Source organism: Chiloscyllium punctatum, chromosome 4, assembly GCF_047496795.1.
Source record: "Chiloscyllium punctatum isolate Juve2018m chromosome 4, sChiPun1.3, whole genome shotgun sequence".
Taxonomy (NCBI): Eukaryota; Metazoa; Chordata; class Chondrichthyes; order Orectolobiformes; family Hemiscylliidae; genus Chiloscyllium; species Chiloscyllium punctatum.
The window spans coordinates 50179261-50323439 of NC_092742.1; the positions used below are offsets into that span (position 1 = coordinate 50179261).

General features: G+C 41.2%; 2 protein-coding genes across 4 annotated transcripts; both read right to left on the reverse strand.

The window, feature by feature from the left end:
- Positions 1–14679: 14679 nt before the first annotated feature.
- LOC140476288 (SERTA domain-containing protein 2-like) lies at positions 14680–76659 on the reverse strand. Of its 3 annotated transcripts, XM_072568662.1 has the most exons (3): positions 32849–33048; positions 28022–28106; positions 14680–22454 (listed from the first exon to the last, which is right to left on the reverse strand). In XM_072568662.1, the coding sequence occupies exon 3, from the start codon at positions 22448–22450 to the stop codon at positions 21608–21610; it is 843 nt and encodes a 280-aa protein (XP_072424763.1). In that variant the 5' UTR covers positions 22451–22454; positions 28022–28106; positions 32849–33048; the 3' UTR covers positions 14680–21607. The 3 variants fall into 3 exon arrangements, with proteins under 3 accessions (XP_072424763.1, XP_072424761.1, XP_072424762.1); XM_072568660.1 differs by lacking the exons at positions 28022–28106; positions 32849–33048 and adding an exon at positions 76400–76659; XM_072568661.1 differs by lacking the exon at positions 28022–28106.
- Positions 76660–94444: 17785 nt separating this feature from the next.
- Positions 94445–99831, reverse strand: cdca4 (cell division cycle associated 4). The gene is made up of 2 exons (XM_072568659.1): positions 99671–99831; positions 94445–96614 (listed from the first exon to the last, which is right to left on the reverse strand). The coding sequence occupies exons 1-2, from the start codon at positions 99674–99676 to the stop codon at positions 95772–95774; spliced, it is 849 nt and encodes a 282-aa protein (XP_072424760.1). The 5' UTR covers positions 99677–99831; the 3' UTR covers positions 94445–95771.
- Positions 99832–144179: the final 44348 nt, after the last annotated feature.

The window sequence follows — 144179 nt, forward strand, 5'->3', positions numbered from 1 at the left end:
GGGGTATCATGAAGCCAGGGGTGGGTGCAGTGCTCATCCTGACTTTGTCCTTTGATTTAAGGATCATCTCCTTGTTATTTTCTCTGGCCTAAGACTGGGGCACAGTCCAGGTTTGAAGGAGCTGTGAAGGAGGAGATGGGTAAGGTGAGTGCCCCCTATGGGCAGGGGGAAGAGTCTTCTATTCAAGGTTGTATAGTTGGTTTTCTTTGTAGTTTTTTGGTAGTAATAGTTGTTTATAGTTATGATAGAGTAGTTTTTGTATATATAGTTTCTCAATTCTATGAGTCTTTATTTACTTATGCTCTGCGCTTTGTAAGCAGGGTTCTCCCTTCGAGGGGTTCAAGGGTGTCTGAAAGGGGATATGGCTAAGTGGCTTATTAAATGGTACACCTGGAACATTAAGGGAAGTCATTCGCCTATTAAAAGGAAAAAAGTGCTTTCTAGTCTTAAGAAGGAAAGGGTTGATATCGTTTTGTTGCAGGAAACCCATCTTGATGGGGAACACCTGAAATTATAATGGGGGGTTATGACCGGGTATTCTTTTCATCCTTTACTACTAAAAGTAGGGGAGTGGCAGTACTTATCCAGAACAATCTTCTGTTCACATTATTAGAGCAGGTGAAGTGAAGTGCATTATTTCCCCCTCCAACTCTATTTTGATTTAGTCCCTACCCTCCCCTTCACTGTTTTGATCACACAGCATTGCCCTTTGGTTTGAAGGGCAGTGCTTGTCATTGGCCACTCGGGTGTTTTCCTATCCTCCTGGTGGTGGAAATTGAATAAAGATTCATGCACTTTGTGTCTCTCACTGTGTCTCACACCTGTACACACACGCACCATGGGTGCTGGGAAAAATATAAGCACTACCGCAGTTAGGCGGTAGTGTTGGGGTTAAAAAAGAAAAAGAAAAAAAAGGGGAGTGTCTCCCCCTCCAACTAAAAAAATAGAAAGAGAAAAAAAAATTAGAGCAGGTGAAAGATGAGCGGGGACGGTTTGTGATACTTAAAGCCCTAATACATGGGGAGGAAAATGGCATTTTAAATGTTTACTGTCCTCCGTCGCATCCCCTTAAATTTTTGATTCGTGCTTTCTCTAAGTTGAGTGCTTTTGGAACACGGCACATTATTATAGGGGGGGATTTTAATTGTCTTTTGGATCCGACAGTGGACAGGATGCCTTGGATGCCCCCAACTATTTCTTCGCAGGCCAAGCAGGTGGTTGACTTATGCGGGGAGTTGGGGCTGGTGGATATTTGGAGATGTCTTCGCCCTACGGGCAGGGACTTCACCTTTTTTTCAAACCCACATAAATGTCACACAAGGATTGACCTCTTTCTGGCTCCCTCAACCCTTCTGGATTCGATTATGGGTTGCAAAATTGGGAATATAGATATCGCTGATCATGCGGCAGTATAGTTGGAGGTTAAGGCCAAGAGTGAAGGGCTAGGTTTGCGGCACCGGCATTTGGACCCCTTTTTCCTTAAGGATTCCAAATTTGTGGAATACTTTTTGAAGGAGTTTCAGGAATTCTTGACTAAAAACTCAGGCACGGCTAGTAGTCCGTCTGTGCTATGGGAGACTGCTAAGGCCTTTGCTGGGGGATTAGCTATTTCCTATTCAGCGAGCTGGAAACTACAGAAGGAGGATCAGCAGCGTCTACTTGAGACTGCGGTTGAGAGCCGCGGAGGCAGCACATTTTGCTCAGCCTTTGGTGACTAAGCTACAGCGGATCACAGCCCCTTGGGCTGCCTTGAATTCAATACTGACACAAAATGCAAAGAAAGAACTTGCTTTTGCTAGACAGAGGCTGTTCGAATATGGGGATAGGCCAGGGAAGTATTTAGCGTACCTGACTCAGAAAAAGTGTGCTCCCCAATCCATTATTGCAATCAGTGACAGCACCGGAGTCCTTACATACGATGCTAAAAAGATTAATGAGGCTTTTTGGAGCTTTTACTCTGAATTGTATCAGACTGAAGGTTGCGAAGACAGGATGGCTAAAATGGAGACCTTTTTTAAGAACTTGGACCTCCCAGGGGTAACCTTGGAACAGGCCTCTCTCCTTAATGCCCCCTTGACAGTTCAGGAAATACAGAAGGCAGCTAGGCAACTTCAGAGTGGGAAAGCGCCTGGCCCTGATGGTCTTCTGGGTGAGTTTTATAAGGAGTTGATAGGGATTCTGTCAGGACTGATGTTGGAGATGTACAATCACTCCTATATGCATGAATGCCTACCACCATCTTTGAGAGAAGCTAATATTTCCCTAATTCTTAAGAAGGGAAAGGTTCCTGAGGATTGTGCCTCATACAGGCCCAGGTCCTCTAATAATATTAGAAGGTTTCTGAATGTGGTCCAAGTTTGTCAGCAATGATTGATTCTGGGGTTGGTGATTTCCTTAGATGCAGAGAAAGCATTTGACCGGGTGGAATGGCCGTATCTTTTCTATGTCTTAGAACAGTTCAGGTTGGGTGGGGTCTTTGCTCGGTGGGTGGAGGTTTTATATCGCCACCCTCTGGCTGCAGTCATCACCAATGGGGAGAAGTCTGGGAATTTTACGATTGATTGGGGTAGTCACCTTCTCACCATTGTTGTTTACGTTGGTGATAGAGCCGCTGGCAGAGGCCATTCGTCAGAACATCCACATAACCGCTCCGGAAGTGGGATCGAGGGCACACAAGATTACATTGTACGTGGATGATGTCCTTCTGTTTTTATCGAACCCGATCACCTCCGTACCCCATTTGATACAATGTATCAATTCATTTGGGGGCTATTTCTGGATATAAGATTAACTTTGCAAAATCAGAGGCTATGCCTTTGGGGAACCTTAAGGATGTGCCAGAAGTTGAAGGTGGCTCTAAGTTCCCTTTTAAGTGGTCACGGGCAGGGTTCCGATACCTTGGCATTTTTATTACCCCCAAGTTTGATCTGTTATTTCGGGCTAACTTTGCTCATTTGCTCGACAATATTAGACGAGATCTCCAGAGATCGGAGGCTCTTCCAATTTCATGGCTGGGCCGAATATCTCTCATTAAGATGAAGTTCCTCCTCGTTTGCTTTATCCAATGCGTATGCTCTCTATAATGTTTCCCAGGTCCACGCTGCAGAAGCTTATGGGTTGGTTTGGTTCCTTTGTCTGGCATCGTGGGTGGCCCCTCATCAAACTTACTAAATTGCAGTTGCCTCAAGGAGGGAGAGGAGTTGATTTCCCAGACATCAGGAGGTATCAATTGAGTTCCCTGCTGTCCTTTGTCTGTGATTGGGTAGATAACGATCCAAACTCAATATGGTTGGATATTGAGGCCTCCCAAGCAAAGTGCCCTCTTATTAACCTATTGTTCATGGATAAGATGAGGACAGTTATGGACCACTGCCGGAACCCGATTGTCATTAGTACAGTCAGGACTTGGAGGGTGATGCGTCAGAGGGTGGTTTATCCAGGACATTGCCACTTACATCTATAGTTGGCATGCCAGAATTCTGACCAGGGATGATAGACTCAGGGTTCAAACTATGGGTAGCAAGAGGAATTTCTAGTTTGGGAGACTTGTTTGAGGATGAGGTTATGATGTCTTTTGAGCAACTGAGCCGCAAATATGGGTTGCCCCCAGCAGAGACCTTTTCCATTTTTTTTCAGGTTAGGGATTTCATCCAGAAGAAGACTACGCTTCTCACTAAGCCCTATAAGCCCCATACAGAGAGGTTGTTGCTACGTTCCACAAGTACCCTTTCGGTTAGTGCCCTCTATTGCCTGCTGGGTGGCAGGGTCTGGCAGGATATTAACCGGTTATGTGAGGTCTGGGAGCAAGAGCTAGGAGGGAGATCTGTTCTGAAACATGGGAGAACATATGGGAGAATACTCGAAAGATCTCAATCTGTAACAGGATATGCGCTGGAAAGTTAAAAGTTCTGCACAGGGCTCATCTGGCATCAGACTGTCAGGCGAAGTTTTAAAAAGGGGCATCTTCAGTGTGCCCCAAATGTAAAATAAGAGTAGGTACTCTTACCCATTGTTTCTGGACATGCCACAGGCTCCGTGTTTATTGGAGTGCTGTGGCAGGAGAGATAGGGAGGGTATTGAGGACTGAAATCAAAGTAGACCCAATATCTCTTCTCTTAGGTCTACCGAATTTACCATCTTTAGATAGGCATGGGAAGAAACTATTGAGTATTCTTGCATACTGTGCACAGAAGAATATTCTGATGAACTAGGTGTCTGAGAACCCTCCGGGCTGGCTGGGATGGCAGAAATTAATTATGGACCACATTCCCTTGGACTTTTTCACAAACATGGTGCACCACACAACAGACAATTTTTATAAGTCATGGCAGCCCTACTTGAGTTATTTGGATATAGATTTATCAGTTATCTTAACTAGGGCATTTGTTTAACCAGGATGATTAGATTTGTCAAGCCCTGGGCCCTGGAGGGTCTGTACACAATGCTCCCGTTCCTTTGTTTGGAATCCTTGCGCCAAGCATAGCTGTTCTGTATTTTGTGGGGGTTTTTTTGTTTTTTTTTGCTTTTCTTTCTTTTTTTGGTGTTGCTTTGCACAGTGTTCGGGTTTGCTTTGTATTATAGAGTAGGTTAGTAGTTAGTAGATAGTAGTTGTGTTGTAATTTGTGTTTTTTTTCTTTTTATTATACTGATATTTGTGATTGATTGTTTTTTTCAATAATTTTATATGTTTGTAAAGTTAAAAAAAATTGCTAATATATATATTACAAAAAAAAAAGAGGAGATGGCTAAATGCTCTCTTTGGAGATGTTCACTGTCTGGCACCTCTGTGTCACAAATGTTTCTTGCTGTATATGAGTACAGTGCTGAATGTTGTCCGTGTCTTGCTGCATCAGTGTCTCAGGAATCATTGAACATTGAGCAATCAGTGGACATGCTCGCTTCTGACCTTATGAGGGAATGTCATTGATGAAATAATTGAAGGTGATTGGACCTAGGATGTTACTCTCAGCAATTCTGGTCATGTTGTCCTAGCGCTGAGATACTGACCTCTAACAACCATAGCTATCTTCCTTTTTGCTGGATGTGACTCCAACTGGTGGACAGCTTACACCCAGTTCCCACTGACTCCAGATCTGCTAGAGTTCCTTGATGCTACACTCAAATGCTGCCTTGGTATCAACAGCTGTCACACCTCGAGGTGTCAACCTGTTCAAGCTACAATACAGAGGAACCGCGATTATCCGGCATTCAATTATCCAATTTTCGGATTATCCAGCAAGATTGCAAAGTCCCGATGCTTGACTAAACTATGTTATCCAGCATTTGATTAAACAAATGAAATATTGCCCGCCCATATCCTTCAGATATTCACAGTTACTCTGTACTTGCGCATCGAACAAGCAGCATACAACAGACAGAGCTAAATGATCACACAACTACCATGTCACATTTCCTTTCATTTCACAGCAAGTGTGAACATGTTTGTGTTGGGGATCAGATCTAAACTCTGCAGTCCTGCCATGTCCAGTCATGAATGATGGTAAATAATTCAACAACTAACAGAGGTGAAGGCTCTGCCCTCACCAATTGGGAAGCCCAGAATATCAGCCAAATGCAAGGCTGAAGTATTTGCATCCATTAGGTGGTTGAACCTAGGATCTTACTCAGGGGAAGTTATGTATTGATGCTCTGCCACAGGATGATTTCCCTGATTTCCACTGACTTCAATTTTGCCAGGGATCTCTGATGTCACACATAGGCTGCATTAACATTAAGGACTGTCACTCTCACATCAATTCTGGAATTCAGTATATCTGAAGTTAACATTATTAACTGTGAACAGGTTTAATTTTATTTGTGATGTAAGTGCTTCAGTTAGGCAATGATCAAAACAACACTGGATTAGTGGTGCTGGAAGAGCACAGCAGTTCAGGCAGCATCCAACGAGCAGCGAAATCGACGTTTCGGGCAAAAGCCCTTCATCAGGAATAAAGGCAGTGAGCCTGAAGCATGGAGAGATAAGCTAGAGGAGGGTGGGGGTGGGGAGAGAGTAGCATAGAGTACAATGGGTGAGTGGGGGAGGAGATGAAGGTGATAGGTCAAGGAGGAGAGGGTGGAGTGGATAGGTGGAAAAGGAGATAGGCAGGTCGGACAAGTCAAGGAGACAGTAACTGAGCTGGAAGTTTGAAACTAGGATGAGGTGGGGGAAGGGGAAATGAGGAAGCTGTTGAAGTCCACATTGATGCCCTGGGGTTGAAGTGTTCCGAGGCGGAAGATGAGGCGTTCTTCCTCCAGGCGTCCGGTGGTGAGGGAGCGACGGTGAAGGAGGCCCAGGACCTCCATGTCCTCGGCAGAGTGGGATGGGGAGTTGAAATGTTGGGCCACGGGGCGGTTTGGTTGATTGGTGCAGGTGTCTCGGAGATGTTCCCTAAAGCGCTCTGCTAGGAGGCGCCCAGTCTCCCCAATGTAGAGGAGACCACATCGGGAGCAACGGATACAATAAATGATATTAGTGGATGTGCAGGTGAAACTTTGATGGCTGTGGAAGGCTCCTTTAGGGCCTTGGATAGAGGTGAGGAAGGAGGTGTGGGCACAGGTTTTACAGTTCCTGCGGTGGCAGGGGAAAGTGCCAGAATGGGAGGGTGGGTCGTAGGGGTGTGTGGACCTGACCAGGTAGTCACGGAGGGAACGGTCTTTGCGGAAGGCGGCAAGGGGTGGGGAGGGAAATATATCCCTGGTGGTGGGGTCTTTTTGGAGGTGGCGGAAATGTCGGTGGATGATTTGGTTTATGCGAAGGTTTGTAGGGTGGAAGGTGAGCACCAGGGGCGTTCTGTCCTTGTTACGGTTGGAGGGGTGGGGTCTGAGGGCGGAGGTGTGGGATGTGGACGAGATGCGTTGGAGGGCATCTTTAAAACAAGCAGAGGCAGCTACCTGAAAAGTCTATGTGTAACTTTAGCCAATGTTGTTGGACAACCAACCTGAAAAGGCTGTATCAACAAGGTAAAAACAATGACTGCAGATGCTGGAAACCAGATTCTGGATTAGTGGTGCTGGAAGAGCTCAGCAGTTCAGTCAGCATCCAAGGAGCTGATGGGCAAACAGCTATAAAGCTTATTGCACAGTGCAAGGTGCTGTAGTAAAATCAAGGTATAGGAAGTAATATGTGCACTGGTAGAATGCATTTAGGGCAGAATTCCACATGTTCAGGATTAGAATGCATTGCAAACAATTCAGCAGAGCAAAAAGCTGCAAGTATATTTCTCACTACTTGAACAATAATTGTATCATTATCTACTGATCCAACAATGAGAAAGTTAAGGTGGTGGGGACATACTTCATGTGCCAGACAGAAAACATTGTACAGTGTGAACTGAGATTTCTTATAGTGCACAGCTTGTTGTTCAGCCTGCAGTCTGTGATCCCTACTTATTTTGCACATCATGTCACATTTCATTTCATTTTACAGCAAGTGTGAACTTGTTTGTGAATGTTTGTGTAAGTGAACTTAAATAATTCTGAAACACTCATTTAGTGTTTTACATTGAAAAGGATATTGAAATGCACTCAGAGTGCTTAGAACTTACACAACTCTATCAATTTTTAAAAAATACTTTTAATTAGATATACATCTTTCCATCTCCCAAGACAGCGGTTTGCACCTGGGTGTGTAACTCTTAAGCAGTGCCTGGTGTGGCAGTGGTCAAAGTCTGTCATCTTCATTTCATATCCACGGAGATCCTCATAGCAGAGGTTCAGACCAGGAGTTTGTGACCCACTTGCCAATTCACCAAACAGCTGTTAGCCTTTCAGTATGAAAGTAGCCAAACCATTACAGAATGCCATTAACCTAGTTAGGAGTGTATTAAAATGGAAAGTGGTGAACTTGTCCTGCCAAAAAAACTTAAGGATGCATCTGAGAAAGCAAAGGTGGAAACTGTTCAGGATTTTCTCCTCTGTAACATATGTTGTTTAGGTCTCATCATTCTCAGGTAGTGTCTCCTCTTCTAACTAAAAACAAATTTTGTGCATCGGTTGGTGAGGTGACAAGTGTTTTCTTTTGTGTTTCATTTGTTTTTTTCCTTCCTGGCAGTCTACTTGGTAATTTAGAATAGCAGGAATGGAGGTTAAGGCAGTTGAATGTTCCTCCTGCAGTTTTTGGGAGGTAAGGGTCACTTCTAGTGTCCCTGCTGACCACTTGTGGAAGTGGTCAGCTCCTCCAGAACCGTGTTAGGGAACTGGAACTGGAGCTGGATAAACTTCGGATCATTCAGGAGGCGGAGGGGTTATTGAGAGAAGTTACAGGGAGTTAGTTACTCAACAGCTACATGAAGAAGGTAGATGAGCTACCGTCAGGGGTAGGAAAGGGAATCAGAGGCAGTGCAGGGACCTCTTGTGGTGGTTCCCCTCAACAACAAATATACCATATTGGATACCATTGCGGGGGATGACTTACCAGGGGTAAGCAATGGGGCACAGGTCTCTGGTGCAGTTTGTCCCTGTTACTCAGAGGGAAAGGGGGAAGAGGAGCAGAGCTTTAGTCATTGGGGACTCCTAGTTAGGGGGACAGATAGAAGGTTTTCTGGGAACAATAGAGACTCACGGTTGGTGTTTTGCATTTCAGGTGCCAGGATTTGTGACGTCTCTGATTGTATTTTCAGGATCCTTGAGGGGGAGGGGGAACAGCCCCAAGTCATGGTTCACATAGGCACTAATGACATAGGTAGGAAGAAAGATGGAAAATCTAAGGCAGAAATTGAGGGAGCTTGGGTGGAAGCTTAGAGCTAGTACAAACAGAGTTGTCATCTCTGGTTTGTTGCCTATGCCACATGTTAGCGAAGCGAGGAACAAGGAAAGAGTGGAGCTGAGCACATGGCTGCAGGGATGGTGCATGAGTGAGGATTTTGGATTCTTGGATAATTGAAGCTATTTCTGGGGAAGGTCGGACCTCTAAAAACAGGATGGTCTTCACCTGAATCTGAGGAGTACCAATATCCTTGGGTGGTGGTGGGGGGGGGGGGGGGGGGGGGGTGGGTGCGTGGAGAAGGGGATTTAAACCAATGCAGCAGGGGGGTGGGGACCTGAATTCTAATTCCAGTGTACAGGAGGATGAGAGTAGTGAGGTTAGGGATAGGTTTACAAGGTTGCAAGAGAGCACCAGCAATCAGGATGTTGGTTTGAAATGTGTGTACTTCAATGGCCAGAGCATCCAGAATTAGATAATTAGATTAGATTGGATTAGATTACTTACAGTGTGGAAACAGGCCCTTCGGCCCAACAAGTCCACACCGCCCCGCCGAAGCGCAACCCACCCATACCTCTACATCTACTCCTTACCTAACACTATGGGCAATTTAGCATGGCCAATTCACCTGACCTGCACATCTTTGGACTGTGGGAGGAAACCGGAGCATCCGGAAGAAACCCACGCAGACACGGGGAGAACGTGCAAACTCCACACAGTCAGTCGCTTGAGGCGGGAATTTCGGAGACATGGCTAGAGGAGGGTCAGGAATAGTTGTTGCAGATTCTGGGATTTAGATGTTTCAGCAAGAACAGGGAAAATGGTAAAAGAGGCGAGGGTGTGGCATTGTTAATCAAGGGTAGTATTACAGCTTCCACGGAGGTCATTTGGGCTGAAGTTAGAAACAGGAAACAAGAGGTCAGCTTGTTGGGAGTTTTCTATATGCCTCCAAATTGTTCCAGGGATGTAGAGGAAAGGATAGCAAAGATGATTCTCAATAGGAGCGAGAGTAACAAAATTGTTGTTATGGGGGATTTTAACTACCCCAATATTGACTGGGAATACTATAGTTCAAGTACTTTAGATGGGTCAGTATTTGTTCAATGTGTGCAGGAGGGTTTTCTGACAGATTATATAGACAGGCCAACAAGGGGTGATGCCATATTGGATTTGGTACCGGGGAATGAACCCAGCCAGATGTTAGATTTGGAGGTAAGTGAACAATTTGGCGATAGTGATCACAATTCGGTTATGTTTACATTAGCAATGGGCAGGGATAGATATATACCATAGGGAAAGAGGTATAACTGGGGGGAAAGCAATTATGACAACTAGGCAAAATTTAGGATGGGGAAGAAAACTGCAGTGGATAGACACTCTTGAAACGTGGAGCTTATTCAAGGAACAGCTACTGCGGGTCCTCGATAACTACATACTTGGCAGGCAGGGAGGTAGTTGTCGAGAGAGTGAGCCATGGTTTACTAAAGAAGTTGAAGCGCTTGTCAAGAGGAAGAGGAAGGCTTATGTGAGGATGAGGCATGAAGGTTCAGTTAGGGGGCTTGAGAATTATAAGTTAGCCAGGAAAGGCCTAAAGAGAGGGCTAAGAGTAGTCAGGAGGGGACATGAGAAGTTGGTGGATAGGATCAATGAAAACCCCAAGGCCTTCTAAGGTATATCAGGAATAAAAGAATGACTAGTGTAAGGTTAGGGCCAATCAAAGATAATAGTCGAAAGTTGTGTGTGTGGAATCTGAGGACATAGGGGAAGCCCTAATGAATACTTTTTGTCAGTATTCACATTGCCATTTTCCAATGTTAGTGAGAATACAGGCTAGAAGATTAAATGGGATTGAGTTTGGCAGCGAGGAAGTTTTAGCAATTTTGGAAGATCTGAAATAGGTAAGACCCCGGGGCTGGGTGGGATTCAGCCTCAGATTCTCTGGAAAGCCAGGGAGGAGATTGCAGAGTCTTTGCTTCAATCTTTATGTCATCATTGTCTACAGGAGTAGTGCCAGAAGACTGGAGGATAGCAAATGTTGTTCCCTTGTTTAAGAAGGGGAGTCGGGACAACCCTGGTAATTATAGGCCGGTGAGCCTTACATCGGTTGTGGGTAAGGTGTTGGAAAAGGTTATAAAAGATAGAATTTTTAAATCATCTGGAAAAGGAATAATTTGGATTAGTCAACACAGTTTTGTGAAAGGTAGGTCATGCCTCACTAATCTTGAGTTTGTCGAGAAGGTGACAAACAGGTTGGATGAAGGTAAGGCAGTGGATCTGGTGGACATGGACTTCAGTAAGGCGTTTGATAAAGTTCCAAATGGTAGGCTATTGCACAAAATATGGAGTTTCGGGATTGAAGGTGATTTAGCAGTTTGGATCAGAAATTTGCGAGCTGAAAGAAGACAGAGGGTGGTGGTTGATGGGAAATGTTCATCTTGGAGCTCAGTTTCCAGTGGTGTGCTGCAAGGATCGGTTTAGTGGCCACTGTTGTTTTCATTTTTATAAATGATCTAGAGGTGGGTGTGGAAGGATGGACTATTTACCTACCTTACTGTCATCTGCCAAGTTGAGTTGCGAATAGTGCCAAAGGAGAAGATGCAGAGCTGGGCTGAGAAGTGGCAAATGGAGATTAATGCGAAAAAGTGTGAGGTAGTTAAATTTGGAAGTAGTAACAGGAATTCAAAGTACTGGGCTAATGGTAAAATTCTTGGCAGTGTAGATCAACAGAGAGATCTTGGCATCCAGGTGCATAAATCCCTGAAAGTTACCACTTGATAGGGTTGTTAATAGAGCATATGGTGTGTTGGCGTTTATTGATTAGATTACTTACAGTGTGGAAACAGGCCCTTCGGCCCAACAAGTCCACACTGACCCACTGAAGCGCAACCCACCCATACCCCTACATCACACTACGGGCAATTTAGCATGACCAATTCACCTGACCTGCACATCTTTGGACTGTGGGAGGAAACCGGAGCACCCGGAGGAAACCCACGCAGACACGGGGAGAACGTGCAAACTCCACACAGTCAGTCGCCTGAGGCGGGAATTGAACCCAGGTCTACTGGCGCTGTGAGGCAGCAGTGCTAACCACTGTGCCACTGTGCCACCCACTATTGGTAGGGGTATTGAGGTTCGGAGCTATGAGATCATGCTGCAGCTGTACAAGACACTGGTAAGGCCGCTCCTGGAGTATTGAGTGCAGTTCTGGTCACTGCAATATAGGAAGGATGTGAAAGGTTTGGGAAAATGTTCAGAAGAGATATACTAGGTGTTGCCTAGCATGGAAGGAAGGTCTTACGAGGAAAGACTAAGGGAACTGAAGCTGTTTTCATTGGAGAGAAGGTGGTTGAGAGGTGACTTAATCGAGATGTAGCAGGCAATCAGAGGGTTAGATAGGGTGGACAGTGAGAGCCTTTCTCCTCGAATGGTAAAGGCTAACAGGAAAGGACATAGCTTAAATTGAAGGGTGATAGGTTTAGGACAGATATCGGGATAGTTTCTTTACTCAGAGTAGTAGAGACGTGGAATGGTCTGCCTGCAACAGTCGTAGACTTGCTAACATTAAGGGCATTGGACATATATATGGGTAATAATGGAATGGTGTACGTTAGACGGACATCAGATTAATTTTGCAGGTTGGCACAACATCGAGGGCTGAAGGGCCTGTACTGCACTGTAACGTTCTATGTTCTATGTAATATGCAGAGAATGCAGGCTTGGTAGACACTATTTGGAGCTGTTCCACATTATCTTATTCTGCTTGGACATAATACTTGTAGCTTTTCTGATGCTTCATTTTTGCATCAAACGACAGATTGCTGGTGATTGTGAGCTTATGTATGTGAAGCTATAAACAATCTCCAACATCACATCATCAAAGTGGCTAAGTGGCATTATGATAAGACCTTAGACCATGCTATGTGTCTTTTTGATGCTGGTGATCATAGAGGCATTTGTCAGTCTATATGCTAAACCTATGCCCTCTAATTCTGGACTCCCCCACCCCAGGGAAAAGACTTTGTCTATTTACCCTATCCATGCCCTTCATGACTTTATAAACCTCTAGAAGGTCACTGATGCTCCAGGGAAAGCAACCATAGCCTATTCAACCTCTCCCTATAGCTCAAATCCTCCAACCTTGGCAACATGCTTACAAATCTTTCCTGAACCTTTTCAACTTTCACAACATCCTTCCGGTAGAAAGGAGAACAGAATTACATGCAATATTCCAAAAGTGGCCTAACCAATGTCCTGTACAGCCACAACATGTCCTCCCAACTCCTATACTCACCAAAATGGAGGGACTTTTAGAGAATTATAACCATCGCATCCACTATTTCTATCTGGCTTCTTCTTTTAGGATGCTAAGATCAAAGCCATCAGGGTCAGGGTTAAGTGAGCAAAACTGAACAGCTTTCCATTCCTACTTAGATGTTAGTCGATACCCCCTGTAGATCTTGAAGGCATATTCCAGCAGCAAACACAAGGTAGTGTCAAAGACCATTAGTGTCAGAATGCAACATTGTTAACCCTATTGTGGATTTCAAACAGTTTAGATTTGTCTCATCATAGTTACCTTACTCATTGCTATATTGTTATGAAATGAAGACATCGTACTGGATAGCTCAACTGGCAACTAATTTTCGCCAGCAGCTTAGATAGACCATGCTGTCACACATAGACAAATGTCTTCGTGAAATTGATGAAGTCAACGTATATGGGTCCCTTTGTTCACATAAATTTTTCTAAACAGCTGTCAAACTAAGATGGTCATGTCAAATCTACAAATAGACTTCTAAAACAACACTGAGATTCCAGATAGATGTGTTCAACTAAGATCTTCAATCTGACAAGGGCAACATGGGTAAATACGTTTCCCACAATACTCAGCAGGGAAACGTGTTGATACATGTTGCAATTACTGCAGTTGCCACTGTTCTTGTGATTAGTCATAGAATCATAGAGATGTACAGCATGGAAACAGACCCTTTAATCCAACCCGTCCATGCGGACCAGATATCCCAACCCAATCTAGTCCCACCTGCCAGCACCTGGCCCATATCCCTCCAAACCCTTCCTATTCATATACCCATCCACATGCCTCTTAAATGTTGCAAATGTACTAGTCTCCACCATTTCCTCTGGCAGCTCTTGTGTATCCTATGGCACTATCGCCCACCATCCAGTAAAGCCAGAGATGTTCATGTGACTACTGCACAAGCTTCAATTTCTCATGCTTCACGTATTCAGATGGTATAGCATCAGTTTCTGGAGCTTTGCCCATGGGAAGAAGGTCAATAGTCCAAGGATGTGCAAGTTAGGTAAATAGGCCACGCTAAATTACCCTGCAGTGTCTAGGGATATATAGGTTAGGTGCCTTACTGAGAGCCAATCACCCATAATGACTCCATCACAGTTATGTTAGCCTTTATGTAGGCATTACTTTTTGCCCTTGCTTCTCAAATGTTGTGTTTATTGTAAATGGAATTGAAGTGTGTTCCTTTAAGCTTCTACACACTATCTGGAAATGCTGGACAGCATCTGTTCAAGTGAATCACAGAATTTTGTTTTATCTGGTAGATAGAATGGCTGATATTGATACAAGGACAGCATTTTTGCTTTGAATAAAAAATTTTTAAATGTTACACCCTCACCTGAGTGCTGTGGCAGCTGCATGTACTGAGAGTTCTGTTCAGAGAGTCATATCTGGTGATGGTCAGATTTAGCTGGCACCAATGCCGTGATCTTGCATGTCTCCAGGACATCTATGGCATGGTTTGTTCTGAAATAAGATATTAGTTACATAAAGCTCATGACAGCATCTTAGCTTGAATTCTCTCCATCCATTCTCATTTGTCATTCCCAGGCCAAGATGTCTGAGGTAGAAGTGTTTGCCTCATGGTCCACACCCATTCCCGTATTGAAAAGCCCCATAAGGAAAAGATGTGTGAAAAATATTTTCAATTACAAATGAGTGATTTACCTGAACTTTATTTTCAACGAAATGTTTGAAAAATGCAAATTTTTAGGTATAACCGACCTATTACAACAGATTGCAAGTGGAAGAAATGAAGACAGAAATGACTTTTGACAGTACAACAATTCTCATTCAAATTTACTCATTTAAAAATAGAACAGTGCGTACATTACTATCTACAGTCACACCACACACGTCAGCAAATCATCTCTTCCACAACAGCATATTATCATGATTTACTACATTCTTAATTCCAATTCTGCTTGAATAAGTGAGAACCAACTAAAAACAAATCAGTAATGCAAACATGCTGGAATTTCTGTTTAAGCTGCAATGCAATAATGGAACTAACCTTCTCCTTTGAATTCTGGTTTTCAGATTTCATTATGAAATATAATATCCTTAACAGTGAAAATGCAAACAATGAATATATACCCTTCACATAATGAATAAGACAACAGGTGTGTTTACATTTAATTTGCAGTAAGCTTTCAGCATGAACAAAAATTATTTGAACCAGTTAAGGATCCAGAAATCTGAAGGTGAAAATATGAACACGAAATGGGACTGGGGTACAATTCTAAATGGTCAGTTGAGAGTACTGTTTTAAGTAGCTCAGGAAACTTAAAAGTTGTCATTTCCTGTCAACATATAGTCATAGTTCCCACAGACTTCCTTTCAACACTGATGAGGTTATTTTTATACATAATTATACATAACATGAAATACATACTAAAAGTTACAATTTGGACATTTGAGCCATCACCTCAATTGTTACAAATATTTTTGTTTGTTACTCCCAAATGTTGAATTTACAGTATAATAGTTTCTTTAATTCTGAAAGGTTTGTTATGTTACAGAAATATTAAAATATTTTTCTCCTAAATAATCAATTTCCAATTAGTTACTAAAACGTTCTGCTTTCTCCACCCATTATGGTAAAACATAAAAGAGATTTAATAATTTCATAACTATTTGCTGTTTACATCTAATTAAACACTATTTTGAAAACAAATCTCATCAACGACTTTAAGATACAATATATTATCAGAATAAATTTTCAAATTCATAGAGTGTTGTTCCAGGTTCACTGAAGCAACAATAATATATCTAACCAAGTTTCTCCAAGAACTACTACTTAAACATCTAACCTAAAAAGGTATTTAAAACCAACTTGAAGATAGACAACAAATGAAAATACACACAATTCAATGAAAACCAAATGCCATTTAATAACATCATAAATTATAAGTTTAGGAACACAAAATGTATTTGTCTCTCTGAGATACGTGTGATCAAAATAAGAGATCATGCATGCTTTTAATATTTGATAGGGCAGGACATTCACCTTAGTAAATTGAAAATAAATGATACAAGGGCTTATTGTGGTTAAATATGCTTTTTAATTGATTGGAGCTTAAGATAATGGAAAAGAGAAATGATAGCAATCCATCTAAACAAGAAGAGCCACAATTTGACTTCAGATGTATAACAACTACCCCAATAACAGATGCCAATCACCCACTATAAGGATTAATTCATATTTCAGTCCGACATACCATGGCAGATGGCAATTAACTTCATGCTAATATCCTTGCTCAGAAAGCAAAATATATAAATAACTATCAAACATTGAAACTTAAACAACGTTAATTACAGTATATCAAATCATTCATTTGGAAATTGTTTTTGAACATTTCTGTAATACTTATCTGGGTGTGAATGACTTAATCTTATTCAAGATTCATGGTGGCTCCTAACCCTTCATAGAAATCAAGAATGGACTATCCAGAATTTAACCAAGTAAGTTTAATCATGCTATTATTATCATCATTATACTTTTACTTACACCAGTGAGGCTAGGATAACCGCACCTCTCAATCAGGCCCTCTTAGTTGCTGACCTTGAATATAGTAGAAGCAGTGCTAAATCCTGACCGCTTTGCAACTACCTTTTGTATTATCCTTGGCTATGAATGTCTTTGGAATATTCTATTCAGTACTTTTAAAGTGTTGTTAGTTTTGTTATGGAGGCAAATGTGGCAGCTAAATGGCATACAGCAAAGTCCAGGCAATAACCATCTCCAACAAGACATAATCTAACTGTCCTCACTTGACATTCAATGGTATACATTGCAGGATGTTAATGATGGGAATTTCAGCAGTTATCCCTGACCAGACAGTTAACTGAACCGGCCTATCATCATCTAACACTATAAAAAGGCACCAACTGAAAGTTTCATGGGTTAATCTTCACTCACTTTGAGTTCAGCTCTAACAACACTCAAGAAGCTAAAGAGCAAAGCAATTAGCCTTTTTGCACCCCATTCACACCTTAAACACTCACTCCCTCCATCATCAACACACTTTGGCTGTAGTGTGTATTGTTAACAAGATTCACTGCAACAACTCACCAAACCATTTCAAAACAGCATTCTACCATGTAAAAGAAAAATGACAACAGGTACATGTAAACACCTGGTTCCCTCAGCAAGCCACCCACCATTTGGACTTGGAAATATAGCACCATTCTTCCACTGCTGATTAACATGCTGGAACTCTTTTCTAACAGCACCAAAGTACATACACCAGGCAATGGTTCAAGTCGTCAGTTCATCATCACCTTGAGCAATTAGCAATGGATGATATATGTAGGCTTTGCCGGCAATGCACAAATTCTATGAATGAGAAGAACATATACACTGATTATTTTCAAGTTTGGTCAGATTGATAATGCAAATGAGAACCAGGCTGAGAGGAGAAGTGATAAAATTACAGAAGCAAAGTGAGAGCATGAGACTGGCATCTATTATAAAAGGGAATCCAAAAATGTTCTGTAGGCACACAAATTAAAAAAAGGGTAGTAAAAGGTGGAGAGGGACCAAATATCGACCAAAAGGTAGTTTACAGGTGGTGGCAGGCAACATGACTGAGGTACTAAATGAATACATTTTCTGTCTTTGTCAATTAAGAAGATGTTGCCAAGATCACAAGGGCAAGATAAGTTACATGATAGGATACTGAAGGAAGGGTGGGCATTTTGGAAACAAGCCATAATCTTCCAGTATTCCTAAAATATAGGGATGATGCCAATACACTGGAGAATTGTAAAGGTTATTTAAAATGGGTATAATGTTAAGTGTAACAATATAGGTCAGACAATCAGTTTAACCTTTACGACAATAATCTGGGAAAAAATTAATAGTCACTTGGACAAATGCAGAATGATTCGTGAAAGCAAGCACAGATTTGTTAAACACAAGTTGTCTTAATCAAGTTTGTTTGAGTTTTTTAGTCAGGAAACAGAGAATTAATGAGGGTGATTCAGTTATGTGCTTTTAAAAGGCATTTTATCATGTGGCATGTAAGAAGCTTGTAAGCAAGACAAGGATTAAAAAAGGCAGTGGAAACATGGAAACAAATTTGACCAAGTGACAGGAAATGGAGAGTAATGGCGGATGGTTATTGTTCAGACTGGATTAAGATTTACAGTGAGGTTTCCCCATGAGGTTAGGATTACAGTTTTCCTTGATGTATATTAATGACCTACACTGGTACTTGCAGAGAGCTTTTCACACTTTGTAAATGACACGTAACTTGGAACTGAGAGAAGGATAATGATAGTCAACAAGAGGACATCGGTTGGTGGAATGGTTGGACAAGTAGCTGATAAGCTTTAAAGCAGAGGGGTGGAAAGTGATACACTTTGATAGGATGAATGAGGAAAGGCAATGTAAGATAAAGCAAGCAATTATAAAGTAAATGCAGGAGCTCAGGATATGTGTTTACAAATCAAGGACCACAAACAGGGCAGATTGAGAAAATGCTTAAGAATGCATATAATAGTTTGGACTTTAAAATTTGACTTAGAGTACAAAAGAAAGGAAGCAGTGAATCTTTACAAAAGACTCATTCAGCCTCATCTGAAATATTGTGTTCAATTCTTGACACCACAGTTTGGAAGATGTGAAATCATTAACGATAGTGCAGAACAGATTTACAGAAACGGCTTCAGGGATGAGGGACTTCTGTTTCATGGAGATATAGGAAAATCAGGGGCTGTTCTTAGAGAAGGTTTATAGCAAATTTGACAGATATTCAAAGTCATGAAAGGTCAGGACAAAGTCAGTAGGGAGAAACTTCCTATTAGAGGAACGAACAAAAACGAGAGGAGGCAGATTTAAAGGGACTGACAAAATAATCAACAGGAGGAAAATATTTTAATTAAATGCAGCATGTGGTTAGAATCTGAAATGCACAGTCTGAGCAAATAGTGGAAAAAGTTCTGTTGTGGTTTTCTGAAGAAAATTGAATAATTATCGGGGGAGAAATAAATGGCTGGTATACAGGGAAAATGTGGGGCTAGCTGAGTTGCTCTTGTAGACAGCAGGTATGAATGAGAAGGGCTAAATGGCATCCTCTGTGCTGTAGCCATATTATTTCATGATCATCGTTTGAGAGACCAATGATAGTCAGGTTTCAAGGGGAACTCTCCTAGTCTTTGAAGAACAGCATGGGATCTTCTACATTCACCTGAGAAGATAAACTAAGCTGGTTAATGAATTGAGCAGGTGAAAAAGAATGAATAAATAAACAAGCCTACATTCTTAGTGCTTTACAATGAATGCCTTTATTGACCAGAACCTCAGTCAAGACTTCCCAAACTGTGGGTCACAATGTGAAGACGTTTGAGAAATTTGGCCCAGTGTTAACATCTTGCCAACTTCAGGAATACGGCTCTCCCTCAGTAATGAAATGAACTGTCAACCAAGTTTATGTACTTAATATCAGTGATTTTTTTGTTGGGGTACAAGTTTGTTAAAATATTATAAATAGATGCACGCATTAAACATCTCTATATTATTCAGGAAACTCCTCCGTATTGCCTCCTTCACTTCTAAACACAACGTTTCAATACAATGGAGGAAACAGGCTTATGCCCGAAACGTCAATTCTCCTGCTCCTCGGATGCTGCCTGGCCTGCTGTGTTTTTCAAGCACCACATATTTCAACAATGGAGGAAACAGTCAACATTGATGCCAACGGAGGCACATTCAGACAATCTCTTAGTATAATTCAATTTTGTTTTCATACAATCATTAAACACTATTTCTCTCCTCAGTTGTATTTGTTCCAGATTTTAACAGTAAAGCCATTCATAAAATTATTAGTTCATGTTGGTAATTCAGAAAGCATAAAGAAACGTTACTTTAACCAAGGAAGATAAAATATTAACATTAAAAGTCTTTATCTCACCATTCAATAATATTGTGATAGTATTGTCTTCATATTGCATTGCATTGTCTGAATCAGTGTACAATTTGCAAAATGTGGTTCATCAAATCATTACAATTACCACTGTGTGCTAAATTGTATTCTTGTGCAGCTTTCATATGAATTTTCTATTCCTACCTTCATATGCATTTCCTTGTAGTAGTCTTTCAATACCTTAGAATAGTTTGTTCCAGGAAATGTTTGAAATAAAAAGGCAATTTTTAAAAATTCATTCACGGGATGAAGCCATTGCTAGCTTCAGTATTTATTGCCCATCCCTAATTAAGTATCAACTGCACTGCTGTGGGTCTGGAGTCACATGGAAGCCTTTCCTTCCCTAATGTCCTTTAAGGAGGGAAAACTGTCATCCTCACCTGTTCTGGCCTACATGAGACTCCAGACCCACAGCAATGCGGTTGACTCTTAAACCACCCTCTGTGTAATTAGGAAAGGGCAATAAATGTTGGTCTAGCCAGCAACACATGCATCCAGTGAATGAGTTTTTTTTAAAAACCATATCACCTTTATATTTCTATATATTTCCTTGTTTACAGGTCAGATGTCAGAATATCTAAAGATAACTAAACAAGAAATTTTCTAACACAGCTGATAAAGTACCCAGTTCCTGATTGTGAACAGTTTTAACATAAATAATCTCAAAATAAGACCCCAAAATCAAACAAGTCCTAATACTGAGTTAACATGTTTTCAGATAATTGAAGAGTATAAACAGAATTAGAAGAAAACTAGTCTAGGTCATAAATATTTAACTCTATCTCAACAGCTTGACTTTGCTCTGGATACATTAGATTCTACTCCCTACATAAACATTTTTTTAAATTAAGAAAAACAGAAGCTGCATTCGTTCATGTACAGCACTTTGTTTTAAAAAACCAAAGCTTTATTGTTAGATCTTAGGAGAGGTAGTGTAAGTCAAATCCAACAGCAAAGCCTGCCAGACTGGAACTAAAAACCAAATGAGACAAACATCAAACATAGAGATTTAGAGTATAAAATTCTAAAAAAATAAATAGTTTAAATGTCATATAAAACATTTTTGTAACCTTTGATAAAGGTGTCTTTGTTGGTTCAAGAATACCATATAAAACATCTGTAAGGAAATAAAACATACTGTGTGCTTTAGTCAATAGAATAAACCTGCTAACAATGTCCTTCAGATAATTAGTTCCTCTCACACTGCAGATATAAATGCTGAAAACCATAACTATCAAAAAGATGTACAGAAACACAAAATACTATTCAGTCTCTATTAAAGGTTTAGTTGATTAAGTTAATGTTCAACATGTTTCAGCAGTTCATTCATTTCTTAAAAACAATCTTATCCCATTAAAAAAATAACCCAAGTGGTTAAGGGCACATCTGTGCATAGCAAACCAGAAGTTATCATTACTAGCCAACAGTTCCTCTGCCATAATTCACATGCTAAGTACCAGAGTTCTTGCTGTAGCATTTTGTTTCCAACTTCTTGAAATATTTAAAAAGTTGAAAATTACTTAAACCCTCCAATGATGTGTAAAGTTGAACACAGCTAGCTATTATACTGGCTGTTTCCATCTCTAATGGTACAGCTATAGTTGTTATAATTAATTCGGAAGACAAGCACACAAAATTCTGCAACATGCCAGTGATGAATTAGGATCCTACAAGAATTTCCATAATATGGTCCAAGTCACTCAAATCTACTCTGCAGATCTGAATGGTGTTCACTGACGCAGAGTTGCATAACTGAAAGGGTTTTGAAACATCATCCACGCTAGCTGGTGGTGTTCTAGCAGGTGTTAATGGAAGTAAGCACAGATCTGAGTCGTACATGGACGTGTCAATGTCTTCAAATATGTCATCAAAAGCAAGATCTGTTAGGTAACTCGTTGAATTTGTGATTTCAAAAGAGCCAAACACAGTTTCTGCAGGCCTAGTTTCTTGTGGTCTGTCTGCCAAAGAAATGTCTGAATTTGGGTCATCTTCACCTGCAGGTGCAGGACAAGGAGATGGGCTAATATCCTCCATGAAATCCAAATCTTTAAGGATTGATGAAATGGCGGATGACATGTCATCATCTGAAACAACTACTAGAGAGTTCTCAATCTGATTTTCTGAAAAATCTGAAGAAATATTCAAATCCAGAGAACTGTTTTGAATGGATGATGGTGTTCCAGTTAATTCAATACTGGCCTGAGATGCTGTATACGAGTCTGGAACTGGGCTTGTTCCACTGCAGATATTAGATCCTTCTTGACTGCTTTCTTGCCTCATTTCCTCCTGGATCTGCCGAACAGTATTTGCGATAAGGACAGAACGGTGCAAGTTTGGTTCCACCAGCATCCGACAGCTTTGCAATTTGATAAGGCACATATTAAGTACCAACTGTCTCTGCAAAGTGTAGGGCAGCCCTGGGTTAGAATCAAAGGCACCAGGAACACCAGCCATATTTTCTTCGTAATCACTAAGCTTGCGCTTCAGTCCTTTAGCCAACATGAATCTGGAACATAGAAGAAAAAAGTTGAGTATCTATTCCAACACATAATATAAATGAGTGTGTAGCTATCCTGTTGTTTAGGTACCTGAAATTATAAAATAGTGCACAGTAAACTAATATTTGAATTCACAGCATTCTTGTTTATTAATAGTTAAGACAATTTTCAGGTCACAAATCTGAAACATTACCTCGGTTTCTTTATTGACAGATTCTGCCTGACCTGAGTGTATTTCCAGCATTTTCTATTAGATTTAAGAGAATAACTAACTTTCTCTGCCATGGAAGCACTAACGAAAACTTTGCAGATTTGTGCTCCCATCAATAAGCATCTCCCAACAAGTGAGTAAGGGGCACAACTGCAGTTCATAAATGTTTCTGACAACTGAAACTAATTGATATGTATCCCAAATTGCAAAGCACATTGGAATAGTACAACTCAAAATTAATACCCTTTTTTGAATTCAGTCTATAATTTTCCAGATTCTGAGCCACTAAATCCAGTGGGTTACAAACTCTTCTATTCACAGAAATCATTTCTGGGAATCCATATCCTAACTATCAACTATCACCTTCTTCAAAAGGAGATCAGTGTTTTGATTAGTAAACAACAACAAAAATAACATGCTCGTACATCAGAAGATGTCAAAATGTGATCACACAGCTGAAATTTGATGACCTTGCAGATCCTTTAAGAGCAAGAGAGAGTCCAGTTTGAAAACCGCTAATCTACTCTTTCCCACTAATATTGTGAAAGACCTCATTCATGTTAACTGATTTCCTTGTACTCTCTTGAAAGATCCTTCACTGAGCCTATTTAGTGGCTGTAAGAGACATTCAAACCCAAAGAAAGCTAGTAGACTAGTTTTTCCTACATCAAGGTACTTTCCTGCTGTCACATGCAATAATCTTCTGGTTATAACCATCAGAACATATTAGAAGTTAGCATTGACTTATATAATGTTACCTTGCCATTGTTCATGTTTAAGTTTTTGCCATGAGAACTTTACAAGTGTTTACCATAGTACAGTAACAGCATGATCCAGAAAGTACCATTTGCATTTATTTGAAATGAATTTATCATAAGAAATGTAGGAATGTATAATCTGCACCTGAGTTTGCTAACAGCTCTCACAGTTTAGCACTAGCAGCAAGTTACCAACATTCAAAATTGATGACGAGGTGAAGATCAACATACCACTGTGACATGGTGGCTCAGTGGTTAGTACTGCTGCCTCAGTGCCAGGGACCCAGGTTCAATTCCAGCTTCAGGCAACTGTCTGTGTGGAGTTTGCACATTCTCTCAGTGTCTGCATGGGTTTCCTCCAGGTGCTCTGGTTCCAAAGACGTGCAGTTCAGATGGACTGGCTAAACTAAATTGCCCATAGTATTCAGGGAGGTGCAGGCTAGGTGCATTAGTTAGGGGTAAATGTAGGGGAATGGGTCTGGTGAGATACTGTTCGGAGGGTCGGTGTGGACTTGTTGGGCCAAATGGCCTGTTTCCACACTGTAGGGATTCTATGATCTAGTCCCCATCCCACCACACAAAATGCCCTGGTAGAGACAACAGATAACACCAGAGTAAAGAAAGGTCTTGGGGTAGTATCCCTGCCTTGGGCCAGACTTCAAGTCCCACCTGTCCAGCAGTGTGCAATGATAGGTTGATTTAAAAAAAACAAAGTTACTTAACTACCATATGACTGATGTGATCATTGTTCCAGCCAAGAATTGGGCCATCTCCCTCTTGAAGGTGTACAAACAAACAGTCAGCAACAACACCAGAAAATAGTGTGTTCCAGAGACTCACTACTGTCTGGAAGAGGAGGAATTCATTAATATCCAATCTACTTCTACTTCATGTGATTGGAATTCTTGTTGCCTATTCAATCTGTTAAACTGGAAATAACGGGGCGAAAGTATTAAGTACATGGCTGACATGGAGCAGATCAGTCAGGAAAGAATGGCTTTGTCCGTCATGCAAGATTGCGAAAATGAGATCAAGTCGATCCAGTGGCCCCAGCTGAGGGTGGGAGACAGAATCCCTGAAGATGTAGGTCAGCTACCTCATTTGAGCTTAGGGTTGAGAGTGGTGCCCAATCACAGAGGCAGGCACCTGGATTTAGGAGGTAGGTATAAAGGCTGTCACCTCCTGGATTCCACAAGTCTATTCTATTCATTTGTCAAAGCTGAGGCACTGATATTCAGGTAACCCACTCAGCAGCAGTCAAGTTCCAAAAGTGCAATGATTATGGATCTCACATTCTCAATATTACACAGACTCACTGTCAACTTTAAGAATAAATGAATCTACTTGCAATGGGTGCACCCACCTATTAGCACCAGAAACCTGGAAATGGCTGGGTTGAAGCCAAATTGAGTTCAGGAAACAGATTTCTCATGCTCCAATAACTCTGTCATCCAACCAAAACCCACCCATTTTGTGGGATTAAACTTTTTCCAAATCTATTAATAGATATGCTATGATAGACTTTTCAGAATATTACAGGCCTCTCACAAGTTGTCCCTAAATCTATGCTGCTTGAAATTAAATAAACCCATCTTATTAAGTGTAGGATTTGTTTCGATAGCTCATAGGATGACAGACCTTTTTTTTTAAATTCACTCATAGGATGCGGGGATTGCCAGTTGCCCCTGAAATCATACAGTTCAGAAAAGGCCTTTCAGCCATCTGCACCAATGAAATCTACTCTAGTCCCACTTTCCAGCACTCGAATGTATTGACAATTCAAGTGCTCATCCAAGTTCTTTTTTAAAGTTTGAGGCTTCCTGTCTCAACTACCCTCTGAGGCAGTGCATTCCAGATTCCTACGACCCTATATTTAAAAAAAAAACACAAATCCCCTCTCAACCTCCTGTCTTTCACCTTAAAATTATGCCTCCTTGTTACTGATGCTGAGGGGTCAACTGAGGGAAATAGCTGGTTCCTCTCCACCCTGTCCATGCCACTCAATCTTATACATCTCAAAGAGACCTCCTGGTCTGCTCTGAAAAAAATCTGTCCACATTTATCCAGCCTCTTTTCGTAGCTAACCTATAGCTAAAGTAACCCCAGCTAACATCCTGATGAATCTCCTGTAAATTAATTTATGTAATGTAGCCAGCAATGACATGGTGAACATATTATTGTCCCTAATTGCCGTCAAATTCAACTGAGTGATTGCTTTCCCATTGTCTTACATTGGCTGGCCAAGCTGGGCTTGGTTCAAGTGGAATTTAGAAGAATTACAGGTGACTTAATGGAGGTGTATATGATCCTGAATAGATTTGATAAGATGGCCAGAGAAAGAATAGTGTCTCTTGTGCGTCATTCCACAGTCTTTTAAAATCAAAGGGTTGATAGCGTGGAAGAGAGTGTTTATCCTTCTGATAGTTGTGCACATTGGGAAAGCTTTTTTTTTTGATTAGATTAGATTACTTACAGTGTGGAAACAGGCCCTTCAGCCCAACAAGTCCACACCGCCCCGCCGAAGCGCAACCCCCCTACATCTACCCCTTACCTAACATTACGGGCAATTTGGCATGGCCAATTCACCTGACCTGCACATCTTTGGACTGTGGGAGGAAACTGGAGCACCCAGAGGAAACCCACGCAGACACGGGGAGAACGTGCAAACTCCACACAGTCAGTCGCCTGAGGTGGGAATTGAACCCGGATCTCTGGCGCTGTGAGGCAGCAGTGCTAACCACTGTGCCACCGTGCCGCCCACAAAAGCTCTGCCCCAGAAGGCAGTGGAGGTGAGATCGTTATATACATTTTTAAGGCAGAAGTGGATAAATTCTTGTTAGGCCCAGGGACTCAAAGGTTATCAGGTGTAGATGGCAATGCAGAATTTAAAACCGAGAGATCAACCAGAATCATGCTGAATGTAGAGCAGGCTCAGGGTGGTGATGGGTCAGTTTCTGCTCCTAATTTGTATGTTTGTATTCAGCGTGTACACCAGGCTAAGGACACTCAAAAGATAAAAGTTTGCAAAACAATCCATTACTGACATTTTATTTTGTATTTTAGATTTAATTAATTGAACTTAAACTCCTCTACTGCCACCATAGGATTCAAACTCATCCTTCTGGTTCTTTAGCCCAGACCTCTATTGCTAGTCCAGTAAATAACCGCTATATTACCATAATGTTTAGTGTATAAACAAATTGTCCCAATCAATAACAAAATCTAATACCAGAATATAGACAAACCATCTTGACATCAACAAGACTGTCACTGGTTCAATGGAGAGTGCAGGAGAGCATGCCATGGGCTGCACCAGACATACCTAAAAATGAGGTATCAACCTGGTAAAGCTACCAGATAGGACTACATGTGCACCCAACATAAGCAGGAAGTGATAGACACAATTAAGTGATCTCACAACCAAACAGCTAAGATCTAAAGTCTGCAGTCCTGCCACATCCAAATCGTGAATTAGACAACTCATTTGAAGCAGAGGTCCCACAAATATCCCCATTCTCAATGATGGAAGAGCCCAGCACAAAAGAGAAGGCTGAAGCATTCGCAGCAATCTTCAGCTTGAAGTGTCAAGTACATGATCTATCTCAGCCTCCTCCAGTGGTCCCCACCATCATTGATGACAGACTTAAGCCAATTGGATTAATTCCACATGATATCAAGAAACAGTTGGAGGCACTGGATACTGCAAAGGCTTTGGGCCCTGACAACAGTCTGGCCATAGTACATATGCTCCAGCACTTGCTGCATCCCTAGCCAGCAATTCCAATACAGTTATAACACTGGCACTTCCCTGACAATGTAGAAAATTGGCCAGATATATCCTGTAGACAAAAAGCAGGAAGAAACCAGCCCAACTAATTATTCTCCAATCAGTCTATTTATCATCAGTAAAATAATGGATGGTGTTATCAACAATGCTGTCAAGCAACACCTGCTTAGCAATAACCTGCTCAGTGACACTCTGGGTTCTGCCAGGGCCACTCAGCTCCTGACCTCATTAATAGCCTTGGTTCAAAAATGGACAGAAAAAGCTGAAGTCCAGAGGTGACGTGAGAGTGACAGCCCTGGACATGAAGGCTGCATATGACCAACTGAGGCATCAAGGAGCCCCATCAAAATTGGAATCAATGGGTATCAGGGGCAAACTATCTGCTGGCTGGAATCATACTTGGCACATAGGAAGACAGTTGTGATTATTGAAGGTCAGTCATCTCAGCTTCAGGACATCTCTGCAGGAGTTTCTCAGGGTAGTGTCCTAGGCCCAACCATCTTCAGCTACTTCCCTCCATCAGAAGGTCAGAAGTGTGAATGATCACTGAGGATTGATCAATGTACAGTACCATTCACAACACCTCAGATACTGAAGCAGACCATATTCAAATGCAACAAGACCTGAACAATATGCAGGTTTGGGCTGACAAGTGGCAAATAACATTCACACTGCACAAATGTCAAACAATGATTGACTATCTCCAATAGGACACAATGTAACCACTGCCCCTTGACATTCAATGGCACCACCACCACCGAATCCCCTACCAGCAACATTCTGGGGATTGCCATTGACCAGAAATTGAACTGTACTCACCATATAAATACAGTGGCTACAAGTGCAGGTCTGAGGCTAGGAGTACCACAGTGCGAAACTCACCTCCTGACTCCCTGTTCACTATCTGCAAGGCATAAGTTAGGAGTGAGACAAAAACTTGCTTGGATGCGCGCCACTCCAACAACATTCAAGAAGCTTGACACCATTCAGGACAAAGCAGCCCGCTTGATTGGCACCACGGCCACAAACATCCATTCCCTCCATCACTGACGCTCAGTCACAATATGTACTATCCACAAGGTGCACTGCAGAAATTCAAAGGTCCTTAGATAGCACCTTCTAAACCCATGCTGACTTCCCTTTAGAAGGGCAAGAGCAGCAGATTCATAGGAACACCACCATCTGTAAGGTTCCCCCTAAGCCACTGACCATCCCGCTTTGGAAATATATCGCCATTCTTTCAGTGTCGCTATGTAAAAATTTCAGAATTCTCTCCCTAACAACATTGTAGGTCTACCAATGGCATGTAGACTGCAGCAGTTCAAGGAGGCAGCTCACTGCCACCTTCTCAAGGGCAACTAGGGAGAGCATTATACACTAGCCAGCCAACGATGCCCATGTCCCATGAGAAAATTAAAACAAATCTAAGCAATATTTTTGCAACAGTATATGGTAGGAAACACCTGAAAAACTGAATTATTTCTGAAATGAGGGTCAGTGGCTGCAGTTCTAAGGCTGTGAGGAATGAATATTGAATTGTTCTTTATTTTTAAAACTCACATGTACAGGCCACATGTTGGACTTCTCTGATTTCTATGTCAGCTAAAGAGCCTTAGTGATCACTGAAAGCAACCTTGTAAAAGGAATTTTGACCAACCAAAGATGTCAAGTGAATTTAGTTTCCTTGTTCTTCTTTTCAAATAGTAGAGAATCATTTTAAGTCACTATAAATGATTCTCACTGAATTAATCAAACAGCTGTAATGAAGGTTGGTTCTATGTGAAAACTACATTGGGAGTAATGTTTCTTCTCATTTCCTCTTGCTATGTAACCCCATTGTGCTGTGCAATCCTTTTAAGATTGCTCTGTAACTTGGAATGTGCACATCTTGTACTAAACACCCTGGCCCTGTAATGTACACTTCTAACTGCTGCCTGGCAGCACATCCACGTAGCTTAGAAGACATATTTGACAGTAGCTTTGAATTTTATTTAATATTATAGAGTCATAAAAATAAACAGCACAGAAACAGATCCTTTGGTCCAATTCATCCATGCTGACCAGATATCCTAAGTAAATCTAGTCCCATTTGCCAGCAATTGGCCATATCCTTCTAACCCTTCCTATTCATATACCCATTCGGATGCCTTTTAAATGCTGTAATTGTATTAGCCTCCACCACCTCCTCGGGCAGTTCATTCCATACACGCACCAGTCTCTGCGTGAAAAAGCAGCCCCTTAGGTCCCTTTTAATCTTTTCCTCTCTCAGCTTAAACCTATGCCCTCTAGTATGGATAGCGCAGCCATGGGAAAAGACTTTGACTATTCACCCTACCCATGTTCATGATTTTATAAACATAGGATCTGGGTATTACTGATTGGGCCAAAATTTATTGCCCATTCCTAGTTACTCTTGCTATAGGTAGACCCACAATGCCTTTAGAGAGGGAATTCCAAGATTTTGGAAGGAATGGCAATTTATTTCTGAGGCAGCATGGTGAGAGGCTTGGAGGCAAACTTGCAGGGGATGGTGTTCACATATTTCTGCTGCCTTTATCCTTCTCGATGGTAGTGGTTGTGGACTTGGAATGTGCTGTCTAAGAAACCTTGGAGAAATTATGCAGTGAAGCTTGTAGATGGCACAAACAATGAGAATACGAAAGAAACACAGCGCATCTGGCAGCATCTGCAGAGAGAGAAACAGAGTTAATATTTCTAGTCCAGAATGAAAGTGTGAAAGAAAGTATCATACCAGACTCAAAACATTAACTCTGTTTCTCTCTCCACAGATGCTGCCAGATCTGTCGAGTTTCTCCAAAATTCTCTTATTGTTTCAGATTTCTAGCATTTGCAGTAGTTTGATTTTAAAGTAGCAAATGCTGCTTCTACTGAGCTATGTTGGTGAAAGGAGTGAATGTTTGTGGATGTGGTGCCAATCAAGCAAGCTGCTTTGTCCTGAATAGTGTCAAGTTTGATTGTTTTTGGAGCTATAGTCATCCAGGCAAGTGGGGAGTATTCCATCACACTTTGGACTTGTACTTTGTAGGTGGTGGATGGGTTTTGGAGAGACAGGAGGGGAGTTACATGCTGCAGGATTTCTAGCCACTGGCCTGCTCCTGAAGGTACAGTACTTAGCCCAGTTCAATTTTTTGGTCAATGGTAATCTCCAGGATATTGATAGTGGAGTTTTTGGTGATGGTGTTGCCATTGAATGTCAAGGGTGGATGGTAAATTGTGTCTCTTTGCATATAGCAATTGCCTGGTACTTACATGGCACAGACTATCACTCACCATCTTTTATCCACAGTTCTTAATCAGGAAAATGATTACAGCAATTCAGGTGACGACCAACACATGCACTAACTAGCTGAGGCAACAATTATAAAATTGCAAAATACAAACAATGTGCTGAAACTAATAGCTATAATGTTAGTTCAACAATGTAGAATGATGTATATTTTTAAATATATCTGTTTTCCTTTTAAGTTTACTCAGTGATCCTGACACAAACTATGCTCGAAACTGGTATTTTTTTAGGCCGGTTTACTGTTCACGTTTATTTGCCTATTTACCAAAATTAAAAGTTTCCAAAAACCATATTAGGATGTAGCATTTTTAAAAGTGTTAAAAAGTTTCTTGATATATTAAGGTACAGTTTTTCTCATGCAACTAAAAATAGATCATCACAAAAATAAGCACTCTTTTCTGAACACTACCTAACTAGATGGAACCATTACTAGTTTCAAATAATATAGTCAATCTCCCAGTAAATTAAGAAAACTATTTTAAAAGCTTTTAAAAGCTGCCTATCAGTGCACTTAAGTCTTTAAAAAAGAGCTTAATTTTAAGAGCCTCTGAAGGCCCACAAACATGTTCAATAAGTGGAAATTCACCGTGGTGATTAATTCAATCAGGGACATGGTCAGTTTATGGACAAGACTGGTTTCCAGTGCAATATTTAAGACAAATGCATAAACCTGCACAAACTCCTTATGAGGACTTGTGCTGGTTTGGTCAATATTCAGCACTGGAGACATCATTGTAATCCAGTGGAAATGCTACTGTTTTAAATACACACGTATACCCTTTACTATGTGAGAGACTGCGATTAAAAGAAATTTTTTGAGTGATTTATAGTCAGCCATTAATCTACCATCTGCTTTTAAAAAAGCATTTAAAACATAAGCTTTCAGCATAGGAAATATTACACGCAATTTAAAGATTTCTCCAGCTATTTTAAAACAGAAATAAAATCCTGCCATTTAAAGGCTTTTATTCCTTAATTTGTAAACATATTTCTATGTCAGCGACAATATTTTGTACAGTTTCCCCAAAGCAAGGTAGACATTTTCAGCATGATTCTTTTTGCCCAATGCTATAACCATATACTACCATTTCAGATTACGAATTCACTTTTTGCCTAAGATTTTCACTGCAAGGATCTCTCCTATAACAGAAAACCTAACTCTTTTTAAACTAATTAATTCACATATTATCTATAGATCTAAAACAGAAAAATTACTACTATAGTGTTCTCCAGCAATCATTTGATATGTTTTGCCAACTTGCACATTATAGTTTTGTTAATAAGTTCAAGGAAGGTTGCATTGCCTTTTCTTCAGTGATAATAGACAAATTATCTTAATTGAAAACTGCATAAAGGATTAACTTTATATTTGAATTCAGTTCCCAGATCTATAGTCTTAACAATAATGTATATTTTGGAGAAATGCATATTTAGATTTTCAACAAATCCCATGCTAATAATCTCACCACTCAAGTCGCAGAATGTTAATACATTCATTACACATACAATTAGTTTACTATAGTAATATACAACTATTGGATTAGAAACCTGGGATACAACATGAATCCAGGCTGGTAGGTGTAAGTTTACCAAATCTCTGATTTATTTAATTGCACCACTTCAGCACTGAAGCTACATTGCTTACTGTAATGTCAGCACTTAAATACTTGGTAATATGTTGTATATTTTTTTTTTAATTCTGAACTATTACAGGTGAAATCTTAAAAACTCTCTTCATTATGGTCTGTTACAAATGTTAAAACTTCAACAAAGCAGCTAAATATGCCTGGGCTATAGACTTGGATAACAGAAGCTCAGAGCATTTCCACAGAATTTTTATACATTTTACAAATTAATGATAAAATAACATTCAGTAACTCCTAACTCCACAGGATAATAACTGCACAAATAATTTAATCTGATGCATAGAAATTAAGGAAAAACATTATTTAGAGATTTCAACTACTCAATCTACTGATACTTACAGGTTACTCCTTATTGCCTTTATACACATTTCATAGTATTTAAAATCAATACTGGTGCCTCCTACTATAGTGCTACCATGCTTCTTTTAATGATCAATTGTATGTAAAATCCATACAGAACAATTCCTACCCAGATTACTGTATGCCTTCACATACATTGGGTGTATAGTAAACAAAGAAGTCTGTCTGACTGAATCTTTTTAAAGCCTTAACAGAATTTGCAATATTCTTGCTTGCACTATACTCACTTATTTTAGGTTTCCCCATAATGTTACTGTAAACAAAGTAACAATCTAACAAAGAATCAGATATTTTTATGATAATTAGGGCAAATGCTACACAATAAGAGCTTACCTTGTTCCAAAGTGCCACAGTGTTTATTTCTAAATCTTTGGAGTTACTCTGATAGTACATTTTGAACATATCAAATGAAAGTGAATTAGTCCTCGGTTGGTTTTCTGACCAGTTTTTGTGTGCAAGCTAGAATTCTCACTTGCACAAACTGCCATGCAGCTGTCTTGCTTTTTTCAGACAGCTGACAAACAGCAACTGCACAAGCACAATGACGCAGAGCACTAAGCTGCCGTGGAAAGGAGTGGAGCTTGAAAGAGTGGGTGGAGCTTTGAGGCTTGCAGTAGTGTCCATCTCCAGCTTGGTGAACAGTCAGAGGACTGCCCAACAAACAGAGAGGGCCCCAACTGTGCTATTCCAGAAATCTTTTCAGTGTCTCTGCCGTGTCCGTTAACAGGAGTTTGTTGAGGCATTTATACGCTGCAATCCACTTAGATACTGTAAAACATTAGTGAAATAAAAGCGCCTAAAGCAAAACTATAGAACAATTAAAAACTTATTTCACAACTGGCTCCCTTTTATTTCTGTGATAGTAGAAAACATGAATGCACGATGTAGAATCCTTAAAATACTTCTTAAAACGAAAGAGAATTACTAAGAACTAAGGTAAACACTTTTGTTTATCTGTTAAGAACTTCATTTAACAGTCAATGCTTTTTATATCGGTGAATGTACTGGGCCAAAGGAGTGGGTATTCAAATTAAACAGGTGACCTGAACAAACATGCATCGTCAGGAATAAGAATGATTAAACATTAATTACATATTAGTTGAAAAAATGAATTAAGATTTGCAGAATTGTTGTCATTCCACAAGACCATAAATAGAAACAGAAGTAGGCCATTCTGCCCCTGAAGGCTGCATCACCATTGAGTAAGATCATGACTGATTCCAAGCCAGTGCACTCAGATGGCTATTCTATGTTTAGAATCTATGGGTAAAAAAGTTTCTAAAATGGTACACAAAAATGGGGAGAATTTATTTATTCTTGTACAGTGGGTGCTCCTCAAACCTTTTCTGGAGGACCCCATTTTGATACTTCAGATGTTGAGAGATCCTGGGAAGAAAATTTGACGGTGAGTGTGTTGTTGTGCAGGTGGGTATGAAATCTGTTCATCTTTGATTCACTATTCCCATCTCTCACTGTCTCTTGTACTGTCCCTCTCGCTCTTAGACACATTCTCCAGTCATCGACAATGTGGGATCAGCAAATGCATCACCAACCAATAACTGAACTTCAGGCTTTCTGGGTGGCACAACGGCTCAGTGGTTATCACTGCTGTTTCACAGCACCAAGTACCCATGTTTGATGCCAGCCTTGGGTGACTGTCTATGAGTTTGCATGTTCTCCCTGTGTTTGTATGGGTTTCTGCCAGATGCTTCAGTTTCCTTCCACAGTCCAAAGATGTACTGTGCTGTACTGGTCTATGTTCTATGTGCAGGTTGGGTGGAGTGGCCATGCTAAAATGCCTTGTGGTATCCAGGGATGGGCAGGCCAGATGGATTAGCCATGGTAAATGTGGGGTTACAGGGACATGGTGGCAGATTGGATTTGGGTGAGATACCTTTTGGAAGGTCAGTGCAGGCTTGATAGGTTAAATAGTCTCTCTGCACTGTAGGGATTCTATGATTCTAGGATAGAGTCACAAACATTTCAATTTGTACAGTACAGTTTTTCCTGTTCCTTTCCATGCTTTCATTTTCAAGAGTTTATCAATTTCTCTCTCTTATTGCATTCATAGAGTCATAGATTAGATTACTTACAGTGTGGAAACAGGTTCTTCGGCCCAACAAGTCCACACCAACCTGCCGAAGAGCAACCCACCCAGACTCATTCCCCTACATTTACCCCTTCACCTAACACTACGAGCAATTTAGCATGGCCAATTCACCTAACCTGCACATCTTTGGACTATGGGAGGAAACCCACGCAGACACGGGGAGAATGTGCAAACTCCACACAGACAGTTACATGAGGCGGGAATTGAACCCGGGTCTCTGGTGCTGTGAGGCAGCATTGCTAACCACTGTGCCACCGTGCCACTCCAGATAGAGATGTACAGCATGGAAACAGACCCTTCGATCCAACCTGTCCACGCTGACCAGATATCCCAACCCAATCTAGTCCCACCTGCCAGCACCCGGCCCATATCCCTCCAAACCCTTCCTATTCATATACCCATCCAAATGCCTCTTAAATGTTGCAATTGTACCAGCCTGCACCACATCCTCTGGCAGCTCATTCCATACACACACCCTCTGTGTGAAAAAGTTGCCCCTTAGGTCTCTTTTATATCTTTCCCCTCTCACCCTAAACATATGCCCTCTAGTGCTGGACTCCCCGACCCCAGGGAAAAGACTTTGCCTATTTACCCTATCCATGCCCCTCATAACTTTGTAAAACTCTATAAGGTCACCCCTCAGCCTCCCCCTCCTCAAACATTTTTTTCTCCACTGATTATAGCCCCAGTTTTTGCAATTTTATGAAACTTATGGCCCTCCCACCCCGGAACATCCTAATACTTCTATAATCTATCGTTTCCATAGCTCCAACATTGTCAAAATAACAGATTTTTAAAACACTTCAGAAGGTGCCAATTGTCAACCATAATTTGTAACGAATGTCAAATACAGGTCAGATTCAACAGGTCCAATTCCTGAAGAGAATTATTGGATTTTTACAGCAAGTTATATGAGAGGAGCTCAGTGAGGTGCAAGTTCAATGAGACTAGGCATGTAAACAGTGGCAATATTCCTTGCTTCAGATGCAATTTCACAGCAGACAGCTTCATGTCTTACAATCAGATTTGGGCTTCTTGATTGGCCATTGCTAGAAAACAGAAGGGCAGTCTGCCATACACCATTCCTTATATCGTTACAGTTCAAGTATCAATTCAGCACTGCACCAGAGTTTCATCTGGTCATCATGCTCAGACTCCCAAATAGAATTTATGGTGACGCCCTATCATATATCAGAGTAGATGTTTGATCAAGTAGTACTTCCAATGTCTCAACAACTCTCAGTCAGAATCACTGCCATACAAAACCTGCTCACTGACTGTGCCATGAATCCATACAGAATAAAAAGTAGGTGCAACGTTAAGAGCTAGATGATGATAAGGTCAACCCACCAATTATCCCAAGAGTGCTAGGTTTGTTCAGCAGCCATTAATTAATTAAACTTTCTCTTTAAGTATCATAACATATTATTACATTTCTCCTACATTTGGACATGATTTTATTCAAGGACATTAGTCATTGTTGCAGAAAGGACCTCTTTGTGCAGTGCAGCTTCTCAAGATACTGAAGAAGGAAATTGGATCATTGCATTAAGGCCATGAGCAAAAGCTTTATTCTTCCATATCAAAATAAGTCTGGAGGAAGTGCCATTACTTCCTTTGTAAATGGGAACATGCTGTGCTTTCCTAACGAATCTACTGCTTCTTCTTTGGTTTTCCTCAGAGTCTAAGACCTGTTCTTAATCTGGTTTAGGAAGCACCAGTAAAACATGGTCAATTTTACAGCATATAATAGTTGAAGACATTTATAAGTGAATCTCTTTCAAAATATATTCTTTTAAGAATTATTTATCCAATGTAATAGATGTAGAAAACCAGGAGCATAATTATTACATTCCCATCAGTGTTACAGTTTCATTTAGGTCTGAAATTGCAAGTTGGATAATTCATTTTTACAAAACTCAACTAGAATTAAACCATTATTTGAAGTGCAGAATGTATTTATTCTAAGATCCAAACATTACAAAATTACAGCAATGCTGAGGTTGCAGAACATCTCAGTCCTATTGCTTTGCTGCAGGAATTCCTCAGGGTGGTGGCCCTATGCTAAACCATCTTTTCATCAATTACCTTCCCTCAAATCACGTGGTTGGGTGTGGGACGTTGCTGATTAGTGCAATATTTAATACCATTTTCAAATCCTCAGCTCCTGGCATTGTCCAAATCTTGCTGCATATGGACAGGGACTATGTTCAAAGGCTTGGGCTGCTCAGTGGCAAGTAATATTCTCACAAATGTCAGGTGGTCACCATCTCCAAGAGAGAATCTACCATCTCTCTTGGTATTTAATGATGTAACCATCCCTCAGTCCCCATCTATCAACAACCAGGGAATTACCGTTGACCAGCCAATAAATACTGTGGGTCATAACAGCAGGTTAGGAGCTGGAATTCTGCAGCAGCTAACTCACCTCCTGACTCTTCAAAGCCTAGCCACAAGACAGAAGGGGAGACCAGTACAAAATATCCATCCCACTAGTTGAAACAAACCAACCTTTCCACCCCCACCACCCCCTCCCTACAGTATCCACATATCTCTTTTCCCTCGTCCATTCTCTGATTGGACCATTAACTGGTGCGACACCCAATTCACCATTACCTGCCTGTCAGCCAGGCTCCACAGAAGTCACTAACTTACCTTTATGTTCAGCTCAGTCACTGGCTATCCCCTTCTGGTACTGTCTGCTGTCCCAACAGTAGCCACTTCTTCAGGTGGTGATGTTTCAACAAGGGAATTAGCTCTCAGGAGGAGCACACCCTTCCCGAATAGGAAGATGGAAGTCCAGAAGTCCTCAAGCCATTTAACAGGCTAACTGCCATCATACGGCTGCAAGATGAACCAACCAAGTAGGGGTTGGCTTGCTCCGACTTTTATGCTGCCCCTACCCGCCTCCCCCCATCTCCAAGTAAAATTCAGATTTAGTCACAAACTTTGAACGAGTGTTTCCTTTTGTATAGCATAGTAATTTATTGTTACCTGGATTTTGAAAATACAGTAAAATATGTACATAAGCTGTCACAATTAATCCAGCGCTACTTTAATAAAATCAATTATAAAAATCAAAATGATACATATAAGGTTACGACAAATTTCATTTATTTTTTGTTCCGCAGCTGTTAAAAGGTGTCCCTGAGTCCGCATCAGCCCTGACCCAGAGCATCCCCTGGTTCAGCCCCGACCCAGGGCATCGCAGGGACCAGCCCCGACCCAGGACATCCCCTGGTCCAGCCCCGACCCAGGGCATCCCCAGCTCCAGCCCCGACCCAGGGCATCGCCTGGTCCAGCCCTGACCCAGGGCATCCCCTGGTCCAGCCCTGACCCAGGGCATCCCCTGGTCCAGTCAAGTCCCAGGGCATCGCCTGGTCCAGCCCAGTCCCAGGGCATCGCCTGGTCCAGCCCAGTCCCAGAACATCGCCTGGTCCAGCCCCGGCCCAGGGCATCCCCTGGTCCATCACCAGCTGCCGCTATCGCCAGGAGACTATGCCAAACTCTCCAGGACCGCGGCCAATTCTCAACCTCCCAGGAATGACGGACTGTCCAAATGAACTCTCGAGGATTGAGGGGCCATTGCAGATACTGCTGAAACACGAAAGGATAAGAACGGAGCCTGATTCACAGATGCTGCTCAAGCTGTGATCGCCATAGCCACAAAAGGAACAGACTGGATCTGCCGCTCAACAACTTCCTGCAACCTCCCTGCTTCTCCCTCTCTCCATCCCCACAGCCGCTGAACAAAGACAAGATGAATTCGATTCAAAAGTTAAATTAAGAGTTTTTTTTTAAAAAAGGGATATAGTCAGTAATGTGAGAGACAGCGGACAGGCCTGGGAGTCTGAACACATCCTGCCCTGACACTTCCGCCATCACTTTGTGGATAAGTTTAGAACTAGAAGGTGCTGTTCAAAACTTAGGGGGTCACCATTTTTTTCCCCTCTGGAAGCTCTACTTATATTTATTTGGAAATAAAAACTGATGAATGGAAGTTTGGATTATTTGTTTATTTTACAACTTGACGGAAAAATCAAATCTAATGGTGTGCTTTTGCTGGAACAGGATACTTTTGTACTGGCACCAGTTCTCTTTGGGGGAAGTAAGTAGCTTCACAATAACAGGGTTGGATTGGTTGTCAGTGTCAGTTTGTCACAGCACTGAGAGGACAGGGAACAATTGGCAATCAGACTTTCAAGTCTGCCAGCCATTGATATCATTCTCTGGGACAAATTTCACCAGACGTTGGATAAGTGTCAATCTTGGAGTTTCCGGGAGGGTTTCTCTCCATGAGCGTCTATGTTCTCTCACACATTTCTCCTCTGGTTCTGTATTCACCACATCTCTGTGGCACTACTATCTTGTTTGAGGGGATGGTGGAAAGGAGGGGCATCTTCCTACCCTACAGCCACCAGAGGAGACCATAGCACGTGGCCTTGCCAGCCTGGTCTGAGGTTGCCACACAGGTCAGTGTCCACAGTCCAGAGGAACACCCAGCGGTGCAGGAAAAAAAAAGGTTAATGATTGATTGTGCTGCACGAAGATAAGTGACACCACCTTCTCACTGCTTTCTCATATTCTAACCCCACTAAGTGCACTTACCTCCCACCAAGGCTTATGCTCTGCCATTCTCAATATTTCATGCAACATTTTCACAGAGTAGATTTCATCCATTCTGGCACATCAAACTATTAACCCTGCATATTGTCTGCACTACCTATGCACTCATTCAGGAAACCGCACCAACTTGCCCCCACCTGGACCAGAACCAACAGCTGTGCTAGCCACTTTCATCTTCTTTTTTCTTATTCCAGAAAACAAATGATTCATAACAGAGCAGAGAGAGGCAAACCAGGTGATGTCAAACATTTGTCTCCTAATCACCCACAAGGAAAAAGTCCTTCCCCGAGTAGGAGAGAACATGACCAGTCGTGACATCGCTGAGACCTCCACTACCTGGCAACTAAGTAAAAGATTCAATGTAAAGCACTGCACTTCTCTCCCATTATCAACACTGTGAATGTATTCTCAACATTCCCGAGTAGCCACAGATCCTCATGGGGGAACTACAGGCAAGGCTGCCCCTGCAGCTCACATACTGACATCTTCATTTGTAGGTTAGTTGGGTGAGCACATCACTGGCACGTGGCACATTAGGAAGAATAATTCCAGGTCATTAGCATTCGGAAGACTACTGAAGACCAGGCACTTGCTCAATTCCAGGAATGAAAGGAGCCCATGGAAATGCACAAACAGACACAGGAACCAGCAGGTAGGTTTGTCAGAGGCAGTAGGAAGTTCGAGGAGTCCACCAACGTGATCAGTGCTGTGCTGCCTTGGTATGAGAGCATCTGGCAACCTCCCAAGGACAAGCTGGCAGCTGCCATGGAACACAGACCAGCACTCCATCACTCCAGTCCTTGGGGATCAATGCAAATAACAGGGAGGAAGGGGCCTTGACCTCACTCCAGGTGCTGCTTCCTTACAAGAAGGTAGGAGCCAGAAGAGGAATCATATTCAGGTCCACCAGAAGTCTAGTTTCAGGACACTCCAGAGGTGCCCAGCTTCTCCATCTTCATACTGCCAGCAATCCCCAACTCTGTGAGAGTTCAAGCCAATGAGGGTGAACTTGCATCTGGGTAGGACATTCTCTACACATCTGGACAGTCTAGCCACAGACACTCTAGGAGCACCCTCCCAAAATCCAAGTCAACTGGCTCCACTCTAGGGTAAGCTTCCTCCATCCCAAATCTGGGCCCAGGATACACCGAGCCATGGTGGGAGGAAAAGAAAACCAAAACCTGCTTGGGGCAGGTGAGATGGATGAAACTTCATTCAAATAGTTTTGTAAAAAATATTTTAATTTTTAATTATTAATTGTATGTCAGTTTGACTGCAGTTACAAGCATGAAGGTACAGAGACTAGCCATCTTTAGCATCGTACGATGTTCTAAGCCTGTCTGTCTGAGTGATAGCTATCCTTTCCATAGTGCCCATACAAGCATGGAACTTTGCAATGACTGATCTAGGAAGCATCATTTGTTGTTAAGGCCTCCATCATTTTGGAACCTTAACTTCTTTTAACCAATAGGAAAAGTATAAATAGAACAAAAACAGCAAGCTGTACTTGCAGTTGGAATTACACAAAGGATGCTGGCCTCAATAAAATATTTGCAAGCAGTGAAAGATGACTTCACTCAACTCAGTTGCATTAAAAAGAAGGTTCACAATTAAGTCCTTCCTGCTTTGCTTTAGCCAACGTTACTGGGCTAAGGTGCTGTTCCTTCTGAGTAACATCTCCATTGCCTCTCGGATCTCCACTGACCATTTAAGAAAAGATGTAGCCTAATAGCAACCATGTAACCACTGCCAATTGTAAAAAAGAGATCTGACTCAAGAAAAGAAATCTGCCCTCCTTATCTGGCGATTCTAGAACCATGTTGTAGACTTTTAACTGCCTTCTGTGCATTTAGGGATAGCAAATGGTGCTGGTCTAGCCAGCGATGTTCATGCCCCATATTGATTGTTTTTCTCAAAACCATATAGCCTTAATGTGTGCAAATTGTCTGAAGCAGACACTCTCAGGATCAAATGGTATCTTCTGTCTAAATGATACTGCAACAAACACCCAGACAAGACCTGCATGGGAACCTCGTGTAGAAGAGACATCTGGTGACCTTTGTTGGCTTTAGTGCTAAAATGATGTTGCATTGCAGAGAAGATTAGATTAATTACAGTGTGGAAACAGGCCCTTCAGCCAAACAAGTCCACACCGCCCCGCCGAAGCGCAACCCACCCATACCCCGACATCTACCCCTTACCTAACACTGCGGGCAATTTAGCATGGCCAATTCACCTGACCTGCACATATTTGGACTGTGGGAGGAAACTGGAGCACCTGGAGAAAACCCACGCAGACACGGGGAGAATGTGCAAACTCAACACAGTCAGTCGCCTGAGGCAGGAATTGAACCCGGGTCTTTGGCGCTGTGAGGCAGCAGTGCTAACCACTGTGCCACCGTGAGGTTGGACATCATTTCACAGTTTTCTGACTGCCAATCTAACAGGATATGGTGTCACAGTTTCCCTCCTCATTTACACAGGATTCCATGGAAGATAAGTGTTTATGGCTCTCCTGCAACTTTGGTACATTATGTGGGCACCCAAGGCTGGGAACTCTGCATCAGAAGCAGCTCCATATTTGTTGGAGGTTTATGCTGGTTCTGGTTTTCCAGGCTCCTGTGTTTCTCATCCATCTATGTGGATGTTCATAATACATTAGCCACTGAGATGACCCCAGCTTTTGTGCCTGGATCCATTGGGGACAATTCCTCTGAGTCTCAATGGGCAATATCAGAAACAAAGCAGCTCCTCGGCAGTATAATTATTCACAGTAAGTACACATAAATAATATTTGAACAGTATCCTCCAAATTATTTGGACATGGAGGTTTCTGACAAGAAGGGCACTCAGATGTCACTGCATAAATCTAAATCAGTTCTATATTGCTGAAGCCTTTGGCACACATACATTCAGTAATTGTAAATGTGGTAGCAATAGTAAGAATCTCTCCCCCACCCCCAATCCACACATTACCCAAGAAAGCATTGCATATAGGAGAATAGGGTGGACACTATATAGACCAAAATGTGAAGTGGGGAGCTCCTGCAACATCCTGGTAAATCTCCTCTGCACCTTTTCCAATGCTTCCACATCCTTCCCGAAATATGGCGACCAGAACTGTACACAATATTCCAAGTGCAATTGTACTAGCGTTTTGTATAGTTGCAGCATGATATTGCAGCTCCTGAACTCAATCCCTCTATGAATGAAACCTAACAGCACTATCAACCTGGGTGACAACTTTCAGGGATCTATGTACATAGACTCCAAGATCCCTCTGCACATCCACACTACCAAGAAACTTTCCATTGACCCAGTACTCTGCCTTCCTGTTATTCTTCCCAAAGTGAATCACCTCACATTTAGCTGCATTGAACTCCATTTGCCACAGCTCAACCCAATTCTGCAGTTTATCCAAGTCCCCCTACAACCTGTAACATTCTTCCACACTGTCCACTACTTCACCGACTTTAGAGTCGTCTGCAAATTTACTAATCCATCCACCTATACCTGCGTCTAAGCCATTTATGAAAATGACAAACAGTGTAGTTGTCCCAAAACAGACCCTTGTGGCACACCACTAGTAACCGGACTCCAGGCTGAATATTTTCCATCAACTACCACACGGTACCTTCTTTCAGAAAACCAGTTTCTAATCCAAACTACTAAATCACCCTCAATTTCATGCCTCTGCATTTTCTCCAACAGCCTACCATGTGGAACCTTGTCAAAGGCTTTGCTGAAGTCCATGTATACCACATCAACTGCCCTACCTTCATCCGCATGCTTGGTCACCTTCTCAAAAGACTCAATGAGGTTTGTGAGACACGACCTGCCATGTTGACTATCTGAAATCAAATTGTTGCTTGCTAGATGATTATAAACCTTATCTCTTATAATCCTTTCCAAAACCTTTCCTGCAACAGAAGTAAGGCTCACTGATCTATAATTTCCTGGGTCATCTCTACTGCCCTTCTTGAACAATGGCACAACATTTGCAATCCTCCAGACCTCTGGTACTAAACCTGTAGACAATAACGACTTAAATATCAAAGTCAAAGGCTCTGCTATCTCCTCCCTAGCTTCCCAGAGAATCTTCAGATAAATCCCATCTGGCCCAGGGGACTTGTCTACTTTCACTCCTTCTAGAATTGATAACACCTGTTCACAACTAACCATGATCCTTTCTAGTCTAATACCTCACACCTCATTCTTCTCCTCTAGAACACTCTCCTTTTCTTGAATGAAAACCGATGAAAAATGTTCATTTAGCACCTCTCTGATCCCCACAGGGTCCACACTCAACTTCCAACTTCTGTCTTTGGCCTTATTCCTACCCTAGTCATTCTTTTATTCTTCACATACGTATAGAAAGCTTTAGGGTTCTCCTTTATTGTATTTGCTGAAGACAAATCAACAAACAAGGCAAATGCATGAGGTTCACTTACAGAACTATGTGATAACAGATTACTTTAATCCTGTTTGTTTAACACTATTAGCTCTTGAAGGGCCTCACACAAAAGTATAGCCTATTCCTTCATAGAAATAAGAAAAAACACTGACTTCCCCCAATCCTGGTGTGTCAGCAGCTATTTTTCATTTTGATTTGGATGGAAAGTAACACAGATAGTACTTAACAGAGTGAGTTTCAGGCTCAGTCTAGCTGCCCCACCGCCCATATTGTATAGTGGCATATAGCAACATGTTCACCGCCACCTCTCCCCACTCCCATGAGAAATCGCTGCTGGCAATATATGGCAGGCAGTTTGACTTTGCATCTGCCCTAAAAGTCAGCCTCAATCTGACTTGAGGCAAGTCAGAAATACTGTGAGTCTGTATGTTCGGACAGATGCAACAAATAGACAAGATGAGGTAAGGCAATGCAATGCAGAAGTGCTATGAACATCTGAGTAAGTGCAAAGTGATTAAATGCAAAGCGAGCAACCTAGGAGCCCTGAGATGTACCCTGCTCCAAATCATTTGCTTGCAAGGGACTCAGTGGTTAGTACTGCTGCCTCACAGCTCCAGGGACCCGGGTTTGATTCCTGCCTCGGGCGACTGTGTGGAGTTTGCACATTCTCCATGTGTCTGCATGGGATTCCTCCGGGTGCTCCAGTTTCTTCCCAAATTCCAAAAATGTACAGGTCAGGTGAATTGGCCATAATAAATTGCCCACAGTGTTAAATGCATTAGACAGGGTATGGGTCTGTAGGGGAATGGGTCTGGATGGATTACTCTTCAGAGGGTCGGTGTAGACTTGTTGGGCCAAAAGGGCCTGTTTCCATACTGTAGAGAATCTAATCTAATCAAAGTGGCATGGTAATGGTATTACAACACAAGGTGTAAGAGCATTCCAAAGTTCAGAACAGAAGTGGATAACCAAATTCTAAGTGAGTCGGAAATGTGCCATGATGTGGTGAGGCTAGTACATGTCTGATGACAACCGCTATGGACAAAAGGATACAGGCAGTCATGGTCCACGGAGTGTACTCTGAAATGTAAGGAACTGCTGGCCAAGTTGGATGCCTAAAAGGAGAAAGGCAAGCTGGATCCACCGGGTACCTGCTCTGACATTTATGTCGGGTATTGTCACCATCTAGTTTCACTCTGCTCTGTGATAAAATAGCATACTATGTAGAAATATTACCTATTCTGCCACATTTATATGTTAAACGCATGCAAATTACATATTGACCACAGTTCCACCTTCAACATTATAACCCCAACCAAACTAATCTCCAAACTCCAAGACATAGATCTCTACTCTGCTCTCTGCAACTGGATCCTTGACTTCCTGACCCACAGATTGCAATCAGTGGGGATAGACAAAGCACCTCCTCCATGACAATCCTCAATACCCACATACCACATACTCCCTGTACACTCATGACTATGTAGTCAAATGTCATCCAAACTCCATCTAGAAGTTCGTTGATAACACCACTGTTGTCAGCTGGATATCAAATGATGATGAAACAGAATACAGGAAAGAGATAGAGTGCTTGGTGGCGTGGTGTAAAGATAGCAATCTCTCCCTCAAAGTCAGCAAAACTAAAGAGCTGATCATTGACTTCAGGAAGCAAGGAGTTGGGCACGCCCCTATCTACATCAATGGAACGGAGGTGGAGATGGTTAAGCATTAAGTTCCTAGGAGTGATGAACACCAACATTCTGACCTGGACCACCCTCCTTGATCCAGGGTCAAGAAGGCATACAAACTGAAAGAACTGTGGATGCTGTAAATCAGAAACAAAAACAGAAATTGCTGGAAAAGCTCAGCCTCTGTGGAGAGAAATCAGAGTTACATTTTCGGGCAAGGAAATATCACTGGACCTAAAACATTAACTCTGATTTCTCTCCACAGATGCTGCCAGACCTGCTGTGCTTTTCCAGCAATGTTTGTTTTTAGTCACGCCTCTTCTTCTTCAGGAGGCTAAGGAAATTCAGCACATCCGTAAGGACTCTCACCAACTTTTATAGATACTAAGTATAGAAAGCATTCTGTGTAGATGCATCACGGCTTGGTACTTAACTGCTCTGTCCAACTAAGAAACTACATAGATTGTGAACACAGCCCAGTCCATCACACAAGCCAACCTTCCATCCGTTGACTCAATCTACACTTCCCGATGCCTCGGAATGGCAGCCAGCATTAAAGACCTCTCCCACCCCACTTATAATCTCTTCTAACCTCTTCCATCAGGCAGAAGATACAAAAAGCTTAAACAAAGGTACCAACAGGGTCAAGGACAGCTTCCTTCCCACTGTCTTCACACATCTGAAATGAACCTCTCAAATTTCAAATCTAATGTTGATCCTCCTTTTTGAGCACCTTTTTTGAAGCTGTAACTTTGTGTTCCTCACTCTGTTCAATAGCCAGATGATTTATGTATGTTATGATCTGCCTGTATTGCACGCAAAACAAAGCTTTTCACTGTATGAAGGTACATATAACAATAAGAAATAAAGACAAGTCAAAGCAAATAGGCTTCTCACCACTTACTGCTGAGGTTGGTATCTTGTCATTTAAAACTTAGGTGTAAAATCTGACTTTTGTTCCTCATCACTGAGAATCTCATTTTCCTAACCTCGCCATATTTTCCTAATAGACTCACAATTGCCCACACTGTTCAAAGATTTGAAGAATTCTGCACTGTCTCTCTCTCTCTCTTTCACTTACTGTGTGAAAGAAATAACATTCAGTGACTTTAGAAAAAGGAACAGTTAACACGTACCAATATCTATATTCTACCAATCAGCTAGTGAATTCAGGGATGTCATTGTCCACAATTTGATATCATCACTAAAAGCAAAAATTAACTGTGAACAAAGTCATCCCATTCCACCCCTTTTGGACTGAACTCTGCTGCACACACCCTTTTGCCTATAATTTTTCATCCACGATATTTCTGGAAAGAATTGCTTGCCTTGTCCATCTTGTATGTGCATTTGGATTTAAATGGGATACGGTTTAAATTTGGTCATTAGTAATTGATCATCTGTTTTGCCCCATGTTAGAGGATAAGTTTGTTATCATAACTACAGTTTTGTTTATCAGTTCATTGACAAAACTGGTGAGAGATTCTTTTATATTCAAAAGTGGTCAAAATCAGGGCTCACAGATTAAGTTGGTCACAATTCACACTTGTGATGACTTTTGGATTTACAGGGCTTGATTTCCAAACAGGGTCATGACAACTCTCAGAGAGTTGTGCAATATTGGAAGTCTCTGCCTCACAAGGTGATGAAAGTGGAAAAGTTGAATATTTTTAAGGCAGTTTATTAGGCAACAGAATCAAAGGTTATCGGGGTTGATGGCAACATGGATTGGAAAAACAAACAGATGTGCCATGTCCTTATTTATTGGCTAAGCAGTCTCAAAGGGTTGAATAGTTTGCTTATGCTCCTAGTTCACATGTCTAATGTCATGGTAGATGAACAATTTATTCCAAATAATGTTAAATCTACAGATATCATATACTGACTATATTGTGTTAGTGTGTAGTTGGCTATGCTTAGGATAGGTGCAATGACATGCACAAAATAAAAGTTAAATTGATGTTGCCGAAAGATTTTCATATTTAAAAGTGCATCTCTATTGGAAGATTATTTCACAATGTTTCATGTAAAATTTATATCTCATCAGAAATTTTATTTGCTCAAAATATGTTGCAGTATTATAAAAGACAATTAGAATTAATACATGCACAAATGTGCATTCATTGACATACTTATAATTAAAAAGAAACAATTGTGGTTGGACATATTAGGGCACACTTCTCAGGGCAGTTAGGTCTTGAATCAGAATCTTCTGACCCAGATATATGGACACTACCACTGTGCCATAAGAGCCCTTGCTATGCTTATTTGCTTAGCTTTGTTATACCCAATTATTATTCTGCCATATTTAAATATTCAATTAACAAATATATTCAAGTTTGTTCAGTATCAACCCATGCTGATGGATGTTTTAGAACAATAATTCTTTATATCAATGCTGATGGATGTTTTAGAACAATAATTCTTTATATCAATGTTGGACTTTATACTTAGATTCTACATTACAAGTGACTAGAGTCATAGAGATGTACAGCATGGAAATGGACCCTTCGGTCCAATTTGTCCATGTCTACCAGATATCCTTACCTAATCTCGTCCCATTTACCAGCACTTGGCCCATATCCCTCTAAATCCTTCCTATTCACATAGCCATCCAGATGCCTTTTAAATGCTGTAATTGTACCAGCCTCCAACATTCCATACATGCACCGCCCTCTGCATGCCCCTTAGGTCCCCTCTCACCCTGAACTTATGCCCTCTAGTTCTGGACTCCCCCATATCAGGGAAAAGGCCTATCCATGTCCCTCCTGGTTTTATAAATAAGGTCACTTCTCAGCCTCAGACACTCCAGGTAGAACAGCCGCAGCCAATTCAGCCTCTCCCTATAGCTCAAATCCACCAACCCAAGCAACATCCTTGTAAATCTTTTCTGAACCCTTTGGAGATTCACAACATCATTCCAATAGGAAGGAGACAAGAATTGCATGCAATATTCCAAAAGTGGCCTAACTAATGTCCTGTACAGCCGCAATATGATCTCCCAACACCTATACTTGATGTTCTGATCAATAAAGGAAAGCATACCAAATATCTTCTTCAATATCCTATACTTTCAAGGAACTATGAACCTGCAGTCCACGGTGTCTTTGTTCAGCAACACTCCCCAGGACCTTGCCATTAAGGTGTATAAGTCTTGCGTTGATTTGCTTTCCCTAAATGCAGCACCTCACATTTATCTAAATTAAACTTCATCTGCCATTCCTCAGCCCATTGACCCATATAATCAAGATCCCATTTTAATCTGAGGTAACCTTCTTCACTGTCCACAACACCTCTAATTTTGGTGTCATCTGCAAACTTACCACCTGATGACGGAGTGGCACTCCAAAAGCTAGTGCTTCCAAATAAACTGTTTGACTATAACCTGGTGTCATAACTTTGTCTACTCCAGTTCAACACCAGCTCCTCCAAGTTATAACTATACTTCCTATGTTCACATCCAAATCATTTACATAAAAGAAGAAAAGTAGTGGACCCAGCACCAATCGTTGCAACACACCACTGGTCACAGGTCTCCTGTCTGAAAAGCAACCCTCCACTATCACCCTCTGTCTTCTACCTTCAAGCCAGTTCTATGTCCAAATTGCTAAAAGTCCAAAAGTTCTCCCTGTATTCCATGAGATCTAACCTTGCAAACCAGTCTCCCTTGAGGCTAGATGGAGGATGATCAACTGCCGACCAAACAATTATTTTTAATCCAGATGTACTACTGGAACACAGAGGTCACAAACCTATTTATTCACATTAATAACATGTATCTTTTCTCACCAATTTTCTCAACTTTTCTCTTGAAGCATTGATTCTCACAAGATCACGGTTTCAAATAATGGCTTTTACTGCCATTACTGCACAAGTTTGAACATTTGTGGCTGGCTGTGTTATCATGGGGACCTTAGAGTTGAGCCTGACATCCAGACATCCACTCTCTCTCTCTCTCTCTCTCTCACACACACACACACACACACACACAACACAAACACATACTCTAACCCCTTCCAGCAAACAAAAATAGTAAAATAAATTGAATCAGAAGCAAGAAATCTGAGCAGTTTTTCTCTCTGTAATCCAGATTACTCAGGTCAATTCTAACATTCTGACCACTACACCAATATTCCAGTAGAGGCTTCCGTTTGGACTTACGTTTCTGTGGATCAGTTTGTTGCATTCAAAATTCACTGAGCCATCAGTAAGGACTGGAAGCATCATTACCCTTGTAAAATTGTTACAAACTATAAATTTATCACAAATCCTTCAACATAAAAGTCAAATTCATTTGTGTTGCTTTGAATGAGATTCAAATAACATTTAGCCTTTTCAAAAATCAAATGATTTCCTATTCCAAAGAATAACAATCAGTCTCCTATCAAATAATTAAGCTAATTCATCAGTAGTTGTCCACTTGTTGACAAAATTCTTAAACCAATAGAAAAAAAGCACACAGCCGTACCTCACTGGATAGTATGAGAATCTTGAGCATAAATGATCCACAATGCTAACAAAAGGATAAGTATGACCATTTGAATAGCCCAGCGGCTCAATTTAAAAAAAGTAATGTGCATGACTTTGAATGCTACATTTTAAAGGCTTAATTCTCTTTAGCTAAAAAAAGTCAAAATTAGACACCATATAAAGGCTTCCTGCTGTGAATAACGCTAAAATACTTTTATTTTAACATTTTGTTGGTACAATTCAGTCACCTCAGATGAAATATTGTTAAGTGTGACTCAGTGACGCAGTGGCAAGCAGTAGGCGTTTGGCAGTATGACTCCCACGGATTACACATTTAGGGCAGGAACACAAGCCAGCCTCTCACTGGCTGTAGCTTGACAAAGAAGCAAGCCAATGACAGGAAATAACTGATGGCTTTAGCCACGTAAGAAGCTGCATTTGAGTGGGTTGCACTTTAGCTCGGGACAAGCCAATCACCAGCCATTCTTCTCATTAGGACTGTTTTACCATTAAAGGAGAGTTACAAGCTGAAAGACATTGCTGTCTATATCAGTAAGTGAAACAGCTGCCTATTATGACTCATCTACACATACCATTATGTTAGTCACCAAATTACAAATTCTTCTATGGCTATTAAAAAGAAGTTTAAACTAGAAGTGATGACTGAGTTAGCACACATTTTGTAGAACAGTCAAACTGTTTTTTTTAAATATGTTCTTTGGCCATTCCAAGATGCGTTATGCTATAATTTTCAAAGGATGGTGTATCAATAATATTTCCTTGGATACAATATTATATCAAATTACAATATAGGCACAAAACATTTGGTCTAACTGTCCTTTGTTGTTATCCTCTACATGATCGCAGGTGGCTGCTCTATTCTCATTTCTCCTTATTCTCCATGTACTTAACCAACTATTTAACCTAATCTCAAAAGTTAACATAGTGTCTGATCCAATCACCAACTCCAGTAGCACATTCCATATGGTTTTGTTAAATGTCATTAAAGTTTATCCTGCTTTCTGTCCTAAATCTCTAACGCTTAATCTTACATCTACATCCAGACCTTTCAACCCTTGGACACAGTCTAACTTAACTCTCTCACTACTTCTGATATAATACGGTTTATCATAAGTCTTTATTCTCCTAAAAAAGCAAAGCTTTTAACATTTCCTTCACAATACATCATTTTGTAATAAAACTTTTCAAAGCACTGAAAAATGGATAGCACTGAAATACAAATACCTAAAGAATACAATTAAGTAGTGATAGCTAATGGGGATTCCATACCTCAACCCCACTCAATAAGATGTTTCAACATTTATGGTGTGTCTCCAAATCATTCCTAATTGAAAAACACACCTCAACCTTTCATGAGTTTAACAATGAAATCATTTCCCAACCCTCAACACCCCATTGACCACCAGTCACTCCTGAAGAATTCAGGTAGCAAGATACTGAATTGTCACAGTGCAACTTAATTGCTGTTAAATTCAAAGGCTGAACAGTTGGAGAAGTAAAAAGAAAGTTTAAAACAAGGCAAAAACCACACATGTCATACAAACATATCAGTGCTTTATAGGGATAAAAATACATTTGCCTTTGTGTGACAGCATGCTACATTGAAGTGAACTCATCTATTGCTACTATTTCTCGAGGGAATTATGATTTTAATGATTTCTTTTTCATTTGGGTTGTCATTTAATCTCCACATTTTTCACACTACCTTCAAATGATGTAACTCCTTTAGCGGTTTTATTCCTTAAATATAATATAGCGAACCATGTCTTGTCTGAAACAATGCTACTCAATACAATTAATGCAGCTCCATAGTACTGGGCATTTTGTGAGTATTCTTTATTTCTGAGTTATAAGAACAGATTCAAAAATCAATGAGTATCATGACCAAAGTTTGATGCCTATAAGGAAAAACCATTTACTCATCTAGTTGTTTACAATTTAATGACTATTATACTTGCAGAATAAAATTAATAATCCAATTCACACTTCGCGTGATACTGCATGTAATTGTACTTGTGAATAATATTTGAAATAACATCTTTAAGGCCACTGAAATATCCTCCCTCAATTCCCACATGGTCCTAAAGACATATCCTGACACACCCTGGTGATGTGTCTCCCCTTGATTTTACTACTTTTTAAATTCCGTATGTATAATATTACTAATCTCACCCCCAACCACTTCAGCATTCACTTCCTTCTGAAATGATTTTCTTTATTAAAGACCGATGAGAATTTATTAAATTCCTGTATCAATTTTTTAAAAATCATTATTCAAATAGTAGCAGTGGTCTCTTCTCAGGAAGCTCTCATCACCAATTTCAGCTCACCACCACCTTCTCAAGGGCAACTAGAGACGGGCAATAAATGTTGGTCAGCCAGCAACACCCACATCCTGCAAATTAATAAAAAAAACCCTGTCATTTAATATATTGTTACATTTGATGTTTTTGTGAACTTTTTCTTAATTATCTCCCTCAGTTTTCCTTATCTCTCTCAATCTCTTAGTTCCTCATATTTTCAGACAGTTTTCAAATTATTTCCATTTGGCTTTGCAGTTCTTTCTTCAATTTTAATTGGTTTCTAGCCCTTCTCCATGACATTCTGGAACACTTTATACCTCACTTTATATCTTTATAATGTTTAAAAAAAAACACTCCTCCATTTCTTCACATTCCTTTGTGTCAGCTTTTTCTTCCACTTCAGTTCAAATTTCTAAACTTTAATACAATTTGTTGTTGATTTGGTGTGGATATTTTCCCTCTTAAAGCTCATAATATTGTGTTCACTACACCTAATGTGAAGAAAGACAGAGAAAAAAGAAAAAAAAAGAAAAAGTTTTCACTTTGAAGGTGATGCTGCTTGGAACATACTGCAATTGGGTGGTGGAATCAGGCACATTAGCAACATTTAAGGTGTATCTTGATATAATCATGAATGGGAGGTGAACAGAGGAGTAAAAACTGCACATGGGCAATTCATAGCTGGTCTATATAAGGATTAGGAGCAGGCTTCTTGAGCCAAATGGCCTATTCCTGTGCTGTATTGAATTGTATTGTATTGCTATTGTATTGAATAAAGAAATTGCAAGAGATAGGAGTGAAGTGAGTGAAAGGTAAAGGAGATATAAAAGGAAAAGTAAAAGACTAACTGACAAAACAGTATTCAAAAAATATAGAAACCACATTCCACAGGGCTATGCTCAGGTGAGTAAATGATTCACCAATTTGCTTTATCACTGAGACACTATTGTTACAACTCCATTTTGCTTTTCTGCCCACATTCTGTTTGCCTGATTTACAGCTACAGCATAATGGTTTGTTTCAAGATGGATAATCTGCAGATGACTTTCCCTCTTTAAACTCATAATATTGTGTTCAGTGTGTGAAACTTCCAGAAAGGCAAAATCAAAAATAGGAGGAGATCACCTGACCAAGTTTCTGTACCTTTTGTAAAATATTAAATTTCATTCATACTGACTTTCTTTATCACACATGGGTTTCATGAGCTTGGTTCAACCTGGTTAAATGAACACTTAATGAATATCTTAAGTCAGCATTGTCTCCTGTTTTTAAAACTATTTTAGTCCACAAAATGTCCCAGGTATTAAAAGCATTGTCCATCCTATCATGACAGCAGTCAGTCATCAGTTAGTCTGTTGGGCAGACTGTATTTGGAGAGTAGTGTGCCTTCTTGAGCTGCCTTTCACGCTCTCATCTTCAGCCTTCATCATAAGCCTCACTTCAAAGCCAGCTACACCTCAGTCAAGAAGGGCCTGTCATCAGTGTCCCACGGCAGGTTCTTCCCAGTTGTTGACATCAAAGCCAATGTTCTTCATGTCAGCATTCAGGACATCTTTGGAATGTGTCCACTGCCCACCCTATAATCTTTGATCAGTCATGGGTGGTGGTGGAGGGTTGTTTTTCAGACTGGAGGCCTGTGAACAGTGGAGTGCCACAAGGATCAGTGCTGGGCCCTCTACTTTTTGTCATTTACATAAATGATTTGGATGTGAGCATAAGAAGTAGTTAGTAAGTTTATAGATGACACCAAAATTGGAGATGTAGTGGACAGCAAAGAGTGTTACTCAGATTACAACAGGATCTTGACAAGATGGACCAATGGGCTGAGAAGTGTCAGATGGAGTTTAATTCAGATAAATGCGAGGTGCTGCATTTTGGGAAAGGAAATCTTAGCAGGACTTATACACTTAATGGTAAGGGAGTGTTGCTGAACAAAGAGACCTTGGAGTGCAGGTTTACAGCTCCTTGAAAAAGTGGAGTCGCAGATAGATAGGATAGTGAAGAAGGCGTTTGGTATGCTTTCCTTTATTGGTCAGAGTATGGAATACAAGGGTTGGGAGGTCATGTTGCGGCTGTACAGGACATTGGTTAGGCCACTGTTGGAATATTGCATGCAATTCTGGTCTCCTTCCTGTCGGAAAGATGTTGTGAAACTTGAAAGGGTTCAGAAAAGATGTACAAGGATGTTGCCAGAGTTGGAGGATTTGAGCTATAGGGAGAGGCTGAACAGGCTGGGGCTGTTTTCCCTGAAGCGTCGGAGGCTGAGGGGTGACCTTATAGAGGTTTACAAAATTATGAGAGGCATGGATAGGGTAAATAGGCAAAGTCTTTTCCCTGGCGTCAGGGGGTCCAGAACTAGAGGGCATAGGTTTAGGGTGAGAGGGGAAAGATATAAAAGAGACCTAAGGGGCAACGTTTTCACGCAGAGGGTGGTACGTATATGGAATGAGCTGCCAGAGGAAGTGGTGGAGGCTGATATAATTGTAACATTTAAGAAGCATTTGGATGGGTATATGAATAGGAAGGGTTTGGAGGGATATGGGCCAGGTGCTGGCAGGTGGGACTAGATTGGGTTGGAATATTTGGTCGGCATGAACCGGTTGGACCGAAGGGCCTGTTTCCATGCTGTACACCTCTATGACTCTAAGTGTCTTTCTTTTGGCGGGAGAAGTACCTTTACCTTATCAGTTTTCAGATTCAGCTTTAGGGCTCAATAGTTTCCTAAATTCTTCAAACAGGTCGGAGGTGGCCTTTTGTGTGTGCTAGAATAAAACAATCACCTAGGCACAGAGGTCTAGTACCGTGATGTGAGAGATGTTGGACATCACCTTCAGCCTACGAAGATTGAAAAGTTTCTCATTGAACCAGTCCTCAATTTGGCCCTGGTTGAGAAAACATAGCCCAGGAGTTATTTACAGAACTAGTGTAAGCATAAGCCAGTAACTACAGGCAAATCAGTTTAACCTCAGTGGTGAACATGCTTTTAGCAATAAGATTTCAGGACAAAATTAACAATGACATGGACAACTGCAGGTTATCGGAAAAAAGCCAGTGCAGATTTCTTAGGGGCAACAATTTGTTCAATTATTTTGATGAAGTAACAGAAAGGGTAGAGGAGAGTGAAGAGAAGAGTTGAAGTGGTGTATATAGACATTCAAACAGTATTAGATAAAATGCCACACAACTGATTTATGTGCAAACTTAGAACTCATGGAATAAATGGGAGTTAGCAACATGGATACAAAATTGTGACAGGAAATGAAATAGAATTAACATTTGTCTTTCAGACTGTGACAAGATTTATAGTGGAGTTCCTCAGTGATTTGTTAGAACCCCTATTCTTCTAGATATACTAATGATCAACATTGTGGTGGACAGAGCACAATTGCTAGATTTGACAATGACACAAATCCTACAAGTATTGTGAACTGTCTTAAGCATAAAGTTAACGTTACAAAGACATATTGGTGGAGGTGGGAGACAAGAAGCTGATGCATTTAAAGCAAAGAATTATGAAGTGATTTACATTGCTCAGAAGAAATGGGACAGACAATATAAAATAAAGCATACGATTTCAAAAGGAGGTTTCTAAGCAGAGAAACCTGAGGGAATATCTGCACAAATCATTGAAGGTGACAAGGGAGGTTGCAAGAGCAGTTTCTAAAACATATAGGATCCTGGCCATTATAAATAATGGCACAAAGTACATGGGAAAGCAAGTTAAGATAAAGCTATATAATACACCTGTTTGGCTCAATGGTTTTGCATCCAGTTCTGGGCACCACACTACAAGAAGAACTTGAAAACATTAGAGAAGTTACAGAACAGATTCACAGGAATAATAAAACAGTTTAAAAGGAGAGAAGTCATTTGAGTCTATACTGCACTCCGTAAGAGTGTGGTGTAAGCAGAATTGTGGCTTTCAAAATAGACTTGGATCATTGTCTGAAAATAAATAATTTGCTTAGCTACAGGAAAAAGTAGGGAAGTGGCACTAAATGCACTGTTCATGCAGAGAGCTGACACAGACATGCCAGACCAAATGACGACCTCCTGTTCTGTAGCTGTTTTATGATTTGATGATCTTATGGAATTTCATTCCAGGTAAAGTAACATTTTGTCAGTTACACTATCCTTGTGTAGCATGCTGTGCATCAATTCCATCATTTATACTTATGTAGTGGGTCAAATGTAACTGAATCAGCAGACAACAACCTTTTATGTAATGTGTGCCAACCAGTTTGGTCATACAATTTTGGGACTAGTACATTTCTTCACTATGTATCATGTTCATACTTAGATACTGATTTGGAAATGCCGCTGTTGGACTGAGGTGTACAAAAGTTAAAAATTGCACACCAGCTTATAATCCAACAGGTTTATTTGGAAGCACTAGCTTTTGGAGCGCTGTTCCTTCATCAAGTGTTTGTGGAGTATAAGATCATAAGACACAGAATTTAAAGCAAAGGTTTACAGTGTGATGTAACTGAAATTATAAATTGAAAAGAACTGGATCGTTTGTTGAGTCTCTCGTCTTTAAGTGAACTTTAACAACTGGTGTAAGACTGTCTGTGCTACGATGGTCAGACTGATTCTAATCTAAAAAGCGGATTTATAGAATATTATATGGATTCATGCAGTTTTTGAACAAAGTAAAATGTAATTCTACAAGTACAAATTCACCCCACAAACTTGGGTGTGTGTGTGAGAGAGATATGTGCGTTTGTTAGTAGTGGGGGTTGCGGATGTTATGAGTCTTTGCAGTGTATGAGATAGACAAATTTGTCTGAGTCGCAAGAGTACCTTCCACGTATATGGTGGTATCCCATGCAGACAAGGATGCCCAGAGGCATGGTACATTGGCGAGACCAAGCAGAGGCTGTGGCAACAGATGAATGGACACCGCACAACAATTAAACAGAGAGGAGTGTTCTCTCCCCGTCGGAGAACACTTCAGCAGTCTGGGACAGTTGACCTTCGACCTTTGGGTGACCATCCTCCAAGATGGACTTCGGGACAGGCAACAACGGAAGGTAGCCCAGCAGAGGCTGATAGCCAAGTTCGGTACCCATGCAGATGACCTCAACCAGGACCTGGGGTTCATGTCACACTACAGGTGACCCTATTGCACTACATACATACACACATACATACATACACACACACAGACCCTCCCTCATACGCTCACATATACACTCACACAAGCAACCTCTCACAGACTTATACCCCTTTACACTCAAACTCACACACATATATACACGCTCTCACAGACATTCATAACCCCCACCACTCCTCCCCACCACACACACACACTCACCCACATGCACATAAGTTTGTGGAGTGAATTTGTACTTGCAGAATTACGTTTTACTTTGCTCAAAAACTTGATGAATCCATGTAAGATTCTGTAAATCCTTTTTACAGATATGCATTATCTGGCCAACATGACACCAATTGTTAAAATTCACTTGATAATGTAACTTTTTAAAATGTCTTACAATTTACATACAAAAGAACTGAAACCAACTTGGTCATTCTAAAAAGATGAGAGACTTCAACAATCCAGGTCTTTTTCAATATATAATTTCAGTTACATCACACTGTAAACCTTTGCTATAAATTCTGTGTTTTACAATCTTACACTCCACAACCACCTGATGGAGCAGGTTTTTAAACTTTATACTTGGATACTGCTGCTCCACAAATTACAGGAAGTACAGTATATGTAACCACTGCCATTGTGGATGGCACACCAAAATATATTAAACAACATCAGCTCTAGAAGTTACAAGGTATAGAAATTCCACTTTGCATCTATTAAATTTACCCGTGCACCACAACTTGATCACACCAACCGGACTACAACTTACACAACATCATACTGCCAACCTGTTATTTTCCATTAATTAGATTTATACTTGTTTCTGTAGCTGGTGGTAAAAGATGGAGGAATTATCTCCAGTGGAAAGCAGTAGGCCAGGATCTAGTAAGAACACATATTAAAATTTGATGCTCAAGTTGTTATTTTTGGAGAATCATGGAGTGTATGTGCTGGAATTTCTCCTGGTATAATGAGATGGGCTGACTAATGCAAATTATTCATAGTCATTAGACAGAAGTGGTCCAAAGGCTTTTATTTAATTTAGTTCTTTTTAATGCTTGTAGAATGCACTCTCTTATGTTAGAGTACACTCACGAGGAGCAGCAGGTTAGTATATTGTATAAATCAAAGTTTCTTCTGAACAATAAATTTTGCATTTTTAAATAAAATATAATTCATGGGACAGGAGTGTTGCTGACTGGCCTGATTTATCACCTCTTCTTGAGCCACTGTAGTCCATAATTTCCAAAATAACCAAAACCATCTTCCTTTGTCCTAGGTACGACTCCAACCAGTGAAGGGTTCTCCCCCAGTTTCACACTGACCAGTTCTGTTAGGGCTTCTTGATATCAAGGACTGTCACTCTCACCTCTGGAATTCAGCTTTCTTGTACATGTTTAAACCAAGGCTGAAATGAAGTTTGGACGGAGAGGCCCTGCCGGAACGCAATCTGGGTGCCAGTGAGTAGTTTATTGCTAAGGAAGTGCCACTTGATAACACTGCTCATGACACCTTCCATCACGTTAATGGCAATCAAGAGTACACCGATGGGGCTGTAATTGACCGGGTCGGATTTGTCCTGATAGGTGTGTGTGAAGGCCACACCTGGCCAATTTTTCACATTGTCAAGTAGATGCCAATGTTGTAGCCGTATTAAAAACAACTTGGCTAGGGATGTGACAAATTCTGCAGCATACATCTTCAGTAATATTGCTAGACTATTTTCAGGGCCGATGTCCTTTGGAGGTATCCAGCATCTCCAACTACTTCTTGATATCACGTGGAGTGAATCAATTTGACTGAAGGCTGGCATCTGTGATGCTTGGACCTCTGAAGATGGTACAGACTGATCAGCCACTCACATACCAAGATCTCATGATTCTCAGTAATAAATAACTTTAAGTTATTCTGAAATCTGGAGATATGTAATTGATAATCAGCTGACTTCAGAATGATCAGCAAACATGTTATCTTAAAATTATAATATGTCCTCTCAGCATTTTTCCTAACCAAAGTAGGTCAGTTAGACTTAATTATTCACTGGAAATCCATGTGTCATACAGATGTACAGAAGTAGAGAAGAGAACATAAGATAGTGATTTGAAGGCATTTAGAAGAGACTCTAGAATCTATTATATTTTAGTGGGTAAATGTCACTCCAATCCGCACAAGTAACAGTGAAGGTGCTCTGTTGTAAGCAGCGGTGATTTAACCCTCTAGACTCCTTTCATGGCAATGGTATCTTCATACAGTGCATGGTTACAAATATCTTTTGGTTACTACAGTTTGACCTTCAATACCAAGGATATATTAATTGATGCTTAAGAATAAACATTTAAAAATTAACCTGTGTTCAGTTGTGGCAACAACTTCATGTCAATGCACACTTTGCTTCTGTTTTGAAAACATTATGTAACTACGTGTGCACAAATGATCACCATTAATGGAAACTGGGCATTTCATATGAATATTGATTGGAAAGGAAAGAAAATGTGCTCATTTTTGACACCATTTTTAAACTAATGTTTTTAGTATCACTTACATTGTTTATAGATAATTGGCAACTCAGAATAAAGTCTACTCATATCAGTGATATCAACATGAAATATCTGCAACTTAATGGGAACATGAGTCAAAAGTTTGTATGGGTCATATTGGGTCCATAAATAGAAAAAAAGAGGACACTCCATCAATACAAAGAAGTTTTTAAGCACTGATTAGGTACTTTTCTGAAGCCAAGTGTATTTCTAAGTCAGATACGAAACTAAGGAATCCATCTATGTCAGGCTACAGGGTAGAAATTGGTTTGTGGCTGTGGAGATGATCCCAGTGGATGGCTGGAAATCCAAAGGAGCCGAACTACAGCCAATTCCTGAAGTCTGACGCAATTCAATGCAATTAACCATCAGCTTTAGGGATCGAGTATTTTAAGGAATGGTGACTTCCACTCTGATCTCCCAGAACAATGGCCATAAGAACAGAAAATAGGAACAGGAATAGGCTATTAAGCCCTTTGAGTTTGCTTCGCTATTCATTATGATCATGGCTGAAGATCCAACTCAATGGCCTATTCCTGCTTTAGTCCTGTATCCTTTGATCCCCTTAATCTCAAATGCTATATCCAACTCCTTCTTGAAATCATATAATGCTTTTACTCAACTGCTTTCTATGGTAGTGACTTCTACTCTCTGGGTGAAGAAATATCTCCGCATTTCAGTCCTAAATGGCTTACACCTATCCATGGATTGTGATCCCTGGTTCTGGGTTCCCCCACCATCAAGGAACATTCTTCCATAATCTATCTTGTCCAGTCCTGTTAGAATTTTATAGGTTTCTGTGAGATATCCAACCCCCTCTCCCAACCCCAGAGCTTGCAGGCAGGCCACAGTAGGGATGGGCAGATGGTCACTATTGAGGGAAATGGTGAGGGGCAATTAATGAACCAGCTACCACTGTTGCTGGAGGATACCCTTCTATGATGTATCTGTAGATTCACTCCATTGAGCTCATAATGAGGCTTCCAGTGTTGAGTGGGTGACTTCCCAGATGGCATAGGCTAATGACAGGGTCAATCAGAGCCACTGCGCAAACACTGACTGCAGGAATGCTGAGGTATTCACTCCATTGGAAGGGTTACTCCCCCACAATGTCAGCCTGAGAGCAGTGTCCTGTTTGAAATTAAAAACTTATACAAGGTCACACAAAGATGCCTTCACCTCAAGGCATTCCCTCACGCTCTCCTATCGGCATCAGTGGCACCTACTCTGATGATGCCAAAGTTAGTGCTGTCTCTGCTTATTGGCCCTTGTCTTGAGAACCTGCCCCCATCCTTACTGGATGACTAGCATACACCCAAGAGACTACAGTCTTGTGGGAGAGGTGGCAACATCTGGACCAGAAGGTCCAGATACCACCTCAGGAATGTGATGGGTGCCGAGATACATGGAACATAGGCCAGTACAGTACAGGAACAGGCCCTTCAGCCCATTATTTCTATGCTGAACATGAGGCAATTTGTAAACTAATCCTATCTGCCTGAACATAGTCCAGATCTTTCTGTTCCCTGCCTGTTCATGAGTCTGTATAAATGGCTCTTAAAATGTTGCTATTGGATCTGCTGCTACCGCTTTCCAAGGCAATGCACTCCTATAAAATATGCCTCACATAGCTCCTTTTAAATATTCCCCCTCTCACCTTAAACCCATGCTCCCTAGTATTTGACATTTCCACCCTATCCACACCTCTCATCATTTTATATACTTCAATCAGGTCACCCCCTCAGCCTCTAACGCTCTAGTAAAACCAATCGATGTTTGTCCAGTCTCTCCTTATATCTAATATATACCAAACAAGGCAACAACCTGGTAAACCTCTTTCATACCCTCTACAAGTCTTCATATCCTTCTTACAGTGTGTGTGTGATAACACATTTAAACAGGTTGATTAAAAATTGGCCAGCTCTTTAAAAATTATTCAGGTGTCAGACAACATTCAAGTCATGGCCAATTTGGCAAAATATCAGACAATGTTTGTAGAACAACACTCCAGCAAGAGTGCTCTAAGGGAGACAAAAAAAAATAAGATAATACTGATACAGCAACCCTCCCCCCATTTTAGAAGCAACGAGTTATATCAGTCAGTCATTTTAATGGCAACTGTTTTCTAGTGGTAATTTTTCCATTCTTTTGACTCGACCTGATTCTCTCCCACTCTTGAAGACGTTGACATGATTCCACAGGTGCAGCAGCCCAAAAATATCTCACTCAATGACCACATTGAGCAGTCAGCAATAAGATATCGTGCTTATTTTTCTCATCCTTCTGTAGTCAGGGCAGTAAGGTGAACTGATACACCTCCACTTTTGTCACATCTGAGACGTAATAACTTTTGAATTGGAACATGGAATTTTTTGCTGGAATAGTGCAGCAGGTCAGGCAGCATCCAAGGAGCAGGAGAATCGACGTTTCGGGCATGAGCCCTTCTTCAGGAATGGAAGTTTCTCCTGCTCCTTGGATGCTGCCTGACCTGCTGCGCTTTTCCATCAACACATTTTCGGCTCTGATCTCCAGCATCTGCAGTCCTCACTTTCACATGGAATTTTTTGTCAACTCAACAATTTAATGTCTGGTTCAAGTGGTACATTTACCCAGCTGGACTTGGAAGTGCCAAATATTTTCAAAGCAGTTCGCCTCTCCTTCATTCTCAGACAATCTATCCATTATAATAGGAGTAGTCTGTGCTGCAGGGAGGCCAGAAACTCAGGGCGGCCATAAACGTCTGCACGTTTTCTGCCTAGCTATCAATCCCCACCTGGCTTCTATTTTACAGGGGCTAGGTCCACCCACCTACACTTTTAGAATGTCATTTCCCACTCAACCACAATTTCCAGGCCAGGGGAATAGGTCAGGGATGGGAGGATTCCCAGCAGACTAGCCTAGTCAAGTCTCCTACAGACAACCTTTCCTAATTGGGGGCTTGCTGCAAGTGCCTCCTCCCTGACCTCAGGATCAGGCCCCACTCCTCCCACAGGTCCTCCCATCCTAGTGCCCCTGACAGAACCAATTCTAACCTTTGATCAGGATCCTAGTTCATCCTTGCTGGGACCAAATGTAGTCCCAGCAATGGCCAACCTTCCCAGTGATGCTGCTGGGAACAAAGAGCTGCAATCCAATCAGATTAGCCAACTGGTCTCGGAGGCAGGACTTTCTTCCTTAATGTGGACAGATGTTTCTCTCCTTTGGCAACAAATGCTCCACTGTTAGATGTCTCCATGGTACCTCTTCATGATCATCGGCAAAAGTTGAAGGAAGGTGTTGTTAACATAAAGCAGCTATCATAACCTACTCACTGATACTCAATTTGGGTTCAATGAAGGCCACTCGATTCCTGACATTACAACCTTGGTCCTGATATGGGCAAAGATCTGAACTTATGTGGGGAGGCAGAAGTGACTACTCCTGACACCAAGACAGTGACATTTCTCACTGAGGCAATCAACTGGAAATCAAGCCCTACTATTCCCAGCTTTGTCATTAATCTTAAACATCTTACAAAGGTACACAAAATTCCCCAGTTCACCTGTTTGATAGACTTATATTAACAGAAAACGGAGTCCAGGTTTCTGTACTTAGTAGAAATGTATGACAAATATATTGATTCTAACCACAGGTAGGCAAGTATGAACTGTCAACATATAACCACCACTTAAACTCTAACCCTCTCCTAAACATACATAATTACAGTGAGTTTTGAGAAGATTTGTAACTCAGGTTGAGGTTCTGGATGTAGGTTTGCTTGCTGAGCTGGAAGGTTCATTTCCAGACATTTCGTCACCATACTAGATAACATCTTCAGTAGGCCTCTGGGCGAATCACTGCTGATAAATCACTGTCTTTCGAGTTTCTTTGGGTTGGTAATGTCATTTCCTGTTCTTTTTCTCAGGGGGGTGGTAGATGGGGTCTAACTCGATGTGTTTGTTGATAATTACAGCTATGAAGAGGTCGAGTAGATTAGGATTATTTTCATTAGAAAGACGGAGGTTGAGGGGGGCCTGGTTGAGGTCTACAAAATCATGAGAGGTAATAGACAGGGTGGATAACAAGAAACCTTTTCCCAGAGTGGGGTACTCAATTACTAGGGTTCACGAGTTCAAGGTGAGAGGGAAAAAAATTTAAGGGAGGTACACGTTGAAAGATCTTTATGCAGAGGGTGGTTAGGGACTGGAACGCGTTGCCAGAGGAGGTGGTAAAGGTGGACACAATAGCAGCATTTAAGATGTATCTAGACAGATATATGAATGGGCAGGGAGCAGAGATACAGATCCTTAGAAAATAGCTGACAGGTTTAGTTAAAAAATCTGGATCAGCGCAGGCTTGGGGGGCCAAAGGGCCTGTTCCTGTGCTGTAACTTTTTTTGTTCTTTGACAGACAAAAAAAAATTGTATTATGGATGAAGAGAGAAATCTGAACACAATTCAATTTCCCTAGTCCACAGGGTTTGCTGAGATGATCCTTTAGGCGGAAGTGGGGACTGCAGATGCTGGAGATCAGAGTCAAGATTAGAGTGGTGCTGGAAAAGCACAGCAGATCAGGCAGCATCTGAGGAGCAAGAATATTGACGTTTCTGACAAGAGCTCTTTATCAGGAGTGAGGCACGGAGCCTCCTCAGTGGAGAGATAAATGGGAGTGGGGGTGGGGTTGGGGACAAGGTGGATAAGAGTACAATAGGTGGAAGGAGGGGATAGGTCAGAGGGGAGGGTGGAGCAGATAGGTGGGAAGGAAGATTGGCAGGTAGGACAGGTCATGAGGGCGGTGCTGAGCTGGAAGGTTGGAACTAGGGTAAGTGGCGGGGAGGGGAAATGAGGAAACTAGTGAAGTCCACATTGATTTCCTGGGGTTGAAGTGTTCCGAGGCAGAAGATGAGGTGTTCTTCCTCCAGACGTTGGGTGGTGAGGGAGTGGCGGTGGAGGAGGCCCAGGACCTGCATGTCCTCAGCAGAATGGGAGGGGGAGTTGAAATGTTGGGCCACGGGGCGGTGGGGTTGATTGGTGTGGGTGTCCCGGAGATGATCCTTTGCTTACTGAACTTCAATTTCTCTTTCACAACACCTTTGGGCAGCACGGTGGCACAGTGGTTAGCACTGCTGCCTCACAGTGCCAGAGATCCGGGTTCAATTCCCGCCTCAGGCGACTGTCTGTGTGGAGTTTGCACGTTCTCCCCGTGTCTGCGTGGGTTTCCTCCGGGTGGTCCGGTTTCCTCCCACACTCCAAAGATGTGCAGGTCTGGTGAATTGGCCATGCTAAATTGCCCGTAGTGTTAGGTAAGGGGTAGATGTAGGGGTATGGGTGGGTTGCGCTTCGGCAGGTGCGGTGTGGACTTGTTGGGCCGAAGGGCCTGTTTCCACACTGTAAAGTAATCTAATCTAATCTAACCTTTTCACCTCTTCATAGGAAGTACAGGCAGTTGATACATCATCTGTAAAATCTATTTGTTACTAGTTAAAACCACAGCTTACAGCAACTGGTGAGGGAATGTAAACTGGTTTTCTTCAGGTTTTAGATATTTGATTGGAGAGAAATGTACACCATCTCCCCTTCTAGAGGTCCAAAGGCTTCCACCAGTTTTGGGTACAGCCAAAGCTGTTGAGCTACCCAGAAGCCAATAGATAGCTGTTGCCAAGCTGATGGCCTTGCTCATCCACAACTGGTCAACAACCAATAAACTACATGTTGCTGGCTGTATCTCACTTTGTACACACTTCCTGATACTGACCTGTCTGCAAGCAAACAAAAGTCTCCCTCACTGAACAAAGCAACCATGTAAACACAATTTACAATGAGCTTCAGTAACATGCTTTTGAAAAATGCACAAATTCCCTCCACAATCCTTGGTTTAAAGACTATCCTTTCTCCACTTCAGTCCAAATTAAAAATACAGACAAATGAACAGACACAATCTTTTCAGCAAAGTTTGACTACATTACAGGAGTATTGGCAAAATTGGAGTCTATAGGAACTTGGGGCAAAACACTACACTGGTTGAGGTCATTTCAAGTAGATAGGAAGATGATTGTAGTTTTTGGAAGCCAATCATCTCAGTCCTATGGTATTGCTTCCTAATAGTACTGGGGTGTCCTTACATCCAAAAGACTGCAGCAGTTCAAGATTACCACCACCTTCTCAAGAGCAGTTGGGTATGGGCAATAAAACCTGGGTTGTACACAGCATCCCATGTTGTTGGTGAGGGCAGCAATTACCGCTCATTCCCAATTGCCCTATCTGAATGGCTCACTTCAGAAAGCTGTTGGTTTCCACTCAAGTAGGTCAGGCTAGATAAGAATGGCAAGATTTCCTACCCTGAGGAACATTAGTGAACCACCTGAGGGGTGGATTTTTAGGACAATCAATGATAGTTTCATTATCACTGTTACGGAGTTGAACTTACAATTCCAGTTTTGAATAAATGGAACATATATTTAATTTCTTCATCATGGAATTTATGTCCATGAGAGGTACAAAATTGCAGGCCTGAAGATGAAACACCCATCTTTGATCTGCCTAGCTTGCACACACTTGCAAATACTAGTTACAATGAGCAGGTAATTGAAGTGATGTTGTACTTTGGTGTATTTTAGCTGCACTCACATAAGATGGGAAAAGGCGCAAAGATATTGTAACATTTGTGTAACAGAACACAGATTATCATTTTGGTTCACCAAGATGTTTTCTCTGAATCACAGGAAACTAGTTTATGTTCCTCACAAAGCAAATCATTTGAATTAATAACCTGCAGTTTGTTTTGAGCATTTAGGAAACATGTCGCCTTTAACTTAAAATTTCTGTGTGAGAAATATTAGGCAAATTATTCTTAGTGTCCTGTATCTGTGTACTGGAAAAACCTGTCCTGAATTCTGTAGCTATTTACCAACACCAACAACACCCCTCTCCCCAACTGTGTTGTACCACATTTGTCAGTGGTCCTGAAATTGGCAACAGTCTAAACATTGAGCAGCACCATTTTCTTCTTGTGAAGCTGACTGTTTGTTGTGCAAATGGATTCCTGATTAATTTTGTTTGTTTATATTAGGGGAAAAAGGCATGCTGCTGTTATCATCCAGTCTTCCTCTCCCCTTTGGTTGTATTTCGCTTGACTGAAGCTCCTTTTTCCCCACCAGATGCTAAATTGACAAAAATGAATTTTGAAAAGTCTGCATGTTTACCATCCTACATAGTTCAGAGATATAAACCTGCCACACTGCGCACTATTTTTAAACTTACGTAAATGGTAGAAATTTGGAAAGGAAACTTCACTCAGGTTGCTAGTTTACTGATTATTCCAAAGTATAAACAATGCTTGGAAAAAATTCAAAAACGAATAAAGCGGCCTAAATTATAGAATACACTGAAGTTTAACACCCTGTACATTTAACAGCAGGTTTTAAGCCAGGTTTTTCTAAAAATCTGTACTCCAAGATAAAAAAAACTCAAAACCATGCATTTATTTGATGACTTCAAAGTGTTTTTCAGCATATGAAGTGCAATCATTGGTTACTGTGTTTCCTATATTTTAACAATTTGCAGACAAGCCCCAGTAATACAGTAAAGTAATAATGATGCAGATAATCTATTTTAATGATGTTAATTGGGGCATAAAAGGATACAAGGGCTAACTTTCCAGTTCTTCTTTAAACTTGTGCCTTCTGACCTTTTGCATCCACCTGAGGGGCTAAACAGGACCCTGGTTTAATATTTCACTCAAAGGATGGCATCTTTGACAACACAGTAGTCCAACAGTGTCAGCCTATGTTTTGTGCTCAACTTTCTGGAAGGAACTTAACTTTATCATTTCCTTACACAGAGGCAAGAGTGTGACAAATGAGCTATGAGAGACACTCTTTCATTCATGGTTTCAGAAAGAAATGTTCTTTTGTATAAATTGTGCTATGATTGAAGTTCCAATTCTGATTATGTCATTTACTTAGGAAGTCTGAATTATGATTTTGCAGATGGTAGGTTACTTCTTTTATTCAATTACAGGATGTAGGTGTCACAGGCTAGGTCAGTAGTTGTTGCTTAATTCTAAGTGCCTTTGAAAGGGTGGTGGGAACCACCTTCTTCAACTACTGCAGTCCTTGCATGCTCAGACACCTACTGTGCTATTTGAATGGCAATTCCAGGATTTACACCCGTCGGCAGTGAAGGAAAGGCGACTTGTTTCCAAGTCAGGAAACTTGTTTATGTTGATTGGAGGGGAACTTGCCAGTAATGATGTTCTCATGCTTCTACTGTCCATGTCCTTCTATACAGTCAGGCCAATAATTTCAAAGGTTCTATTATGCATCATGCAGATGGTATGCATTGCTGCTACAGTGCATCAATGGTGAAAGTAGTGAGGGTGGAAGGTGATGGACGGGATGTCAATCAAATGGGTTGCATTCTCCTTGATGGTGCTGAGCTTTCTGGAGTTGGTGGAGCTGCACCATAACAGGCAAATAGACCATATTCCATCTGGATTTGTCCCTCGTAGATGGTGACAGGCATTGTGGAAAAACCCACCTTATGAATCCCCAGAGTTTCTAGCTACAGTATTTTAGTGGCTGGTCTGGTCAGTTTCTGGTCAATGGTAAGCCCCAGGATGTTGATAGTGAAGTATTCTGCAATACTAATGCCATTAAAATGTCATGGAACAATGGTTAGATTCTCTCTTGTTGGAGATACTGATTGCCTGCCACATCTGTGGCACAAATGTTACTTGTCAGTTATCAGCCTAAGTCTGTTTGTAGTACAGTGTTATAGCTTTATCAGGTTTTGTTGCACATGGACACAGACTGCTTCAGTACTTGAGGAGTTGTGAATAATGCTGAACATTGTTTAATCCCCACTCCTGGCCTTACGATGGAGAGAAGATTATTGATGAAGCAGATAAAGGTGGTTGAGCCTAAGGGACTATTCTGAGGAACCCCTGCAGTGCTGTCCTGTGGTTGAGATGATTGACCACCAACAACCATTTTACTCTGAACCAAATATGAATCCAATTAGTCAAGCATTTTTTCCTCAGATCCCTCTTGATTGTAGCGCTGCTGTGGCTCCTTAACGTTGCACAGAGTCAAATGCAGCCTTGATGTCAAGGGCAGTCACTCTCAACTCACCTCTGAAATTCAGTTCTTTTGGATCAAAGCTGTAATGAGGTCAGCAGCAGAGAGAGACTAGTAAAACCCAAACGAGTGTCAGTGAGCAAGATTTTCCTTTGCAAGTTATACCAGATAGCACTATTAAAAGACCCCTCCATCACTTTGTGGCTGATCAAGAGCAGACTGATGGGGTTTAACTGGCTGGGTTGGAGTTGTCCTGCTTTTTGAGGATAGGATACCCATGTTGTAGGGTTGATGTCAATGTTGTAGCTTTATTGGAACACCTTGGCTAGGGAACACCTTGGTTCTGGACATCAAGTTTTAGGACTATTTCTGACACTGTCAGGGTACATAACCTTTACAATATCCTATGCCTTCAATTGTTTCTCGATATTACGTGGAGTAAATCAGATTGCTTGAAGAGAGTCCTCTGTGATACTAGATGTCTCAGGAGAATGCACAAACTGGTTATCTACTTGGCACTTCTGGCTGAATGTGGTCAAATGTGTGCAGTGTCCACCTCCTGTCAGTTCTTTAATTATCCACCATGATTCACAACACTGAGGCAGAACTGGAGAACTTAGACTGATCCTTTGGCTATGGGATTGCTTAGCTCCTGCCTTCTGTATGCTACTTCAACTGTTTGACATGTATGTAGTACTATGTTGTAGCTTTATCAAGTTGACATCTTATATTTTTATGTGCCTAGTGTTGTTTCTGGCATGCTCTTTTGCACTCTTTATTGAGCCAGGATTGATTTCACAGCTTCTTAGTAATGATAAAGTAAAGGACATATTTGGTAATAGGTTAGATTATAGTTGAGAACAACCACATGGATGCCAGCTTGAGTTGTTAGATCTGTTCAAATACTATCCCATTTAGCACAGTATAGGTACTTTCAATTTTGAATCAGATGGTGGTAAATTTAAGTCCAAATAAAGAAACCTTAACACAAATTTCAAACGGACACTTCAGTGATGTCCCAAGGGAGGGTTGTGTTGTCTTTCAGATTGAAACATTAAACCATGTCCCTGTCTAGTTACTTAAGTCTATGTAAAAAATTTCATGGTGATATTCAAGGAAGAGCGAGGTAGTTTTCTCCAATGATATGACTGATGTTAATCCTTCAACCAACACAACTAAAAAAAGTTTTTAATGGCTGTCAAATACTTATGAATCTGTGAGGATGTGAAAGGTGCTAATTGAATGCAAGTCTTTTTAGGGTTAAGAGAAAAGGCTTTCATTCTTGAGGACCAGGTTAACTCAACTACAGCATGAAAGTTTCAGGGTTCACCTGATGGAGGTGCTGAAGATTACGAAAAGGTAAACAGTGTGATTATTTTCCGCCGGTTAGTAAAGTTACAATGTGAATGCAGAAATTTAAGCTAACCACAAGATGGAGAAAATATTTGAAAAGAATGTCTTTGGACAAAGCGTGCAAGAACGTAGAATTCTCCACCATAAACTGTCACTGAAGCAGAGCCTGTTAAGAAAATTAAATAATTTTGTTTACGAAACAGAAATATTAAATGATATGGCAATTGAGAATGGGATTAGATTTCATAGTATATAAAGGAGAAAAACTGATGTGGTAAACACAACCACTGGTCACCACACACATTCTAGTACTGTAACATTCTACAACTCTTACAGTTCTGCGACTATCCCTTTAGTTTATCAAAATATATATACACACAAGTGTATCAAAGAACCAGTTTCTGGTGTGGTTTATTTTACCATTTCAGGAAAGCATCTAAAACTGGTTACATTATCGAGAGCATTAGCTAAACTTATAGAAAAGCTTAAGAAATAAATAACTTAAACTACCAGTTTACATTTATCTGCGGTGTTCATTACATTAGTAAACTAAATCAACATTTTCACCATCAAGGATTAGGTATATGGAAATGCTGGGAGATGTTTCAATTGTCTCCAAAATTTAGATCTTGAATTACATCCCCCCACCACTTATCAGATTCCACTTTATCTGCATGTCACTGAGCCACTTTAATGAATGCAAATAGCTTTACTAATTCTTTATATTAGCGCATTCCATAATTCAAATTAAAAATCTGTCACTTGTTTAACCAGGGAACAGTTCTCTGGCAAATAAAGAAAATAAATGTAAAAGAACTTGAACTTACATAGCTCCTTTTCACAAACTCAAGCATCCCAATGAATTTCACACTGAAATGGATGGATGCTGGAATGTGAATCCAAACAGAGTGCTGGAGAAACACTGCAGGTCTGGCAGCACCAGTGGAGAGAAAAACACTTAAGGTTTCATCAGAATCTCTCAGGTTCTGACAAACATAGTCACCAGACTTAAAATGTTAACTCTTGTTTCTCTCAACGATACGGTGTTTCTCAAAAGACGAGGTGTTTTCCCTGGGGTGGGGACTCTAGAACTAGAGGGCATAGGTTTAGGATGAGAGGGGAAAGATTAAAAGGAACCCAAAGAGCAACTTCTTCACGCAGAGGGCGGTGAGTGTATGGAATGGGCCGCCAAAAGTAGTGGTGGAGGCTGGTACAATTGCAGCATTTAAAAGGCATCTGGGTGGGTATATGAACAGGAAGGGTTTAGAGGGACATGGGTAAAGTGCTGACAAATGGGACTAGATTAAGTTAGGATATCTGGTTGGCAGAGACGAGTTGGACCGAAGGTCCTGCTTCCATGCTGTACATCTCTATGACTCGATAACTCTGTTTCTGTGCCAAAGAATTTCACAGCAAATTAAGTAGTTTTGAAGTATATTGACTGTTGCTAATACTCTGGTACCTCTATTTATTTATATTAGCACTCAATAAAATGACTCAATCTCAATTAGATATTCTCTACATCTTTCTGATAGAGTTAATAGAATAGAATGTTTCAGTAGTACAAACTATTTGTTATAATTTGTTCTGAATATTTGGGTGTTTTAAAAATCATTTTGAAAAACACAACTTAAACTATCAAATGTCAATTAAAATATTAGAATATTTTTGTTTAGAGACAGATTACAGAAAATAAATTTGTGATTTAAGGTAATTGTAGGTGGAGACAAACAATACACAATAACACAAGGAGAAACCCATTTTAACAGAAACACTGCATAGAAGCAAAACAAACGGTCAACTTACTTTGTTAACTTAGCTTTGTTGATGCCATATGCTCCTTGATCATAAGATGCCATAAAGATGTATAAATTAATTTATTGTAAGTGCATACAGGTCAGGAGGGTATTCATTCGGTAATAATTGCAGGCATATTAAAGAGATGTACTTACCTTTGAGGCACGGTAGAAGTGTCCCTACCTATGGGCAAGTCCCACCTGTTGCAGGGACACATTGTAGTAACTGTAAAAAGGCTGAGTAAAATGTTTTGAGGATTTTAGGTAACCCTACCTCTAGGTGAGAGGTTTCGGTTTAATTCCCCTGCTCTGGAGGTGTACAACAAATATCCAAATATGAACTCTTCTTCAAAGAGATGTAAAAGGTGGCAGCCTCTTTTACATTATGTAAAATGGGCTATTCCTCACATTTTGGTTATATTTCAGCTTCACACACCTGATCTGTTTAAAAACTTTTATTGGTATTTAAATGAGTATCAAGGGATACTTTTCAACACTGGTGGTGGGTTGCAGAGTTAGGAGCTATGCAAGTGTAATGCCTCACTTTGTGAATAAATCTAAAACTGAGTAAAGAATTAATTCTGGTCTTCTTCACCAGCTGACTGTACCAAGAAATTAACTGAACAACATGGTCCATCCTAATTTATCCATCCAGAATCCTAAATGCAACAGTAGACCTTATGTACACTCTTACATTGTACATAAAAATACCACTCTTACATTGTACATAAAAATACCAACAGATCATGGTGTAGTAACAGATTTAAAGATTGTCTATAACCAACGAATTCACAAAAGTGGTTTTGTGCAGCTGATTAGGTTCTGGGTAATTCAGATGGAGGATGGTTAAAAATTGTGGCTGTAAGAGCTGCTCCTTTTTTGAGGTATTTTAGGTGCTGGAGGAGATTTCCTCAAATACTAGGAGCAACTATTACTGTTACATTGATTTGGAACTTTGGGGGACAAAATATAAAAATAATGGCACTTTAAAAAGGAGGAAGACATACAAAGGCATTAACCACACAGTCAGAAAAAACCGACACTACTTTCTGACACAGCAGTGACTCTGAACAGTTACTGTCTTTGCTGTTTGAGTTCAAGTATCTCTGGACATCAGAGTGCATCTAAGAAAAATTAACAAACAGTGAAATTCACAGCTGACCTTGGAGGAACCTCTGTGGGAGAGCTCACAGCTCAGGAACAGATAAGTGCATTGTTTTTAAGTGTAGCCTTGCTGTAAATCTACAATAGTAAGTAGAGTGCCTTCTTTCTTGATTATATGTTTTATTGAGATCTGCCTCTTGATTAAAGTTTAAAAATATTAGCCATAAGTATTAAGTTAGCCTGGAGCATTTTTTTTTAAGAGGAATATTTTCTGGGTCTATAGATTGCGAAGGAGCAAAGATAGCCTTTAGTAGAGTGATGTGATCTTCCTGCTGGATGTGGGAGTTTAGGAAGAGTTACCTGTTAGTGATGAAGGAAGTGTCTGCAGAAGGTGTCTTTGATTGCAAATCCTATTAGATTGCATGGATCAATTGGAGCAGCAGTTAGAGACAATAAGGAATTTACAGGAGCTGGGAGTGTGATGGCTGGCAGTGAAAGCAAGGGAGAAAAACCGCAGATACAATCAGGAAGACTGGGTAACTCCAGGAAAGGTAGGAGGAGTAGGCAAGTAGTGCAGGAATCTCCTGTGGCTATTCTCATCTCAAACAAGTATGCTGTTTTGGAAAATGTAGACAGTGATGGATTCTCAGGAGAATGCAGCATGAACAGCCAAGTTTCTGGTACCAAGAATGGCTCTAATGTAATCAGGGGTACATTGGGTTCCAAGCCATCAATTGTGATAGGGGACTCTCTCATCAGAGGTTCAAACAGACATTTCTGCGGCTATCTGTTTACGTGCTGTATATCTCTATGACTCTATGAAAGTATTATGAGCACTATGCGTGTTCCACTTGTGAACTCCCAGATAAACTGTAAGGCTAAAATGATATTTGAGCCAAGAAAAAAAGTTAATGGAGTACCAATTTTGTACTGATGCATATTTCAGTGCAGGTACATGCCATGTATAATAACCTTTTTAAATAGGCTGTGAAAGAGTGAAGTCTTTTAACCATGACTTGCATTTAAAATTTGATATTAAAAGTTGGCAGTTGCAGCACTTACAAAATGGTTTACATAAATCTATAGCTTTAGGAAATTAACAGTAGTGATATTCAAGGGTTTTTAAAAATTTTTCATGAAGGATCCAACTCCAAAGTGTTCCTAGTCTTTGTCAGCTTGATTTTAAGATCACCTTTTCAAGAAGATTGAACACAGGAGACAAACCTCAACATGACACTTGGTCACAGAGTACAGATGAATCACACCTGATTTCCACCTAATCCAAAAGGCTGATACATCATAATGTTCCTGAAGAAACATTCATTTTAATGAAAATATCAAAATATTAAAACATTAACAAAACTAACCTACACATCATTTTAGCAGTGACTATCAAAACAGTACCTGTCACTCTAAATCCCACCATTAGCTGATAATTCTGGTCTCCCTGCTATAAGAAGGATGTTGTGAAACATGAAAGATTTACAAGGATGTTGCCAGGGTGGGAGGGTTTCAGCTATAGGAAGAATCTGAATAGACTGAGGCTGTTTTCTTTGGAGCTTCAGAGGCTGAGGGGTGACCTTATAAAATCATGACAGGGTAAATAGACAAGGTCTATTTTCTGGGGTGGGAGAGTCCAGAACTAAACAGCATAGGTTTAGGGCGAGAGGTGAAAAAAATTAAAAGGGACCTAAGGGGCAATTTTTTCACGCAGAGGGTGGCGAGTGTATAAAATGAACTGCCAGAGGAAGTGGAGGAGGCTGGTAGAATTACATTTAAAAAGCATTTGGATGAGTATATGAATAGGAAGGGTTTAGAGGGATATGGGCAAATGGGACTAGATTTATTTAGGATATCTGGTCGGCATGGACTACTTGGACCAAAGGGTCTGTTTCTGTGCCGTACATCTCTCTGACTCTAATTCCTTGATTACCTGTGCTCCTTTATTGTTATAAGTCCACCATAGACAGACAATCTAAATTCCCAATGAGTCAAGATTCATACAATACTTGAGTTACAGAATAGATACAGATGTCATAATTAGTTTTACTTATGCCATTAATACAAGTTGTCGTTGCATAACAAAATTTACACGCCCTTCAGAGGGACGTCTTAGTTTACTTTCAGCTTTTTTTGAACTCCGCCTCTTACAGCCCCTCCTCGCAGTCAATTGCCCTGTTTTTAAAAACTTAATTCCAGTTAAATCTCCACTCCTCACCCCACCCCCACCGACACAAGAGGAATCCACCAGTCTAATTGGGACATCGTCTCTACTAATCTAGCCTTCACAACAGCAATGTATTTGAAAAATCATGACAGGAAAGTTAAAACAAGGTTCATTTTGTGCGAGACACAGGCCCAGAAACTCCCACCGAAAACAATTGTGCATTAAAGTACATTAGAAAACAACGTACCCCGTAAGAAATTAAAATTAGTATTTTAACGTCTTTTCCAACAAGGTTGCCTTCCCTTTTACCAAGAGACAGTTTGAAATCCCTATGCATGGCAAACACCTAGTCAAATACCAGAGTCCCAGCACTGTACTCTGGTTGAGAGTAATTTATTCAAGAAAGAGTAGGATCAAATAGAATCCTTCCGGGATTATATTGACTTGTTTTACATTTCTGTATTTTATGATGTATGGGCTTTTTTCCCCCCACAATCGGTCAAGAAAACAACCCCCACACTTCCCAGACCCCGTTTTGCCCCGATTTCTTTCTTGAATTTGGGGAGAAGTGGCAATCTTTTCTGAGACATTGAACATCAAACTCATGTATCCGCCAAACTGTCATTCTGGCAAACCCGTACATCAAATCAAGCGGAACAACTAGTTCTCTCCCAAACCACTTCGGAGTCGGATGGGCTGGAAAAGCAACACAATGTTAGAAGATGCCAGAGTTTAACTAAAAAAAAGTTCACAATTTGCAAGAGAATAAGTGCGTCTCATTAAGTATTAGGAATTTTAAAATGAAGCTCGTTTACGCTCGTAGTTTCGAAGGCCGGTACCAGTTTACTACTGCTCCCTTCCCCGCCGATCATACCGATTTTCAACAGCTCCAGCACTTTGCAAGCAATTGTACTGTGTAAAAGGTTCGACAAATTAGCTTCCTGAATGCAGTCTTCGTGTTAACCTTGGTACTGGAATCTGAAATGACTGTTACGATGATTTTAGGACTTGTGTAATGTCACAAATATGGTGTTATATGTTTATAAGAAGCCTCACATTTTGCCCTATCTCTAACCCTGTAGGAATGCTTACACACCAGAAAAATCAACCCAATGTCTATGTACAGTTCCAGCACCCACCTTAATACAGAGGAGACTTTTGCAACTTCCTTCTGTCGACTAGCGGAGGACTGAGCAGGGAAGGCGATTCTTGAGAGATCTTCTTTATGTTCATGGGAAAGCAGTGTCGCGGAGACATTCGCGCGATTACATTTTGGGTCTACATTGCAGGTTGCCTCCAAAGTCCTCCGTTAGATTTCCACACAAGCTGTGCTGCAAACAAGCTCCGAGATCCCAGGCTCGTCGCTCCAGGGCTCAAAGCGTCGAAACTACGGGAAAGATACTCGGTGATTGACAGCTCGTCAGGTGCGGGCTCCTTCATTGGAGAAAAACGTCGTCCGGGCAACAAGAGCCGAACGGTTATTGGTCAACGACATGTATCAGTGGTTGGCCCGCCCCGCGTTCTGACCAATCATGATAAGGGAGCGTGTGTCGCAAGGCAGCGCGTGCTCGCCCGCCGAGCGACCGGAAACGTGGGCTGCTCCTTAACCATTGAGAGGCTGCACTGTGCTGGATGTGCTCCGGAGATGTATCTCTTCGTATCGAGGTATAGGCGGTGTATATGCCGCTCCTTCCGTACATTTCCAATGTCAGGTCAGCGAGGCAAGAACAGTGGCTCCGTTCCCGATTTCGAAATGCTCCATTGCATGCAGGAGCTGAACTAGTTAAAAGGCCAGCGCCCAGGAGGGGTGGGGGGTGGGTGAAGAGCCCTGGAAGGAGCCTTCTACCAAACTGTCCGCGAAGTCTGAGGTCTTGTGTTTCTCTGGGGCAGTCACTAGAGTCATACAGCACGGAAACAGACCCTTCGGTCCAGCTAGCCCATACCAACTTAGTTTCCCCAGACTAAACTATTCCCACATGCCTGCGCTCGGTCCACGTTCCTCTAAACTTTTCCTTTTCGTGTATTTATTCAAATGTCTTTTTTAATGTTGTAAATGTACCTGTATTTGTCACTTCCCCTGCTAGTTCATTCCACGACCGAACCAGCCTCTGTGTGAAAATCTTGCCTGTCAAGAGGCTTTTTAATCTTTCTCCTCTCTGGTTTTGAACTCTCCCGCCCTAATGAAAAGACTTTTGCTGTTTACAAAGTTAAAATCACCCAACATCAGCTTGTGGAGTACAATCTTATAGTCCACAACTAGCTGATGAAGGAGCAGTGCTCTGAAAGCTAATACTTCCAAATAAAGCTGTTGGACTATAACCTGATGTGTGTTTTTTTTTAAACTTTTTACACCCCAGTACAAAACCAGCACCTCTCTGTATCTTTGCTGTTTATCTTTTCTATGCCCCTTGCAACTTCAAACTTTAACCTCATATGCTCCAGTGAAGTGTCCTAGCCTATCCAATTATCCTTAACTCAAGCCCTCCAGTCATGGCACAATCCTGGCAAATTTTTCTGGACTCACTCCCATTTAATAATATTCTTCCAGAGTGCAATCAGAGCTATGCGTAGTATTTAAGTGGCTTCATCAATGCCCTGTATAATCTCAACATGACATCCCAACTCCTACACTCCACGATCTGAGCAATGAAGGCAAGTGTGCTAAATGCCTTTTTAACCACTGTCTATCTGTGACACAAATTTTAAAGAACTATGAACCTGAGCCCCTGGATCTCTGTTTGACAACACTATACAGTTAATTGTAAGGACCTGGATAAAAGTCCTGCCCTTGTTTGTTTCTCCAAAATGCAATATGTCGCCTTTATCCAAGTCAAACTCCATCTGCCGCTCCTTAGCCAATTGGCCCAATTGATTAAATCTCTGTTGTTGTGGTTCTGTTCGCCGAGCTGGGAATTTGTCTTGCAAACGTTTCGTCCCCTGTCTAGGTGACATCCTCAGTGCTTGGGAGCCTCCTGTGAAGCGCTTCTGTGCTGTTTTCTCCGGTATTTATAGTGGCCTGTCTCTGCCGCTTCCGGTTGTCAGTTCGAGCTGTCCACTGTAGTGGCCGGTATATTGGGTCCAGGTCGATGTGTTTGTGCAAGGACTGCAGAAAACACTACATCGGACAAACAGGAAGACAGTTAACAATCCGTATACACGAACACCAGCTATCCTTAGTCGCCACACATAGACGACAAGCAACATGAATTCGACTGGGACAACACTACCATTATAGGACAAGCCAAACAGAGAACAGCCAGGGAATTCCTAGAGGCATGGCACTCATCCACAGACTCTATCAACAAACACATTGACCTGGACCCAATATACCAGCCACTACAGTGGACAGCTCGAACTGACAACCGGAAGCGGCAAAGACAGGCCACTATAAATACCGGAGAAAACAGAACAGAAGCGCTTCACAGGAGGCTCCCAAGCACTGAGGATGTCACCTAGACAGGGGACGAAACGTTTGCAAGACAAATTCCCAGCTCGGCGAACAGAACCACAACAACTAGCACCCGAGCTACAAATCTTCTACCAAACTTTGATTAAATCTCTTTTGCAATCTTAGATAACCTCCTTCACTGTCTACTGTACTACCAAATTTGGTGTTATCCTCGAGCCTATTAACCATGCCTCCTAAGCTTTCATCCAAATAATTTATATAAATGAGAAACAATAATGGACCTAGTACCAATTGCTGCAGAACACCAATGGTCACAGGCCTCCAGTCCAAGAAACAACCCTCCACCATCAAGCCAATTTTGTATCCAATTGGCAAGCTCTTCCTGAATCTCATGTAACCTAACTTTACTACCTAATCTACCATGTGGAACCTTTGAAAGGCTTTAATATGTAGATAACGTCTACTGCTGTGCCCTTATCAACCTTTTTGGTTAAGCCCTCAAAAAAAACTCAATCAAGTTTGATTCCCTGTGCACAAAGCTACACTGACTATCCCTCATCAGTCCCTGCTTCTCCAAACACATGTAAATCCGATTCTCCAGAATTCCCTCCAACAACTTACATATAACCAATGTGACACTCACTAGTTTATAGTTCCTAGGCTTCACCTTAGTGTTTCTTAAATAAAGGCACAACATTAGCCACCTTCCAGTCTTCTGGCACTCCACCCATGGGCACTGATTAAAATAAATATCTGTAATGATCTATGACATACTATCCTTTGTTACTACGTGCACACTTTCAAAATCAAAGTCGGCTTTCCTCCTAATTCATGACCTCCTTTTGGAAGTACCCCTACAATTAAATTAACATCTTCTTTGCAGGAATTTGTCAATTTAGTTAATTTACTTTTGAAAAAGCTCTGTATTGTAGATGACCTATTTTCGATCCAGAGTCACAAATGCCTTGCTATTACAATTGATGTCCTCAGTTAAAATCACCCAGTACCTTCACCATCAGCAAGACAGCTCGCACCTCACACAACTATTATGTATCCACCCTCTCTCTCTGCTTAATACATTTAGTGTAACTTTCAGTGAAAATGCCTTTGTGGTTCAAAACTCTGTTTGTAGATTCTTCCATCTTGTCACATCCCTCCACGTTGAAAAGTTGCCTTTTCACTACTTCTTTTCCATTTCTAGTTGAGGGTATCCTATCCCCTTCTATAATGCCATAGAACATTTTGTAATGTACTGAGCTGAATATGGGACAGCAGCTTTGTGCCTCACCATATATGCAGTTAAATCTAGAAATCAAAGTTGTCTGATTACTGTGTTGCTTCAAAAGCTTCACTGCACCAGTGTCTTGCATTAAAAAAATCATCAGATATACAAAATACATGAGGTTATGGTTCTGACCCATTAGAAAACCAGGCTGCTGTTTGAGTACTGCTTGGATATACGAGAGTGCTTTGAAGTTTGGTGAAAATGAACGTAGGTGAGACAGGGAGTAGGTGAAGCTGAAAGACTGAGTATGGTGTTCCGTTTCAGTCCGAGCAGTTCAGAAAGTGACATGGTCCCCAATGAAAATAACCAATTGGTAAGTGATACCTGCAGGGTATTTTCTTACAGATTTTAAAGCATAATATGTTAGCTTAAATAAAGGTATGGTCTTTCAATTAAAATAGAAAGATTGAAAAAAGGTCCCTAACTTAATTAAATTCTCTTAAAGTGGAGTAACTAGCTTAATCTAGAAAGAAGATATGACAGGAGATCTCAGACCCATGGTGTGCTTCTCTTGCACAATATGGGAAATAAGGGACAATTCCTGATCGTTACATGTGCAGAAGTGTCCATCTGCAGCTATTGGCCTACTGCTTTCAGAGCTCAAACTGCGGGTGGACTCATTGAAGAGCATCCGTGATGCTGAGTTGTGGTAGGCCCGGTGCAGAGATTCCAGGTTGCAGTAGGACCAGAGCAGGGATTCCTGGCTGTCAGTGAGGCAGTGGCAGCAGCTCCTGGTTGTGTTAAGCCTAGAGACAGGGCCTCCTGGTTATCATCGAGGTGGCAGTGAAGCAGGGGCTCCTGGGTTGCTGGGTGAGTGTGGGTCCAGGATGGGACCAGGCATAGGCAGCAAGGTGGGCCCAGTGATGAAGAGATGGCATCTGAAAAGTAGCAATGCTGATGTTGGTGGTCCAGCACAGGTGGCAGCGAGGTGGTGGAGGAGCAGCAGGGCTAAGATGGACTCTCTTCCAGATGTATCATTTATTCTTAAACCGAGTGAATCCTTGGAGTTTAAAGTCAGTAAGAGTACACTTAAGAGGGAAATGAGGAGAGGAAAAAGGGGACATGAGATAGCTTTGGCAAATAGAGTTAAGGTGAATCCAAAGGGTTTTTACAAATACATTAAGGACAACAGGGTAACTAGGGAGAGAATAGGGCCCTTCAAAGATCAGCAAGGCGGCCTTTATGTGCAGCCGCAGAAAATGGAGGAGATACTAAACTATATTTTGCATCAGTATTTAATGTGGAAAAGGATATGGAAGATATAGAATGTAGTGAAATAGATGGTGACATCTAGAAAAAATGTCTATAGTACAGAGAAGGAAGTGCTGGATGTCTTGAAACACATAACAGGTGGGTAAATCCCCAGCACCTGATCAGGTGTACCCTAGAACTCTGTGGAAAGCTAGAGAAGTGATTTTTTTTTTTACTTAGTGTGGAAACAGGCCCTTCGACCCAACAAGTCCACACCGCCCTGCCGAAGTGCAATCCACCCATACCCCCACATACCCCCTCACCTAACACTATGGGCAATTTACATGGCCAATTCACCTGACCTGCACATCTTTGGTCTGTGGGAGGAAACCGGACCACCCAGAGGAAACCCATGCAGACACGGAGATTGCTGGGCTTCTTACTGAAATATTTGTATCACTAGAAGGCATTGGTTTCAGGTGAGAGGGGAAAGATATAAAAGAGATCTAAGGGGCAGCTTTTTCATGCAGAGAGTGGTGTGTGTATGAAATGAGCTGCCAGAGGAAGTGGTAGAGGCTAGTACAATTACAACATTTAAAAGGCATTTGTATGGGTATATGAATAGGAAAGGTTTGGAGGGAAATGGGCCGTGTGCTGGCAGGTGCGACTAGATTGGGTTGGGATATCTAGTCGACATGGACAGGTTGTACCGAAGGGTTTGCTTCCGTGCTGTACATCTCTATGACTCAATTCAAAATAGCAACGGATGCTGGTGACAGGTTAAAATTTTTCACTGTATTTTACTGTAGTATTCACTAAAATACGAGTGACAATAAGTCATCATCCATTCATTCATGTAATGGACAGCGCATTTAGTGAGGTGGTCACGCTGCAGATGAGGATTACATAGGCAGAAAGAGAATGGGTGACCATCAAACAAAGTAAAAGGCTCAGGAAAGAAGTGGAAGAATCTCCTGTGGCTATCCCCCTTTCCAATAGATATACCACTTTGGAGACAAGTTCATGACACCGCAGGTGGTTTCTCTGCACAGAAGGCGAGGGAAACAAGTGGCAGAGATATGGTGATAGATGATTCAATGGTAAGGGGTATGGATAGGCACCTCTGTAGCTGCAGACCTGAATCCAGGATGGTATGTTGCCTCCCTAGCACCAGGGCCGCTGAGCGGATGCAGGGCACTCTAGAGTAAAAGGGTGAACAGCCAGTGGTCTTGGTACACATAGGGAGCAATGATTAGTTAAATAACAACATGAGGACCTGAAAGCTGAAAATATGAAGTTAGGAGATAAATTAAAATACAGGACCTCAAATTTAGTAATCTCAGGATTACTCCCAGTGCCACATGCTAGTAAGAGCAGGAATAAGAGGATAAATCAAGTGAATGGTGGCTGGAAAAATGGTGTACCAGAGAGGGCTTTAGATTCTTGAGGCATTGAGGCTGTTTCTGGGGAAGGTGGGACCTGTCGTCGTCATCATCGTCGGCAGTCCCTCGCAAACAAAGATAACTCTCGTCGGGGTGAATCTGTAGCTGTACAGACCATGGTGACTACCGTTGGCTCTGTTACACTTGGGGCAGGTGGTGGCCATGGGAATGGGTGGATGGGACAATGGTGTGACAGCGCATTCGTTTTGCTGTTATTGCCTGGCTTCCATTTTTTCCTGATGGCGATGCTCCATGCCTTCCCAGATGCTACTCCTCCATTTTGGATGGTGTTGGATCAGTGATTCCCAGGTTTCTGTGGGAATGTTGCACTTTGCCAGTGAGGCCTTGAAGGTATCACTGAAGTACTTGCTCTGTCGACCTGGTGCTCATCTGCCGTTTCAAAGCTGGTTGTAGAGCACTTGCTTGGAGAGTCTTGGTGTCTGTCATTCGGAGGACATGTCAAGCCCATCATAGCTGATAAAGGGTGGCCATTGCTTCGATGCTGGCCTGGTTGAGGACAATGGTGTTAGTGTGTTTTTCTTCCCACAGATTTGCAGGATCTTGCATAGGCAGTGTTGGTGGTACTGCACCTGAAGAAGGGCTCATGCCCGAAACATTGATCCTCCTGCTCCTTGGATGCGACCTGACCTGCTGCGCTTTTCCAGCAACACATTTTTCAGCTCTGATCTCCAGCATCTGCAGTCCTCACTTTCTCCCGGTACTGCACCAGTGCCTTGAGGTGTCTGCTGCGGACAGACCACGTCTCTCAGCTGTGTAGGAAGGCCTAGACAAAGCTGGTGGGTTACATATGGACAGAGCTGGGACAAATATCCTCATGTGATCTTTTGCTAGTTCCATTGGTGCCATTTCTGCTCCAGGGGAATGGGAGCCAAAGTGTAGGCTTAGATGGATCAGATTCAGATCAAAGAACAAGAGGTAGAACATAACTAGTGATGTAGTCAGTGACTCAAAGATAACAAAAAGGGATTAAAAAGCATCCAGCAAAGGAAATTGTCAGGGTTGAGCTATTTATAGTATAATGCAACCAATATTACAACAAAGGCAGATAAGTTAAAGGCACAGATATAAACATGTTAGCACAATATTGTTGCTATAACGGAAAGTGAGTTAAAGTAGGGGCAAAATTTGCAGCTCATTATCCCTGGGAAATAGTTTTCAGGCAAGATACAATGGATGACAAAAAAGGAGGGGTCGAAACAGTATTGGTTGAATCAATGACAGTTGTGAGAAGGATGATGTAAGGATTAACAAATGAGGCTTTATGGGTTGAGTTTAGAAATTAAAAAGAGGCAATCATACTACTAGGAATATACTTCAGACATCCAAATAGTGAATGGCGATAGAAGAATGGAGACAAATTGTTGCCTGTAGGAATAAGAGGGCAATAATAATTGGAGATTTTAACTATCCCAATTAAATATCAGTCGGGTTGCAAATAATATAATGGGCATTGATGGTGAAAAATTCATGTACTGTGTCCAGAAATGTTTTTGTTTAAACAATATGCGACAAGCTGAACATGAGATGCAATTCTGGATTTAGGTTTGGTAGATGGAGATGGGCAAATGGGTAAAGTGACAGTGGGCAACCATTATTGGGGATAGTGACCACAATTCAGTTAGATTTAGTATTATTGTGAAAAAGGGTGGGATAAATCATATGTAAAAGCTTAAACAGGGAGAAGGCAAATTTTACAAAACTGTGATTGAAGTGATTCAGCTAAGGTGGACTGGACAGGACCTCTAAAGAATAAATCAGTGGTATACAAGGGGGGAGGCACTGAACAGTGAGGTCTTAGGGCATAAGGCAGATATGTCCCCTCCAAAAATAAGAATGGTACTGCCAAATCTAGACCCCCATAGTTGTCTAGAAAAAATATAGGGAAAGATTAAACAGAAAAAGAAAGCTTATGATGGTCACAAAAAACCTCAACACTGCATGGATAATAAAGGGATCAAGTGTACAAAAAAAAAGAGATTTTTTAAAGAGAGGACATAAAAAAAATTCGCAAGCAAGATAAAGGAAAACCTAAAGATGTTTTACCAGTATATAAAGAACAAACAAATAGGAAAGGAAAAAGTGGGACCCATCATAGTTGAAGAAGGAAACTTTTCTGAAGATGCAGAGGATATGGGAACAATTTTCACAGAATGTTTGTCTCTGTATTCATAAAGGACACTGGTAATGTGCATATAGTAATCTAAGGGGACCAGAGTGAAATATTGAACACAATAATCATAACGAGAGGAAGTGTTAGTGGAATTGGAATCCTTGAAAAGTGGAGATGTCACAAAGGCTGTATGGATTGTTCCATGGGATGTTGAAAGAAGTCAGGGAAATGCTCTGAGAATTATTTTCCAATCTTTACTAGACACAGGTGAGGTGCTGGAGGAATGCAAATCCGGTTCCCTGGTTTGAAAAGGTTACAAAAGAAATGCCAAACTATTTTCGGCCAGTTAGTCTTTCTTCAGTGATGAGCAAATTGTTGGAACAGATCTTTAGATCAGATAAACTGCCATATAGAAGGGCATGGACTAGTCAGGAATAGTCAGTATGTCTTTAAGGGAAAGTCATGCCTTAAAAATGTGATTGAATTCTTTAAGGAAATGATAAGGAGGATCAATGAGGGTAGTGCAGTGGATACTGTCAACATGGATTTAGTAAGGCATTTGACAAAAGTCCCACATGGCAAACTAACCAAAAAAGTAAAAGCTATTGGGATATAGGGTAAAGTGTTGAACTAGATCCAAAGTTGGCTTAGTGACAGGAAACAAAGGGTAATGGTCAGTACTGAAAACAACAATGCTGGAGATCACAGCGGGTCAGGCAGCATCCATGGAGAGAAAGCAAGCTAAATGACTCTTCATTGAGCTGACGTGAAATAAGGAGGGGACAGCATTTATGCGATAGTTGGGGAGTGTTGGGGTGCTGATGTTGATGGTTCCGATTAAGTGATTGGAATGTGAGAATGGTAGAACAACGGTATGTCTAACTGCCAGTCTGGAAAGAACAAAGACCACTGGGATGGGGGTAGGGGAGAGGGAACATGGTGACAAAGAATGTAACAAGTAAAGCTAAAAGAAAGGGATGGAATAGGAGTGGGCTCACCATTTGAAGGCGTGGAACTCCATATTAAGCTCAGAAGGTTGTAAAGTGCCTGGTCTGAAGATGAGATGTTGTTCCTCCAGTTTCAGCTGTGATTCACTGAAGCATTGCAGCATGCCGAGGACAGACAATGGGCATGCTAGCAGGATGCTGTGTTAAAATGATGGGCTACGGGAAGTTCAGAGTCTCGTTTGAGCGCAAGTAGCTGCCTTTGTGGATGGAAAGCAGTTTCATGTGGTTATCTGCAGGGCTTAGTATTGGGACCCCTGCTGTTTATTTTATACATAAATGATTTTGGCTTGAAAGTAGGGGCCACAATTGGGAAATTTGCAGCTGACTCAAAAAATGGCCACATAGTGCAGAGGATAGCTGTAAGCTCCAAAATGATGTCGATAGGCTCGTGCAGTGGGCAGGACTGTGGCAGATAGAAATCAACTCTGATAAACGTGAGATAATGCACTTAGGGAGGTCAAACAGTAAAAGGGACTACACAATAAATGTGATAGATGAAGTGACAAAATTGGCGTACAAGTGCACAGGTCCCTAAAGGTAGGTAAGGTTGTAAAGAAGGCATATGGAATGGTCCCCTTCATTGCCAGAGGTACAGAATACAAAAATAGGGATATAATGATGAAACTGTTTAAGACACTGGTGAGTATTATGTGCAGTTCTGGTCACCACATTACAGGATGGATGTAATTGTTCTGGAGGGAGTGCAGGGAGGATTTACTAGAATATTGCCAGGGCTGGAGAATTGTAGCTATGAGGAGAGATTGGAAAGATTGGGGTTTCCTTGGAACAGAGAAGGCTGAGGGGTGACATGATTTAGTTATACAAAATGGTGAGGGTTAGAGATAGACGAGACAGGAGGAACCTGTTTCCACCGGCAGAGAGTTCAAAAACCAGGGGTCATATATTCAAGCTCAGTGTCAGAAGGATTAGACGGGATGTGAGGAAACACTTTTTTTTAGTGTGTGGTGGGTGTCTGAAATTCACTGCCTGAGTTGATGTTGGAGGCAGAGACCCTAAATTCATTTACAGTGTACCTTGATCTGTACCTTAAGTGCTGTAAATTGCAAAGCTATCGGCCACCTGCAGATTAATGGGATTAGAAAGTTAATCTGGGTGTCTTTGGGTCAGTATAGACGAGATGGGCTAAATGGCTCCCTTTGCTGTTGTATCAGTTCTATGGTTCTATCATACTTCAGAAAAGGTTAAGTCTTGTCCATCAAACATAAGTGATTTTCTTAATAATATTGTAAATCATAATAACTAAATATACTGCCTTTCTAGCTCTGAATATTCTACGTATAGAAATGCAGAGTTTAATTCTATAAGGATTTAATTATTAGGATTTTAAAAAACCTAAAAATTACAATTTTTTAATGTTTCTTTCTTTCTCATTTCTCTCTTTATTTCATCATTCTCCATCACTGTCTATTTTTGTCTTTTTGATTGTATGTTGAATTAAATATTCTAGTATAAACTTCTGGTTCAGACTCTGCATGCCTCAGAAAGGATTTTTCAATCTCATTGATTGAAAGAACACAGTGCTTTCTCTAATCACACAAGTCCGTTGTGAAGGATGAATCAGTGCATCACAATCTTCATGGCTATAATTTTTTTCTTCAAAAGCCCACAAGAAGTCTGCAGACAGTTGTGAGCATCTGTCCCCTTATTTAAGAGAAGATATTATTTCATTGGAGATAGTTCAGAGAATATTCACCAGGATGATTCATGGAATGGATGGATTGTCTTATGAGCAAAGGCTAAATAAGTTGAGACTCTCGTCTTTGGAGTTTAGAAGCATGAGAGGTGATCTCATTGAGACATATTGGATTCTTAAGGGGTTTGACAGGGTAAAAGCTGACAGGATGTAGGACTGTCCCTTGTAGGAGAGTCCAGGACCAGAGGGCATGGTCTGAAAATAAAGGGGCACAAATTTAAACTTGACGTGAGGAATTTCTTCTCACAGAAGATTATAAGTATTTGAAACTCCTTGCCAGAGAATGCTGTGATGGCAGAGTCCTTCAGTACATCTAAGGCTGAGTTAGATAGATTCTTGATCAGTAGGGGGATCAAAGGTTATGGGGAAAATGCAGGAATGTGGAGATGAGCAATGTGGGATCAGCCATGATCTTATTCAATGGTGGAGCAGGCTCAGGGATGGAATAGCCTACTCCTCTTCCTATTTCTTATGGTCCAATGGAAGAGACGTACTCTTGTTGCTGTCTGCCAAATCCTGGCAACATTGTTTCCAAAGGGCCATTTTCTGAATAAACCTAAGATTTCAACTCTTTTTTTTCTGCGTTAAAAGTAATCAAACGGCTAAATCTATAATCTAACATGCAATAATTCTTTTCAGTTTTTCACACTTCCTTGAGTGTTTGAAAAGAAACTACTTTTTTATTCTTGCTAATAAATTATTCCTGTATAAAGACAATTTATGATATGAAAATTCCTTTTTTTTGTAACATTTACATTTCTATACCTTTTTAAAAACAGTTATATTCTTTAAACTATTACTGTAATTAGCTACCAAGATGGATGAAGTTACTGAATGATCTAGAAGGCAAATACTAAAGTGACATTTTAGCTTTAAGTCAGTAACAGTACTATGGGCAAAACAGTGGGTGGGTGACTGAGTGATTGAAAGGTAGATGACTCATTCATCACTGACTCAAATACCAAATAAGGTTATGCACTAAATATGAGGCATGGCTGTAAAGTGGTATTATAATTCTAACATATATGTTTGGGATATGTTCTAAGTTTCAGTATTTGTATTCCAATTTTAAAACTGTAATGCTTTTTGGGGAGAGATGCCATTTCTTTTACCAAAGCAGCTCTGAACCGTCACTAACAAGAACAAGAACACAACAGACCAGCTTGTGTCATAGAAACTGCAGCCTAGGGCTCTTGTGGAACAATGGTAGTGCCAGTACCTCTAGATAAGAAAGCCCAGCTTCAAATCCCACCTATTTCATTCAGGTAATCCCCAAACCAGTTGATTTTAAAAGTACCTATTCTTAAAAATAAAGACCCCAGAAAAGATGGACTCAAAAAAAGTCAGGATGCATTTCGTTCCATTAATGCTTTGCCAGAGGACAGGAAAATGGTTCCTCCTGAGCCATTTTCTTTGGCACCTCTTTGAGGTGGCTTACCAATGGCTTGTACTGTCAGGGGCAGGGCAAGAAGGCAGGTTCCAAGTATTCAACGAGGTAGTATTTAGAACCAGAGTCAAAGAGTGTGGAGCTGGAAAAGCACAGCCAGTCAGGCAGCATCCGAGGAACAGGGGAGTCGACGTTTCGAGCATAAGGAAGAACTGATGCTTGAACCATCGACTCCCCTACTCCTTGGATGCTGTCTGACCAGCTGTGCTTTTCCAGCACCAAACTTTTTGACTCTGATCTCCAGCATCTGTAGTCCTCTGTTTCTCCTAGTATTCAAAATCACAACAGCCAACTAGACAATTGAACTAACTGGCTCGAGTCAGTAGATGAGAAGCTGGAAAAGCACAGCAGGTCAGACAGCATCCAAGGAGCAGGAAAGTCAATGTTTTGGGACAAAATCCTTAGTCAGGACTGGGAAGGAGGAGGGAGCCCAGAAATAAGTGGGGGTGGGGTGGGGGGGTGGTTTCGACAAGGCAGGTAGGTGGGATCGTGATAGGTGGATGCAGCTATGAGATTATTGTGATTGGTCAGCATCAGCAGTCCTTACTGTCTCCAAGTTACTGAACTAGCTGGCTCCCCAAGGATGCATTTAATTGCAAAAACAATATGTATTTGTATAGCTCATTTCACAAAATTAAGTTTAAAATTACCCCAATGCACCTCCCAGGTATAAAGCAAAATTGACACTCAAGCCACAGATATCGATATTAGAACAGTTGACCTTGTCAAAAAAGGTTGGCTTTGAAGAGGGTTATAAATTACTCTGGAATGTTAGAGAGCTAAAGAGATTTCGGGAGGGAATTCTGGAGCTTAAGGCCTCAGGAGCTCAATGTTGAGACAATTAAATGGGGGACATTCACAACTAAATTTAGATGAGCACAGATATCTCTAAGTAGCGTAGAGGTGGAGGAGATTACAGGATCGGGGAAAAGCAAAACTGGAGGATTGGAAAATTTTAAAATTGAGTCATTGCTTAACCAGGAGCCAAGGTAGACCAACAAACTCGGGGGTAGTGAATGGGAGTTGAAGAATTTTTGCGGCATTGAAAGAGGCCATTCAGACCATCTGTTCTAATTCCACTTTCCAGCATTTGATCTTTTATAACCTTTCAACTGGGGTGGCATTTCAAGTATTTGGTTAAGGATGCAACAGGCCCTGGAGCACAAATTTTCAGTACTACTAGCAGAATGTTATCAAGGCCTGTAACTTTGCAAATCCAGTGCCTCTGTCCATTTCTCGATATCATGTGGAATGAATCGAATTGGCTGAGAACTATGATTTGTGATGGGACCATTGGCGGAGGTGAATCATCCATTTGACACTCCTGGCTGAAGCTTGTTGCAAATGCCTCATCTTTTGCACAGATAAACTATGATCCCCTTTCTTGGAGGATGAGGACATTTGTGGAGGCTCCTGCTCCAGTGAGTTTAATTGTCAACCATTATTCATGACTAGATTTAGTGGGACTGCAGAGCTTAAATGTAATTCCCTGATTATGGAATTGCTTAGCCTTGTCTATCAGTTGCTGCTTATGCAATTTGGCCACAAATAGTCCTGTTTTGTAACTTCACCAGGTTGACACCTCATTTTTAGGTAGATCTGGTACATCTATTGACATTCCCTCCTGCAATCTTCATTGAACCAGAGTTAATCTGTGACTTGCTGATAATAGGTTGGTGGATATGCTGGCCATTAGTTTACAGATTGTGTTGGAGCACAGTTTTGCTGTTACTGCTGATTGCTCACAACACCTCATAGATCCCCAATCTTGAGTTGCTACATTTGTTCAAAATCTGTCTGCACACTGAACAAAATTTGAGTTTTTAATAAAACAAGAAGCATCCCAACGTTCATTATTATACTTCCACTATTTGCAGTAGGACTTGAACCCAGGTATCTGGAGCACAACATGAGTCTCTGGATTACTAGTCCAAGATTCATTCTGCTATTTATTACCTTATTCTGCAGGCTCACCTTGCTTAGCCTGCAACTTCTGTACAGTTGTGGATCACAGGAATGGTGTAGGCAAAGGGGCTTGACACTTCTAGAGTAACATGGCACTAGTAATATGAGTGACACAAGGTCCAGCAATTGTGAGCACATTTGCCTCTGCTGCCACATGATTGCATCAGTTTGGCACCACAGAGCCCAAATATACATGTTATAATGCATACAAGATTGGTGTGAGCCACAATTGGACATCTGCCATGAAATTACATGAAAATGGGAACATTCAGTCCATACTTTCCTCCATCTTTGTGTTTCTTTGCAGAGGGACTGAGGGGGAACCTGACTGAGATGAGCAAAGTTATGAAGGGCTTGAATCACACAAACAGGGAGAATGTTTTTCCCCTTAGTGGAGTAACAGTTTTAAGGACAGGGAACTTAGAGAGTATTTGTGGAAACATCTTTTCACCCAGAGGATGGTGGTTTTTTGGAACTCTTTGTACATAAAATGGTGGGAGAAGCAGGAACTCTCAAGACATTTGAGAAATATTTAGATGAGCACTTGAAAGGCAATAGTATACAAAGCTATAGGCAGAGTGCTTGAAAGGGTACACTGGATTAGATGTATGCTTGATGAGTGGTGCACATTTCATTTTTTAAAATTTTTTTTCCCAAGATAGGCAAACATCCGAGTGGCCTGTGAACATTCCTGGTTGTTTTTTTTCTTTTTTAAAAAAATAACCCCCACACTACCACCTAACTGCAGTAGTGCTTATTTTTCCCCAGCACCCATGGTGTGTGTGTGCTGGTGTGAGACACAAGGTGCACGAATCTTTATTCCATGGTTATATTTTTTCTTTTTTTTCTTTTTTTTAATTAATCCCCACACTATTGCCTAACTGCGGTAGTGCTTATTTTTTCCCCAGCACCCATGGTGTGTGTGTGCAGGTGTGAGACGCAGTGAAAGACACAATCTTTATTCAATTTCCACCACCAGGAAGATAGGAAAACACCCGAGTGGCCAGTGACAAGCAGGTGCACATTTCATGAGTGGAAAGGCCTTTCTCCATGCTATAAATGCTCAATGACTTGCAGTGTGCTTTTACTGTGTTTAAAAGCAATGCATGAGGAGAACAAACCACCATCCAAGAAAACTCAGTAAAGTCGCAGCAAAGAATAGGCTCAATTCAGGAATTCCTACATCTACAAATTAATTAAGCAAGTTGATGTTGGCTCTGACATTCTCTCTAAGGCCATCAGCATCATGAACCTTTATTCTGAATATCTTTGAACCTAATCAGAGTGAAGCTTCTCATCTTCCCCACTACATCTTATGTTAGCGTCCTTTCATTTACAAACCATTTAGTTGAATGTTATTTGGTGCATCTTTGCCAATGACCATGAAGGACAACACTGGGGAGGCAGGTTCACGGCATAGGTCCCATTCTGGATTTTGTTTTTGGCATTGAAGCCTGTTACCAAACTGCTGTATCCAGAAACCCTTCTGCTTGTGCATATTCCTGACAAGATGTATCACCATTCCCCTCTTTCACCAATTCCTCCTTTCAAAATTTAAAAGTTTCATCAACTATTAATTGAATCATAGAATCTCTTGTGTGGAAGCAGAATATTGGCCCATTGAGACCACACCAGCATTCTGAAGAGCATCCCACCCAGACCGAGACCCTATGTCTGTAATCTTGCATTTCCCATGGCTAACCCACCTAGCCTGCACATTCCTGGAAACTATGGGCAATTTAGCATGGCCAGTCCGCTTAACTAGCACATCTTCGGACACCAGGAGATTATGCAAACTCACAGCTGCCCAAAGGTGGAATCAAGCCTGGGTCCCTGGTGCTTTGAGACAGCAGTGCAAACCACCATTTCACCCCTTTAACTTGCATGAAAATTACAATTGCTTAAGTGAGGAGTGTGGATAGGGTAAATACACAAGGTATTTTCCCTGGGGCGGGGGAAGTCTAAAACTAGGGTGCACAGGGTTAAGATGATGGGGGAAAAAATTAAAAGGGATCTAAGGGGCAATTTTTTTCATAGAGGGTGATGCATTTCTTAATGAGCGACCAGAGGAAGCGGTGGACTGGTACAATTACAACATTTAAAAGGTACCTGGATGGGTATATGAATAGGGTTTAAAGAGGATATGGGCCACATGGGACTAGATTTACTTAGGATATCTTGTGGGCATGGACAAGTTGTTCCAAGGGTTCTGTTTGCATGCTGTACATCTATGATTGCTTAAACATTTCAATGAAATTAATTATCTTCACAATTTTAATTCAAGGAAATAGAACTATGAACCCATTGTGTTGATTTTAAAAAGGAAGCCAAATTGTGAATAAGTAATATCAGTACAGCTATTAGGGAGGGAATAGCCGGTCTCCCGAATTAAACAAAAAGGTAAATGGGTGAGACACTTCCATGAAGTCATTGCACTTCAAACCATTAACGTTGTTCCTCTATTCAAAGATGTTGCCAGACCTGAGTTTCTCCAGCATTTTGATTTTTAAATACAATTCCAGCAAGCTTTTTCCCATGGACACTGCAACAGAAGTCAAAATTCCAAAGGAAGCAAATTCAAATTTAATGGAGAAGAGGAGGGGGAGGGAGAGAGCGCATGAGCAAGAGATGCACCCTATTCTCTGTGGAGCAAGTTTTCTTGCATGGTTTTTTCCACTACATAACTTATTCTGGACTGTATGGCAGTCTCCAGGGATATTACAGAAAGGTCTTAGCAGCTGGTGTTGTTACTCTTGCTACGAACAAATTCTGGGTTCAGTGTATGCTCCAGCTGGGAAATAATTGGTGAAACTCAAAGCAGCTGCCATATTTAAATTAGAGATCTTGCAATTACTGAAATCCCAGACTGAAGCATTATTTATTCCAAGTCCATTTAAAACCAGCCTTGCTTGTGGCAAGATACCTTTAGTTTTAAGATCATGAAGCTATTCTCAATCATTCTTGTAACATGCTGAACTGTGAAGGTATTACATGCAATTAGCTGTATACTATTGTTTGTAGAAGGGATTGATGGTGAGTTAATCAAAGTTTTCTAAATATTGAGGGACATGTTAGAGTTTCCCTCTATTGGCCTTTTTTTGAAAGGGCACTGTCTTAAAAACAAAGATTCAATTCTTCAAGAGAAAATTAGGGAACACCACCGGAAAAGGTGTTTAAAGTTTAGAAATCTCTCTGCAAATGGTAAATTAATGCTATATTCGTTAAGTTTAAACCTTGAGTTGACTGTTAATACTCTTTCGGTTAAGGTATAAATCAAATGAAGATAGTGAAACTTAATCCCTTCATCTGCATCACAGATTGCAGGGCAGCCAAAATATTTCTAACATATGACTTAATATGACTTTAAACATTGCTAAGAGGAGCTTAGAAGTTTAAGCTTTTTATTTTTTTCAGATTTAGAAAAAAATACATTTTTGTACTTAGTGCAACCAGACATTTAAACAAGATACTGTAAACAAGAATTGAAAGTGACCAATTTGTGCCAAAAGTGCCAACTAATAGATTCATATAGGTAAGGAGAGGCAAACAAACTGTAAAAACAAACTTTAATTTGTATATATTAAAAAGCATCACAGTAAATACAAAAAAAAGCATGTATATATTTTTATTGAACAAATCCATTTCTCAGTAAAAAAAAACTTTGCATACAATTACAAATATCTAAAGTACATGTTAATGTTTCAGGCTTTACGTTATTGCTTAAACATGAATAAAATGTGTTTTGTTAATGAATAATACAAAATAGATTAGCTTTAACATTTAATATAACCTAAATGCAATTTCTCTCTGGGACTTAAGTCAATAGTTACTGCTATTAATATACTGCATTTTCTTTTCTAAAGCTTTTAACTAAAGATATAAATTCTATGTAATACTGCTTGAAAAGAATTCTGACCCCTTAATAGCTCCCAAGTAGTTTAAAAACTGGACATCTGCCATCCAAATCAGGATTCATAATCATAATTGGGTGCATACTGCAACCCAAAACTTCACAATTGTATGATATTCATTTAAATAAATAAATAACTTGTAATAACTTAGATCAACTGTCCCAATTAGAATTCAGCTTGTGCTAACTATCCAACCATCAGAAAATATGGCTTTTTATAAAATGTAACCAAGTGGCTTAATTTGAAATAAAATATGCACCTCAGTGTAAGTTATAAATGCTTCAATTTTTAAAATTATGCATAAATCTTTACATTTTCAATCCTTAGCGAGCGTTGTCTTCTGTGCCCAGATTCACAGTACTCTTGTGATTACACAGAACAAAGTGGAACATTTTCATGTCAAGTCCACAGAGAATCTAGCAAGGAAACAATTCAATACCATTATAGCACATATAAAAGTTTCATCCAATGATTTCAAAGATTATAACTCGGAATACTGTGCTTGTAAGCCAATAATGCGAGTACACTGAAAAATTCCCTTTTAAACAATTTTTTGGATTTGCCATGGAGAGATGAAAGAATTCCATTTATATGGCAATTCTGAAATGTAACTGGTCTATTTAGACAACACAAAAGATGATCTCTGCTTGGCACTAAGGAAGACATTTTATAAATCCTCTTTGAATCTTATTTTTTGATATAGAATAATATTTCAAAATTACCTGTTCAAATAAAAATAAACAGGAAACTTTTGAAACTGTAAAAAGTCTAATCAGTATTAAAATATATATTTAAAAGTATGAAAATATGTACCATTTTTGTTTTAACTACAAGTAGAAGAACAAACACAATGAAAGTGTTGCGTGCAAAAGGTATTATCCGAACATTAGTGATGACAGTATTTTGGAGACAAGATAATAAACTTTACAAAAGAGATAAAACTGAAAACAGAATTGGGTACTATGTATTTTACAATTATCTTCCAACAGAATGGAGAAAATTCTTAAATTTAGGACCCAACAATGATCTCCATGATGTGATCAAGTTCATTTAAGTCTGTTTTGCAGTTTTGGGGAGAATTTATGGGTGTTGATGTGTGAGATGGTAAACCATTTAGTAATTCAAATATGACTGGTGTTGTTTTTGGACCAGTCATCAGCCCAGACATCACTGAGTCAAGCTCATGCCAAGAAGTGTCAATATCAGCAAATAGATCATCTATTGTCATATCTGTGAGAGAACTGGAGTAATTTGCAATCTCAAAAGTCCCAAACACTTGATCCAAGGGCTTTGGACACTCCTTCAGATCCACTTGCTGCTCCTCAGATTCCAACATATTCAGATCATTTTCAAAATGTGCTTGGACCAAATCTTTTACAGCACTGGTGTCTTTAGCAGAAGCAGTAGCTGAAGAACAAGTAATATTCTCACAAGATGAACAGTTTACCTTGCTTTTAGTAAGTGTGTCGGTATTGCGGATGGAAGCAGTGGTACTTTCTACATGTAGCTCTTTGTTTGGACTACATAAAAAATCTGTGGCAATTAGACTATCTGAAGAAGTATGATCTATGTACAGATCACTTCCTGTGAAAGCCATTTGTCCCTGCCAACTGCAGTCTTGTATCATTTCCTCCTGAATCTGTCGCACGGTGTTGGCTATAAGCACTGAACGACAAAGATTTGGTTCCACCACCATCTTGCAGAGCTGAAGTTTGAACAATGAGATGTTTAGAAGTGACTGGCGTTGCAAATTATATGGCAAATTAAGACTGCTACCAACAGAATCAGGGCAGGCATCTACAACTTGCTCCTCAGGAAATTTACGCTTTGTGCCTTTTCCCAACATGTTGACCTACAAAACAAAGTTATCACAATGAAGACTTATACTTTAAAATTCAAGACAAAATACTCTGGAATTAACCATTACTTCAGAAGACCTAATTACATTAACATATGGTTTGATAGATGCAATAATTTAGAAATTACATGGAGAGAATATTCAAATTATGCTGCACTTTGTTACTATCATGTCAAATAATGCTTAAATAGTGTTCTGTTAACTACTTTTAACGCAAACTTTGTGGCATATTCTTAATTTCACCAATTAATTTTATCCATCTGTTTCATCATTACTTCCAGACTGACTGAAATACAGTATTGCTATAGTAAAAGAAAACTGAAGTGAAATGCAACTGGAGGGAGAGTTTTGAGAAGATCTGCAGCTCAGGTTGAGGTTCTGGATGTAGGTTTTCAGACTTTTCATCACCATTCTAGGTAACATCAGTGAGCCTCTGGATGAAGCACTGGTGATATGGCCTGCTTTTTATTTGTTTCCTTGGGGTGGTGATGCCATTTCCTGTTGTCATTTTCTGTTGTTTTTCTCAGGGGGTGGTAAATGGGATCCCACATAGACTTGATCTCATTTACCACCCCCTAAGAACAGGAAAACTTCTGAAAACGAACCTTACAGGTCAGCGAGCAAAACTTACATCCAGCAACTGCAGGGATTAGAATGATCAATGAATATAGGACAGTCAAAGAAACAAATATTTAAGTACTTGTATCAGCCATTATAAAGGCGGATATGAGGTGAATCTTGAATTCATTTAAAAAGTAAAAAGCATCCCTTCATAGTTATATGGAAATTCATTGGCAATTTATTTATTGATTCTACTAAAGATCATTTTTCAGATTATTATGATTTAAGAAAAAAAACCTTGCTCTCGTTTTGGTGTCTAATGAATGAGCATTACACTTTCTAGCTCTATATCCTAAATCACTAGTATAAGCAATGAACGGAAATAACTCAAACTTAAATCTGAGGAACATCATTATCCACTTGTAACCACTGGAAAAAAAACCCTTAACTATTTGTTTTGCTTTCTCCCTTCTAGCTAATTCTTAATCCAGTTTACAATTTACTGCCACTAAACTCAAATGTATCACAGAATCCCTACAGTGTGGAAACAGGTCCTTGGACCCTCGAAGTGTAACACACCCAGATCCATTCTCATACCTATTATCCTATGTTTAGTCCTGACTAATACACATTCCCAAACACTAAGGGCATTTTAGCATGGCCAATTCATCTAACCTGCCAATCTTTGGATTGTTGGAGGAAACACAAGGAGAGTGTGCAAACTCCATACAGACAGTCACCCAAGGTTGGAATCAAACTCTGGTCCCTGGTGCTATTAACCTCAAAGCCACCATGACACCCACACTCCATCCACTCAAGTTTCCATAATCTGTTTTCTGCTCCTCCTCAACGAATTCTTTGACATTTGTCAGAGTTGTACAGCACAGAAACCCATACTGACCAGGTATCCCAACCAGTCTGAAAAACAACCCTCCAGCACCTCCTTCTGTCTTCTGTGTTTCAGCCTGTCTGTATCCAAATGGCTAATTCCACAAGATCTAACATTGCTAACCAATCTACCATGGGGAACCTTGTTGAACGCCTTACTGAAGTCCATGAAGATCAGATCCACCATTCTGCCCTCATCAATCCTCTTTCTTTTTTTGAAAAAGTAAATCAAGTTCCTGAAACACAATTTCCCATGCACAAAACCATGTTGACTATCCCTAATCAGTCCTTGCCTTTCCAAATACATGTAAATCTTGTCCCCTAATGATTCCCTCCAAAAACTTGCCCACCACCGTCAGGCAAGCAGTCTTTTTTCAAATGTGTTTTTTTGATAAAACTATTTCTGCTTTTTTTCTCAAGTGACAAAACTACTCCATATCTGGATAACAGATGACATTCCTATTTCATGTTCAGCTAACTGCCATGTAATTACTATCAATTGCTCTGCATTTAAAAACATACAATATTTGTTGTCCTCCAGCACAGATCTGCATTGAATACAATGCAGAGACATAACTTGTAGGATCTTATCCAATCTAGTCTGGGTATGGAAGGTGCTAAGTGGATAAAAGGTGTTGACAGGAGAACAAATAAATCATGGTTACAACTACTGCTTGCTAACAAACTGATTAGCTAAAAAATCAATCAAAATTTTCCTCTTGCACCTCGCTGTGTTTACATCCCCACTTCACTCTCCCCCAACCCGCCTGGGAGGGCAGGTACTCCACTTGAAGTGCGATAACATTTAAGGCTATAGACCAAGTAGGACTAGTTCATAGAGAGTAGTTTTGGCAATAAACTCAATAGGTCAAACACACACCTCTATACTGTATGATTATTAATCCACACACTATTTCTCTTACCCCACTCTGATCCACACAATGTCAAACGCTTCCCCCTCCCCCATAGCCTTACCCAAGCCCCCAACTCCTTTTTCTTTGCTTTCCTTTCTTCTCCTCTCCTTCGACCACAAACTCTCCCCTGTGCCCCGTGAACACCTTCCCATGACACCCACCAAATCCACCCTTCCCCCCCCAAAAAAATAATTCCCCTTATCACAAAACTTTTCCCCCTGTCCCCGCCGCACCCTCTCCCACACTGGGGTAAAGTTACCAGCTGTATATGTCAGAGGCCGAGCGCGCGGCCTGTGGTCTGGACGTTGCCGCTTTAAGAGCCTGAGCTCCCGGTGACGTTGCCGCGCGCGCGGAGGGAGCCGGAGTTTGGGGAGGGGGAGGGGAAAGAGGTTGAAGATACGCGAACCGGGGCCTAGACGGCCAGGCTTCACAATCACCGAGCAGCAATCCCCACACCGCCACTGAATTAAAACCACGCTTAAATACGTGCGAATTGCTGCTGTTTTAGTGGGGGTGGGTGGGGCGCATTCTCTTCGAGCGGAGCTGCGACACAAATTTAAATCTTCGCCCGGCGGTAACGGCCGCCATTTTAGGATCGCTAACTCCTTCCTCTCCGAGCCGACGGTCGAAATCTAAATACCGATAAAACAACTGAAAGAAGATAAACGTCGCTCAGATTTTGCTCACCTGCATCGATCAATACTTTAAACGGCGAGCATAAAGAATAGACACAGAAAAAGAGAGGGGAAGAAACAGAATGCGCGAACTGAAGACAGCGAAGCGATTTACTGGAACTAAGACAATCACGGCGGCGGCAGGAAACGCTGCCCTCTGATGGACAGCTGGCAGGCCCGGTTGCCATGGTTTCCCCGTGGTTTGATTGGCAGTCGCGCGACGCGCTAAGCACGCCCACTCTCCCCGCCCCGTGTTTAATTGCATCTGAGCCAGGGACCAGCGAGGTGCTGCAGTGCCGGGAAAGCTTTTACAATTGCTGCACACAAGGAACATCAAGAGAATAAAACAAAAACGTGTGAAATATGAGTCTGGTAATCAACAAAGGGGTGCAAAGATTATACTTATAAGGATGTACTCTAGCTATCCAACTAGAGACTACGGTGGTAGCAGAGAAAGGGCAGAAAGTGACAAGGGTTTGAGAACTCTGGTCTCCAACCCTATTAAGAACAAGGTTATGAATTTAAGTGTATCCCAGGATCTACCTTGAAGAAAATATAGAATGAACAAACAGTTTATTCTTAGATCCGTATAAATTTAAAACCAAGTACATAAATGTCCAGAACAACATCAAGTTGATGGCAGTGAATCCCCCACTGTCAACATCCTGGGCATTATCTTTGACCAGAAACTCAACTGGACTCACCACATAAACACAGTGACTACAAGAGCAGGCTAACAACACTGTGGCAAGTAGCACATCTAATGACTCTCCAAAGTCTGTCCATCATCTACAAGGCACAAGTCCGGAATGTGATGGAATACTCCCCACTTGCCTGGATCAGTGCAGCCCCAACAACATTCAAGAAGCTTGGCACCACCCAGTACAAAGCAGCCTGTTTGATTGGTACTACGTCCACAAGTGTCCACTCCCTCCACCACCCACACTCAGGAGCAGCAATGAGTCCTATTTCCAAGAAGCACTGCAGAAATTCACCAAAGATCCTCAGACGGCACCTTCCAAATCCACAAGAAGGGCAGCAGATACACGGGAATGCCACCGCATTCTAATTCCCCTCCAAGCCACTCACCATCTTGACTTGGAAATATATCACTGTTCCTTCACTGTTGCTGGGTCAAATTCCTGGAATTCCCTCCCTAATGGCATTTTAAGTCAACCCACAGCAGGTGGACTACAGCAGTTCAAGAAGGCAGCCCATTACCACTTTCTCAAGGGCAGCTAGGGACAGGAAATTAATGTTGGCCAGCCAGCACTGCCCACATCTCACAAATTAATACATTAACATCGGGGTACAATTTTAAAGGGGTTCATGAGCAGAAGGAGCTGGGTCAACATGTGCATTGATCATTGAAAGTTCAGGACAGGTAGGCAAAGCAATAACTATAGCATACAGTACCTTCACATTTATTCATTAGGGATATTAGAGTACAAAAAACAAGGAGGGATGCTGAATTTGTATAAGGCACTTGATAAATCTCAACTGGAATATTGTATACTGTTCTGATTGCCACATTGTAGGCAGAATCTGAACACATTGGAAAGAGTGCAGAGGCAGTTTACAAGAATAATTCCAAGGATAAGAAACTTCATTGCAAGGATAGATTGAAGAAGATGGGTCTGTTCTTGGAGATAAGGCTAAGAGGTTATAGAATGCACTGCCTGGAAGTCTGGTAGAGGCAGGTTCGATTGAGACATTGAAGAGGACATTGGATAATCATTGTGCAAGGGTATGCAGAAAAAGCAGGAGATCAGCACTAGGTAATGGTATTTGATTATCGAGCTGGTGCAGGCATGATGACCTGCTCTGCACCATAACAATTTGGTTATTCTGTGATTTATAATTATTTATTTTGTTCTCTACTCACCAAGTCTCAGTATGATCTCTGTATTTGCACATTATTTGCCATTTCCTTTAAGTCTGAATTGTAGTTTATACAGTCGCGTACAGTCCAACAAATGGTTAGCTGTGAGGCGGGTGCGATACTTGGAATTGATTATCCTCATTGGGAAGAATACTGTGGAATTAAATACGTTTTAGTTTTAAATGCATAGGATAATAGTACTGCTCTGTCGGTTCTGATATTACATGGTAGGTCCGTTCTTGTGCAACCCTGTGTTATAAGAAAACCACGTAATATCAGCACTATTTAATGGGGCCAGAATTGCATTATAACCTATGCATACTTTAAAAGTTTGCGCTTTAGAAACAGTGCCCCCAATTCATCAATTGCTTTAGAGTGAATTCACGTGATAGGAGAACAACCGGTAGTTAATTTTCTCCAGTCCCAAGTCCCCAAAAATTGCTATCACTTGATCTGACTTTTAGCTCAATACCACTTTGTGTAGTAAGTGTCTTCATTTCAACTCCATTGCTTTGTAAATCCAATAGCTGATGAAACTTACTAGCCAACACACCAATGTCTACTTGAACAAATGGATTTCAGACAGACATGATGATTTGTTCCATTCCACCTAACCCTTTGCTAACTTTCTCAGGTAAGTTCATAAGCTTTCTGGGTGGAACCATTTTTCTTTACTTTTAATTTTTATTTTAGTGTTTTCTCTAGACTTGGGAAGTGTTGCAGTATTTTATTTTTAATGGGGACAAGCACAATCAGTTTCAATTTAAATGCATTGCAGCACTGACCAAAAGAGAAAATACTGGAAAATCTCAGCAGGTCTAGCAGCATCTGTAAGGAGAGAAAAGAGCTGACGTTTCGAGTCGAACTGATCCATTGTCAAAGCTAAAAAAAGGGCGAAATAGGGAGGTATTTATACTAGGCTGAGAGAAGGTGAGTCATGGCTCCAGAAGCAAAGGTAGCAATAAAGAGGTGATAATGACAGTACATAGCGAGATTATAGGGAGATGACCAAAACTGAAGCTGTGACAAAATATGGAGGGGATGGGTGAAGAAGAAGCAAAATGGAAAACAGGAGAGAAGGGTAGCAAAGGGGGAAGAGGAGAGGAAAAAGGCGGTGAGAGAGTGGGGAGCGAGAGAAAGAGAAACTATCAAGAAATAAGAGGTACAGAACAGTGAAAAAAAAATTAAAAAGTAAAGTAAATGAAATAAAATTACGGAGCAGAATGAAAACAGAGGGGTCGAGATGGGATAATCATCTGAAGTTGTTGAATTCAATGTTGAGACCGGCAGACTGTAACATGCCTAGTTGGAAGATGAGATGCTGCTCCTCCAGTTTGCGTTTAGCTTCACTGGAACATTGCAGCAGGCCAAGGACAGGTCTCTCCAACAGCACTGACCATACATGCTGCATCGCTGGGCGTTATCGATGTGGATTTCAGTAAGGCGTTCAACAAGGTTCCATGTAGCAAAGTGATTAACAAGGTTTGAGAGCATGGAATACAGGGAGTATTAGCCATATGGTTTCAATATTGGCTCAAAGGTAGGTGGTGGTGTGAGGGTTGATTTTTGGACTGGAGGACTGTGATCAGCGGTGTGCTACAAGGAGCGGTGCTGGGTTCACTGCTTTTTGGCATTTATATAAATGATTTGAGTGTAAACATAGGAGGTACGGTTAGTAAGTTTGAAGATGAGACCAAAATTTGTGGTGTACTGGACAGTGAAGAAGGTTCAAAAAAGTGTGGCACTGGAAAAGTACAGCAGATCAAGCAGCATCTGAGGAGCAGCCGTATTGACATTTCAGGCAATAAGCCCTTCATCAAGAATGTGTGTACCTGAGAGTACAACAGGACCCTGATCAGGTAAGCAAATGGGCCGAGGAGTGCCAAATGGAATTTTGTTTAGACAAATGTGAGATGCTGCATTTTGGGAAGGCAAATCAGGGCAAGACTTATACACTTAACAGTAAGGTCCTGAGGAGTGTTGCTGAACAAAGAGACCTTGGAGTGCAACTTCATAATTCCTTGGAAATGGAGTTGCAGTTAAAAGGGTGGTGAAGACAGTGTTTGCTACACTTGCCTTCATTGGTCTGTGCATTAAGTGTAGGAGTTGGGAGGTCATGTTGCAGCCATACAGAACATTGGTTAGGCCACTTTTGGAATACTGCATTCAACTCTCGTCTCCCTGCTGTAGGAAAGATGTTATTAAATTTGAAAGAGTTCAGAAAAAATGTACAACAATGTTGCGAGGGTTAGAGGATTTGAGCTATGGGAGAAGATGAATAGGCTGGGGCTATTTTCCCTGGAGCATCTGAGGCTGAGGGGGGACATTGTAGAGGTTTACAAAATCACGAGAGGGCATGGATAGGGTGAATAGCCAAGGTCTTTTCCCCAGTCCAAAACTAGCAGACGTGTGTATAAGGTGAGAGGGGAAAGATTTAAAGGGGATGTAAGAGGCAACTTTTTCTTGCAGAGGATGGTGCATGTATTGAATGAACTGCCAGAGGAAGTGGAGGTTGGTAGAATTACAACATTCAAAAAGCATCTGAATGGATACATGAATAGGAAGGGTTTAGTGGGATACGGGCCAAATGCTGGCAAATGGGACTAGATTTATTTAGGATATCTGGTCAGCATAGACAAGTTGGACCAAAGGGTCTGTTTCCGCGCTATACAACTCTATGACTCTGTCCTTTTCCTGCAGTTCAGAATTCATCTCGTTCAGTTTTGAAATAATGTCTGTAAGGAACTTGTGGTTGAGCAACCATACATTGTCTGACAACTCACTGCACACTCCATTTCTTGAGTTAAGAAAAGAGATTTAAGGCATCAGATCTAAAAGTCTTTGCAGCACCTTACCTCAACCTAAACATCTCACATCCACATGGAGGATTAGTTAACAGTAGCATCACGTTTGTTGATTTAAACAAGTGACACTGAAGTGCTCTTGCTCAAATACTGCTTACAATCTTAACAGCAACTTTAATTACTCTAGAATGTCCATAACTTTTATTTGCTAATTTTAGCTTATGGGGATATGGATAGCTTATACACTGACAGTAAATTCAATGCAATTCAAAGAGGAAAGCACCAAGTGACATGCTCTGTATTGATGTTATTTTCTTTTTTGTTCTTAAATTCTTTTAATGAAGAGCCAGTGGCTACACTTATTGCTTCTTTAATTACTTTTACACCTATCAACGAATACTTTATTGGGTTTTTCTTGAAGATGGCAAACATAAAAAAAGATTTGTGAGTGCAAACCTGACGTTTTGCTACTGGTTTAGAAAAAAAGTGACTGCTGAGCTTTCAAAACTGTTTGTCTGAAGCATGCTGTTCAAAGGAAAACTTGAATTAACTGTGCATTGTTGTGTGATTTTGTTCCAAATTTCCCTTTTTAATTATTGATTTTACTTTAGTGTCATACAGAGCAAACTCTCTTATCTTTACAGTTGTGAACACAAATTCATTTTCCCATTCTGGGTGAAATTGTACATTTTTGATTTCTTTTTAGATGGTCCAGATTCATCACTCATCAATTTTGCTTGACCTTGTAGTTTGTGACATCACAGTGGCCACGCTGTAGGTAGGTCCCTGGATTTGTTCCTCTGGAACGTCTGGAATGTTGATGACTACATTCAAGTGTAGAAGCACATGAAGACACTTCTGTGGTTGTGATTTGTTTCTAGGACTCCTGGTCAGCTTGCATTGCTCAGAAATTGCAATTTAGGCACAACAAATCACAAGATTTCTCTTTGTCCTGCATGGAACCATTAGATAAGCAGTTGAAAAAAATCACCTACTCATTGACATACTCATGGTGAGGGAAAGACAAGGAACGTTCAGTGTAAAATAACTGGCCAGGCAAAAGCCAATTTCAATGCAGTTACACATGGATCTGACGAGGATTAATATGATAAAAGTCTTCTACAGGGTTATTAAAAAAGACCATGAAAGAAGAACTAGGTCAACTAGGGCCACTCAAATACTAACCCCGATGTAGACTTGATCCAAACACAGATAAAAGAACAGAACTGAAAAGCTGAGGTTAGATTAATCCCCACCTATACTGCTCGCAAACAAAGCTTTTCATTGTACTTGGGTATATGTGACTATAATGAATCAAATCAAAAGATATTTGGGACTTTAGGGAATGCTGGAACCAATGGTCCACATCCCTAACCAAAAGAATTTAAGGAATGTGAAAGAAACAGGAAAAATGAAGAAGGAGGGTAAATTAGAATGGTAATACCAAAGTAGATACAAAAGAAGTTAAAAGGAGAAACAGAAGAATAACAGTGATGGAAAGAAAAGTAGTATTTTATGGAGTCCTCCAACTTTGACAACACCTTCTGTTCTGCACCTGACTCTGTACATTTCCTGGATTTTCATTGTTACCTGTGTCAGTGCGTCTGACTATATCTATGCTTAAAGAGCTTCTGGAGATTTATCTACCTGTCTCCAAACTTAGACAATAATTCTGTGTTGCTTTATGCTGATTCTGCTCTTCCTAGTTCATCGTTAGTCCAGCATTGGATCTCCAGGCTTATCCCTGAATTCCACTTATTATTACAGTTTATTTCCTATTGCCACTTTACATCATATTCAAATAGTTTAACTTGTATTCTTGTGTGCATTTTGGTTGTTGGTCAGAAGCAAAGTCCTTCTATGTATTTCTACTTTTTGACCTTTTAAAATTATTTTGTCTTTACACTTCCGAGCCTGTCTTCCACAAACTCACGTCCTTTTACATCTCTTCTCTAACTATCTGCCTTCCAAATTCCCTATCCCTTCATTACTCCTCAATGTTCATGCTCTCTTGTTGCCAGGGCAGATTTGCCATCTTGTTAGATAGCTTCCCTCTGTAACTTCCTTTGACATCTGTTGACTGGCTCATCAAGACACTCATTGATGAATCATTTCCAGTCACAACTCCCACTGACCTCACTTGCTCATTGACCTATCATTCCATGGACCTTAACCTTGATAATCTTTCTGTCCAAATACCCTGCCACTGCTGACCTCATGGATTCTGCCAGCAGAACAGTCTCACTATCCCTTTACATATTTCCCCTCAGACTATCCTTGACTTGTGTAGAAGGCCCTTAGCATTCATGAATGTATTGAGGATGCTTGCATTGACATCTTGGATTTAATGGAAACCCAGCTGAGGGGGTGACAATATTTTTCCTGTTAATGAAACCTCTCCACTTGACTGTGGCTTCCACCACTTGCCCCACTAATCAGTAGTGTGGCACCTATCCCTCTATCTCACATTGTCAGAGGAGAAGGGATTTGGTCACTGTCTCCTTTTTAGCATCTGGCCTTCTTGCACCCTTTTCAACTCTTTTTTTTCAAGTCATCATTCTATACCACCCTAAATCACAGATATGTTCACTGCATTCCTCCCTCAGCTTCAACCTCAGCTCCATCTCTGACAGCATGTTATATTTTCAATCCAGTGCCACATTGTCTGCACAGTGTTTATTGAAATTGACTGCAAGATGTGCTAGAGATCACGTGTGGTTACAGCGAACCAGGAGGCATATTGGTACAGCATTGCATTTCTATCCCAAATAAACCACATAATATGGCATTTAACATGATCAAACAATTTTCCATGAATATAATACTGGGGCGTTTAGATGGAGAGAGTGGTTTATGTGGAGAAACGGACAGTGAGTGTGGTGGAGAGAGAACATTCTGATTTCAACCTCTATCTCAAATTATCAAGGATGAGAAGTTGCTAAGTGACTGAGGGAGGAAAGCAGTGAATGAATCCCAGTGATGTTGTTTGAAAAATACACGTTGGTCAGTAAACCAGGATAGCTTACCTGCCGACCTACAAGTTTTGTGATGTGAAGATGAGACAGAGTGGTGAAGAAGGTCTTTAGTACACTTGCCTTTATTGGTCACTGTATTGAGTATAGGAGTCGGGAGGTTGCAGCTATATAGGACATTGGTTAGGCCACTTTTGGAATACTGTGTTCAATTCTGGTCTCCTTGCTATAGGAAAGATGTTGTGAAACTTGAAAAGATTTACAAGAATGTTGCCAGGATTGGAGGATTTAAGCTATAGAGAGAAGCTTTTTTCTCTGGAGTGTATGAGGCTGAGGGGTGAGCTTTCAGAGGTTATATAGTCATGAAGGGGCATGCATAGAGTGAATAGCCAAAGTCTTTTTCCCACAGTAGGGGAGTGCAAAACTAGAAGGCATAGGTTTACAGTGAGAGGGGAAAGATTTAAAAGGGACCTAAGGGGCAACTTTTTCATGCAGAGGGTGGTGTGTGTATGGAACGAGTACCAGAGAAAGTGGTGGAGACTGGTAGAATTACAATGTTTAAAAGGCATCTGGATGGATACATGAATAGGAAGTTTTGAGGGATATAGGCCAAATGCTGAGAAATGGGATCTCTGGTCAGCATGGGCGAGTTGGACTGAAGAGTCTGTTTCCATGATATATAACTATGACTGTATGAACCTGAGCCTTTGTTTAAGGTCCCATCTGAAAGAATTCACTTCTGATAAATGCAGCACTCCTTCTATACAATATGCTTTAAATGTCTGCATTGGAGTCCTGCATTGGGTTTTGAACTGGGTACCTTGTGATGCATGCAGTTCAAAATGCTTTTTTTTTATTTATTCAGTTTTTTTAGTGGGATGTGGGCATCACTGGCTGGCCAGCATTTATTGCCTGTCCCTAGTTGCCCTTGAGGAGGTGGTGGTGTGCTGCCTTCTTGAACTGCTATGGGTTGACCCACAATGCCATTAGGGAGGGAATTCCAGGATTTTGACCCAGCGACAGTGAAGGAACAGCGATATATGTTGAAGTCAGGATGGTAAGTTGCTTGAAGGGGAAAGTGAAGGTGGTGGTGTTCCCATATATCTGCTGCCTTTGTCCTTCCACATGGAAGTGGTTCTGAGTTTGGAAGGTGCTGTCTGAGGATCTTTGCTGAGAATTTCTGCAGACCGCCTTGTAGATAATACACACTGCTGCTACGGAGCGTTGGTGGTGGAGGAGGTGGATGCTTATGGATGCAGTGCCAATCAAGCAGGCTGCTTTGTCCTGGGTGGTGTCAAGCTTCTTTAGTGTTGTTGGGACTTCACTGATCCAGGCAAGTCAGGAGTATTCCATTACACTACTGACTGTGCCTTGGAGATGGTGGAAAGGCTTTCAGGAGTCAGGAGGTAAGTTATTCACCACAGTATTCCAAGCTGCTGACCTGCTTACCACTGTGTTTACATGGTGAGTCCAGTTAAGTTTCTAATCAATGATAACTCCCAGGGTGTTAATAGTGGAGGATTCAGTGATGGTAACACCATTGAATGTCAAGGGAAGGTGGTTAGATTATCTATTGTTGGTGATAGTCATAGCCTGATATTTGTGTGGAACAAACGTTACTTTCCACTTGTCAGCCCAAGCCTTGATATTGTCCAGATTTTGTTGCATTTGGATATGGACTGCTTCAGTTTTTGAGGAGTCGCAAATGGTGCTGAACATTTGTGCAATCTTTGGCAAATATCCCTACTTCTGACCTTATGATGGAGAGAAGGTCAATGATGAAGCAGTTGAAGATGGTTAGGCCTCGAACATGATCCTGAAGAACTCCTGTAGAGATGTTCTGGAGCTAAGATGACTGACCTCCAAAAGCCATGACCATCTTCTTATGTGTCAGGTATGACTCTAACCACTGGAGAGTTTGCGCCCCCCCCCCCCCAGATTCCCATTGATTCCAGTTTTGCTGGAGGTCCTTGATGCCACACTCAGTCAAATGCAGCCTTGATGTCAAGGGCTGCCACTCTCACCTCACCTCTCGAATTCAGCTATTTTGTCCATGTTTGTATCAAGGCTGTAATAAGGTCAGGAGCTAAGTGACCCTGGTGGAGCCCAAACTGAGCATCAGTGAGCAGGTTATTACTGAGCAGGTGCTGCTTGATAGCACTGTTGTTGGCATCTTCCACCACTTTACTGATGATTCAGAATAGACTGATGGGACGATAATTGGCTGGGTTAGATTTGTCCTGCTTTTTATGTACAGGACATACTTGGGCAATTTTCCACACTGTTGGGTAGATGCCAGTGTTGTAACTGGACTGAAACAGCTTGACTAGGGGAACGTCAAGTCTGGAGCACAAGTCTTCAGTACTATTGTTGGAATGTTGTCAGGGCCCATAGCCTTTGCAGTATCCAGTGTCTCCAACTATTTCTTGAAATCACGTGTAGTGAATTGAATTGCCTGAAGACTAGTATCTGTAATGCTGGAGACTACTGGAAGAGGCCGAGATGGATCATCCACTTGACACTTCTGGCTGAAGATTGCATTACCTTTTGCACTGATGTGCTGGTCTGTTCCATCATGGAGGATGGGAATATTTGTGGAGCCTCCTCCTCCTCCAGTGAGTTGTTTAATCGTCCACGACCATTCACGACTGGATGTGGCAGGACTGCAGTTCTTAGATCTAATCCATCGGTTGTGGGATTGCTTAGCTTCATCAGGATTCCTAATGAAGGGCTTTTGCCTGAAACATCGACTCTCCTGCTCCTCGGATGCTGCCTGACCTGCTGTGCTCTTCCAGCACCATCCTCTCAACTCTAATCTCCAGCATCTGCAGTCCTCACTTTTGCCGAGCTGGATCACTTAGCTCTGGTAATCACTTGCAGCTAATGCTGTTTGGCATGTAAATGATCCTGTGTGGTGGCTCTACCAGGTTGACACCTCATTTTCAGGTGTGCCTGGTGCTGCTCCTAGCATGCCCTCCTACATTTTCTATTGAACCAGGGTTGATCCCTTGGCTTGATGGTAATGGTTGATTGGGGGATATGCAAGGCCATGGATGCCTGGTCTTGAGCTGCTAGATCTGTTCGAAGTCTGTCCTATTTAGCATGGTGATAGTGCCACACAATACAATGGAGGTTATTCTCAATGTGGAGGTGAGACTTCATCTCCATAAGGACTGTGTTGTGGTTGCTGTTACTGATACTGCCATGGACAGATGCATTTGCAGCTGACAGATTGGTAAGAATGAGGTCAAGTATGTTTTTCCCTCTTGTTGGTTCCTTGAGTGTAGCAGCTATATCCTTTAGGACCTGACTAGCTTGATCAGTAGTGCTGCTGCCAAGCCCCTCTTGGTGATGAACATTGAAATCCCCCACCCAGAGTATATTTTGTGCCATTGCCATCCTCAGTGCTTCCTCCAAGGGTTGTTCAACATGGAGGAGTACCTATTCATCAGCTGAGAGCGAACAATATGTGGTAAGTAGCAGGAGGTTTACTTGCTCATGTTTAACCTGAAGCCATGAGACTTCATGGTCCAGAGTCAATGTTGAGGACTCCTAGGGCAACTCCCTCCTGACTATATACCACAGTGCTGCCACCTCTGCTAGCTCCGTCCTACCGGTGGGACAGGACATATCCAGGGATAGTGATGGTGGCATCTGGACCATTGTCTGTAAAGTATGAATCCATGAGTATGACTATATCAGGCTGTTGCTTGACTAGTCTGTGAGACAGGTCTCCCAATTTGGCACTAGCCCCCAGATGTTAGTGAGGAGGACTTTGCAGGGTCGACAGGGCAGTTCCTGGTGTTACATTTTCCAGTGCCCAGGACAATGCCAGGAGATCTGTCCAGTTTCATTCTTTGAGAGTTTGTAGCAATTGGTACAACTGAATGGGTTGCTAGGCCATTTCAGACGGCAACTGAGAGTCAACCACATTGATGGGTGTCTGAAGTCACATTAGGCCAGACCAGGTGAGGATGGGCAGTTTTCTTTCCCTGAGGGACTTTAGTGAACCAGATGGTTTTTTTTCTGACAATCGTTTCATGATCATTATTAGATCCTTAAATCCAGATCTTATTGAATTCAAATTCCACTATCTGCCATGGCGGGATTCGAACCTGGGTCCCCAGAACATTATCTAGGTCTCTGAATTAATAATCGCCTTTTGTATCCTTCAGGAAAGCTGTATTAGGAAATAACACAAAGGGCTGAATCTTACATTTTTTTGGTTAAGTGCAAGTTATGTTGAGTTTTTTTGGAGGGTTTTTTACCACAAGGTCTCCTGAGATTTGTTGTCATATCTTATTCTTAAGAGTATCTTTGTTATTAATTATTCGATGAATAATCAAACAATATCTTAAAAGTAGAATTACTTATTGTGTCAACTCCACCTAGTGGAAATCAAATGCATATGTTCAGAGTGAACATCTGAGATATTCATTTGCATATTTATGCACAGTGTGAGGCTTCAATGGGGCAGAAACAGTGCTGCTTCACATTGATATATCTACTGGTCTGGAATGTGAAGTAACAGCTGTGTTACACTGTTATAAATAATAGAGTCATAAAGATACAGAGCACGGAAACAGACCCTTTGGTCCGACCCATCCATGCCAACTAGATATCCTAAATAAATCGAGTTCCACTTGCCAGCATTTGGCCTAAATCCCTCTAAACCCTTCCTATTTATATACCCATTCAGATACCTTTTAAATGTTGTAATCGTACCAGCCTCCACCACTTCTTCTGGCAGCTCATTCCATACACCCATCACTGTCTGCATGAAAAAGTTGCTCCTTAGGTCCCTTTTAAATTTTTCCCTTCTCACCTTAGACCTATGCCCTTTATTTTTGACTCACCTCATCTGAGACCTTGTCTATTTACCCTATCCATGCCCTTCATAATTTTATAAACTTCTGTAAGGTCACCCCTCAAACTGTAAAGAAAAACTGAGACTGAATGCAATAAAATTAAGCCCCATGGAAAAGAGAAATATTAATGCAAAATTCATCCTTTAATCTCGCGGGGTCAGTAAATATTTACAAAGTTTCTGCTATACTCAGACACAAAATCACAACTGAATATAGGAGGAGAATAAGATCTATTCTACCTGAAACTGTTACATACATAACAAAACAAGCACATATTTGATGAGTGCAGAACACTTATCAAATTTGCATTTTCTTTTATATAGCAGCAGTGGATGATATTCACTTTCTCAACCATTGCTGGAAACTGGTATGCAGAATGGATGTAGAATAGAATGCCTCAGTGCAGACACAAGGAACTGAATGGCCTCCTTCTATGCTGTGATTCTATGATGCTGATTCTGGTGATTAAGGAAGCCACTTTCTGTTGTCTAGAGTATCGTATAAAAAATATCCTGTAGAAATGAATAGAGAGAAGCGGAATAAAACTCACTTTCACAAATAAACGCCAATAGTATCTGAGTACAAAATGAAATTAAATGTGTCAGTGACACCACAGAACCCTAAGAAACGCATCTCATTCTGACAGACAGAACCAGCATTTTATATATATATTATATATATGTATCTCCCACAATCATCATCCAAACAAGAAATTGTGTTGATGATTCTGAATGGCTCGCAGATGAAAGCAGTCTCCCTCCTGTCATCACCCCATGTGCCATAGACTGACCAGTCACTTATAATTCACAAAATACAGAAGATATTAAGATCCAGTCTGAACCCTAATAACTACTGTCACAGAATGAATTACATAGGCACAGAGAACATTACCGGCTGGCAGAGAATTAAGCCACATTTACAAGTAGAAAGTGACAAGTACAGATTGGTACCTACACTCACGCATTCACATTGCAGAAACAGACCAGAAATATTGATGATGACACTCATATTCACATAGAAGAAACTTACAGGTCCAGGTTAATAATGACACTCACATCTCAGCAGAGCAGATTCTGATAGTAACAGATTGGTAATAAGTCTCCCAGTTTCACACAACAAAAAAATGATAGGTACAAATTTTGACCTACACTCATATTCATAGAAACAAAAAACTGACAGGTACAGTTTAATAACTGCATTCACATATTCATAATGACAGAAACACACTAAAAATATAAGTGCACTAAAGGTCAATAAGCCCACAAGTACAAAGTACATGTTCATTTCTTGGCATTAAAGTACGACGACAGAGAAACGATGTGAAATTTGCATAGTATCTTAGTGTACAGTTAGATTGCCATGTACATTTCTGGCCTCCATGTTACATGGAAGATATTGGAGCATTGGAGAAAGTGCAGAAAAGATTTATAAAAGTGTTATTAGAATATAACAATCAGGAAACATTGAAAGGTTACAAAAAAAAGTGGAAAGGTTACAGCATAGAAGGAGTCCATTTCTCCATCATGTCTGTATGGGCTCTTTAAAAGAGTACTACAATTACTGTTCCACGCCAGACTTTTCCCCTAGCGCTAAGAGTTTGAAATAATGCATTTTTGTAATAATGGTCGAATTCCCTTTGAACAGCCTCAATTGAGCCCACCTCCACCACACTCTCAGACTGGAGATATTTTCTTTGCAGAAGAGATGAAAAGGAGACCTGATGGAAGTTTTTATAATTATGAAGGATTTTGATTGGGTGGAATTGGAGAAATTGTTTGAGTTCTCTGCCCTAGAGAACTGTGGAAGTTCAAACATTATCTAAGTTCAAGTCAGATATTGATAGATCTTTAGTTATTCATAACATCGAAGGATGTGGGGATAGCACAGGAATGATGGCATTGAGATGGATGATGAGACGTGACTTAGAATTGCAGAGCAGGCTTGAGAGGTTACATGGCCTACTCCGTTGATTTGATTTAATTTATTATTGTCACATATACTGAGATACAGTGAAAAGTATTGTTTTGTGTGTTAATCAGACAAATCATAAGTACATCAATGTAATTGAACAGAATGTAGAATATTGTGTTACAGCTACAGATGTTGATGGAGCTGCACTTCACAAAGTTTAAATAGCACAGTGCGGACGGAGTTTGGATACTAGATGAAAGAGAGTACGCATGACGAAGACAGCTGAGAAAAAAAATTCCTGCTTCTATGATCCCTTTTGTGGGAGAGTCCAAACGAAGGTATATAAATATATGATAACCATAAACAAATTAAATTTTAAAAATCTTCAGAATTTCTTTATAGAGCATGGTGAAACTGTGAAAGTCATTACCGCAAAGAATGGCCGAAGCAAATAGCATTGAAACAATGAGGACAAAGGTTGATGAATACATGATAGGGGAATAGAGAATGTGGCAGCAGGGCAGAAAGATGTAATACATGGGAGAAGGTTGATGTAGAGTTCAAGCACTGCTTATAGAGTGTTTGGACTGAATGTACTTTATCACTGTGGTTTATTTCTATATAATGGAAGAGGAAAAGATGCAGTAAAATTTGCTAAAGTTAACGTGCAAGAAAACATTACTAAAACCACTAGCACTTAAGACTGACAAATTTCTAATGCCTGATGATTTCCATCCAAGATTTTTAAAAGAAATAATAGGAAATTGTCAGAAATGCTTTTCTTATAATCTTCAAAAACCCTGATTCAGGAAATGTCTATTTAGGTTGGAAAATTATTAATGTAACTCAATTATTTAAGAAAAAATGATAGAAACCTGAAAATCTCAGATCTATAACCTAATATTTGTTGTGAAAATTTTGTTGGAATCTGTAATTAAGAGTAAAGTGATTAACTACTTCGGAATGATTGGGGAGCATCAACATGGAAGTGGTAAAGGGAATGTAATATTAAATAAACATTAGTAGTTTTTGAAGAAGGTGATAGGGGAATGTTGATGGATGTGGAAATGGGCTTTGGGTCAGTGTCAAGTACCCTTTCAATATCTTTTGTCATTTCGCTAATATCCAGTAACCTCCTTGCACCCACATTTCTTCCCATCCTCTTCCTGTCTGCATTCCCCCAGGCTCTTCTACTGTTCAAAATGTCTCCACCACCTCCCATGCTGGATCCAATTATCCAAGTGTTTTCTATTTATCTGAATATTGAATTTGGTCGTGATTTACTGTTTGTAACACAACAAGAAGATCAATTAAAACAATATACAATATTAAATAAAAACAGTATAAAAATGTCAGATATGTTGTTAAAATAGAGAGCATTGCACTTACTCCTACAAGTATAATCACACATGATTAATGGGTTATTAATGAATATTTAGCATTAGATGTGAGAATGATACAGCAAAAGTACAAGATATTGACAACAATTTCAGTGTACCCTGTACATCTAATCCAATGCAATATAATACTTTTTCGCTTAGTCTTCCCCTTATTTATAAAATCGTAGCAAATAGGCAGATTTGATGTAAAGAGGTACTTGTTCTCATGTAAAACATTTTTCCTTGATGATGGTAAGCATCAAAAGTATTTAAGTATGCTCAGCATTCAGGCCACTTTTCTTTCTTCTTCTTGCTTATCAAATATGCTTTAGTGTTCCTATATTTTTCAACAAACTTCCTTTTTAAAACCATCCGATATGCATTTATAACAAATTACTGTTCTTGTTTCAAGAGATCAGTATGTACCTACCAGGAGTTGCTGTATGATTTACTAAACAATCATGATTTATATTTGTATGGCATCTTTAATATAAAATATCCCTAGGAAATTAAGAGCAATGCAGTAAATTGAACACCAAGCCACAGAAGGCAATATCAGCGCAGCTGTCTGTTTCCATGCTGTACATCTCTATGACTCTATGACCAAAAGTTCAGCCAAAGAAGATAATTTTAAGGCACATCTCAATGTAGGAGAGATAAATGGAGTGTTTTGAGCAGGGAATTCAGAGCTTGCTTTTTAAAAAAAGCATTTTATGGGATGACAGCACAGCTGACATGGCCAGCATATATTGCCAGCCCTAAATACTCTTGAAAAGTTAATGACAAACTGCCTTCTTGTCTTTGGAATAGGAGCACACAGTATAGAATTTTGACCTACTGAAGGAACAGTGAAGAAGTTCCAAGTCAGGATGGTGTTTGGCTTGGAGGGGATACTGCAGATGGTGGTGTTTAAACTATCAATTTTCCTGCATTTTTTGGAGACATTCTCACCTCCAAAGCCTAGCAAGATTTCTTGCATATCGTACCAAACTCGCTGCCTAACCCCGTCTATGCTCTTTTCTCAACCATCCTACCTCTCAGCATATTCAGAACAACTCATAACAGCCGTGATATCACAAAATAGACCAGCATAGAATAGATCATTTAAACAGCCGGGTGCTGGCAGGTGGGACTAGATTGGGTTGGGATATTTGGTCGGCATGGATGGGTTGGACCGAAGGGTCTGTTTGCATGCTGTACATCTCTATGACTCTATGACTGGAATATGCAGCCACAATGACAGAGCACAAATTTAAAAGACTATCAGTGAAGCTTTAAGAGATTTTCTTTTAATCAACTTGTTTAGACATGGTATGCCACATGCCTGGGACAGGTGGGACTTGAAACCGGATCATCTGGCCCAGGTAAGGAAACAAGCCTTAAACATGCAAGGCATTGATATATAGTTCACCTGAGAACAGACAAAACATAGCTACTTCCTGCATCTTCTGTAATGGCATATGTAATGAGACAATTGCATCACCAGTAATTTAGATATTTGGGGAAATAAATCCATCCCTGCTTATGAAGGTAATTGTCCTGAGATTGACTCTTTATAGGCACATGCGTGATTTTAATGAAGCCCTCCATTTATAGGATTCTAGCCACCTGGAGTCCCATAATGTCTCTCAGATTCTCTGCCTCCTCTTTGATGGGTTCATGTAGAACTCAGATGTGCTTGAACTCTAATAAAGGAATAAAAATTGACTTCCTAATCAGTGCTATCAGATTCCATTGGAAGGCATTTGACATGAGTTGAGCAATGGGATGATGAAGGGCTTTTGCCCGAAACGTCGATTTTACTGTTCCTCAGATGCTGCCTGAACTGCTGTGCTCTTCCAGCACCACGAATCCAGAATCTGGTTTCCAGCATCTGCAGTCATTGTTTTTACCTACCCCTGAGTTGAGCAATGTTATAGTCACAAACAAGACAGTGAAATAGCAGAATTAACACAGAAATTCCAAGAGCTGATGTCTCTCCAGACTGAAAGAGAACTCCCTGTAGTCTATTGATCCCATGGCGTAAAAACCTGAGAGATGGTTATTGACTTTATGTCACTACACTCAACTGACTTTCATCTTTTACTACTACCCATTACCATCTTCATTGAAAGCAAAGGAAGAATATAAATCCCAGAGGAATATTGATTGGGAGGGCATGCAAAAAAGCCTTTGGCATTTTGAGTGAATGTTTGTGCCAACGGAAAGCAGGATTGGAGGTTTCCTTGGGATTGCTCATTTCCAAGTCCCAAAGTGTCAATCAACTCGGACCAGAAGACAGCCAAATTCTTACAGTGGCAACTTTCAGTGTAGTCCATTTAGTGACGACAGTTCGTCTGTTAAATGAGTCCAATGTTTGAGTTCTCTCTGACCTTAGATGAGCACACATCAGGGTATGAAATAGCTTCTTCTTTGTCTATTCACTAATTTGGGTTTAAGTCAATTTCTATTCTGTTGATTCATCATGTAGAAGTCCCTTTAAGTTCTTTCAAGTTTAACAAAATACCTTTAAATATCCAAGAATTGCAATTTCAAAAAAACAGGCATGACTTTGTGTCGAAAGTCCATTTAACTAATACATAGCCTTGCGCAGCAAAGATGTGCAGCACCAGCATAGGACCATAAGAAATAACAGGAGGTTGTTTGGCTCCTCGAGCCCGCTCAGCCATTCAATAGGGTTGAACTGAATTGAATTAGCTTTATTGTCTCATGTACACAAATGAGTACAGTGAAAAGTTTATAAGTTGTCATTAACTGTGCTATCTTGGATACAAAGGTGCCAAGATACAATCCTTAGTTACAGAATAGAGAAATGAAGAAAAAAAGGTAGATTACAGCTCTACACAACATAACCACAGGTCAGAAAAACCAGAAGCAAAGTTAAAAAGACAAACATCACAGTTTCTTTCCAAAGTCTGTCCACAGCAAACCAGTGCAGGGGACCTCTACGTGTTCTGACTGCTGGCTGCCATCATAGTTTGCGGGCATCCCTGCTCTGGCTGCTGGTCACTAGCCTCCCTGTTCAGGCTGCAGGCATCCCTGCTCTGGCTGCTGGTCACTGGTATCCCCACTCTGGTTGCTGAGCACCAGCGTCTCTGCTCTGGTTGCTGGTCACCAGCTTCCCTGTTCAGGCTGCAGGCATCCCTGCTCTAGCTGCTGGTCACTGGCATCCCCACTCTGGCTGCTGGGCACCATTGTCTCTGCTTTGGCTGCTGGTCACTGGCATCCCCACTCTGACTGTTGGTCACCGGCCTCCCTGTTCAGGCTGCAGGCGTCCCTGCTCTGGCTGCTGGTCACTGGCATTCATGCTCCAGCTACTGCCAATCCCAGCTGGAGCCAAGTGTCCAAGGCCAAGAGAAGGGAGGAGAGAGGGAGAAAAAAGAAAAAGGATAGGCAGAGCAGAGGAGCTCTGGGTCCTACTCTGCCACCATCTTACCAGAATGATGGCTGATCTGACATTTCTCACATCCACTTTCTTGCCTTTTCCTATAACCTTTGATTTTTCTACTTAGCAGAAATCTATCTATCTCACTCTTCGGTATTCAACAAGGATTCAGTCTCCACAGCTTTCTGTGGCAAGGGTCGTGAATAAACCCTCTGAGAAGAAATTCTGAGACTAGATTCTCCCCATGAAGGAAAATATTATCTCCTTATTTATCCTGTCAAGCCCCTTAGGAACCTTATATGTGTCAATGAGATCACTTCTCATTCTTCTAAACTCCAGTGAGTCCCAACCTGTTTAGCCTTTGCTCTTAAGACAAACAATATTTTCTGAGGATCATCCTTGTGAACCTTCTCTGAACTTCCACCAATGAAACAATATCTTCCCTTAAATAAGGGAACCAAAACTGCGCACAGTACTCCAATGTGGTCTCACCAACATGTTGTACGGTTGCAGTAAGACTTCCTTACTCCTAAACTGTAAACCCCTTGAAAGAAGGACCAACATTCCATTAGCCCTTGATTAAGTGCTAGCTTTCTGTGTTTTATACATAAGTACCCCCAAGTCCCTTTGTGCTTCTATTTTTCTCAATTTAAATAATACTGTTCTCTTGTTCTTTCCAAAATGAACAACTTCACATTTTCCCACATTATACTCTAATTGCTAACTTTTTGCCCATTTATTTAACCTATCAACATCTCTCTGTAAACTTTGTATAACTATTTTTATAAGCTGCCTTTCCACCTATTTTTGACAGCAAATTTAGCTGCAATGCTAGGTTCTTTGTCTTAAAATTCTTACACACTTGATGCAACTTAATACGCCAACTTCTGTGAACAACCAAAATTTATGAAGCAAGTACAAGCTTTGGAAGAACTCTTAACACTCTTCACAATGCCTGCAAAGCATGTCAAGAGAATCTCTGTAAACTAAGGAACGGACACCTTCCTTTATACAAAATCTTTACATCACAGTCAGTAATGCCCACAATTCTGGATTAGTGGTGCTGGAAGAGCACAGCAGTTCAGGCAGTATCCAAGGAGCAGTGAAATCGACGTTTCCGGCAAAAGCCCTTAATGCCCACAAGACAACCCCCAGCCACATGCCACTCAAGACACAATGCAGTGACCTGATCATCTCCAGAAACAGTGTAAAGTAAATCATACCTTAATGGTCAGATCTGTTGTAAATCATTTTTTTAATTACAGGGTGTGGTCAGAATTCCAAGTGCGATGTTCTTATTGATTCTGAATGGCAGGCGATGACAAAGTGAATGGTAGGAGAAGAAAATGTAAATTTACTTCTGAGTAGTCGGAGATGGCAATGTAAATCTTTTACATTGTATCTGCAAAACAAAGACATACCACCCTACCCTTGGGACATCCAATTTCTCGCAGATCAGCAGAATAAATTAACCCTTTAACATCTCAGCAAGACATTCACCTTCTTCCTAGAAATAATTAATATATATCATAAACAGTTGCAGTCCCAGCACTGATTCCACCCCACTGATTGCAGGTTGCCAACCTGAATAGGAAGTCCTAATCCCCACTTGCTGTTTCCTGCCCATCAGCCAATTGTCTATCCCTGCCAATATACCAGCACCAACAGTGTGGGCTCCTATCTAATGACTTAACCTTTTGTGAAGTACTTTGTTAAATGCCTTTTGGAAGTCCAAATGCAACACATCTACTGGTTCTTCTGTATCCGCTCTGGTTGACACTCCCTCATAAAACTCAAATAAATTAATCAGCAAAAAATTCCCTCTCATGAAGTCATGCTGATTTTCATTTGTTGTGATTTTCCAAATGCTATTACTTCCTTTTAATCAATTCTATCATTTTAATGGCAGTCATTTTCAATGGCAATACATGAGTGGGAAAATGGACTATAATGTTTGTCAATATTCATCATTTAAAGTGAAAATATGCTCCTACTGACAAAATGTCACAGGAGATTTACTAGAGGGAAATAAAGGTAATCATTTTTATGAATAGAGTTTTGGCAGAAGTGGATTCTGCTTCCTTTTACCCATAGATCTGCATCTAGATTTGCCACAAAATGGGCAAATATTAAAAATCCAGCCTAATAGCTGTGTTGTTTTTAATCACCACTTGATGGCACCAAAGAATGAGAAAATGCAGTTTTTAGGTGAAAGACCAGATTCCCAGTGGTAATTTAACTTATTTTTCCTAATCAACCTGTTCAGAGATGTTATTACACAAACTCTGGAGCAGGTGGGACTTGAACCCAGGCCTCGGGACACTATCACTGCACCACAGTGGGCAGCACGGTGGCACAGTGGTTAGCACTGCTGCCTCACAGCGCCTGAGACCCAGGTTCAGTTCCCGCCTCAGGCGACTGACTGTGTGGAGTTTGCACGTTCTCCCCGTGTCGGCGTGGGTTTCCTCCGGGTGCTCTGGTTTCCTCCCACAGTCCAAAGATGTGCAGGGTCAGGTGAATTGGCCATGCTAAATTGCCCATAGTGTTAGTTAAGGGGTAAATGTAGGGGAATGGGTGGGCTGCGCTTCGGCGGGTCGGTGTGGACTTGTTGGGCCGAAGGGCCTGTTTCCACACTGTAAGTCTAATCTAAAAAAAACAAGAGCGCCAGATTATATTAGCTGTTGAAAATGGTGATAGCTAGACAATATGTTGAGCAGCTATCCTGAGAATGCAACTTTTTATAAAAAGGTGTTGTGATTTACACATGAAAGAAGTGAAACTATCATGGTATTCTAACAAATGAAAGGCTTAACAGACAATCAATTTTTCAATGTATAATTTCAGTTACATCACACTAAATTTTTGCTATAAATTCTGTGTGTTAGGATTGAGCCCTCCACTACCACCTGATGCTCCAAAAGCTAGTGTGCTTCCAATTAAACCTGTTGGACTATAACCTGGTGTTGCGTGATTTATAACTTTGTACACCCCAGTCCAACACTGGCATCTCGAAATCATGCTTATTATGGATAAGTTTGTCTTTTTTTAATCTTGAACATTGTAGCTATACATTAGGAGTATTCATTTGTTCTGAACTCTCCCTTCAAGCTTGTTTCAGTGTTTTATGAAGCACTCTAGTTTCAGTGAGGGAGTACTAAAGTTTGTTTTACACAAGTAAATCTCCAGGACAGGGTCCAGTTAGTTGGATGCCTTTGTCTCTCTCTGTGTACAAAACAAAAATCTTCTAATTGTAAGAGATATAGCCAGCTTTGTATTGACAGAAATCCTGCCTGAAAATCCAAATCCCTCACTAGTGAACTGTCCATTAACACCGGGAAATTCCTGGGTAGCATTCCTGACAAAGGGAGATAACGATAAGCCATCTAAAAGCTTTGAAACCCTTACACATTTCTTTGGGGGATTCAGTCACCGAAGTTAAAATCAACCTAAAAACCAAAAAACTAACTGATATTTTGCTAATAATTATTGCAACATACTAAAGCGAGCATTTGTTTCAGTTTTCCTTCATATAATTAATAGAATAAATTATATTCCAAAATACTAGAAATTTCGCCAAATTTACTTTCAGAAAATAATTTGCCCTCTCCAGATGTGGTTTCTAAAACTGCTACTATAGCTGAACTAATCAAAATTTTGCTGGTTTGAGTGACTATTAAAGATGTCTTCTCATAAAGCACTGAGAGTGTGAAAACAGGCCATTCAGCCCAAACCAAACCTACAAAAACCATCCCACCTCAACACTGTATTTTCTATGGCTAATCCACCTAGTCTGCATATCCCTGGGCAATTTAGCATGGCTAATCCACCTAGTCTGCATATCCCTGGGCAATTTAGCATGGCTACTCCACCTAACCTACACATCTTTGGACTGTGGAAGGAAACCCCACACAGGAGAACATGCAAATTCCACACAGTCACCCAAGGCTGGAATTGAACCCAGGTTCCTGGCACTATGACTCACCATACCACCCCATGATATCTAATGATTTAGAAATTTGTTCACAGATTAGAGAGGTAGAAACTGGAGCCAAGAATTATTAAGAAAATAAACTGTAGTGTAAAAATAATTTGAATAATGTTTTGATTTATAAAATTTATTTTGTAAAATAATGGCAATTGCCACAGTCTCAAAAGGTTCAGATTTTCTGAAACCATTTGTATTCCTGTATCTCTTTAATATTTAAGCATCTTAGTCCACTATAAGTTGCAAGGTATCTCAAAACATTTGTTTGGCCAGTTGCATGCATTTGTGATTTAACATTGTTAATATAATCTGGCCCTCTTGTGGTGCAGTGATGGTGTCCCGAGGCCTGGGTTCAAGTCCCACCTGCTCCAGAGTTTGTGTAATAACATCTCTGAACAGGTTGATTAGGAAAAATAAGTTAAATTACCACTGGGAATCTGGTCTTTCACCTAAAAACTGCATTTTCTCATTCTTTGGTGCCATCAAGTGGTGATTAAAAACAACACAGCTATTAGGCTGGACTTTTAATATTTGCCCATTTTGTGGCAAATCTAGATGCAGATCTCTGGGTAAAAGGAAGCAGAATCCCCTTCTGCCAAAACTCTATTCATAAAAATGATTACCTTTATTTCCCTCTAGTAAATCTCCTGTGACATTTTGTCAGTAGGAGCATATTTTCACTTTAAATGATGAATATTGACAAACATTATAGTCCATTTTCCCACTCATGTATTGCCATTGAAAATGACTGCCATTAAAATGATAGAATTGATTAAAAGGAAGTAATAGCATTTGGAAAATCACAACAAATGAAAATCAGCATGACTTCATGAGAGGGAATTTTTTGCTGATTAATTTATTTGAGTTTTATGAGGGCGTGTCAACCAGAGCGGATACAGAAGAACCAGTAGATGTGTTGCATTTGGACTTCCAAAAGGCATTTAACAAAGTACTTCACAAAAGGTTAAGTCATTAGATAGGAGCCCACACTGTTGGTGCTGGTATATTGGCAGGGATAGACAATTGGCTGATGGGCAGGAAACAGCAAGTGGGGATTAGGACTTCCTATTCAGGTTGGCAACCTGCAATCAGTGGGGTGGAATCAGTGCTGGGCCTGCAACTGTTTATGATATATATTAATTATTTCTAGGAAGAAGGTGAATGTCTTGCTGAGATGTTAAAGGGTTAATTTATTCTGCTGATCTGCGAGAAATTGGATGTCCCGAGGGTAGGGTGGTATGTCTGTCTTGCAGATACAATGTAAAAAATTTACATTGCCATCTCAGACTACTCAGAAGTAAATTTACATTTTCTTCTCCTACCATTCACTTTGTCATCGCCTGCCATTGTCCGGAACTTGTCCGACCTGCCTATCTCCTTTTCGACCTATCCACTCCACCCTCTCCTCCTTGACCTATCACCTTCATCTCCTCCCCCACTCATGAAGGAGTGACGCTCTGAAAGCTAGTGTGCTTCCAGTTAAACCTGTTGGACTATAACCTGGTGTTGTGTGATTTTTAACTTTATCCATAATAAGGATTGCCTTTTTGTTGCTATAAGAAGCATGCTAGATTAGATTAGATTACTTACAGTGTGGAAACAGGCCCTTCGGCCCAACAAGTCCACAACAACCCGCCACCCACCCAGACCCATTCCCCTACATTTACCCCTTCACCTAACACTACAGGCAATTTAGCACGGCCAATCCACCTGACCTGCACATTTTTGGACTGTGAGAGGAAACCGGAGCATCAGGAGGAAACCCACGCAGACACGGGGAGAATATTAAACTGGAAAGGATGTAGAAAAGATTTACAAGGATTTTGCCAAGACTAGAGGGTTTGATTTATAAGAAGAGGCTGAATAGGCTGGGACTTTTTCCCCTGGAGCATCAGAGACTGAGGTGGGACCTTATAGAAGTTAAAAAAAATCATGACAGGCACAGATAAGGTGAATAGCCAAGGTTATTTCCCCTGGGTAGTGGAGTCCAAAATTAGAGGGCATAAGTTTAAGATAAGAGGGGAAATATGTAAAAGGCACCTGAGGAGCAACTTTTTCATGGAGTGCATGGTGCATATATGAAATGAATTACCAAAGGTTAGTGCCATTACAACATTTAAAAGACAGGTTCATGAATAGGAAAAGTTTAGAGGGATTTGGGCCAAAGACAGGCAAACGGAACTAGTTCAGTTTAAGAAACCTAGATGGCAGAAAGAGAAATGAAAGTAAGTGTGTATTTTTATCCTGGAGACAAAATAACACCTAGCTATTTGAGCTCCTGATGCGTTCAACACTTACTTTTCATTGTTCCCTTTCTGCTATTTGCACTTTACAAAATTGATCCCTTCTGAAATTGAGTCTAGTTGGTCTTTTCAGCCAGTATCCATTGTATAGTGTAGTGGACCCTTGTAATTCATAGGCCAGGGAACATTCTGGGAACATAGGCATGCAGGCCTTTCATTACTGCTGACATGGAACAAACTCTCTCCATTCATCACCAATGAGGTGCACAACATTTCAGGGGGAGCTGCCCTGGCAGAGGGACTCTCTCTCTGCCCACTGCTGTTTGCTCAGCTGAGCAAACCTGAGATGCAGAGCCTAAGGAGTCACAAAACAGATGGTTGTACCTGGGAAACCAATGAGATATATGGCCTACATGGTGTTTCCCAAGGCACTGTGGAATAATTGGATGAAATTAAAGGAGTCCATTTATCTCACCTCATGTACTCCACAATGTCTCGGTGATAAACTCTTCCATAAAGTGTGCAGCATCATACAGAATAAATCCAGCAGAGGCACACTGAAACCTGCAGAATATATGCTGGAGTCTGTAACAATGATCAGTCAGCGAGGCAAACGAAGCATGGCATGGTCTTATGTGCACTGAGCTATGGCTGAGGAGGCACTATCTTCATCATCTGCCTCCATGACTGCTCCAATGGATGAAGTATATCTAGAATTGTGCACCGTGACACAGACTGGCCCTTCAGTGATATAGTTTTCAGAAGTAACCCTCCGGTACCTCTGTAGTGAGACTGAGTGCCATATACATCTCAGGCTTAGACAGGCACTTGCAAGTGTTCTGCATTCAACACATCCTCAGCCGCAGTGGTAACATTTCACACAAATAGCCACATCTCAGGCATCCACATCAAAAATCCCACGCCATTTGGGTGTGCCTGTTGTAAATAATATCATGCTGGAATTCGATTAAACAAGTGGGCATGTTGTTGGACTAAGGCAGACTTTATCATCAGGATGAAATGCAGGAGAAAGACAAATACGGATTAGCATAGCAATGCTTTTGTCTTTGGAAGATTACTGAGTTTTGTTCTGTACAGATGCTTGCTTTCACTCAGGTAAAGAGGAATCTTCTCTCAAAACGTTCTAAAGATTAAATAAGGCTCAAGTGAAATACATCTGGATCTGACTGGCTCTAGTGTCCCTGCCATGCCCATTAAAGCTGCACCTCCTGAGCCTTTAATATCCACAACTCTCTTTGTATGGAGGCTGTTCTCCAGTCCTACCTTAACCTCATTTTCATACTTGTTTGCTTTATAGAGTCATAAAGGCAAATAGCACAGAAACAGGCCCTTGAGTCCGACTTGTCCATGCTGAAAGCAAATCCTAGCAGAACTTATACATTTAATGGTAAGGTCCTCGGGACTGTTGCTGAACAAAGAGACCTTGGAGTGCAGGTTCATAGCTCCTTGAAAGTGGAATCTCAGGTAGATAGGATAGTGAAGAAGGCGTTTGGTATGCTTTCCTTTATTGGTCAGGGTGTTGAGTATAGGAGTTGGGAAGTCATGTTGTGGCTGTACAGGACATTGGTTAGGCCACTGTTGGAATATTGGTTGCAATTCTGGTCTCCTTCCTATTGGAAAGACATTGTGAAACTTGAAAGGGTTCAGAAAAGATTTACAAGGCAGAGGGTGATACATGTATGGAATGAGCTGCCAGATGAAGTAGTGGAGGCTGGTACAATTGCAACATTTAAGAGGCATTTAGATGGGTATATGAATAGGAAGGGTTTGGAGGGATATGGACCAGGTGCTGGCAGGTGGGACTAGATTGGGTTGGGATATCTGGTCGGCATGGACGGGTTGGACCAAAGGGTCTGTTTTCATGCTGTACATCTCTATGACTTTATGACCAAGTTTCCTAAACTGAACAAATCCCATTTGCCTGCATTTGGCCCATATTCCTCTCAACCGTTCCTTTTTATGTACCAGTCCAAATTTCTTTTAAATGTTGTCATAGGTCTCTTTTCCCCTCTCACCCTAAACCTATTACTTAGATTACTTAGTGTGGGAACAGGCCCTTTGGCCCAATAAGTCCACACTGACGCGCAACCCACCCAGACCCATTCCTCTACATTTACTCCTGCCCCTTACACTACGGGCAATTTAGCGTGGCCAATTCACCTAACCTGCACATTTTTGGACTGTGGGAGGAAACTGGAGCACCCGGAGGAAACCCACGCAGACACGGGTATGCCCTCTAGTTCTGGACTCCCCGACCCCAAGGAAAAGACTTTGACTATTTATCCTATCCATGCCTCTCATAATTTTGTAAACCTCGATAAGGTCACCCCTCAGCCTCCGAAGCTCCAGGGAAAACAGCCCCAGCCTGTTCAGCCTCTCCCTGTAGCTCAGATCCTCCAACCCTGGCAACATCCTTGTAAATCTTTTCTGAACCCTTTCAAGTTTCACAACACCTTTCCGATAGGAAAAAGACTAGCATTGCACGCAATGTTCCAACAGTGGCCTAACCAATGTCCTGTACAGCTGCAACATGACCTCCCAACTCCTGTACTCAATACTCTGACCAATAAAGGAAAGCATACCAAATGCCTTCTTCACTATCCTATCTACCTGCGACTCCACTTTCAAGGAGCTATGAACCTGCACTCCAAGGTCTCTGTTCAGCAACACTCCCTAGGATCTTACCATTAAGTGTATAAGTCCTGCTAAGATTTGCTTTCCCAAAATGCAGCACCACGCATTTATCTGAATTAAACTCCATCTGCCACTTCTCAGTCCATTGGCCCATCTGGTCAAGATCCTGTTGTAATCTGAGGTAACCCTCTTTGCTGTCCACTACACCTTCAATTTTGGTGTCATCTGCAAACTTACTAACTGTACCTCTTATGCTCGCATCCAAATCATTTATGTAACTAACAAAAGGTAGAGGGCCCAGCACCGATCCTTGTGGCACTCCACTGGCCACAGGCCTCCAATCTGAAAAACAACCCTCCACCACCACCCTCTGTCTTCTATCATTGAGCCAGTTCTGTATCCAAATGGCTAGTTCTCCCTGTGTTCCATGAGATCTAACCTTGCTAATCAGTCTCCCATGGGGAACCTTGTTGAACGCCTTACTGAAGTACATATAGATCACATCCACTACTCTGCCCTCATCAATCTTCTTTGTTACTTCTTCAAAAAACTCAATCAAGTTTGTGAGACATGATTTCCCACACACAAAGCCATGTTGACTATCCCTAATCAGTCCTTGCCTTTCCAAATACATGTGCATCCTGTCCCTCAGGATTCCCTCCAACAACTTGCCCACCACCGACATCAGGCTCACCGGTCTATAGTTCCCTGGCTTATCTTTACTGCCCTTCTTAAACAGTGGCACCATGTTTGCCAACCTCCAGTCTTCCGGCACTTCACCTGTGACTATCGATGATACAAATATCTCAGCAAGAGGCCCAGCAATCACTTCTCTAGCTTCCCACAGAGTTCTCGGGTACACCTGATCAGGTCCTGGGGATTTATCCACCTTTAACTGTTTCAAGTCATCCAGCACTTCCCCCTCTGTAATCTGGACATTTTGCAGGATGTCACCATCTATTTCCCTCCAGTCTATATCTTCCATATCCTTTTCCAGAGTAAATACTGATGCAAAATATTCATTTAGTATCTCCCCCATTTTTGTGGCTCCACACAAAGGCTGCATGCTGATCTTTGAGGGGCCCTATTCTCTCTCTCGTTACCTTTTGTCCTTAATATATTTGTAAAAACCCTTTGGATTCTCCTTAATTCTATTTGCCAAAGCTATCTCATGTCCCCGTTTTGCCCTCCTGATTTCCCTCTTAAGTATACTCCTACTGCCTTTACACTCTTCTAAGGATTCACTCGGTCTATCCTGTCTATACCTGACATATGCTTCCTTCTTTTTCTTAACCAAACCCTCAATTTCTTTAGTCATCCAGCATTCCCTCTACCAACCAGCCTTCCCTTTCACCCTGACAGGAGTATACTTCCTCTGGATTCTTGCTATCTCATTTCTGAAGGCTTCTCATTTTCCTTTACCTGCGAAAATCTGCCTCCAATCAGCTTTCAAAAGTTCTTGCCTAATACCGTCAAAATTGGCTTTTCTCCAATTTAGAACTTCATCTTTTAGATCTGGTCTATCCTTTTCCATCACTATTTTAAAATGAATAGAATTATGGTCGCTGGCCCCAAAGTGCTCCCCCACTGACACCTCGGTCATCTGCCCTGCCTTATTTCCTAAGAGTAGGTCAAGTTTTGCACCTTCTCTAGTAGGTACATCCACATACTGAATCAGAAAATTGTCTTGTACACACTTAAGAAATTCCTCTCCATCTAAACCTTTAACACTATGGCAGTCCCAGTTGATGTTTGGTAAGTTAAAATCCCCTACCATAACTACCCTATTATTCTTACAGATAGCTGAGATCTCCATACAAGTTTGTTTCTCAATTTCCCTCTGACTATTGGGGGGTCTATAATACAATCCCAATAATGTGATCATCCCTTTTTTATTTCTCAGTTCCACCCAAATAACTTCCCTGGATGTATTTCTGGGAATATCCTCCCTCAGCACAGCTGTAATGCCATCCCTTATCAAAAATGCCAGTCTCCCTCCTCTCTTGCCTCCCTTTTTATCCTTCCTGTAGCATTTGTATTCTGGAACATTAAGCTGCCAGTCCTGCCCATCCCTGAGCCATGTTTCCGTAATTGCTATGATATCCCAGTCCCATGTTCCTATTCATGCTCTGAGTTCATCTGCTGTCCCTGTTAGGTCCCTTGCATTGAAATAACATTGTAACAGTACCTGCATTTAACAGTTCCTCTGGGAGTTCATTCCACATATGAACCACCCTCTGTGTAAAAACGTTTCCCCTCAAGTTCCTTTAAATCTTTCTCTTCTCATTCTAAAAATACGCTCCCTAGTTTTGAACTCCCCCACCCTAGGAAAAAGACCTTTGCTATTCACAATATCTATGCTCCTCATGACTTTATAAATCTTGACAAAGTAACCTCCTACACTCCAGTGAAAAATTCCCAGCCTATCCAGTCTTTCCTTTTAATCCAAACCCTCCAGTCCTAGCAACATCCTGGTAAATCTTTTCTGAACCCTCTCCAATTTAATAATATCCTTCCTATAGCAGGCCTACTAGAACTGTACACAGTACTCCAAAAATGGCCTTACCAATATTATGTACAACTGCAACATGATGTCCCAACTCCTAAACTTAATGGTCTGATCAATGAAGGCAAGGATGCTAAATACCTCTTTAATGACCCTGTCCACCTGTGATACAACTATCAAAGAACTATGTACCTGAAACCCTAGGTCTCTCTTTGACAACAGTACCCAGGTCCCTACCATTAACTGTATAAGTCCTACCCTTGTTTGTTTCACCACAATGGAACATCTCACATTTAACCAAAGTAAACTACATCTGCTATTCCTCAGCCAATTGGCCCAAATTATCAGGTTCCCACTGTAATCTTAGATAACCTTCTTCACTGTCAACTATACCACAATTTTATGTCTTGCCAGAGTTTCTCTCTCTTCAAAGTCAACACCTCTCTGGACAGCCAAGTCACGAAGTATACAGTAGACCATAAAAATATGCAAGAACTTTGAGTGTAATGGATGATGTCCTCCAAATTATCAGATAGCTGACACTCATCCTCATAAAATAACTGAACAAACCATAGATATTTGGTTGTTGAGTCTTTTTGCTTCCAAGACTAGATAATACACTGTAGGAGAAAGTAAGGACTGCAGATGCTGGAGTATCAGAGTTGAAGAAGGGCTGATGCCTGAAACGTCGATTCTCCTGTTCCTTGGATGCTGCCTGACCTGCTGCGCTTTTCCAGCAACACATTTTCAGCTTAGATAATACACTGGAGTCAACCATTGCCCATGGAATAAGCCTCATCTGCTAACATCTATCTCCAGTAGAACTGCACATCAGTGATTGCCATCAGATCGAAACCTGGTAGCTTCCAGGCTAGCATGCACACACTTTTGGTTGCTCATCAGTTGCTGACACGAGAGAGGCGATGGCCTGGCGGTATTACTGCTGGACTGTTAATCCAGAGACCCAGATAATGTTCTGGGGACCCAGGTTCGAGCCCTGCTGCAGGTGGTGGAATTTGAATTCAATAAAAAACATCTGTAATTAAGAGTCTAATGATGACCATGAATCCATGGTCAATTGTTGGAAAGTCCCAGCTGATTCACTAATGCCCTTCAGAGAAGGAATCTGCCATTCTCACCTGGTTTGGCCTACATGTGTCTCCAGACCCACAGCAATGTGATTGACTCTCAACTGCTCTCTGGGCAATTAGGGTTGGACAATGAATGCTGGCCTAGCCAGCAATGCCCTCTTTTCGTGAATGAAAAATAGAAAAGAAAAATGTGACTACTTAGGGAGTGTATACATTTGCTCTTGAGCAATCTTCTCAACTGGTCAAACAATGCCTTGGTGAGCATATGGGTGGATTCAATGACCCCTGCACCTACAGGAATCCACTTAAGAAGCCAAATTCCTCTACCTATTGAGCTCAAGTGCCACTTTTCACCTGGTAATCAATGCTTTTGTTTCAGGTTTGTGAGCTGCTTAATTGAATTTCAGCACGATATTATATACAACAGGCATATCCAAGTGGCATGATACTACTGACATGGAAGCATGAGCTGGGGGTCACTTTTATAAGATGCTTCCTCTCTGGCTGAGCAGGTGTTATGGCTTGGCCAGCATTTTGTGTCCATTCCTCATCACCCTTCAGAAAGTGGTAGTGAGCTACTTTCTTGAAACTATTTCAGATGATCAATTGCAGCTCTGAGATCCTTTGACATACTTACATGCTGTTCATTTCTTGCCTTGGTCTGATGGGTGTAGTCCAAAGAAATCAGCAGTGAGGCCTAACCACTCGACATTGTGAAAACAATTGCTTCCTGTTTTCCAGTTCTCATGATAACCCCCACTGCTTGTACAGCATCCCAGCTCTCAACTTCTCCCCTACTGTCATGACTCATCCTCTATCGCAACTCTTTTCTCAAACTTATAACTGGACCCCGCTCTCAAATCTCACCCTTCAGTCACAACTCTTCTTACTTTACAACTCCAAATTCCCCTCTCACTTCTCCCACCTCTGCCTGATTTTTCAACTCTTATTATTAAATTGGATAGAGTGCAGAAAAGATTTACAATGGTGTTCCCGCAACTGGAGGGTTGGAGTTACAAAAATAAGCTGGCACATTTGTCACTAGATCACAGGAGGTTGAGGAGTGACCTTATAGAGGTTGATAAAATCATGAAAGATATAGATAAGGTGAGTACCAAAGGTCTTTTCCCTAGAATAGGGGTGTTCAAAACTAGAGAGCATTGTTTTAAGGTGAGAGGGGAAAGATTTAAGAGGGTCCTGAGGGGCAACGTTTTCGTACAGAGGGTGGTTCATACATGGAATAAACTGTCAGGGGATGTGGTAGATGCAGGTACAGTTATGACATGTAAAAGACATTTGGTCAAATGCATGAATATGAAAGTTTAGAGGGATTTGGGCCAAATGCAGGCAAATGGGATGAGTTAAGTTTGGGAAATATGGTCACCATAAATGAGTTGTACCAAAAGGTCTGGTTCTTTTCTATGTGACTTTATGACAATACTCTCTCAGTTATGCATGAGCCCCTCCCACCACCAAATACTCTCGGTCTGAGGATAATCTCGTCCATATGATTTCAGCCACCATTCACTTACATTCACCCATTGATTCAATCACTAACATTCACACTAAACCTTCAAACTTCTGATATGGTAGTGGTGTTGTGGTACCTGTCTTTTCCCTCTGTTCCTAATTCAACTCTCCTGAGCAACATTGTCCTTCATGTTCTGGGAAAGCCAAGCTTGTGAAAACCTGGCAGGAAAAGTGGAGCAACTCAAGTCAGGGAAAGTTTACATGGAGGGGCAATTTGATAATGATTTCTGTTCTCAGAAGATCCAAGCCATTATATAACACTACTGTCTAAACATGCATGTATTTGGGCTACCAAAACCAAAACCAGAGGAAACATGCATCATGCATGAGTAACTAGGGCAGTAAGGACTGTGCTGTCATTTTAATACTGTTTCCATTTTAAAGCTGACATGATTTTCTTAAATTGTTTCTTGCTGTAACATTAGTTGGTTTTTTTTGGTTTCGGAATGAGTCACTGGACAATGGTTTCAGGTTTAAAAAAGCATTAGATTTTGCTCAAAGCTGGTCCTACTCCATGCCAGAGCTTTGCCATAATTACGATAATAGGGTGGGTCCAGCTACAACAAAATCCCAGGCAGTTCTTGAAATGAGAGGTTGGCAATGGCTGAGAAAAGTGAGCTCTATCAGGCATAATGCTAGTTGCTGCATATATAGGCTACAGAGGCTGACCTACTGTTAAAAGTGATGCCAAGAAATGGAGAAAACCACTAATTCTATCTGCACTATGTATTATACATTGACTTCTGGTGTGTGGGGTTGGGGTAAGGCCATGGGAGAAGGTGCTCAGCCCTAATATTATTGAACTTAATGTTGAGTCTTGATGGCTGTACAGTCCCCAAATGGCAAATGAGATGTTGTTATTCCAACTTGCACTGAGCTTCGCTGGAGCATTGCAGCAAACTCGAGATGGAGATGTTGGCCAGGAAATACAATGTGTGTTGAAGTGACAGGCAACAGGGCTTGCAACTGGGCTCAGGGTCAGTTTTGCAGATAGAACATTGATGTTCGGCAAAGTGATCGCCCCCATCTGTGTTTTGTCTCCACAGAGTATAGGAGATCACATTGTGAACAGTCAATACAGTAGACAACATTGAGTGAAATCATTGCTTCACCTGAAAGGTGTGTTTGGGGCCTTGGATAGTGAGAAGGGAGGCAGGAAATGTTATACCTTCTGTGATTTCATGGGAAGGTGCCATGGAATGAGGTCAGCACTTATTGCCTATCCCTAATTGATCCTCAGTTTTAAGAGTCAACCACATTGCTGTGGATCAGGAGTCACAAGTAGGTCAGATTAGGTAAGGATGGCAATTTCCTTCCCTAACTTACATTAGTGAGTCAGATGATTTTGGGGAAGTATTGGGAGTGGAGCAGGTGTGCTGGAAGGAATGGTCCTGGTGGAAAGCTTACAATGGAGGGGAGGGGAATGTGTGTCTAGTAGTGGCAACCTGCTGGAGGTGGCAGAAATGATAGCCAATGGTCTTTTGGAGATGCTGGTAGGGTGGTAAATGAGCCAGGGGACCCTATTACTGTTGTGGGAGGAAGAAGAAGGAGTGAAGGCTGTAGTGATTTTAACAAGGTCAGTCAGCTGGATCTTGGGGCTGTTAACCTGGTCCATTCAGGGAGATCAGGGCTTTTGCGCGAAACATTGATTTTCCTGCTCCTCGGATGCTGCCTGACCTGCTGTGCTTTTCCAGCACCACTCTAATCTAGACTCTGGTTTCCAACATCTGCAGTCCTTGTTTTTACCTAGATAAAAAGAGGTGTCAGAGATTCTACCATGCTGATAGTTAAGGCAGTATGAAAGTGAAGGACTATTCATGTGTAAATAAACAGTGACTTGGTGATGGGATACCAGCTTCTGTGGAGTTATTTTACTGGCAACAGTGGGAGTAAAGCACAATCCTGAAGAAACCCTCTTGCAACAGTCATCTTTGAGCAGGGGTAAGCATTTCTTACATCATGCCTTTGTTTGGGAAGTTTGACTCAGTCGACAATGCCATTGAGGACTGGGTCCAGAATGTGGAAAGAATGCATTACTTTTTCTAGTTAAATGATATTGTGGCAGCCAAAAAGCAACGAGTAATTATTCTGACAGCCTGTGGAGTGACAGCTTTTTCTGTTATTAGGAGCCTAACTTTCCCTGAGGCACCAGATACTAAAACCTTTCAAAAATTGACAGACATATTTAAGGAATAAAGAGTGGTTCATGTGTGGACTGAACTGCCAGGGGAAGAGGTGGATGCAGGTACAGTTCAACATTTAAAAGACACTTGGATAAGTACATGAATAGGAAAGGTTTGGAGAAATATGGGCTAAACACAGGCAAGTGGGACTCATTTGGTTTGGGAACATGGTCGGCCATGCTGTATGACTTTATGCCTCATTGGTTTTAAATTATTCCATTCACCGTATAAGCTTTAGTTTAATCTGGTAGAACAAGCACTTATCTACCTGGTGAATGTAATGCTATGTTATAAGATATAAAATCCATGTGAGTCAGAAGGTATTTGATTGGGTATCTTTGATTAATCCTGGTTTCTCATTACCTAGTTAGGATGAATGTAGTTCTCCTAGGATCAAGATCCATGTGTAGAAATAGTCATTGATAGTGAACTCAAATACTAAAACTCAAAAGTTTCAGAAATCAAGCAGAAATCACCATTTGGGACCAGAGAGTACAATTTAAGTCTTGTCATTTGTAGGTCATTAGGGAAAGAAATATTACAGTATGGAGGGGAAAAAAAACTGGGACTTCAAGATGGAAGCTACATTAAGAATTACAGAGAGAGAAAATAAAATTGAAGAGGTACAGTTTTTATAGTGCCACTTACTGACGAGACAGAACATTTGTAGCATGGCAATGATCTAAACTAGTGAGAACATTCTGGGCAAGTGGAAGGAAGAAAGTCTGCTCCCACTAACCTTCATTCCATCCCAGATTACAAATTCTATAATTACAGAACAAGCATTTAGTACCATTTGCAGGTAATAAGAAGTGATCAAACCAAGAGAAATTTTAAGGCCAACAATTTAACCAGTAATGGAGTCAGGGACTGGCACATATGGGAGGTTAAAACATTATAAAATGCCAGAGCTTCAGAAAGCTGATGTGCTCCTTCCCATTTCTACATTTAAATAGTGTTTGTGACCATGCATAGATCCCTTAGGGATGGTAGACAATCGACTGTTGTTCGATGGTCCCCATTAGGCTAACAGTTTATTCCTTTTTTTTGTTATTTTTGGATACAAACATGATCATCTGCCTTATCCTCAGATTATTAGCATGGACTTCTGATTACTAGTACAATGATATTAAGACTACCTCACTGCCTCTTCTCATTTCTACCTCTTTGGCCCTCACAACTTACAGCAATACTGCTGGATGTAATGAGAGACTGACTAAATTGGTCTGTATTCTCTGGAGTTCAGATAAATGAAAGGTGATCTCATTGAAACATACAAAATTCTGAAAGGACTTGATAGAGGAGCTTGTTTCATCTCACTGGGGAATTTAGGACATGAGGACAGTGTCTTTGGGTCATCAACTAATCATTTAAGACTGAAATTAGGAAAAATGTCTTTCCTCAAAAGGATCGACCATCTCAACATCCAAGGGTTGTGGATCATCACTGAATATATTTAGCATTGAGATAGATGGAATTTTGTTCTCTCTGTGAATCATAGGATATGGGAAGTGAGTGGATTTAAGGTCAATTATTAGCCATGACTGTGCTGAATGGCAGAAGGATCTTGTGGTGCAGTGGTAGTGCCCTTATTTCAGACCCAGGAGGCCCACATTCAAGATCCTGCTGCTCCAGAAGTGTGTACTAACATCTCTTATCAGGTTGATTAGTACATATGTATTGAATGGCAGAGCTGACTCAACAGTCTGAATGGTCTCCTACCCTTATTTCTTCTGTCCTTAAAGATACCTCAGAACCAGGACTGGGTCCATTGCAACTCAATCATTGCACTTTCTCTATCTTCACTTATACCTCCATAATGGAACCATACTGGCCTTTTAAGCAGAGTTCCTTCAACTTATGTGGAGCTATTTCCTAACTCTTGGATTGGTTAGGAAACTTAGAATTGGAATGCTAATGTCAGCACAGAGTTTAAAAATCCACAACAAAACCCAGCTCATGAACTTTCAGGGTCCTGACTCATTGCTGGTGTCTTCAGTGCAGTGGTAGAGTACAGAAAATAAAAGTTCTGCTCAAAGTCTATGCATATTATCCTCCACTACACTTCTGGTGTTGAGGAGGCAATGCCGTCTCAACCATACATTCAAAGATCATAGAGATAATTAATATACAAGTTAAAAACATATTTGAAGTGGATTTGTATATAAAAGAAGAGCAAATTATTCCAAAGTTCTTACAGGTACAATCACAATTGCAAATTCCATCATGCAATAATAATGATCTTACATATTTATGATTGTGAAATATATTTTATAACTCTGAAATGAAATTAGCAAATCTTAGATACATAGATTAAGGTCTTGTGGGTGCAGTAGCAGTGTCCCTAATTCTGGGGCAAGAGGTTCTAGGTTGAAATCCCACTTCAGGATTTGTTGACCACAGAAAGTGTGTTCATTATGTCTCCAAACAGGTTGGTTATCAGACTACAAATCCTCTAAATATGCCTAATGATACTCAGTAAGAGCTGGAAAGTTTATAATTCAGCCAAACTGCACAAGGAAATGGAAGGCCACTGCAGCACTTACTAATGGACCAATTCAGTGGACACCAACTCCCTCTTCTGAGTTGATACATGAAAGAGAGAGAGGGGGACACCTACAACAGATAAGTCAGTCAATCATCATTTTGTAAAGATTAAAGACATATTAACGTTTGAGGCTGAAAACTGAAACCCCTTTATGGGTTCAAAGAGATAAAAAGGGAAATACACCCTGTGTGTGATAGATTATAGAGAAGTGAATGGATAAATAGATCTCACTTCTGTGGCTCCCACCTTTTGTGTATTTTAAAATGAGAGGTTTAGTTAAGTTAATGGTAGTTGTCTTTTCCCTACCTTGGGGGTTTTCAAGACTAGAGGGCATATTTTTAAGGTGAGAGGAGAGGGATTTTAAAAAGACATGAGAGACAATGAACTTCCTGAGGAAATGGTGGATGTGGGTACAATTACAACATTTAAAAAGCATTTGGATAAGTACATGCATAGAAAGATTTGGAGGGAAATGGGCCAGTAGCAGGCAGGTGGGACTAGTTTAGTTTGGGATTATGTTCGGCACGGACTGGTTGGACCAAAGGGTCTGTTTTCATGCGGTGTGACTCTGTGATACATTGACGCTATAACTATTATTGTTGACAGAACTTTTCTATATTTCCAGGTCTTTCAGATATTACAAATTTGCTGATACTAATCTATATCTAAAGCAATACAATAGTAAAACCCAACTTACCACAACATTGAACCCCTTCGTATATGAACTGAATCTGGGGATTCTCACAAGTGTCTCCAAGCCTACTTTTCCAATCTTAAAGGGATCCATTAATAAACGATTACTAGGATCTGTAGAAAAAAATCAAGGATAAGAACTGTGCAGTGAGGGATTGCTGTATTATGAAAGGAACTGTCTTGCAGATGAAATGTTAAACAGAGGTCCAGTCTGTCCGCTTGGTTGATGGATGCAAAAGATACAGTGGCAGTATTTTTAAGAAAGGTAGGGGAGTTATTCCCTGGATCCTGGCCAATACTTATCCTTCAATCAACATTACATAAAACAGATTATCTGCTCATTTTCACACTGTTGTTGTAGGGGGGTTTGCTGAGCACAAATTAACTGCTGCATTTCTGACATTACAAAAAATAACAATACTTTAAACAATATCAGTTGTAAAACATGCTTAAACATCTGGTAGTTTGGAAAAGTTATATTTAAATGCAAGGCTTTTTTTGGAATATTTATTTCATTGGGTGTAAATTAGCATGTAGCATTTCAGGTATATTTAACTTGTTTGATAGTAGATCTGCCACACCCCAACATCCCATAATACTCACAAGCAACAAATCACACAATCTCCCATAAGCAGACTCACAGTAAATCTTGTTTCTCTTTTCAGCTAGCTCCTTTTTGAAACCTGCCTCTCTGTTTTTAAATTTCCAGTTTAGCTCCTAGTATCTTTCCTGTAGCACTGGATAGCTGACCAGGATTATCCCAGGCCCTTCAGAAATTGAAGATTAATTGCTTATTCACTGCAGCAAGCAACCAAGGCAAGAAAGTAAATAATAAATGGGTAATTTACTCTGAATATGTTCAGTTATTAGTTGTAAGAATAGTGAAGATGGGGAAAGAAAGATGCTTCTCAAACCAGATGGAGGCGGGTACTGCAGATGCTGGAGATTAGAGTCAAGATTAGAGTGGTGCTGGAAAAGCACAGCAGGTCAGGCAGCATCCAAAGAGCAGGAAAATCGATGTTTCGGGCAAACGCCCTTCATCAGAAATTTGGCTGGGAGCCTCAGGGGTGGAGAGATAAATGGGAGGGGTGTGGGACAGTGGAGAAGGTAGTTGAGAGTGCAATAGGTGGATGAAGATGGGAGTAACGGTGATAGGTCGGAGAGGAGGGTGGAGTGGATAGGTGGAAAGGAAGATTGGCAGGTGGGACAAGTCATGAGTACGGTGCTGAGCTGGAAGCTTGGAACTGGGGTAAGGTGGGAGATGGGGAAATGAGGAAACTGGTGAAGTCCACATTGGTACCGTGGGGTTGGAGGGTCCCAAGGTGGAAGATGAGATATTCTTTCGCCAGGCATCAGATGGTGGGGGAGTGACGATGGAGGAGGCTCAGGACCTACATGTCCTCGGCAGAATGGGACAGGGAGTTGGAATGTTCACCCATGGAATGGTGGGGTTGATTGGTGCCGGTGTCCCAGAGATGTTTTCTGAAGCAGTCTGTGAGAAGGCGTCCGGTCTCCCCAGTGTACAGGACACCACATCAGGAGCAATGGATACAATAAATGACATGTGTGGAAGTGCAAGTGAAATTTTGATGGATGTGGAAGGCTCATTTGGGGCCTTGGGTGGAGGTGAGGAGTGAGGTATGGGTGCATGTTTTGCAATTTCTGCAGTGGCAGGGAAAGGTACCAGGAGGGGAGGGTGGGTTTCGAGGGGGCATGGACCTGACCAGGTAGTCATGGAGGGAATGCTTCTTCTTCACCATGGACATCTAGTCCCTCTACACCTCCATTCGCCATGACCAGGGCCTCCAAGCCCTCCATTTCTTCCTCTCCCGATGTCCCCAGAAGTACCCTTCCACTGGCACTCTTATTCATTTGGCTGAACTGATCCTCACCCTTAACAGTTTCTCCTTCTAATCCTCTCACTTCCTCCAGATGAAAGAGGTAGCCATGAGCACTTGCATGGGCCCCAGCTATGCCTGTCCCTTTGTCAGCTACGTAGAACAGTCCATCTTCCGGGGTTACACCAGCACTATTGCCTGCCATTTCCTCCGCTACATTGATGACTACTTTGGTGCCACCTCATGCTCCCACGAGGAAGTTGAACAGTTCATCAACTTCACTAATAAATTCCACCACAACCTTAAATTCACCTGGACCATCTCTGATACCTGCATCCCCTTCCTGGACCTTTCCATCTCTATTAATAATGACCGACTCAACACTCACATTGTTTTACAAACCCACTGACTCGAACATGTACCTGGACTACAACTCCTCCCACCCTGCCTCCTGTAAAAATGCTATCCCTTATTTCCAATTCCTTCACCTCCACTGCATCTGCTCCCAGGAGAATCAGTTCCACTACAGAACACACCAGATGGCCTCCTTCTTTAAAGACCATAATTTCTGCTCTCACATGGTTGAAGATGCTCTCCAATGCATCTCATCCATGTCCCACATCTCTGCCCTCAAATCCCACCCCTCCAACCAAAACAAGGACAGCACCCCCGATCCTCACCTTCCACCCCACCAACCTCCACATAAATCGCATCATCTACCAACATTTCCACCACCTCCAAACGGACTCCACCATCAGGGATATATTTCCCTCCCCATCCTAATCTGCTTTCCACAAAGACCGTTCCATCCTGTTTTGTGTATCATATCCATTGTTCAAAGTTAACTGAATAGACATTTAATTTAAAGTCTGATTTAATTCCACTGTAAATGCTTGTTGTGTGAATTGAACTCCTTGAAAGCAAAAATAACATAAAATCGTACGATGAAGTCATCAAGATGGTGGAGGATTAGGGCTCCAGAGCTGAGCATTTTCTTTGTTTTCTCTCTTTTCTTGTTTTGTTTCTTCTTTCCTTTACTTACCTCTTGTCCTGAGCTCAGATGGCTTTGGTAGCAGCAAGTGAGCCCAGTGCAGACCTGACTGGGCCCATCGCGGACTCGAGTGGGCCTAGCGCAGACCTCATGGTAGAGGCGTATAAGCCCAACGCAGACTTGAATGAATCCCTATTTACTTTTCCAAGGTGAGCTGGGGACCTGGCACCAGAAGGCTGCTACATTGGCAGAGGTGATGTTGGTGAGGTAGGGCCAATGACAAAAGATGGCATCTGAGGATCAGCAACTTTATCATTGGTTGGGAAGAACATCAACCAAGTGGGCCCAGCAGCAAGAGATACAACTCTAATGATGGTGGGTCTGGAGCAGGTGGTGGCAGAGGAGAATTGGCCCAGCATTGAAAGATAGCACTTGAAGAGTACAACTTCACCGTTGGTTAGATCTGGTGTAGTGGCGGCGAGGTGGTAGAGAAGAGATGGTGGCGCAGGTATCATTGATAATGAGCTGGCTCAGAACTGATGGTCTCTTTAAGCTATACCTTTTTTTCTTTATTCTTAAAGCTATGCAATGGGGCACTGGATCATGATGAGAGCAGAAAAGCTTTTCACAGTATCTTACTGTTTTACTCACTGTAGGTTTGTTTCCCCTTTAAAAGCGCGCAGCTGAAGAACCCGAGGCACTACGGAGGTAGTGCCTCCCACCCGCCCTCCTCCTCTAACCTAATAATAAGATCCGTTGTGGTAAGTAGGTAAGTGCTGAATTTTGCTTGTTGTATTCTTTAGACCCAGTTTTGTTTTAAAATAAAGTTTAGCTTTAGAGGGATGGCAGTGAAGGCAGTGCAATGTTCCTCCTGCAACATGTATGAGGTGAGGGATGCCATGGACGTCCCTGCTGATTACACTTGCAGGAAGTGCACCCATCTCCAGCTCCTCCAAGACCGTGTTAGGGAACTGGAGCTGGAGTTGGATGAACTTCGGATCATTCGGGAGGCAGAGGGGGTCATAGATCGGAGCTATAGGGAAGTAGTAACTCCAAAGATGGCAGATAGATGGGTGACAGTGAGGGGGACTGGGAGGAAGCAGCCAGTGCAGGGACCCCCTGCGGTCGTTCCCCTCAAGAACAAGTATACCGTTTTGGATACTTGTGGGGGGGACGACTTACCAGGGGTAAGTGACGGGGCTCAGGCCTCTGGCACGGAGCCTGTCCCCGCTACTCAGAAGGGAAGGGTGGAGAAGAGCAGAGCAATAATAATTGGGGACTCGATAGTTCGGGGCACAGATAGGCGGTTTTGTGGAAACGAGAGAGACTCACGTTTGGTATGTTGCCTCCCAGGTGCAAGGGTACGTGATGTCTCTGATCGTGTTTTCCGGGTCCTTAAGAGGGAGGGGGAGCAGCCTGAAGTCCTGGTCCATATTGGCACCAATGACATAGGTAGGAGGAGTGCTGAGGATGTTAGACAGGCTTTTAGGGAGCTAGGTTGGAAGCTCAGAGTTAGAACGAACAGAGTTGTTGTCTCTGGTTTGTTACCCATGCCACGTGATAGAGAGTCGAGGAATAGGGAGAGAGAACAGTTAAATGCGTGGCTTCAGGGATGGTGCAGGAGGGAGGGATTTCGGTACTTGGATAACTGGGGTTCTTTCTGGGGAAGGTGGGACCTCTATAAACAGGATGGTCTGCACCTGAACCTGAGGGGCACCAGTATCCTTGGGGGGAGGTTTGCTAGTGCTCTTGGGGGGGGTTTAAACTAACTCTGCAGGGGCATGGGAACCCAGACTGTAGCTTTAGGGTGCAGGACCTGGAGTGTAGGGAGGTTAGGAATATGGCATCAATCTTAAAGGAGGGTGCCTGTAAACAGAAGAGTGGCTTGAAGTCTGTATACTTTAATGCCAGAAGTATACGAAATAAGGTAGGTGAACTTGCAGGGTGGGTTGGTACCAGGGACTTCGATGTTGTGGCTATTACGGAGACATGGCTAGATCAGGGACAGGATTGGCTGTTGCAGGTTCCAGGGTTTAAATGTTTTAGTAGGGTCAGAGGTGGGGGTAAAAGAGGGGGGGGTGTGGCTTTGCTTGTCAAAGATAGTATTACAGCGGTGGAAAGGAAGATGGACGAAGATTTGCCATCTGAGGTAGTTTGGGTTGAGGTTAGGAATAGGAGAGGTGAGGTCACCCTGTTAGGAGTCTTTTACAGGCCTCCTAATAGTCCTAGAATCATTGAGGAAAGGATTGCGAAGATGATTCAGGAGAAGAGTGACAGTAATAGGGTGATTGTTATGGGAGACTTTAACTTTCCTGATATTGATTGGGAAAGCTATAGCTCAAGTTCGTTAGATGGGTCAGTGTTTGTGCAATGTGTGCAGGAGAGTTTCCTGACACAATATGTAGATAAGCCAACAAGAGGTGAGGCCATACTGGATTTGGTTCTGGGTAACGAACCAGGCCAGGTATGACAACTAGAGGTAGGTGAGCACTTTGGGGACAGTGACCACAATTCGGTGATTTTTACTCTAGTGATGGAGAGGGATAAGTGTGTACTACAGGGCAAGAGTTACAGCTGGGGGCAGGGAAATTATGATGCGGTGAGGCATGACTTAGGATGTGTGGATTGGAAAAGTAGATTCCAAGGCAAGAGCGTAATTGATATGTGGAACTTGTTCAAGGAGCAACTATTGAGTGTCCTTGATAAGTACGTACCTATCAGGCAGGGAGGAAAGGGTCGTGTGAGGGAGCCGTGGTTTAATAAGGAGTTGGAATCCCTTGTTAAATGGAAGAGCTCGGCCTTTGTAAAGATGAGGCGTGAAGGTTCAATAGGGGCGATTGAGAGTTATAAGGTAGCCTGGAAGGACCTGAAGAGAGAGCTAAGGAGGGGACGTGAAAGGTCCTTAGTTGGTAGGATTAGGGAAAACCCTAAGGCTTTCTATAGGTATGTTAGGAATAAAAGAATGACTAGGGAAGGAATAGGTCCAATCAAGGATAGTAATGGGAAGTTGCATGTGGAGGCTGAAGAGATTGGGGAGGCACTGAATGAATACTTTCCG

What these genes read in the sequence shown, in the direction of transcription:
- LOC140476288 (XM_072568660.1), bottom strand. Translation starts at nt 22,450, where the DNA reads ATGTTGGCTAAAGGACTGAAGCGCAAGCTTAGTGATTACGAAGAAAAT.